This window comes from Diceros bicornis, chromosome 15 (assembly GCF_020826845.1).
Source record: "Diceros bicornis minor isolate mBicDic1 chromosome 15, mDicBic1.mat.cur, whole genome shotgun sequence".
NCBI classification, from domain to species: Eukaryota; Metazoa; Chordata; class Mammalia; order Perissodactyla; family Rhinocerotidae; genus Diceros; species Diceros bicornis.
The window spans coordinates 23171509-23315687 of record NC_080754.1 but is presented as its reverse complement, the minus strand read 5'-3'; the positions used below and the strand labels follow the sequence as shown (position 1 = coordinate 23315687).

General features: G+C 38.5%; 5 protein-coding genes across 5 annotated transcripts in view; 3 read left to right on the top strand and 2 right to left on the bottom strand.

The window, feature by feature from the left end:
• KPNA1 (karyopherin subunit alpha 1) overlaps positions 1–44725 on the top strand; it is a 74435-nt gene extending 29710 nt beyond the window's left edge. The window contains exons 3-14 of the mRNA XM_058555903.1: positions 8330–8437; positions 11010–11109; positions 13435–13529; positions 20164–20295; positions 21681–21769; positions 22110–22209; positions 22809–22972; positions 24461–24539; positions 29554–29679; positions 31353–31480; positions 39061–39239; positions 41180–44725. Coding sequence (XP_058411886.1) covers positions 8330–8437; positions 11010–11109; positions 13435–13529; positions 20164–20295; positions 21681–21769; positions 22110–22209; positions 22809–22972; positions 24461–24539; positions 29554–29679; positions 31353–31480; positions 39061–39239; positions 41180–41367 — 1488 coding nt within the window. The 3' untranslated portion in view covers positions 41368–44725. The remainder of the gene's footprint in view (positions 1–8329; positions 8438–11009; positions 11110–13434; positions 13530–20163; positions 20296–21680; positions 21770–22109; positions 22210–22808; positions 22973–24460; positions 24540–29553; positions 29680–31352; positions 31481–39060; positions 39240–41179) is intronic.
• A 76-nt stretch (positions 44726–44801) lies between these two features.
• On the top strand, positions 44802–52734 carry WDR5B (WD repeat domain 5B). The gene has a single exon (XM_058555904.1). The coding sequence runs from the start codon at positions 50948–50950 to the stop codon at positions 51935–51937; it is 990 nt and encodes a 329-aa protein (XP_058411887.1). The 5' UTR covers positions 44802–50947; the 3' UTR covers positions 51938–52734.
• Positions 52735–54751: 2017 nt separating this feature from the next.
• FAM162A (family with sequence similarity 162 member A) lies at positions 54752–78515 on the bottom strand. Its single transcript, XM_058555902.1, has 5 exons — positions 78421–78515; positions 62827–62949; positions 60261–60369; positions 57367–57475; positions 54752–55006 (listed from the first exon to the last, which is right to left on the bottom strand). Exons 1-5 carry the CDS (start codon positions 78452–78454, stop codon positions 54914–54916), a joined length of 468 nt encoding a protein of 155 aa, XP_058411885.1. The 5' UTR covers positions 78455–78515; the 3' UTR covers positions 54752–54913.
• A 998-nt stretch (positions 78516–79513) lies between these two features.
• Positions 79514–102701, top strand: MIX23 (mitochondrial matrix import factor 23). Its single transcript, XM_058555900.1, has 5 exons — positions 79514–79595; positions 89517–89642; positions 94501–94647; positions 99474–99533; positions 102404–102701. Exons 1-5 carry the CDS (start codon positions 79545–79547, stop codon positions 102452–102454), a joined length of 435 nt encoding a protein of 144 aa, XP_058411883.1. The 5' UTR covers positions 79514–79544; the 3' UTR covers positions 102455–102701.
• An 11560-nt stretch (positions 102702–114261) lies between these two features.
• CSTA (cystatin A) lies at positions 114262–122667 on the bottom strand. The gene is made up of 3 exons (XM_058555544.1): positions 122538–122667; positions 117681–117782; positions 114262–114479 (listed from the first exon to the last, which is right to left on the bottom strand). The coding sequence occupies exons 1-3, from the start codon at positions 122601–122603 to the stop codon at positions 114351–114353; spliced, it is 297 nt and encodes a 98-aa protein (XP_058411527.1). The 5' UTR covers positions 122604–122667; the 3' UTR covers positions 114262–114350.
• Positions 122668–144179: the final 21512 nt, after the last annotated feature.

Sequence of the window (144179 nt, the reverse complement as noted above, 5' to 3'; positions counted from 1 at the left end):
CAAGAGGATCAGACTGTTTCCATGTAGTTTAGCTGCATACCAGAGCAATACCCAAGAAAATTTATAGGAATACAAAAATATCCAGTACCCAGCAGAGTCAAATTGACAGTGTCTGGCATCCAAAGATTACCAGATATACAAAGAAGCGGGAGAACACAATCATTAATGAGAACAATCAATCAAAACCGACCCAGAACTGATACAGATATTAGAATTAGCAGAGCATGACATTAAAACAGTGTTGTAACTATATTCCATATGTTCAAAAAGTTAAGTAGAGACATGGAACATATAAAAAAGACTCAAATTGAACTTCTAGAGATGAAAACTACCATGTCTGAGAAGAAAAATACATGGATCAATGTCAAATTAGAAACCACAGAAGAGAAGGTTAGTGAACTTCAAGGGATAGAAATAGAAGCTATCCAAAATGAAAAAGAGGGGTAAAAGAATACACACACACACACACACACACACACACAGAAGAGAAGACATCAGTGAGCTGTGGGACAACTTATAAGAAACCTAATCCATGGACAGTTAGAGTCCCTGAAGGAGAGGAGAGAGGATGGAAGAGAAAAAAATATTTATAAAGAAATAATGGCTAAAAACTTTTCATGAGTATTGAAAACTATAAACCCACTGATCCAAGACACTCAATGGATCCCAGTCACAAAAAAACACGAAGAAAACTACACCATGGCACATTATAACCAAACTACTCAAACCACTTGTAAAGAGCAAGTCTTAAAAACACACGGAGGAAACAGACACGTTACCTGCAGAGGAAGGAAGATAAAAGTGACGTCATATTTCTCATTGCAAAGTATAATACAAACCAGAAGACAGTGGAAAAACATCTTTAAAGTACTCAAAGAAAGGAACTGTCAACTTTGAATTCTGTACCTGGCAAAAATATTTTTCAGAAACAGTGGTGAAAGAAAGATGTATTCAGGCATACAAAAACTGAGAGTTCATCACCACCAGACGTACATTAAAGCAATGTTAAAGGGTGTCCTTTAGAAGAAAAATAATGCCCTGGATTGCTTTGAAGCAAATCTGAGACATCAAACTATTTCATTTATAAATTCTTCACTGTGTATCTCTAAAAGATAAAAAGACTTGTTTTTTTTTTGTAGTGAGGAAGATTAGCTCTGAGCCAACATCCATTGCCAATCCTCCTCTTCTTTGCTGAGGAAGATTGACCCTGAACTAACATCTGTGCCCATCCTCCTCCCTTCTATATGTGGGACACCTGATGTGCAGTGCGCAGGTCCACGCCCGGGATCCAAACCTGCGAACCCCGGGCTGCTGAAGCGGAGTGCGTGAACTTAACCACTATGCCACAGGGCCGGCCCCAAAAGCCTTTTAAGCTTAAACCAGAGTAGTGTTGTCATACTTGAAAAGGTTAACAGTTCCTTAATATCAAGCATCTAGTCAACATCCACGCATCTAGTCAACATCCATCAGCTTTTTCTTTTCTTTCTTTTTTTTTTTTTTTTTTTTGCTGAGGAAGACTGGCCCTGAGCTAACATCTGTGCTAGTCCTCCTCTATTTTGTATGTGGGTTGCTGCCACAGCATGGCTGATGAGCAGCGTAGGTCTGCACCCTATCTGAACCTGCAAACCTGGGCCACTGAAGTGGAGTGTGCTGAACTTGAACCACTACGCCATGGGGCTGGCCTCAACATCCATCAGTTTTTCACCTGAAGCTTTTGCAGCCTTTGATGGTCATTGCCTGGATCCATTACTTTACTAGGAGTTGCAACGATTGTTCTATCTTTCCTTCTGCTTTTGTTAGTTGGCAGGTCACTCTAAAGAAGAGCTTTTCTTCAACAAGTTTTTGGTTTTCCTGAATTACTAATCAAATAGGAAAGAAAAATACTTCCCTCCCTTTATTTATTTTCAAAATATGAGTTGGTTCCGTAGCATCCTCCAAAGGGACCAGTAAAGTGTATGTTTTAATATTGTTAGGAACTCATAGTGTTTGACATATGTATATATCTGTGAAACCATCACCATAACTAAGATAGTGAACATATTTATCTTTCCCAAAACTTTCCTGGTATACCTTGGATAGTGCCTTTTCCCCACTCCTCTCCTCCTATCTCCAGGCAATTCTGATCTGTTTTCTGTCACCACTAATTAGTTTGCATGAATGGAATTCATACATTGTGTATTCTTTTTTGTCTGGCTTCTTCCAATCAGCGTAATCATTTTGAGATTCATTTATGTTGTATGTATCAGTAGTTCATTCTGTTTTATCTTTGAGTAGTATTCTGTTGTAAGGATAAACCCACAATTGGTTTATCCATTTGTCTGTTGATGGTAATGTGGATTGTTGCCAGTTTTTGGTGATTGCGAATAAAGCTGCCGTGAATTTTCATGGACAGCTCTTTGTATGGACACGTATTTACTTTTCTCTGGGATATATTTCTAGGAGCAGAGTGGCTGGGTTGTATAGTAGGTATATGCTTAAGAAGCTGTCAACTGTTTGCCAGAATGGCTTGTACTATTTTACCCTCCCATCTGCACTATATGAGAGTGTTAGTTGCTCCACATTGTTGTCAACATTTGGTATGGTCGGTCTTTTTCATCTTACCTATTCTAAGGTGTAGTAGGATGCTATTGTGGTTTTAATTTGTATTTCCCTAATGACTAAAGTTGAGAGCTTTTCACATGCTTATTTGCCATCTGTATATCTCCTTTAGTGAAGTCTGTTTGAATATATTCCTTGTTTTTTGATTGTCTGCTGAATACAAGTCCATTGTTGGATATATGTTATGCAAATATTTTCTTGCAGTCAGTGGCTTGCCTTTTCATTTTCAGAAGTGATTTTTTTTTTTTTTTTTTTTTTGAGGACGATTAGCCCTGAGCTAACATCTGTTGCCAATCCTCCTCTTTTTTGCTCGGGAGGATTGGCCCTGGGCTAACATCTGTGCCCCTTTTCCTCCACTTTATATGGGATGCCACCACAGCATGGCTTGATAAACAGTGCGCAGGTCTGCGCCTGGGATCTGAACCTGTGAACCCCAGGCTGCCAAAGTGGAGTGCATGAACTTAACCACTATGCCACCAGGCTGGCCCCCACAAGTGATTTTTGAAGAGCAAAAGTTTTTGATTTTGGAGTTCCATGTATCAGTTTTTTTCTTTTATGGCTTGTCCTTTGATGTGTCAAATCTAAGATCTTTGCCAAATCCAAGGTCACTTAAGATTTTCTCCTGTGTTTTCTTTAGGAAGTTTTATTGTTCTGGCTTAAATTTAGATCCATGATCATTTACATTTAATTTTTGTATATAATGCGAGGTAAGGGGGGGAAGGGGCATTTTTTGCATATGGCTATCCAGTTATTCAGATGCCATTTATTAAATAGATTGATTTCCCTCATTGAATTGCTTTGGAACCTTTTGCAATCAATTCACCATATCTGTGTGGGTCTGCTTCTGAACTTCTACTCTATTCCATTGGTCTATTTGTCTATCTTATATACCACACTGTCTTTGATTACCGTAGCTTTGTAATGAGTCTCGAAATTAGGTAGTGTTAGCCCTCTAACCTTGTTCTTCTTTTTCAAAATTGTTTTGGCTCTTATAGGTCCTTTGCATTTTTATATGAACTTTAGAGTCAGCTTGTCAATTTGTACATGAAAGCCTGCTGGGAATTTGATTGTGATTGTATTAGATCTGTAGATCAGCTTGGGGAGAATTGATATCTTAACAATGAGTCTTGCAACTCATAAGCATGGTGTATCTCTCCATTTATTTAGGTCTTTAATTTCTCTCAGTGATTTGTAGTTTTTGGTGTATAGGTCTTGAACATTTTTTTGTCAGATTTTCCCGTATTTCATAGGTTTTGGTGCTATTGTAAATGGTATCTTTTAAATTTCAATTTTCAGTTGTTCAGTGTTAGTATTTAGAAATAGTTTATTTTTGTATAAAGTTTTATTTTGTGTCTCATCCTAAAGCTTGCAAAACTCCCTTATAAGTTCTAGTAGCTTGTTTGTAGATTCCATTGGGTTTTCTACATGGATAATCATGCTGACTATAGATAAAGAAATTTTTCCTTTTTCCTTTCCAATGTGGATGCCTTTTGTTTCTTTTACTTGCCTGATTGCACTGACTAGCACCTTACCTTGCAGTATTGAATAGAAATGGTGAAAGCGGACATACCTGTCTTATTCCTAATTTTTAGGGGAAAAGTAATCTTCCATTAAGTATGACATTAACTCTAGATTTTTCTTGTATTTCCTTTATGAGTTCAAGGAAGTTCCTTTCTGTTCCTAGTTAAATAGGTGCATAACTGTTTAGAACTCATGTTTTCCTGATTAATTGAGCCTATTATCATTATTTCTGATAATATTTCTCTGAAATCAACTTTGTCTGACATTGATATCACTATTCTAGCTTTCTGTTAACTTGCATTGTTAATTAGCATTAGCAGTCTTTTTCCACCTTTTTACTTTTAACATATTTATGTTTTTGTATTTAAAGTGTGTTTCACGTAGGCAACATATAGTTGATTGGGGGGGGTGTGTGTGTGTATATATGTTTAGTGATTCCTTTAGGGTTTATATCTGTAACTTATAGTCTGACTTCAACTGATATTATACTACGTCATGATTCATGGTTTTTACTTCTGCGTATGTGTTATTAAACCTCCAGTCTTTTACTACGTTTGTTTTAAATTGTCAGTTATCTTTTTTTAACAGCTTTATTGAGATATATTTCACATACCATACAATTCACGTATCTAAAGTTTACAGTTAGTGGATTTTAGTATATTCTCAGAGTTGTACAACTATCACCTCAATCAATTTGTGATCATTTTCATCACTGCCCCGTTAGCTGTCACTCTCTGTTTCCGGTCTCTCCCCACCCCCCCACCCTGCCTAATCTGCTTTCTGTGTCTATAGATTTGCCTATTCCTGGACATTTCATGTAGTAAGAATCATACAATATATGGTCTTTTGTGATTGGCTTCTTTCACACAGCAGAATGTTGTCATGGTTCATCTATGTTGTAACATGTATCAGTATAGGCGTACTTTGGAGATATTGCGGATTTGGTTCTAGACCACCGCAATAAAGTGGATATTGTAATAAAGTGAGTCACACGAATATTTTGTTTTCCCAGTGCATATAAAAGTTAGGTTTACACTATATTTTAGTCTGTCAAGTGTGCAATACTATTATGTCTAAAAAGACACTGTACATACCTTAATTAGAAGTACTTTAATGCTAAAAAATGCTAACCATCATTGAGCCTTCAGTAAGACATAGTCTTTTTGCTGGTGGAGCAGTATCTGTAAAAAAAAATACAGTATCTGTGAAGCACAATAAAGCGAGGTATGCCTGCACTTCATTCCTCTTTATTACCAAATAGTATTCCATTGTGTGAGTATACCACTTTTTGTTTATTCATTCAGTTGATAGACATTTGCATTGTTTTCACTTTTTGACTACTGTGAATAATGCTGCTATGAACATTCACGTACAAGTTTTGTGTGGACATATGTTTTCATTTCTCTTGAGTATATATCCCCCAAAAATATATTAGGAGTGTAGTTGCTGGATTATATGGTAACTCTAATGTTTTGAGGAACTGCCAAGCTATTTTCTAAGAAGGCTGCACTATTTTACATTCCCACCAGTGATGTATGAGGGTTCCAGTTTCTCCACATCCATGCCAACACTTGTTATTATCTGTCTTTTTGATTATAGCCATCCTAGTGGGTAAGTGGTCAACTATCTTTTAAAGACATTCTTTTTTTAATGAGAAAGTTGTAAAAAGATTTCACCACATTTTTACCATTTCTGTGCTCATCGTTCTTTTTTGTAGATCTGTATTTCACCTGGTATCGTTTTCCTTATGTCTGAAGAACATCCTTTCACATTTTCTTACAGAGCTGGTCTGTTGGTAATGAATTCTTTCAGCTTTTTTATGTTGTTTTTAAGTCTTTTTCTTTTGATACTTTAAATATGTTTGATCCATACTCTTCTGGCTTCCATTGTTTTCAGCAGCCAGTCTGCTGTCATTCTTGTTTTGTTTTCCTGCATAGAAGATGTGTTTTTTCCTCAGGCTGCTTTAAGATTATCTTTTTATTGCTCATTTTAAGCAGTTTGATTATGATGTGCTTTCATATTTTCTTCATTTTTCTGCTTGAGGTTCTTTGAAATTTTGGATTTGTGGGTTTATATTTTTCACGAATTTGGAAAATTTTCAGTCATTCATTTTCCAAATATATTCCCCCACCCCAACTTTAGGGCTCCAGTGTGTGTATATCAGGCCACGTGATGTCCCACAGCTGACTTATGTTTTGTGTGTATTTCCTCAGCCTTTTTTCTTTCTCATATTTTGGAGTGTTTCTATTGCTGTGTCCTTAAATTTACTAGTCTACAATATCTAATCTGCTGTTAATCCCATCCAGTATACTTTCATCTGAAAAATTGTACTTTTCATCTCTAGGTGGTTGATTTGCTTTTTTTTCATGTCTTCCTAACTATCCTTCATGAATATGTGGAATATATTTATAACAACTATTTTAGTGTCCTTGTCCAGTTTGCCGTCGTTGTCATTTTTAGGTGATTTTGATTAATATAATTGATTATTTTTCTTCCTCAAGTAGGATCATCTTTTCCTACTTCTTTTGTATGCTTGGTAGTTATTGATTGAATGCCAGGCATTGAGAATTTTACCTCGTTTGGTATTAGAGTTCAGTTTTTTGTATTCTTTTATTAAGTATAATTTTGTATTCTTTTAATATGTATAATTCTGACTTTGTCATTGGATGTAGTTAAGTTATGTGGAACTAGTTTGCTTTTATGTTTCATTGGGCTGGACCAGAACAGCCTCTAATCTAGGGCTAATTTAGCCTCACTATTGAATCAATACCCTTCTGAGTATTCTACTCAGTGTCCCATGTATTAGGAGGTCTTTTCTGTTCCCACTGGTTGAAATGTGAACTATTCCTCGACCTGTGTGACCTCCAAAATTGTTCTGCATACTCCTTGAAGGTGGTTCCTTTCCCAGCTTTGGATCTTTTCCTCACACAGCAGCGCTGATCAGTACTAAGCTAAAGACTCAAGGGGAACCTTCTACAGATTTGTGGTGGTCTTTCTGTGTTGATCTCTCCTCTTCAGTACTCTGCCTTTTGGATTCTAGGTGTCTTGGCCTCCTTAGTTCTGAATTCTGTCTCCTCAACTGAGGGAGCCTATAGGCCTAGGCCCTGTTTGGGTTCACCTTCCCTATGCTGGGAAGGTGGACCTGGAAACTCTGTCTGGGCAATAATATGAAGCAATCATAGGGCTGATCTTGTTTCTTTTCTTTTTCTTTTGGTGAGGAAAATTTGCCCTGAGCTAACATCTGTTGCCAGTCTTCCTCTTTTTTTTTTGTGCTTGAGGAAGATTAGCCCTGAGTTAACATCTGTGCCAGTCTTCCTCTGTTTTGTATGTGGGTTGCCGCCTCAGCATGGCTGACAAGTGGTGTTGGTCACGGGGATCCAAACCTGTGAACCCGGGCCGCTGAAGCAGAGTGCCCCAAACTTTAACCACTATGCCATGGGCCGGCCCTTCTTTTTTTTCTGAAGGATCACAGCCTGTGCTGCTTCTTGTCCAATGGCTGAAACCCATGGTTTTATGAATTTTGTCTGCGTTTTTAGTTGCATGGGATGAGAGGATAAGTTCTTGTTACTCCATCATCGCTTCATGAATAAGTGTACTGTCTAGAACTCTTAAGGATATAATGGAAGCCACCTTAGGCAGCTGCTTTTGGAGAGAACTATCCTCCTTTGCCTACACAAATTAATGAATGCTTTAAAGGTAGTGTTCAAGCAGTAGTTAATTGTCGTCACTGGTTGCTGGACTCGTTGGGAAGGTCAGGGAACCTGAATCCACTATCCTTGAGGGATAGGAGGGAAGAATTAAGTCATCCTGACATCATTTTTATCCTCATTCCCCCTGATGTATTGGTGAGACTATTGTATCACCTACTTTGCATAGAAGGAAGAGGGAAATGGCCAAGGATGCCCCGGCTCCTTTTTCTAACCTTATCTTTTTATATATCATGCAGTGTCAGGCCTGTCTTAGTAAGTTTTACCTTATCCAGTGTTGGTAATAGCATGTTGTGATAGTTAACTGCGTTAGATTATATGACTGTGGAGAATAGGTCCTCATCAGGAAGGATTTGAAGGCAGCATAAAATTGAAAAACTTTAGAATTTTTAAAATGATTTTTAGAAAGCTCCATTTTTATTACCTTTAAGTGGGGCACCTAATGTTTCAATGTTGAATTCCTTGTTTTAGAATTACTTTAGTAACAGTCTTTTATTTTTCAGCTATTCAAACGAAGAAATGTTGCTACAGCAGAAGAAGAAACAGAAGAAGAAGTTATGTCAGATGGAGGTTTCCATGAGACTCAGATTAATAACATGGAGATGGCACCAGTGAGTAAGATAATGGAAGAAGCTCTTTTTAATGTTTTTCTAATGAAGATATGAGGTTTAGATCTCTTTTTTTAGGTTTAAAAAAGAGGTTAGATGGCTACGAAAAGTGCTTGGCATTTCATTTTTGAATTAAGAAGCCATATATTAAATCTCATGGTTCATTACATGTTTATTATATTTTGAATAACATGCAGTTAAACAGAATTAACTAAATTAAGAAGATTAATTCAGCTGTTAAAACTTACAAAGACAATTATAAAATAAATTTATTCCTTAAAAATTGAATAACAAGGGATACTTTAAAGGAAGTCCCAATTTGTTACTCATTTCAGTTACAAAATTGGATATGTTTATATGATTTAAAATTTTTCTGTTATAACCTATTTTGTAACTTTCATGAGGTTACCTAAACAGATAAAAATTACTGATTTAGTATTCTTTATATGGATCCCACCTGTCTAGATTTGCAGTTTATTGTAATCAATTATAATGTTTTAATAGATCATAAATATACATGGTTTTGAAAAAAAAGAAATATATCTTTCTTCTACCTTAGTCACCCCAGTGGCAACCACTGTTACTAGATTCTTATTTACTCTTTTTGATAAAAATTCGCATGCCTCCCCCCACCATTTTTTGCAAATAGTGGCACATTATGCATAGTATTTTATAGATTTTTCTTTTTTCACTTCATAGATCTCCAGTTTTTATGGACTAGTTTTCTTTTGGAATTAGGAGACCTGTTTAACTCCCTTTGAAATCAATATAGACACTGTAGCCAATATTATCATTTTGTGGTAGATTCTTCTAGGCCCTTCAGAAAGTCAGGCTGTCCATTTGTTTTTTAAGTGGATGTTAAATGAATATGAAGCATTTTGTGGACTGTATTAGTCACAGTTCTACAGAGGAAACAGAACCAGTAGGAGAGAGATATTGATTAATTGATTGATTTTAAGGAACTGGCTCATGTAATTGTTGGAGCTGCTAAAATCCGTAGGGCAGGCCGGGAGGCTGGAAATTCAGGTAAGAATTGATGTTGTAATTTTGAGGCTGAATTCGTTCTTCAGGAAATCTCAGTCTTTGCTCAACTGATTAAATGAGGCCCACCCACATTTTGGAGGATAATCTGCTTTACTCAAGAGTACTGATTTAAATGTTAATCAGATCTAAAAAAATATTTTCACAGCAATATCAAGACTGATGTTTATCCAAACAACTGAGTACCATAACCTAAGCAAATTGACACATAAAATTAACCATCCTAGTTCACTCCTTGTCAACTTGGCGTCCATACACAGTCCTTAAACCATACTAAGTCTCCAAAACAATAACAAAGCTGTACCTCCATGTAACATGATATAATTGTCCTGCGCGCAACTGAAAATGCACTAACCTTTTCCCCAGAAGAGGATCCAAAGTCCTTGGGTGATGTTGACTCCTCTCCTTGATATCTTGTAACTTAAATACTATGATGTAAAGTTAACAATACTTAAATACTATGACTGTAAAGTCACTACATCTTATGTTATATGAAGGGGGTAAGAGAGAGAAGAAAACGAAGGTGTGTATACACACACACATATGCAAACACATTCATAACAAAATCATACAGGTATCTTTGTTTATTCAGGAATCAGTCTTGTAAGTTTCAAAGAGGTTACTTTTCTGACTCTCAAGAGCAGAATACTTCATTCTCCCCATGGGGATTCTTAAGTGTTAGATATTGCTTACCAGCCATCTAGCGCTTACAACTCAATGCAACTTTCTTCACAGTTCATCTTGTTGAGTGTAACCCATTGTGACAAATGATCCTGAGAAGAAAGTTAACTACTAATACTATACATGGGTTGTAGTGGGAAATGGAAAAGTTTTAATAAAGCAGAAAAATATTGGGAAACTGAAAAGTTTTAATAAAGCAAGAAAACAGAAATTTTAAATAAATTTAAGGGTTAGCTGTTGAATTTGGTGGTGGCTAGAATCTGTGATTTATACAAGACTACTCTGTACTCATTCAGTAGATATTTGTTGAGTATCAACTGTATGCCAGCGATCAGTGATGGAGTGGTGAGATAGACAGAGTCTGTGGCTTTCAAGGAGCTTACAGTATACTGAGGGAACCTGGGCAGTAAACAAATAACCAAGAAAAATATCTGATAGTGAAAAGGACTGGGCATAAGATTAAAATAGAGTGATGTGATAGAGATGGAGTGGCTGCTTTAGGTTTGGAGGTCATGAAAATCCTTCTTTTAGAACTTGACGTTTAATCTGAATGACAAGGAACAGCCAGCCATGTGATGAGCAAGGAGAGGAAGAATAATAAACACCTTGTCTTAGTATTTACTATTACGATTACTTTCTCACTGTTGTGAGCTTTTTAATGATAGACAAAGAATTTGGCTTCATCACATTATTAACCATGTCATACATTTCTACATGTGAAGATTGTCCTACCTTTCTGTAACTCTTCTAGATAAATATGATTAACTTAATAACTTGGCCACAATTTATACTTTGTTTTCCTTTGAATAAAAGTTAAAATGTTATTATATTTGCTTTTTGTTTGTGATCCCAGGGTGGTGTTATTACTTCGGACATGATCGAAATGATATTTTCCAATAGCCCAGAGCAACAGCTTTCAGCAACGCAGAAATTCAGAAAACTGCTTTCAAAAGGTGAGTCCTGAATATGTTAACTATATTTTTTCATTTATTTTCAAAATATTGCTTTCCCATAATCTGCTTTTTCACACCACAGATAACTTGCTTTGGAGTGTGTCTATCAACAGAATAAAAGGACACATACAGACATATATGTAGTTATGAGCCATGGCTAACTTTTGAATTTCCTTATTTATTTGTGCGATCTTAACAGGACCAGAAGGCAGCATTATTTTCATTTCTGAGCTATCTTAGAAAAGACCTTAAAGTGATAAGAATAGTAGTTAATATTTCATGTTCATTCAAATTGAGAAGCTCCACTCTTTTTTTTTTTTTTTTAAGAAAAACTTTTAAAATATCATTTGAGGGCCGGCCCCGTGGCTTAGTGGTTAAGTGTGCGCGCTCCGCTCCTGGTGGCCTGGGTTCGGATCCCGGGCGCGCACCGACGCACCGCTTCTCCGGCCATGCTGAGGCCGCGTCCCACATACAGCAACTAGAAGGATATGCAACTATGACATACAACTATCTATTGGGGCTTTGGGGGAAAAAAAGGAGGAGGATTGGCAATAGATGTTAATGCAGAGCCGGTCTTCCTCAGCAAAAAGAGGAGGATTAGCATGGATGTTAGCTCAGGGCTGATCTTCCTCACGCGCGCACACACAAAAAAAATCACTTGAAAGAGCAATGATTGTTGATTTTAATGTTAGCAGTTTATCACTGAAATTTAAACTTGGATTTCTTGGTGAGCAGTGTAACTACTTTTTTGTATAATAAGGGTAGAATGGAATATGCTGCTGCTTGACATCTTGGGCAGGTAAAAAGAACTCTGGAACTCAGAACCGTATTAAAGTGTCAATAGTAAATACTTAAAACCCCGCAGTAGTAAGTTATGGTTGTTTGGAGTTATTAGTGATAAATTAATATATCCCTTCAGGTTAACTGGAATAAAAACCTACCACCATGACAAAAAAATAATTATGTTTTTTGCGTGACAACTTGCTAAATATTTGAAAGCCATTATCATGAACACTTTCCCCATCCCTCTAAAAATGTCATCGCTTTTCAGCGTGCCAAGCCTAATGGGTTTCTTACATAATGTGGCTTTTTAAGGCCTTTTACCACTCTAGTGCTTTCCTGCATGTATTCTAATTTTGCCAGCCATTCCTCTTAAAAATGTGATAACTAGAATACAGTACTCCAGATGTGTTCTTATGATCGCCTTACTTGTCCTGAGACTATACATTCCAGTAACGTACTCTAAGTTATTTTGGTAGTCATGGCATAGTAATGATTCATTGTATTTGCAGCAGTCTAGACTCCCTAGTACTTTTCCTCATGAACTGTTTTTAAGTTTGTCTGTGAATTTATATGGATTTTTTTAAGTTGCTTTTTTAAAAATTCAGTTGCTGAATTTTGCTTTATCCCTCTTGTTTTATTGTGAACTTTGGCTTATTCTTTCCATATGTTGTTTCTGTAATCTAGCATACTTTGTCTTTATTGTAATCATCATATTTATTTGCTATGTTTTATCTGAATGGTTGATAAAAATGTTGAACCAGGGAAAGAACGTGTCGTTAGAGCTCTCTCCAAATTAACATTGAATCATTAGTCACCTCTTTCAGTAAGGCCATTGACTTGGCTAAGGAATTCCTAGTACTACTGTAATCCAACTGCCATTTTTCTTGCATTGCTTCATGAGTGTCCTCAAAAACTTTGTCAAATCTCTTGCTGAAATTGCCATGCTAATTGTCTGGGACATTTCTTATCTATTCACCCAACAAGTTTCTATTGAATGACTTTATTTATAAGATACTCGATTGTCATAACTGATAACAAGATTAATTTGGCAAGTCATCGTTAGTGAATTCTTGCTGGCTTCTACTTATCACTACAACTATAAAATTAAATCTTATAAGTGCGCTCAGAATCTCCTAATCCAGTTTCTTAAGGCAATTTGTGTTAAACCAGACAGACTCAAAACCCATGCAGAGAAAAAGGGCTAGAAAGAAGTATACCAAAATAATAACAGTGCTTGTCTTCAGATGTTTTTTCCCCTACTTCCTAAGTTTTCTAAAATGGTAGAGGCAGTAATTTTAATTTTTAAGAATTCTGCCTATTATTTCCATGTTAAAACTTACCTTATTGTGAAACTTTAGAAGCTGCCCTAGTCTCAAAGTGACTGAACTCAGTTTTACATTTTTTTTTCTTTTTTAGATTTCCAACATGAAAGAGATGCTAAAATGGAGGGAGGGATATTATGAAGTACTTTTGAGCTATAAAGTCCTTGCGTTGAAATCAAAGGATGTTTTTCTTCTTTCCTTTTATTTTATGGGGAGACAGAACCTAATCCTCCTATTGATGAAGTCATCAGCACACCAGGAGTAGTGGCCAGGTTTGTGGAGTTCCTCAAACGAAAAGAGAACTGTACACTGCAGGTATGAATTATTTTCATTTCTTGCTTCATATCTTAATTCCCTTTGCAAACTTACATGTTGTACACAGATTCGTTACTTATTTTAATCTATATGAAGGGTTAATTTTATAGTGATGTTCCTGACGACCACATTGCAAGCTGCTTTGATAGCTTTGTTGACATCCAGGCCCTTGGTTTTACGTTTTAGAATTCTTATCATTTTTAGCCATGTAAAAGATTATTTTATGATGATTGTGGTTAATACTTACCTAATAGGGAATTGGTTGCAGTAGAGGAGCCATTATAGATAGGACCTAAATGTGGGCTATGTAAAATTTGGTGTTGAAGGAGTTTTTTAGATTATACTTGTTGGCTTTCTCAGGACTGTGTAACATGGGCTAGATCAGAGACTCACTAATCCCCAAACCTGCCCCTAATTAATCCTCCCCTGACCCCAAAAGAGCTGACAAGAGCCTTGTCAAGAATGTGTATGCTTTCTGCTGTGTTGATATAGTCTATCAATACTGTATTATATAGGGGTTCCAAGAGGAAATTCTGGATTGAATAATTTTCACAGTAAAAAGAACCGGCTGTCAATTGACTCTCATCTGGGAGTTATCTAGAAATCTTAAAATATTATTGTTTTCCTGAATAAAGTTGGATTTTTAGTAAACTAGTACTTTCTCAGTAAGTAGACTTCCTTGGAGTAACCAACTGAATCAATTTCTGTATTATTCTTTAACAAATATGTGTGTTACCTAAATTCTCACTTGTAGGATCTAATCTGAAGGGCTCAGGCCCTTTCGAGAGACTGTGCAACCATAAACATTGGTTAGTGCCAAGATCACAAAATGGGGTTATTTTTCCAAGTAAATATTTGCCAGTAGCAAGGTAATCATAAAGATCACTTTCACCCCCTTGTTTGCTTTTGCCTTTCTCTAAGGCTGTTGGGACTGGGGCATTTTTGTAAATGACAGTCCCTGTCTCCAGGTTCCTTACTGTCCAGAGCGTTGTAGATAATTCATAAGACTTGATGCTTTGTCTTGATATTTTCTCTCCTTTCCTCCCACCCCATCTTTCTCTTTCTTTTACTCTCTTTGTTGCGGTGATGAGTTCCTTCCAGAGGGAAAACAAGAAATCCCGAAAAGGTAGAGTACTTCAATGTCCCATCAGTTTTTCTTCTCCAGTTTGACATTTACTAATTCCCAAGTTCATTTGAATTAAGATTCTGTTTTGCTAGCTGCCTCCTGGGTTGTAATTCTGGTCCCCATCTAAGGCCAGGATCACCAGACACCTGAAGAATAATCAGGTTCACCTAGGGAGCAAGAAAGAAAGACTTTTTCCAGAAAAAAGGAAATCCAGACAACCAACACTGCAGAGAACAGAGCCTGAGCCCCTAAGCAACATGCCAAGAGAAGCAGAGGGACCAAATGAAGAGCCTTACTGCAGTTTATCATTTGAAAAGCTTTATAGGAAGAGGGAGGTAGGGAAAATTATCATTTTGTTCACGTGAAAATATGTTTCTATCCTATCTCTAACATGAGAGTAATTTAGAGACCCTGAATTTACTCCTGGATCTGGCAGTTTTTAATAGGCAGTTGCAGTGGTCCAGTTTCTTAATGAGTTAAAGAAAGATGGTATAACCTCCTAGGCCTGAAGTAAAAAAGTCAGAGAAATAGGTCATTCCCCATCTCTACATTCTTCAGTACTCCCTAAAGAGTACAGTATATTCTCTCAGCAGTGTCCTCTCCTGGCTAACACATGTAAATTCTACATCATTTTTGATTCTATAATCCTAGAACCTGTATCTTAACACATTTGAAGATGAAAGCCTTCTAATTTGTTTCTATCTAAATTCTCAGATTCCACCCTTTTGCAAACTAATAATTAGGCTGAATGATTGAGAAATGATTCCTCTGGAAGTGACCACCTCGTGATTTTTACCTTAGCTGTCCAAAGACTGAGAAATAATCAATCTGTTCATTATCTAAAGGGCATATTCCCCAGCTTTTCTTCTGTGTACATTTAAGCACAACAGTGTTCTTTTCTCCAGTGTGATTAATGGATAACCTTGACCATCCCAGAAGCAGGAGGAGCAAGTTTATTGAGGGAGACCTTAGAGCTAGGAGGCTTAATGCTCAAATAATTAGACATGCTCTGGGAAACTTGGAGGGTACTCCTTCCTCTGTCTTCTTGGAGAGCACTAGGATGTAAGTTGTCCCTGATGTTCCTACCTGCTTACTAGAAATTTGAAAAGTGCATCTTTGGAATGGGGATTTTGCCATTTCTCTTCCAGAAAGAGAGTAATATATGGTCATAATAGTTAAACTCACTAATAAATCCTGTGGACAAACTTAATCCCTTCATTCCAGAGATAAAGAACTGTGAATCCTACTGAAGGGTCTCTTCACTTCTTTTTTGGCTTTCCATATCCCCGAATCAGTGAGGTACCTCACACCAGGGATGTAAAAATTCCTGCTTTGGGCAGTGCTACCCAGATACTCACTTACCCTCAAACGAGGTGAACATGGGTGGAATCTAGGATTTTTGGAAGCAAACAATGCTATTTAGCTAAGAGCATTCTCAAGCTCAGTGACATGTAGGCCTCAGACATACTTGAGCTCTTGACATGAGATTGGTCTGCCTTATGGTATATTTCTTGTCCCCACTTTGTTTGGTTTTTTGAGTCCAGGCCCAGCATCTCTGTACTGTCTTTTGCAGTGCTGAGATGTTGCATTCCCAAACCTTCTTATAGAAGCTTATAAAAATAGCTAGAAATAAGTAAATTGCTTCTTAGTTCCAATTGTTAGACAGATACTCTTCTTAAAGTCATAAGTTTGAATTAAATTGGTTTAGTTTCTGCATTCCTGCCTTTCTTGGCCCCTCTAAAAGCTTAATGTGATAAACTGCAGTAAGCCTTCGTCCTCCTACATCTTTTCCCATCCTCATTGAATCCCTCTACCTTTCTTGAAAGGTTGCTCAGATGACTCAGGCACTGTTCTCTGCAGAGTTTGATATCTGGGTTTATTTTTCTGATGTGAGCCTCTCTTTTCACTTGCTCTCCAGGTGAGCCTGGCATTTGCTAGGAACCAGAGTGGACCCGGCAAAGTGGCCAGCAACAGAGTCCTGATCCAAATGGAGAAAGGGAACCAGGCGTACCTCAATCTGGAGTGGGAAACTTGATAGGAGGTCAGAAGTACTTCAGCTTTGGATTCTCATTTTCCTTATTTAAGGAACTGAGCACCAGAAGGTAGAGACTGAGAAAGGGAAGGGAGAAAATATGAAACCTTCAGTGTGCCCTTCAGATTTGAGTTGTAGCCTTATTTAGCAAGTCCTGGACATTGAAAAATAATTGTGGTATTACAATTTATAAGCAATCACAGCTGCTTGACAGGTTATATCCTTGTATGATGCCATCATGGAACACTAAGAATATAGTAGTTTAAAACAAGAGAGGAAGTAGAGATTATAGTTATGTTGGCTACCGTTTATTACTTTAGGTAATACTATTTCTTAGATTTTTTTTCGTGTTACTGATTTTTTCTTGAATCTCATGGTTACTTACTTAAATTACTTTTTCTGGCCATCTCTATCATAACTTTATGCAGTGTTTTTGCTCTCAACTCAGGGCTTTCCCATTTCACAACTCTCTTTCACGTTAAATTCTAATCTGGGACCCAAGGCTGAGACATTAAAATAAAGGCCGAAATACCCAGTAAAAGAGAAGTTAACATAGGTCAGAGTACAAGCAACTTTTAAAAAAACGTACGTACCTTTTAAAAAAAATTAGAAATTGCTTCTCCCAACATTTTAACAGAGGCCTATACTCATGGGGGGAATTTTCTCTCTTCTCCTTCCCTCCCCTGTTCTCTCTCATACATACATACATATCACACACATACACACATGGGTATAGAACATTGCACAAATATAACTTAGTGGGTTTTTACAAGCTAAAAACATCAAAGTAATCAGCACCACGAGAGAGAGTGTGTGTGTGTGTGTGTGTGTGTGTGTGTGTGTGTGTGTGTTAATGCCTTATTAATGCATGAGTGTGATTGAGTTTTCAGTGGCCTTCTGGTTATAATTATTCATCTGTTTCTGTCTCCACGAATGGCAGAACTACTTTCTGACTTCCATTCTTATCAAGAGAGACCTTGAATCTTCTTTGTTTTCAGAGGCTGTCATCATTGTGTACTTCTTAGTGATAAACTAACTCTGGTACATTCTTCTTTTGCTGAGATGTCCTAATTTCCAGTTTTCTTTCATCCATGTTCAGGCTATTCACTTATTCTCCATTTTGCTAATTGTCGTCACTCTGTTTTGTTTTGCTTTTCCATTTTTTTCATTTTAGTAGTATCTGGAATTCCTTCTCATTTCCTGTGAGACCTCTGGTGCTAAACCTCATCAGACAAATAGCAATTTGAACTCTGGCAGCAATTAATATTCTAATTTCTTCTTCTATGTCATTAAAGATAAGTCTTTAATATATTCTTTACTCAGGTTATTATTACCATGTCTTTTGCATCAAAATCTCACTGCAATCCATTTTTTCTTTGATATGGATTGGTATGTATGCTGATTCTACTTGTTCTGTATAGATTCCTTTTCCTCATAGTTTTCATTTCTTTGACTTGGTCTCTGCAGTGTCTGATGACTCTTTGTTGAACTTTGAAACTTCTGGTAGGAAAGTTTGCGTTTGTACTCATTATATGTCTCTGTCTTACTAATGAATTTTTCTAGTAAGGAAAGAAACTACATTTTGGGTGAACTGTGTTTTGTTTTTAGCATTCGCTAAGTAGTCTGGCATATCATTATTTGAAATTTCTTGCCCTAGTTACCAAAACTACAAGCAATTGAAAGATTTTTATCCATGTTACAGGTATGTTTTAGAGAGGAAACTATGGCTGAGATAAGCATACTAGATTAGGAGGCCATAATGTAGTCCTCTGACTGGCTGTGTAACATTACTCAGATCATTAGTCAGATTTTTGGATCTTTTTCTCATAATTTCCTCATTCATACATTAAAGAAGCCAGACTTTTGGGTTGTTGTGAGGAACATCTGAGAGTATGTGAATAATGCTTTGAAAATATAAAGTACTGTGCAGGTGTAAAGTTTCAATTCAGACAGATTGAAAGGGTTTGAGCATTGGTTTTAGTAGTGATTTAATTACAGAGGTGATATGTGATGAGTTTTTATTTTGTGATATTCAGTGTTTAAAAGTTTCCTGTACTTCTCTTATAACAAAAAGTTATCAGTCAGAAAATATGTTCCCTTTAACTGTGGTGCTCCTGTTCTGGGCCTCTGTGCTGCCTAATATCGGTGTCCAGGTGGGCTACCAAAGGACTTTATCTCACTTGTGTATGTCACGTTTATAGGTTCCCTTGAACGTCCCCTTCCTTAGGCATCTTCTGCTATGAATTTGCTATCATTCATATGGCTTTGGACGGTACTAATTAGATTATCTTTCCTTTTTTTTTTTTTTCCATCTTCCCCTACCTCCAATGACTGATGATTTAGTTTTCCGTATGACAGCTGCCTTTCTGTTGACTCAAAAGCTTAGAAGAGTCGCAGCTCCATCTTTTGATGACTTTTTGTTGATCTCTCATTCGAGGAGCATACCACTCAGTTTTTTTCCTGCATATGTGCTTCATTAAAGGATAAATAGAAGACAGAATGGGAGAAGAAAACAAAACTAAAATTTAATTAAGAACTCAACTAAATAGAATTGTAAAAGTTCCTTCTTGGATTTTAAGAGTTCATTCTTGGATTTCTCCATATTAGGCTAAAGAGTCAAATTACTGTAGAGATGGGTAGAATTAGTAAATGCTGTATTTTGTTGGTCGTAATTTCCTTCATGCCTTCTCTTTATCCGTTTATCAACCTGTAAGAATGCTCTTTTAAAAAAAGTCTTACCTCTGTGCCTTGGTTTGGAGCCTTCTCATTTATTACAACCTCTTATGCTCAGAAGTTGCCATTTCTGTTAATTTTATGCCTGTTAACTCCTTTTGGTCTATTTATCGTTTAAAATATCTTTTGCTTTTTTCATTCTGCTTATATTTTATACATTTTACGCTAACATCCTCTCCCCATTATACTTTTGCCCATCCTATAGAAATTATTTAATTTTATTTTTATATTAGATAGTATACATGGTTTAAGGCCAAAAGGTACGTAAGGCTTTACACTGAAAGTATCTTTCCTTCTCATCCTTATTACCTGACTTATCGATGTAGATAACAAGTATGTACAGTTTCTTGTGACTCCTTCCAGAGATGTTCTTTGCAATAAGTCATGCATACGTTCCTTCCTAACCCTTTTAGAAAATATAGTGTGATACCATGTTAATATACACCGTTTTGCGTTTTTTTCATTCCGTTTTTGGGAGATCATTCCATATCATCATATGAAGCACTCCCTCATTGCTTTTATGGTCTCGTGATAGCTCTACCTTGATCTGAAATTTTAGACACCCTGAATACTCCTTTACTGAGGTATTTCTTCTAGGAATTCTTCTTTTAAAATTAATATAATAGATTATTTGCAAATAATGATCTCAGATTCTTTTCTTCATGTACGGAACACCTTTATAGTTAAAAGTAAACAAGCTCTTAAATTCTAATAAGATAATGAAATTATTTTTATCTTTATAGTTTGAATCAGCTTGGGTACTGACAAATATTGCTTCAGGAAATTCTCTTCAGACCCGGATTGTGATTCAGGCAGGAGCTGTGCCTATCTTCATAGAGTTGCTCAGCTCAGAGTTTGAAGATGTCCAGGAGCAGGTAAAAAATGAAACAGATAAAGAGAAGCAGATGAAAGAATAAAATTTTTCCCTTTGGTCTTACATTCATGGCCTCAGTTTCACCACTTGGCCATGACAATCCATGGTTCATCGTAGGGAGTGTTCTAGAAATCTAAACAACCAAAACAGAATATTTCGTAATGAACATAGCCAGAAGTTGTCCTGGAAACGTAAAACCATTTTTCCCTTCCAACCCTGAAATTCGTTAAGCCCTATAGATTTACTTTTACACCATGGAAGCAGTTACTGTGCTTTTTCTTGTGTGAATCTCTAGTGTATGTGGCAGTAGCAGATCTTTGCCACTTTTATGCAGTAAAAGACTTAGAAAACATGAATTTTTTGTTACTGCAAACTTTATTGAATTTGTAAATATAAATTACTGCTAAATGAGTATGATTTTCTTCTACAATTTTATTGAGATATGATTGACCTACAATAAACTGTGTATATTTATTTATTTATTTTTTATTTTTTTTTGTGAGGAAGATCAGTCCTGAGCTAACATCCATGCCAATCCTCCTCTTTTTGCTGAGGCAGACTGGCCCTGAGCTAACATCTATTGCCAATCCTCCTCTTTTTTTTTTTTCCCCTTTTTCTCCCCAAAGCCCCAGTAGATAGTTGTATGTCATAGTTGCACATCCTAGTTGCTGTATGTGGTACACCGCCTCAGCATGGCTGGACAAGCGGTGCGTTGGTGCACGCACGGGATCTGAACCTAGGCCACCAGTAGCAGAGCGCACGCACTTAACCACTAAGCCACGGGACCGACCCCTAAACTGTGTATATTTAAAGTGTACAATTTGAGAGTTTTGACGTATGTACATATCATACAATCATAACAATCAAGATAATCATAACAATCAAGATAATCAATATATCTATCACCCCCAAAAGTTTAATAAAGTTATCTGCATTTTCATTGCTCTTAAATTCTTTGTTTACTGTTTTCTTTTGTAAGCAAGCTTAAAATACATTTTTAATCAGCTGAGTAAGCCATTGAATCTCTGCTCTGTACCAAGGGCTGTGTGGAATATTTCTTAGGGGTAGAGTCCCGTTAGGTAAAGAATATGTATAAGAACTGATTCCTCCCTTTAATAAGCTTACTGCCATGAGTGTTCACATGTACACTTTATAATATTGTTGATCTTCGTAATATTATTGATCCTCTTCCCCTAATCCCACAACTATTTCATTTGGCTTTCTGATGGGTGAACTTAGGAGTGTTAATAGTAATGTCCTTGTGTAATATGTTGATTAACTATATAATTTTATAAGGAGTTATTGTGATATGTCGGCATCTTTTTTGAAAGAATTGTGAGAGAATTAAACTATACAACCTGTCATTAATGAAGAATTCTTTCACAGGCAGTCTGGGCTCTTGGCAACATTGCTGGAGATAGTACCATGTGCAGGGACTATGTCTTAGACTGCAACATTCTTCCGCCTCTTTTGCAGTAAGTTTCCATCACTTTTTTTTTTTTCAGTAAGAAAAATATGGGAAGTTCCTTAAAAAGCAGTGCATGTTTGGAAATCATTTCGGATTTCCTAGTGTGATTTTTCATTATAGGTGTTTTCTTACTAACTTGTTCAGATCATTTCTTCAGGCATCCTATCTTATTCCAGTGCCAAAATTCGGAATTAGTTGTGTTAGAATTAATAAACTTCATTGTTCTGGAGAAAAACTATTTGAAGACCTCTGTTTATCAGTAGCATTAAATGGTTTAATGTTTATCTTATGCCATCAGAGAATTAATGTTTATTATATAGATTACCATTGTATCATCATGCTTGTAGGTTATTTTCAAAGCAGAACCGCCTAACCATGACCCGGAATGCAGTATGGGCCTTGTCTAATCTCTGTAGAGGGAAAAGTCCACCTCCAGAATTTGCAAAGGTAAAGATTATGCTTGTAGGAAATTGGCAGAAAAGGTAGAATTAAAAGAAGGTAGCAACCAATATGTATATGAACAGAAAGACGATAATTTTTGATAAAATTTAAAATGTGTTAGAATTTTACCTGGTTTCGGAGAAATAGGACTTTCTGTTTGTTTGTCTTTTAATTTGGGATAAATTTTCACTGCCTGTAAAGAACTCTGAATCACTCTTAAAACCTAGGATTTTTTTATTTATAACAAAGTATCTAAAATACAGAATTTTCTAGCTTTAGCACTTGTGAAAGTTCCTTTACCTCTTTAGTCCACAAAGAGTGTGTTTTGACATGGAATCTCACTCTGAGAATGGGTATATATTAAACTTCACTCTGAAATTATTTTCCTTGGGCTCTGACTGCCTCATCAAAGTAAACTGCAAGGCTACTACTGACAGTGTTCCCAAAGATAGAAATGCCGCTTGGCTACTTGCTGCTTCATCTCTTGAAGTATTAATCACCCCAGAAGTCACCAAGTGTGCGCATGGTTGCTTTCTGGAGTTTCTTACCTCACTTCTGGCTTTGATTCTGTTGCATCTCATGATCATATCATCTTCCCTTTACAGGTGTCTCCCTGTCTGAATGTGCTTTCCTGGTTGCTGTTTGTCAGTGACACTGATGTACTGGCTGATGCCTGCTGGGCTCTCTCTTATCTGTCAGATGGACCTAATGATAAAATCCAAGCAGTCATTGATGCGGGAGTATGTAGGAGACTTGTGGAGCTGCTGATGTAAGATATCTTTAAGAAAGTGTGTTCGCTCTTTTGTCCCTATATAGTTTTCTAGTTGCTGATACTCAAATATGAGTTAATATATTATACTGGTTTATTATACTTTGGGTTGCTGTCTTTTGTTACTTGTTTATATTGATGTCAAATCTATTTGTTCGTTTTGAGGCTTATAAAGAACCTCTCATTCTTCTGCTGTTAGCAATCCTTCAGTGGAAACCTTTGGAAAACTCTAATCTATGTAATTCCAGCTCATACTTAATGATCGGAGACCAGTCACTGGATAGCAAAAGGCATATTGCCACTAAAAATAGTCATTCCTTATCTTTCTGTTTCATTTAGGGCTTAATCTAGACTGGTATCAGACTTGAATTTTATTTTCCTCTGTCTCTTTGTGATGCCTTTGATTAATGGAGTGGAAGATTTACTGATGGCATAAATAATTTGACAGTGTATTAATCAAGTTTTTAGATAATACTATAAAAGAAAAAAATTAGAGTGATAACATAGTGGGGAAATGGTACAATTACAAGCCATGGGAAATTTAATTGAATTGGGTATAAAGTAGATGCAAGGATACATTGCCCCAAATGTGACATGTGGAATGGATTAGATAAGTATACTGTACAGAACAGAAAACTCTAGGGTTATAGCTAGCCACAGACTGGGTGCAGATCAGCAGCATGATGCTGTTGTGCATTAAAAGCAATATGATGCTGCAGGAGTCAGAAGTACAGCATTCAAAATCTGGGAAGTAATCTTTATACTCTTTAGTCACTAGATTACTATATATTTTAACCATTTCTTCTTAGTCCTCAGATCTTAAATGTGAAGGAACTGGCACAGTTTTGGAAGAGTGATCAATTTTATTAAAGGGGAGAGAAAACAGGATTTTTAAGGAAAGTTAAAGGATATTAACTTAATTAGGCTGAAATCAAGACTTAATATCTGTCTTCAAATATATCAAGAGTTTGTGGAGGGTTTTTTTGACCAGTAAGCCAGCTGAGGTTTAGTAGAAAGAGTTCACTATTGGAAGTGTGAAGCCTGGCTTTCATTTTCAAGTTAGTTCACCTATTGACATATTTTCGTCTCTGTGAAAATCATACAATTTATAAAACTTAAAAGTGCTGTTTATTTATATTTGTTAACTATTGCTCTCCATTATCTCGGCAACCATAAAGACCAAGTAAAGAAAAATGAAACCTATATTAAAGAATGAGAGGCAAAACTTGGAATCCAGGTGATGGAATATCTGGGAAAGATTATTAGGAAAGATTTGTAGTTTTTATCCAAAAATACTAGATAAAGGGAAAGACACCCCTTCTAGGGGACACCAAACATTGCATCATCACGATAGGGTTCCCTTAATTACCACCATAGGTACCTTTCTGCTCTAAGATCCTGTCACATTATTTGGTTTGGATTTAAACCCTGAGGAAAAGTGACTAAGGATAGAACTGTTGAATGTAACATTTCTTTTTATGGTTGCAGGCATAATGATTATAAAGTGGTTTCTCCTGCTTTGCGGGCTGTGGGAAACATTGTCACAGGGGATGATATTCAGACACAGGTATGAGTAAATGGTAACTGTTTTTTCCTTCAAAAACAGTACACTGAACCCCATGATTTTGTATCTATTGTAGTATTTAATTCCATATTATTGGGAGAATTGACACTTTGTTTCATTAATGTTTGTTTAAAATGTTGGCTTAGGCAGCTATAGTCATGCATCGCTTAACGATGGGGATACGTTCTGAGAAATGCGTTATTAGGCAATTTCGTCATTGTGCTAACATCATAGAGTGTAGTTACACAAACCTAGATGGTATAGCCTACTACACACCTAGGCTAAATGGTACCAGTCTTATGGGACCATTGTCGTATATACGGTCTGTTGTTTACCGAAACATTGTTATGTGGCACATGAGTGTACTTTCAGCACCTTCACTATCTCTGTCTTGACCTGTTGCTTGTCGCAATTTGGGGTTTCCCTCTGATATAACTTATCCTTTGGTCAGAAGGTTTATTTCCCACTACTCCTTCTACTTGAAATGGTTCTTGTGAACATCACAAGCCTTCAACAGCATCCTTTCTCTGTCTCTGTCTTCTTCATCTCATCTTCTTTGATAGCTTCCTCCTTTTTGTACATGATAAGTCTCCTGTGTGAGGAGGATTCTTCCCTCCTAGTTCCTAATGTCACCCCCTACTCCGTTCAACTTCTATATCAAGATATATCACTCACAGTGGATTGTTCTAGCCATTTTTCTTCTTGATCTCTCAGATGCATTGGTGTTGTCTTTAAATTATCTTCTTAGGCTTCTGTGGTATTGACATATTTTGGGTCTCCTGCATCATTGACCATTTATTTCTCCTTTACAAGCTCCTTTTCCTGTTTCTTCCGGTTTGTGGGCATCTTCCAGGAACTAATCTTTTCGCCTTATTCATTGATCTTATTTATAACTTCAGCTGTCACCTTTGTGCACACAGATTGAGAATTGAGAATTAGGTTTTTAGCTTTAGCTCTTTTTTAACCAGCTCTGACTTTTCAGCAAGACATTTAATGTCTTCACTTTCTTAATTTCTAAAATTAAGGAGATTGGGTTTGTTTTCTGAGATGTCTTCCAACTCTAATATTTACTTTAAATTTATTCTGTCCACAAGGGAACTCATTATTTTCCCTTGTATATTGGGCCTCTGCTTATTTATGTTCCCTATCTCCGTGAATGGCACCAACCGTTGCCCAAGCCAAAAACCTGGACATCAGCTTAATTCTTCTCTCCTCCACCTCTCTCATCAATCACTAAGTCCTGCTATTCCATCTCTACTCATCCCTTGTAGTGCTTAGTTCAGACATTTCTTGTACTATTCCCATATCACCAAAAGAATGCTTGTAAGATGCAATTTGATTATGTCATTCTCCTACTTAGAATCTTTTTGTGGGCCTCTGTTGTCCCTGGATGGTGTTTAAGATCCTTGAAAAATCTGGCACCTATATAATGGAATGCTATGCAACAGAATGAAGAAGCTCTTATGCACTCATATGGAAAGATCTCCAGGTTATATATATATGTGTGTGTATAAATATATATCTGTATCTATATATATAGATAGATATATATTTATTTGTTGTTGTTGTTGAGAAAGATTCACCCTGAGCTAACATCCGTGCCAATCTTCCTCTGTTTTGCCTGTGGGTCGCCACCACAGCATGGCCGCCGATGAGTGGTGTAGGTCCACGTGCCCAGGAACTGAACCCAGGCTGCCGAAGCAGAATGCACTGAACTTAACCATTAGGCCAGGGGGCCAACCCCTCCAGGTTATATTTTTTAAAAGGAAAAACAAGGGGCAGAATAGTTTGTAAAAATGGAAATAGGATGGAGAGGAGAAAAAAACAATATGTATGTTTGATTATATTTGTGTAAAATTTCTCTGGAAGGATACACAGGAAACTAATAACATTGGTTGTCTCTGTGGAAAACTGGGTGGCTGGGGTACAGGAATGGAAAGGAGGCTTTTAACTAGTCCTTTATACTTTCTGAATTTTTAAACTGTATTAATGTATTTGCTATTCAAAAAAAGTTGCTGTCTCTCCCCTCCCATACCATACTCTGTGCTCTTGCCATGTTTGTTCCTTGAATTAGCTAGGACCACACTCAGCTCTGAGCTTTAACACATGCTTTCTTTCCTCTGCATGGAACATCTGCCCCCACCCCCACCTCTGCTCTGACCATACCTCACATGTATCCACACTCTGCCACTGTCTTCTCATTCTTCAGGTCTTGGTATTAACATTATTTTCTCTGAGAAGCCTTGTTTGCTCCCAGACTCTAAAATTAGATGTTCCTTCTTTTATTTTGGATGAAACATCATAGCACTTATCACACTGTATTGTAACTGTCTAATTACTAGATTGTAAGCTTCTACAGGGGGAACTGCGCCAATCTTGTTCATTTTTGTGCCTCTATAATCAATAGTTCCTGGCCTATTGTATAGGGACTCAACCCTAGTGTATAGGGACTCAAAAAATATTTATTGAATGAAGTAAGATCTGAATATATACATCTAGTTCTGACTTCTCTCAAGTTTCAGTCCCATGACTCCAGTAGTTTGTTAGATACTTCTGCTTGTGTATCTTACATTTGTCCTTCTCAGTTTATCTTCTTCCCCCACAAAGTAAGTTCCAAGTCTTGATTTTTCCCATTGCAATTAATGATCCAGCTGTTCACCCACACTTGAATCTTTGCAGTCATATTTGGTGTCTCCATCTCTCACACTTTGTATAGCAAGTTACCAGGTCTTGCTGATTCTTATTGTTACCAGATCCACGTCTAATTATCTTATTTTGGTCCCTGTTTTCTCACACACAAGGGTTGTTGCTTTACCCACCTAATTTATCTTCCTGCTCTCTCAAGCATTTACCCCTCTCAGTTTATTCTCACTAATAACACCTTAATCTTTCCTAAAACACCCTTGTTTACATCATTTATTTTTCTCTTAGAAACACTGAGCTTCTTTAATGCCTAGGAGATAAAGAACATTGAAAGACTCTAAGGAATTTGTACTTCAAGATTTTAGTAGTATTCTTCTTTCTAGCCCACTGTTTATTTTTTGGGTACAGAACCCTTCCTTAATAGCCTCGCTGATATGTTCTTTTCTTCTTTTGGTACTTTGTGGTAGCCTATCTCAGCATTCTCTCATTTCCAGCCTTTCTCGCTGCAGTGTCCTCCCTTTTCTTTGCTTATGAAATCCTATGTGTGTTGCAAAACATCCCCCATCTCCTGTGAAGTCTTTTTTCCTGACTACTCCTCCCCAAGTGTTATCTTTTACTTTTGACATGTTTACCTCTGACGTCGTTGGCATTTTTAAAATTGCTTTGTGGCATCTTTTATATTGCTATTTTGAAGGACTGTACCTGTTTAAAGTTTTGTTGTTTCTCAAGCTATATTAATTTAATAGGCAAAAAATGGCTACACTTTAATTTGCATTTCTTTCACTAGTTGTGAGATAGTTTTCTATTAAAATTTTAGTTTCTCTTATCAGTTTGCATTAAAGATAGCAACCCTCTTATCTATTGCAAATATGTTTTCATGTTGTGTAATGTACATTTTAATTTTTGTATGATTTTTTTTAACATACAAAAATTTCGGGGCCGGCCCCGTGACTTAGCAGTTAAGTGCGCACGCTCCGCTGCTGGCGGCCCGGGTTCGGATCCCGGGCGCGCACTGATGCACCGTTTCTCCGGCCATGCTGAGGTCGCGTCCCACATACAACTAGAACGATGTGCAACTATGACATACAACTATCTATTGGGGCTTTGGGGGAGAAAAAATAAATAAATAAAATTAAAAAAAAAATAAAAAACGAAACATATAAAAATGTCTATTTGGTGAAATTTCTGTTTTCCCCCTGTAATTTCTTTCATTGTTTTTATGTTTGGAAAGTCCTTCACTATCTGCAAAACGGCTACTTTACTGATATTTTCTTGTTTCACTGTTTCTTTTTCATATTTACTCTTTAAATCAGTTGCAGATTTATTCTGGTAACTGTTTGGGGTTAAGAATTGATTTTAAAAAATGTTTTTCAACTAATTAACCCCTTATTGTAGTACCATCTATTAAGTAAGACCACCAGTCATTGGAGGAAAAAAGGATAACTTTATTATATACTTAATTATTTTTTTCTCTTTTTTTTTTTTTTGGTGAGTAAAGTTAGCCCTGAGCTAACATCTGTTGCTAATCCTTCTCTTTCTGCTGAGGAAGATTGGCCCTGGGCTGACATCCGTGCCCATTTTCCTCAACTTTATATGTGGGATGCCTGCCACAGCATGACTTGATAAATGGTGCATAGATCCGTGCCCAGGATCTGAACCTGTGAACCCTGGGCCGCTGAAGCCCATTATGTGAACTTAACCACTACCCCACTGGGCTGGCCCCCTACTTAATTCTTTATAAATACCTGCCTTTGCTTCTGGGCTAGATATCTGTTCTTTTGTTCAGTGATTGAATCTTGAGCTTGCAACATACTATTTTAATCATTGTAACTTTGTCATTTTAGTTTCTGTTAAAGTAGATCTTCTTCTTCGTGTTTATTTGTCTTATCTCCCTCATCTTTGTAAGTTGTTTGATAGCTAGGGGCATATCCTTTTTATCTTTGTATCCTGTGAAGCACCTGGTGTACTTCATTAAGTATGTATTGGTTCATTGATTACCAGGTGGAGAGTTATCAGAGGACTTAAAAATCTGAGACCACTTCTGAATTTCTGGCCACTTGGTATATTTACCCATCCAAAAGACATTTTAATACACTATAAGGATAGGACAGTAAATAACTAATACATTATTGTTTCTTATTAAATATACTTTTAGCAGTTGTGAATGTGTACAATGACACTTCTTTGATAATCTTAGAAACTAATTCTTACTAGCAGTGAATACTTTTTTACATATATAAAGTTATTTCTAAAATTTCAGGGGGAGACATTAAGTTATTTCTTTGCCTTTATTTTTTCTTAGAGTCTTTGAGTTAAAGACTTACTTATATTTGGATCAGTACAATAAGTAAAATTTTAAAACTTTTCCTTTTAGGTAATTTTGAATTGCTCAGCTCTGCAGAGTTTATTGCATTTGCTGAGTAGCCCAAAGGAATCTATCAAAAAGGAAGCATGTTGGACAATATCGAATATCACAGCTGGAAATAGGGCACAGATCCAGGTAATCTCATAGCACCGGTCTTTTTTCCTATATTTTTATTGGTAAGTAAGGTTTTTTCTGTCAGCCTTTAAAATATATATTTTTTTCATTATTGCCTTGGAGACCACTAACTTCCAGTGTTGTCTTGTTTAGTCTACTTCTTACTTTTTCTTATCCTACCTTATAGAAGTTAAGTCTTTTGAAACTTACACTTAGGCCTTGATTTTTCACTTCGCCTTTAATATCTGATGATTTGCTAAGATCCGTGAAGGTAGTGTGTTAATATTTTTGAAATGTTTTGATGGATTTTATGCTAAACCAGATTAGTTTTACTCTTGTCAAGTAAAATAATTCTGGTGGACCCATGTATTGGATTGCTTCAATTTTTCATGAACCTTTGGGGACCCATTTTTCTCTAAATGCTTATCTGCCCTTTACTTTTGTCCTTATCTCAGTGGGAGAGTAACCCAAGGTGGAAAACTAGCAGTGGGCCAAATGGTTCAGCATACTCCTTAAGAAAGGCTAGAACAATGGGTTGGAAAAGATATAAAACAGACTTATGGGACTTTGAGCTGAGTGGAATCATAGAGGTCATCTAATCCAACATTCTCATTTAGAGATGAAACTGAGGTTCAGAGAATTAAAATGATTTGCTCAAGGGCATCTCTCTTAAATGTCAGGACCACGATGAAGTGTCTTTCTGCTAAACTTTCCTCACTTCCTTCCTTGATGTAATAGAAAAGTTTTTGACCAGTTAGGCATGGTCAGTCATCCCCAGAATACTGTCAGGGACTGAGAATACTGTCAGGGACTGAGATTGATAGCTATTACAGTTTACAGCATGCATATGAGGTGACTTCAGCTGCAGTTGATTGCCCACTACCGCCAGGCTCTTATGCAGAACTTCTCATTTTCTTGATATGGGAATGATATGAACCCATTTTAGGTTTTTGAGCTAAGGAAAAACATGAAGAAAGTAATTTGAGGAAGACCACTTCAGTGTTAGTATATGAGAGGGAGTGAGTAAAAGTACTCTGGCCCAGCTAAAGGCTATTCTGGTAACCTGGGTGGTAGGTGGTGGCTTAGAATAGGATGACAGTAGTGCTAAAGGAAAAGAGGAGTTGGACTCAGGATGTTTTAAATTGAGAATGTAAAGGAGACTTGGTGACTGAATAATTTAAAATAAATAAATACAAAAAGCACGTTTGTGAACTAGACAGGCTTGAAAGGATACCTGATATAGAGGGCAGATGATATGTTGGAGGTGATTAGCAAATCTAAAGTAAGCTGTGGGCTACCTTGGGCTGGGGCTCTGGTGAGAAATTAGGACTGGAGGGTAACAACACTCATATCAGAGTAGATGCTATGAGAGAAATGAGAATAGCAGAGGAACAGAGAATTGAACTTTTATAATTTGTTATTGTGGGTGGAGCAAGAGAGGACAATAAAAGAGAAAACAACTCAGGGAGGAAACTAGAAGATTATAAAGTCACAGACTCCAGCGAGGGTATTATCAGTGATACCAAGTATAGCCAGCAGGTTATGGATAATGAGGACTTAACTCATTTCAGTTTATTTTTAACAGGGGCAGGGGTGTCATTAGTGAAGCTAGCTGAAAAGTTATAATTAGTATCATGAATATTTTTACAAATCTTGTAATTTCCTTTTCCACGTAATTTTTTCTTGAATTTCAGACTGTGATAGATGCCAACATTTTTCCAGCCCTCATTAGTATATTACAAACTGCTGAGTTTCGGACAAGGAAAGAAGCAGCTTGGGCCATCACAAATGCAACTTCTGGAGGATCAGCTGAACAGATCAAGTAAGTACTAGCCAGGTAGTATCTTATAAATTAAAGGGAAAATTACTGTGTCTACAATTAAGAATGCTCAAGTCTGGCCTCTTGGAAGATTGTTCTCAGTTTCATAATTAGACTCAAATGTATGTTTAATTCCTTATACCTATCCAATTTCTTCTTGCTGAAAATAATTCTGGGATGTGAGAAGTAAGGCACAGTTGAGGTTTGAGGCAATGGAAATATTTATAGAGGTGACTTCAGCCTACTCTGGAGCTGCTTGGTCACAAACATCTTGGGTAGTCTAGAAGGTTATTTGTAGAATCCTTAGAGTCCAACTTTGATAGCTAGCTCTTACTAGTTCTAGTTTAGATGTCTTAATAGTAGAATTGGGCCAGACTTGAAAGAGAGGTATATCTTAGAATAAAGTGCCAAATTGAATAGAGACAAGTGTCTCCTAAAGTACTTGGTATTCAGTAAAGGGAGAGATGTGTATTAGCTTGAGACTTAAATGGCCACTTGGATAGCAGCTTACAATCTTAGTGGCTCGAAAAGGCATAAAAATGGATAGGAATCAATTCCTCAAAGGAACATCATATAATTAAATGCTAAATTACGAACATCCAGTATTTCAGATAGGAAAAAAAGAGTTATAATGAAGAGAAAATGGAATGTACATTCAGCCTGCCTTAACTTTCTTTATGGGAAATTCAGATGAGGGGAAGGCAGTTTTCAATGAGTGTTAAAGCATTAACCCCTCCTTCATATGTAACGTTGGGAAAACATAGCTACTTCTTATATTGTTGCTTTGCGTGTTAAATGTAGGCACTCAACCAATGCTAATTTTTAGTGCTCTGTTGGGAATTTAAAAATGAAAAGGTAAAGTAGTCTGAACATTTCAGAAATTGATCAGATACAGAAGATAAGTATGTACCTGAAATAATATAATTTGAATAGATTAACATATGTGATAGCTATTTTTGTAAGGTTCATCATGGACAGGTTATTCAAGGAAGACTTCAAGTGGTCTTTAGAAGCGTATTTGTGAGATGAGCTCTTTTTCAACCTCCAGGATTCTGGTTCTGGGGTACTATGATTCTAATTATGCCACCACCAGATGGCAGTAATATGAAGTAATATAGAAGTTATTTGAACAGTTGATAGTCAAGCTTTATGTTCAAATTCAGATTTATAGTTCTTAATTGTCTCTACATTTTATACCAAATATATTTTCTTAATTGAAATGATTAAACTGTACACATATTTTAAAAACATTTCTAAAATACCATAGTATCTTTCATCAGAAAGTATCAGGGGTATTTTGCTCTGCTATATATAGAAGAGTAGAATGGCTACTATCTCTTTTTAAAATTCAGCATAGGTATTTATAATAATGAACTTAATTTTCAGTCCCCTAGCAGTTTCTTCTTAACTAGATGAAAAGTATCTTGAAAGATTATTATAAAAATATTACAGTCCAAATTACAAAAAATAAACTGACTTTATCACTGATAAAAGACGTCTGTGTGTGGCTTCTGCATATCCTTGTCGAGGAGACAAGATTTAGATGCAAGAACCCAGTTAGAATAACTTAGGAAATACTCATAATTTTAGATTAAATATAAACAAATGCTAATACATACAATGGTTCTTAAGAATGAGAGAGAAAGAATGTTGCCTGGAATTAGAGAAAGTTTCATGGAAGATGAAACTTGCATTTGGATAGAGATTTGGCAATTTTGGAGGAGAGAGAATAGCGTGAAGAGGAGTGTAAGGGAATGTACACAGTAAATGTTGGAAGAGGCAAATCAATCTTGCTATGGGTTCTTCTTTCACAAGGATGAGGAATTAAGTAATTTATGGACTTTGAAAACTGGGATAAAGGTCTTATTCTTGGATATTGGCAAGACGGGGAGTGTCTTTAACCTTGAGAGTGAGTGATATGGATAGTGTTTTGAGGAGAGAAAAGAGAGCAATTAAGATGCCATTGCAGTAGTTTAGTATAGCCATGGCCAGGATTAAGATAATTGCTGTAGCATGAGATATGGGTCTGGATATGGGAAAGAAGGATCTGTAGGGCTTGGTGGCATGCTGTAGGTAGTGAAGGAAAGGGAAGAGTCAAAGACGACTGGGGAAAATGGTGGTGCTATTGATAAAAATTAGGACACAGAGGAAACAACCTCTTGTTTGAGGGAGATGGTTTTAGACATGGTGATTTTGTTGCTCATCTAAAGAAATCTGGCTTTATCAATTCAGTCTCTCAAAACTCACTTTCCTCCATTTTAGAGTATCTGGATTTCTTCCCCATAAATTTCTCCTTCCTAAAGGAACTCCTAAATGTAAAATTACCAGTCACATCAGCTCACTCAGGTTTGACATATTAATATAATTTGAGAAATATAATTCACTATTCCAGATAATGTATTCTTGTGGACTAAATTTCTTTACCCAGAAAATTTTCTTAATAGTACCATTTTCTGCCACAAAAGTCAGCTAGCATTGATGACCAGTGATCAGTTTATCCAGATGTTTGAAATACACCACGCATGGGAGCCACTCCTAGTCTTTAACAGTACAGTTGTGCTTGTTTTCCAGTCATCTTTTCAAGTCTTCAAACGTCTCCTGGGGAAATATTCCTTCATTGTAATGCTTTTCTCAGAATAATATAGCTTCCTAGCTCCTACACAGCTCAGGTTCCCTGGTCACCTGTTTTGCTTTTAGGTACAAATTGTTGTCTTTGGAGAAACTTGCATCAATAGTGAAATACCACTATGGTGGTCTTAAATCTCCAAAGATGAGTGGTTGCATCAGAAAATATCACCTTAAATTCCTCTGATCTTGTAAGGTATTTAAGGAATAGTACTGTCAGCTGACTCAGCAATACCACCCCGTTGACCTGAAAGCAGAGCTTTTAATCCTGTATGTCCTTGGAAAGAAAGTTGTCATTTGCTGTGTGTGCGCACTTCTAGTAATCTATGTTAAAATAGTTAAAAGGGCTAGAATTGGTAACCCAGAACTCATTAAATGAATTGTGCTAAAAATACATGTTCAAAACTCTGGATTTACTTATTAGCACATTTTTGGGTAGAGTTTTTTTATAAGAAGGTCTTAGTCAATAATTTTTTGTATTTAAATTATTCACTTAGCTAATTATATACAAGTTCTAGAAGCTTTCTAGCCACCTTAAAATTTTTTTTTAATCCTCAATCAAGTTTTCACTACACTGGTTTTCATAAGATCCTGCAACTAGGCAGTATTACAAAACTAAATGAATTTTTTTTTTTTTTTTGCTGAGGAAGATTCACCCTAAGCTAACATCTGTTGCCAATCTTCCTCTTTTTTTTTTTCCTTGAGGAAGATTAGCCCTAAGCTAACATCTGTGCCGATCCTCCTCTGTTTTGTATGTGGGTCACCGCCACAGCATGGCTGATGAGTGGTGTAGGTCTGCGTCCAGGATCCGAACCTGTGAACCCAGGCCACCAAAACAGAGCGCACTGACCTTAACCACTATGCCATGGGGCCAGCCCCAAAACTAAATGAGTTTTTTAAAGGCAATATAAGGATCAGAGGCCACTGAGCCAAGATTTCTAGTGGGGAGAAGAGATCACATCAGGAGCAGACTAGGATCAAGTTTGAGGACAATTTGGAGATTCTGAACAAGTCACTGAAATACTAGTTGGTATTCAATAGACTCGTGTATAGGCCAGTGAAGTTTAAGTGCAGATGTGTAAGTCATCTATTTAATTAACTGCTCTAAAATTTTGCTGGTGTTTAGTGACAGACTTATTAATCTGTGGTTCCCAGACTTTTCCAGTTGAAGAAACTGAGGCACAGAGAGGTCAAGGGCCTTGCTCAAAGTCATCCAGCTTGTATGTAGCACAGCTGGAATGTAATAGTGGTGGATCTCTGGGTACATTTTATTTTTCTTTGTGCTTTTCTATGTTTTCCAAATATTTATAATCATAAAAGAGGCTTGGTTTCTGTTTTTTAAGGAAAACAATGAGAATTATATAGATATGTTGAAGGAATGGTTGACAGGTTTTGGTGACTAAAAACTATGTGTAAAGGAAAAGGAAATGGTCAGAAATGGCTTTAAGCCTGACGACTGACCTGTTCTGTTCATGGGATATATAGTCTTAATTAAAATTAGGCACAAAACTATTAAATTCATTCCTGAGTAAATAATAAAGCTAAATATGATATAAAACTAATTTTTTAAAAATAAAAACTTTTAAGAACATTTTTAGATTTACAGAAAAATTGAGAAAAATCTTAGATTAAAAAAAAATAGTAGAGTTTCTTTATACTTCCCTCCCCTGCAGAGTTTCCTTTATTATTAGTGTGGTTACATTTGTTATAGTTAATAAGAAAATACTGATATATTTTTAACTAAAGTTCATAGTTTATATTAAGGATCACTCTTTATGCTGTACAATTCTGTAGGTTTTGATCAGTGTATGGTGTCATGTTTCCACCATTGCAGTATCAGACAGAATAGTTCCACTGCCCTAAAAATCCCCTCTGCTTCACCTATTCATCACTACTCCCTTACCTCCACCCCTCAAATCCCTGGCAACCACTGTGCTTTTTAGTGTCTCTATAAAGTTTTGTCTTTTCCAGAATGTCATATATTTGGAATCATATAATATGGGGTCTTTCAGACTGGCTTCTTTCACTTAGCAATATGCCTTTAAGGTTCCTTCATGTGTTTTCATGGCTTGATAGCTCATTTCTTTTTATCACTGAATAATATTCTATTGTCTGGATGTACTACAGTTTCTTTTCTTTTTTTATTGAAGTAAAATTGGTATATAACATTATATAAGTTTGAAATGTACAACATCATAATTCAACATCTGTATACACTACAAAGTGATTACCACTGAAAGTCTAGTTACCGTCCATTACCATACAATTGACCCCCTTCATCTATTTTGCCCACCCTCAAATCTCCTTCCCCTCTGGTAACCACCAATCTGTTCTCCGTATTTATGAGTTTGTTTTTATTTTTGGTTTTTGATCGTTTGTTTTTTTTAGATTCCACATATGAGTGAAATCATGCGGGAATTGTCTTTCTCTGTCTGACTTATTTCACTTAGCACAGTACCCTCAGGGTCCATCCATGTTGTCACAAATGGCAAAACTTCATTTCTTTTTATGGCTAAGTAGTATTTATTCCATTGTATATATATACATATACCATGTCTTCTTTATATATTCATCCTTCAGTGGACACTTTGTTTCCATCTCTTGGCTATTGTAAATAATGCTGCAGTGAACATAGGGGTACATATATCTTTTTGAAGTGGTGTTTTGTATTCTTCAGATAAATATCCAGAAGCAGAATAGCTGGATCATATGGTGTTCTATTCTTAATTTTTTCAGGAATCTCCATACTGTTTTCCATAGTGGCTGCACCAATTTACATTCCCACCAACAGTGCTTGAGAGTTCCCTTTTCTCCACATCCTCTCCAACACTTGGTATTTCTTATCTTTTTGATAATAGCCATTCTAACAAGTGTGAGGTGATATCTCACTGTGGTTTTGATTTGCATTTCCCTAATAATTAGTGATGTTCAACATCTTTTCATGTGCCTGTTGGCCGTCTTTATGACTTCTTTGGGAAAATGTCTGTTCAGGTCCTCTGCCCAGTTTTTAAGTGGGTTTTTTTTTGTTGTTGAGTTATATGAGTTCTTTATATATTTTGGATATTAACCTCTTGTTGGATATATGATTTGCAATATCTTCTTCCGTTCAGGAGATTGCTTCTTCATTTTGATGATGGTTTCCTTCACTGTGTTGGAGCTTTTTAAAAAAGTTTGATTAGTCTCATGTGTTTGTTTTTGCTTTTGTTTTCCTTGCCTTTGGAGTCAGATCCACAAAGATATATTGCTAAGACTGACATCAAGGAGCTTACTGCCTTATGTTTTCTTTTAGGAATTTTGTGGTTTCAGGTCTTACATTCAAATCTTTAATCCATTTTGAGTTAATTTTTGTGTGTGGTATAAGATATGGTCTGGTTTCATTCTTTCGCATATATTTGGCTGTCCAGTTTTCCCAGCACCATTTATTGACTGTCCTTCTCTGTTGTATGTTCTTGGATCCTTTGTCATAAATGTCCATACATGTGTGGATTTAGTTATGGGCTCTCAATTCTATTCCATGGATCTGTGTATCTGTTTTTACGCCAATATCATACTCTTTTGATTACTATAAATTTGTAGTATAGTTTGAAAGACATCTTGATTGCTTCCAGATTTTGGCAGTTATGAACAAAGCTGCTGTAAATATTTGTGTACAGGTTTTTGTGTGGACATAAGTTTTCATCTAAATTGGGTAAATTTCTATGAGTGTGATTGCTGGATCATATAAAAAGCTTTGTAAAAAATTGCCAAGTTGTTTTTCAAAGTGGTTATCCTATTTTGCATTCCCATCAGCAAAAAATGAGAGTTCCTGTCGGTGTACATCCTTGCCAACGTTTGGTATTGTCAGTGTTTTGGATTTTAGCCATTTTAATAGGTATGCGGTGGTGTCATTGTTGTTTTAATTTGCAGTGCCCTAATGACATATGATATGATATTGAGCATCTTTTTTTTTTTTTTTTTGTGAGGAAGATCAGCACTGAGCTAACATCTGATGCCAATCCTTCTCTTTTTTGCTGAGAAAGATTGGCCCTGGGCTAAACATCCATGCTAATCTTCCTCTACTTTATATGGGACGCCGCCACAGCATGGCTTGACAAGTGGTGTGTTGGTGTGTGCCCGGACCTATGAACCCCGGGCAGCCGAAGAGGAGCATGCGCACTTAACCACTGCACCAGGGCTGGCCCCTTGAGCATCTTTTCATATGCTTATTTGCTGGTGAGGTGTGTCTTCAGATCTTTTGTCGTTTTTAAATTGAGTTGTTTGTTTTCTTATCTTTGAGTTTTAAGACTTCTCTGTATGGGGGCCCGCCCAGTGGCGCAAGCGGTTAAGTGCACGCGCTCCCGCTGCCGCGGCCTGGGGTTTGCCAGTTGGGATCCCGGGCGCGCACCAACGCACTGCTTGTCAAGCCATGCTGTGGCACGTCCCATACAAAGTGGAGGAAGATGGGCATGGATGTTAGCCCAGGGCCAGTCTTCCTCAGCAAAAAAAGAGGAGGATTGGCAGATGTTAGCACAGGGCTGATCTCCTCACAAAAAAATAAAAATAAAAAATAAAAAAAGAGTTCTCTGTATGAAATAGAATTGGTCTGTTGGGCCTGGGCTGGCTTTAGCACCAAATGTGTCCTATTTCAGAGATGTAGTTACCTATGAAACAAAGATTAAATTAATCAATCAAAAGTATACTATTTCCATGAGTTGCTCATATTCAGCGTAAGAAAGAATTCCAGTTTCTTGGTGTCCAGTAATTATGGAAGAAGAAAAGAATGGAGATGGTTCCAGAAAACTGGTTTTGTTTAATGTATTTGTAGCCTTTTTTTTTTTTTTTGTAAGAAGGTGTAGCTTGTGTGGTTGAATGAGTGCATATTTTTATCTCTACAGTGAGTTTGAGGATGACCCTTCCACCAATTTCATGAGTTTTATGAAATAAAAACTTTGACTAAATTGTTCTTTGTATTAATTTAGGTACCTCGTAGAACTGGGCTGTATCAAGCCACTCTGTGATCTCCTCACAGTCATGGACTCTAAGATTGTACAGGTTGCTCTAAATGGCTTGGAAAATATCCTGAGGCTTGGAGAACAGGAAGCCAAAAGGAATGGCACTGGCATTAACCCTTACTGTGCTTTGATTGAAGAAGCTTATGGTAAGATAGAGTGTTTAATAGATGTCCTGAAATTATTTTTTTCTTTTTCTCCTTGATTTTCTGGCCTGTCCACATCTGTCATTAGCAAACTAATACAAAAAACTTTTCTTTTTTTTTCGTGAGGAAGATTGGCCCTGAGCTAACATTTGCCAATCCTCCTCTTTTTGCTGAGGAAGACTGGCCCTGGGCTAACATCCGTGCGCGTCTTCCTCTACTTTATATGGGACGCCACCACAGCATGGCTTGACAAGCTGTTCGTCGGTGCACGTCCGGATCCGAACCCAAGGCCGCCACAGCGGAGCGTGAGAACTTAACCGCTACACCACCGGGCCAGCCCCAAAACTTGTTTTCTTAAGAATAATAATGTTTAGTGTGCAGAATTGGAAAAAAATATGCATTCTAGGTGTGAAGAGAAGTGAGTACCCTTCAATTTAGCCATTTTTACACTGGGCTATTTTAGGATCTTCCCAGTCGTCTGACTCTGCTTGCCCTTGTGGATACTCTTGTATTCTTACTAGTCCACCTGAGCCTCAAGAACATCCATATCTACTTTAGACGATGTTTGACTCTACTCCTTTTCTCTTATAAGAGTCAGAATTCTGATTTTGAATTGCATCCCCCAATTCCTGTGTTCCTGACTCTGAAGGTTTCTAAGAGTTTCATCTTGAAGAGTCACTGTCTGCCTTTTGGTTTCCTCATTCTTCCAATGTCAATCTTAACTGTAATCTTAATCATTGGTTTACCAATGTACTGTTACCTTTTAAGTTTCCTAAGTGATTTTAATGCATAGCCAGGGTGAAAACCGCTGCTCTAGGGTTTTTTTATTCCTAAGATTGGAATTAGGGATCATAGTATATGTTCATCTTCAAATTTATCAGATAACTCACAGTTGTTTTCAAAAATGATTTTAACAGTTTACCATTTTTTAAAAACCTGATTACAAAAGCTATACTTTGGGCCGGCCCGGTGGCTTAGCGGTTAAGCGCGCGCACTCTGCTACTGGCGGCCTGGGTTCAGATCCCGGACGCGCACCAAGGCACTGCTTCTCCGGCCATGCTGAGGCCGTGTCCCACATACAGCAACTAGAAGGATGTGTAACTATGACATAACAACTATCTACTGGGGCTTTGGGGAAGAAAAAAAGGAGGGTTGGCAATAGATGTTAGCTCAGAGCTGGTCTTCCTCAGCAAAAAGAGGAGGATTAGCACGGATGTTAGCTCAGGGCTCACCTCCCTCACAAACAAACAAAAAGAAGCTAGACCTGCTTAGTAAGAAATTTTGAAATGTATAAAAAAGAAAAATGTTCCTCTACCCTGAGATCTTTCTCCAGAGATAACTGTTGTTAATTTTTTGATGTATATATTTTTTAATATGGATATGTATAGGAATATGTTTTTCTCCTTTGAGCAATGTTAACATTTATTTTTGGTATTGCTGTATCAGTTAGGTTGCTTATGGCTGCAAGTAAAAGAAAGCCTAGCTCAGACAGGTTAAACTTAATAAAAGGGAATGTGTTACCTAAATTGTTCTAGTTGGACTTCTTAGTTTAAGCAATAGAAATTGATTCTGGCTGATATTGGATAGCTCAGAGGCTAGGTAGATAGAACCAGAGCCCAGAATTAATTAGGCCATAGATACAGTCCAATAGGAACATTTCTGCTATTGGCCTTAGGCACTGGATGATGTGGTAACTGTTAACAGAAATTGCTGCTTCTGGGGACTGGCTGTTGCTTGCATATGTGTTTAATGTGTGAGTTTGTAATAGTAATATTCAGATGTAATCCCAGCAGTGCTCTCTTGGCTATTACAAAATACTTAAGAGATATAAGTAGAGAAGAGGAATCTTCCTTTACATCAAGGAAAGAGACATATGGCAAAATATAGTTTCATTGGAATTTCCAACAGATATATAACAGATTTTCCTTTATTTTTCATTCTAGGTTTGGATAAAATTGAGTTCTTACAGAGTCATGAAAACCAGGAGATCTACCAGAAGGCCTTTGATCTTATTGAGCATTACTTTGGGACCGAGGATGAGGACAGCAGCATTGCACCCCAGGTTGACCTTAGCCAGCAGCAGTACATCTTCCAGCAGTGTGAGGCTCCTATGGAAGGTTTCCAGCTTTGAAGCAATATTCTGCTTTCATGTTCCTGTGTCAGACCAGGCTACCCAGTCAAGTCCTCTTGTGGAGCCCACAGTCCTCATGGAGCTAACTTCTCAAATGTTTTCCATAATACTGTTTGCGCTCATTTGCTTGCCTTGCGCACCTGCTCTCTTACACACATCTGGAAAACCTCTGGCTCTCTGTGGTGGAATACCCTTCTAATAAAAGGGTAACCAGAATGGCCCACTCTCTTATGGAAAATTCCTAGGCTTTGGAGATCCACATTTATATATTGTAAGAGTCGTGGGAATATACACATATTAATGTGGCTCCCTTTTTTTCTGGGGGAGAAAAGAGGACTCCTCCTTATTCCCTTTAAAGTGGGAAAAAATACTGACGTTAAAAGATGAGACTAAACCTTTATCTTGAATTTCACACAACTACTTGCAACAAGGGAGATGTTTAGACCTGTTGGGTATACTTCAGAGTACTTTTCATGAGTTCTTCCACAGTGAACCCTTGGATTACCTGGTGGCTTTTTCTAGCCAAATTTGCATTAATCCGTACTGAGATTGGATGGTTTTCTCTCCTCTATTGGCACCATTCTTCACAGATATTAAAGTTAAACCATCCGCTCCCTCACCTTCAGCCTTCAGTGAATGTGCTTTCTAGTTGTCAGGAATGCTGAAGAAGTAACACTTTGACTCTTAAATGTGATCCTGGTTTGAAGATTCCCTTAGAGCAGAAAGGAGAGGGGCACACATTAATTTGTATGGCTGCTGCTTCTCTTTGGTCTTACGTGTCTTAGGATTTGGAAGTGGTTCAGCTCTAATGCTGGTATGAAGATTTAGAATCCTTAGTAATTGAAACCATATTCTATAATTCAATAAACAAGTAAAAGAAAAAAAAAACCCTCCAATTTTCCCGAACTCAGCCAGCGTGACTAGAGGCTGTGTTTCTGCATTAAAACAATGTTTCAGGCTTTGTGGTCCTGATCAAGGTCCTCCTTAAATTGAAGTTCACCGTAGGTGCTTTTCCCTTCTGTGACTCGCAAATAACACATACTTTTAAAGGTTACTTAGGGAACTTTTTGTTTCTTCATCTAGTGCAGCTTGATTTTACTGTATTCATGCTGCATATATGATCCCTTTAATGTAGCATCCTTATCTTAAACAAATAACCATCTTCTCAACATGACTTGTTTAACCCAAATAAGGGCAGTGATCTTTTTCTTATAACCTCATTGTTCCCTAATCATTTCATCTCCTACTAGTACTGCCCAGTCAACTCCCCCTATAAAATAAAAGCAGTTTCTACCTTCTGCCTCATTTAATGATGACTGCAATCTGTACCTACAAATGGCGCTTCCAGTACTGTCTTCAGTGATCCACGTTTGTGCTTGGACTGGAACGAAAAAATAAGCTTAATTGCCAAGAGAACTGCAACTGAGTTTAACACGACTTCTTGGTGCTAGTTGGCCATCTTGACTCAATGTTGGGACACGCTATCAGAGAAGATTTTTTGTTGATGTGCTGTTCAAAATGAATTCTGAAGGAAAAGTTGCTCACTTCTGTTTCAGAGAGTACCCTTTTAACCTCTTTAATCTTGTCCTCTTCTAGAATTTATTATAACCCCAAAGTGTGTAACTATTTGGAAGTTCCCCTGACAAGCTATAATACATCTCTGGTAAATCCTGCTGAAGGATAGGGATATTCAGAGCTTTCATACCTCATCATGTTATTATTTAAGCAGCCAACTGATGTGACCTGATTTAAACTTTAAAAAGTCCACTTCATTCAAAGTAGAAGGATACAAAGACAAAAGGACGTTTATCAGCCAAGCGTGTGACGCATTCTTCGCATCTAATCTGTAATTGTGTCTGTGCTCTGGATGGATACCGTCTGATGTCTGTCTGTTATTGATGGAGCAGCCCCTGCAAAACTAGTCAACTCCCATCTATAATTGTTACTTTTTCTAGTGCTGCTTTGTGCTGAAAGAACATTTTAGTTTACTGCACTTGACCTGTAAAAGACTTTGATTCTTTGTAATTTTAGGGACAAATTAGGTGGTTAATTTAAAGAAAAACCTTCAATGTTGCCTTTACATCACATTAAAATATAACTTCTTTCAGAAGGGTAATAGAAGCACTGATTCATAGTAAAAATCTTGTTTTTAGCTTTGACTTTTTTTGTGGCTGAGTTTTTTAAAATTGTAAATTACTGGTAACGTCATTTCTCTAGGATATTTTAAATTGTGTACCTTCTACTGGATAATTAAAAATTTCAGTTATTTTGATAAACCAATTTGAATGGAAAAAATGTAAAGCACACAGTTGTTTCCCCAAATTAGTAAGAATAACATAATTGGGAATTTTTGCTAGCATCTGCAGGTGTCTCAATGAATGAATTAAAACAAGGAAAGTCTATTTAACTAATGTGATCTATTTTCTCTCTAAAACAGAGGAGCTTATCTTGCTCCTGTCCTATAAGTTCATGAGCCATGAGATATGAGCTAAATTTTTTTTGGCAATAAATTTTTTTTTAATATAAAAATTGGAATTGAACTGAAAGTTAAATCCCAGCATAACTGTTGGAACTGATAAAGCAGGCTTTTGGTAATTGAAGTGACATTTTAGGAGGTAACTGTAAATCCTATTTTTAGTTCTCTGCCTGGCAGATTCTATTAATTTACTTTCCATTTATTGAATACCCTGTCATTGAGATGTTACTCATTACAAAAGCATGTTAATTTCAACACAGGAAAACTCTTCTGCAGTTTTATGTATTGATCGGGGGAAAGTGGCTTGATTTTCCTTTCCCTTTTTTTTCCTTCTCCAAACTTTCAAAGTGTATTCTTTGAAAGAGAGCTTTGGTGGGGAAAAAGCATTGAGAGCATTTAGGATGTAAAGGCACCTTGTATCTGAAGGACCAGCAGGTAGATATGGTTAGATTGAGAAATACCAGGAAAGGTAAAGATGATAGGTAGGAAGAATGGTGAGATTTAAGAGACCGGGTTCTCCATGGAACACTTTAAGTCATGTTCTTGTCACTAAGTAATTAGGACCCGTTTAAACTTAACTTTTGTCAGCTCTACTGTTTTTGAAAACTTGATTGCCTAGGATTGTTTCTTCCATCTGCCAGATAAAGCTGAATGGGCTCTGGGTCATTTTCATCATTATTGTCACACATATAAACATTGACGATTATCCCATAATAAATCTGAATTATTCCAGATTGTTGCTGATTTTGCCTAAGAAAAAATATGTAGTATATTTTATAAACCAAACTTTGTCAACTAAATCTTCTGTTGTACATGGCCACCCACAGGCGACTTTGAATTTACTTCTCTAGTGCTAAATAAACATTTCAGTTATTGAGTCCCCCCACTTTGGGATTGCATTATGAAAGGGTTTTCCTCGGGTTGAAGGGTTTCTTTTCTTTCTTGCTGATTAGTTTTGTGAACGTTTTTATATCAATAGGCAAGTCATTATAGCTGTTTTAGGGCTTGGAGCTTTTTATATAGGAAATTGTGATGTCTAAGAATGATGTTCAGTAAAGAAAAGGGATCCACTTTTGGAAAGGGGCATTGTTTGCTTTTCATACTTATATATTATGTTCTATGTCCTACATTCCAAAATTTTCTCATTTGCACAGATAGGTATACCTATATATGGAAGTCTCAAATCTGAATTTTTTGCCATATGAAATTAACAAAGCCATTTACAAAGCCATTTTCTTCTGTTGTGAGGTAAGCAGAGTAAATATGTTATCTGCCCAGTTGGGAAATGTTTTTGGCTACCTTCTTCTATCATCAAAAGCTGAAGTTACATATTAAAAAAAAGTTACTAAAGTAATTCAAGGCCAGATGTGGCACTGATACAGTAAGTCTGCTCTAATATGGAGAATATTCTGTAACATGCATTATTGTCAGAAAAAAGATAGGTAATAACAATGGGTATCATGGCATCAGAATATGGGATAAAGTAAAACTATCATTATATGCTAATTTAAAAAATATCAAATTGCTCTGGATATAAAATGCATCTGGAAATTTGAGGTAAGAAGAAAAGATAGAAAGGGTAGATGAAGTTCCATTCTGTTTTCAACTAAGGGTAGACAAAGAAGTCCCAGTCTGTTTCCTATAGGTCAAAAAAAGGCAACCAGCCTTTATTTTAGCCTCTATTGTGTGCCAGGTGCCTGGCTAAGGGCTTTCACTTTTTCTCATTTAATCCTCCAGCTGCCCTTTGAGATGGTTAATGGTCACTATGTTACAGATGACAAAATCAAGACTTAAGAGAATTTACTTTGCCCCAAGGTCGCAACCCTTAGACACTGTCCAAAGGTAGGCAAGAGCCTTGCAGGTTGTGTGTCTTGAAGAAAGCAGCAGTCACAGTGGAGGTGTTCTGTCCCAGGAACTCACAGAATTAGACTTACAGCAGCCATGGCTGGGCCAGCTCTTTTTTGCTGGACCATTCTTTCTGACCGTTCCTCATCATCAGCACCCTTAAAATGACTAACTCACTCAGGTACAAGTCGCTTTTAGGTTACATATTCTGGTGTGTAGACCTTCTCAGCCCAAACATCTTATCCCTTCTGTGGTGCTAAAGTTCTATATGACCTGACAAAACAATAGAAGTTAAAAGAAATGCAAATGATTGATTTTGAGTTTAGCAGCATTATAGCTAAACTCAGAAACCTGTTTCCATTCAACAAACTCAAATGTAGAAGGTCTTGAGACAGAAGGAAAGGCTTTGGAATGAATACTGCTGTAGAAAGCAGTGCCATCCATGGATGTGACTTTAACACAGCAGACTTCCTCCTTTAGGAGTAGCGTCCTAAGGAGTGTCAAAGGTTAAAAAGATCACCTTTTAATGTATGTTGTTATATTCTGCTTACCTCATCATTCTGATCACCCTATGACCTTTTTCAAAGTGTTCTTACACTTTGATTTGGAATGGCACTAATGATTCTTTGTACTTGAATGTGGTCTGTCAGGCCCTGGCTGGCTGCCTTGCACAGAGTAGACATTCAATAAATACTAAATGACTAAAGGAAATGCATCTATGTGACATTAGTAAAGGGTACTCGGTTACAAAAGAAAGTTCAAAGGAATTCCTTTATGCTGCTGTTTGAAACCAGGATTGACAACTCTTAGAGCTAGTGTCTCAGCGTGTAAGTGTTTTATATGTAGTTACCTTTCAGGAGACATAATTTGACCTGAAGTTTACAAAAGCAAACACTGTCATAGCAGAAGTTTGTTATATAAAAACCAAAAAAACCTATGCCTTCTGAGAAAAGTTAATGGGTATATTTTACAGGATAACTAATATATAATCAACCCCATGTGTTTATATATACCAAAAATAGCTCATCGATCTCTCGTAGCATATTCTAAAGTTAAGAAAAGAAAAACACTTTTTGGGAGGCCAGTTAATAGCCAACTGATGTGGAAGCTAGTGGTTGCCTTAGGCTATTAATTAATTTTTTTTCTTTTTTTGGTGAGGAAGATTGGCCCTGAGCTAACATCTGTGCCCATCTTCCTCTATTTTGTATATGGGATGCTGCCACAGTATGGCTTGATGAGCGGTGCGTAGGTCCGTGCTGGGGATCCGAACCTGCAAACCGTGGGCCCCTGAAGCAGAGCACACGAACTTAACCACCACGCTGCTGGGCCAGCCCCAGGGATTTTTCATTTTTACATATTTTATGTATTGCTGCATGAGAACATTTTCTTTATCCATTCCTTCAATTTAAGTGACAGATGAGTAGAAATGGAAAGATGGTATATTTATTCATTTCATGATTGCTTCTCTCCCATTTTTGAGAGATTCCACCGACTAGGTATTTTTTCTGAGAACAAAAATCTTAAAGCAAAACAGCCTTAGTTCCTGCAGACTACACTGCCATCTATAGTACAAAATTTGGGGGTTTACAAGTTTATTAAAGCTAGCTTAGATGATTGTTGCCCCTATTTCATTTGCCGGTTTGAAAAAGTCTTATTGTTTTTTCTAATTTTAAAATCAATATAGGTCATTTCTATGATCTTGAATGTTTTTGCAAAGAATAAAATTACTCTCTAAATTCCTTTATCTATACCCACTTAACCTGAGGGAGCCAATGGAGTCCGGTGGGTGTCCCCAATATTTATCATCTAAACCACTTGGGCCCAGCATTATGTAGAGTGATGAGTAAGGAGAAAATAGAAACCCAGATCACAGTGGTGGGGACAGAACAGCAGAGGGTTTGAGAGAAATCTGGGCAGGCTGGGGTGTAAACTACCACTTAAAGACTAGAATTTTCCAAGATTGAGTTGTGATTATGAGGACAATCCTCTTGGGAAGTCAGCAGTGAGTTTACTGGCTTGCTGGGGGCAGTCCCAGTGTTTAGATCAATTAACACCTGTTAATTATTTTAGTAGCCACTTTCCCTTTGAAAAAGTCTCAGTTTAGATAAGTCATGTGGCCACACCATATTTAGCCCAACTAGATTTTCATATATTTAAATTGCTAGTGGTCTTAAGCAACTAGATATGTACATAGTTTTATTACGCTTGATTTTTGAGAGCTGGATTTAGTAATCGGAGTTGCCATGAAGTCAGGACATTCCTTAACATAGGAATCATCCTGAGGCCATGGTTAGATCTGATACATACCAAAAAAAATTTTCTAATTAAATAAAATGATCCATTTGTGGCAACATTTCTATTTAGAATATTTGCAAACTGCTGAGGGGCTTCTATTTAGAATATTTGCACACTGCTGAGGGGCAAGGGGAATAAACCTTTCAACCACAGATGATACTCTTCAGTTCTAAGACTTTTAAGGTAAATTTAAAGAAAATGAGTTGATTTCTACAGGGAGGGAAACTTCCAAATCACCCATCTGGTGAAGATTAAGGGCAGCAAAAATAGAAATTGTTAAAAACAGGACCATGTAAGGAGCTTTGCTTGAGAGCCCCAAATGCAAATCTCTAATTGTGGTTTTCGCCACTTTGGCTTTACCTCTATCAGCATTCCCTGCTCCTACACACTCAATTGCTGATGCTCCCCTCCTCCCAAGGGAGTAAACTATGAGATTCTTAGTCCTAATTCATAAGGTCTACATGTTAACTATTAGAACGTGGCTAATGAATAAAGATTTAACTAGTTGTGATCATAGCTTTAGTTTGCTTTACACAAGTTCTTGATGCTATTTGTAAACAAAAAAATCCAGACATCAAGAAATGGATTTTAATACTGGTAATTTCTTCAAACTCTGGGAAAATCTGAAGGTAAATCATGTCTGGATATTCCTATCAACACATCCTTCATTGTGTGCCCTCTCTCTCCCTCATGCTTGTGGTATTTCTAGTGGGCTAAATAAGTCCAGCACCAACACCCCAACCTAGCCCTGTTTACCTTCTCCAGTTTCCTCTTTCTTTCCTAGTGCGTAGAACAGTTATTGGAAAGATACAGATTTACTTAAATTTTTTGCAACAAAGCCTACACTTTGTTCTCTGAAGTGCTTTTACTTTTTAATGAGTTAATAAAAATGTAAATAGTTTTAACTGATGCAGAATTTACAGTTTCTAAGCTTCCCAGTAAAATCACACTAATCCAGGCTAATGGGAGGAGGAAAAGAGAGGGAGGAGGCAGTTTAATCAGAATTGAACTTAACACATACTAAAGGGAAAAAAAGTTTTCTCTTTTTAAAATGTTACAGACTGGAGGTCCATGGTGACCCTGCCTAAATAAATAGCTAAGTCATAATTTAATGTATATAAATGGATGCTCCAAACCATTTTAAAGATGCCCTTCCCATTCCCACACCGCCTCATGGTGGTTATGCCATTAATTTGCACTAAGACTAAGGCATTTGTCCAATTCCTGTCCAAATTCCAAACTAGAGCAGTAGGGTCTTAACGTAATGAGGTTTTTACTATAGTCGATTATTATAGATGACCTATGCTCTTGTGTATTATAAAGGCAAGACTTTCAATTGTCCCTAATAAGTATATGATAAACACCCTTTGTTTCCAAATGCTTTAATTCGTGACTGACAAAAGACACCATGAGAGAGATTTGCCTCTTGACTTCAACTCGGCTACCGCGAAAACCTTTTAAACAGAAAACACTGCCTCTCTTGGGCACTCTTTACCGAGCAATTACAGGATTGGAGAAACTAGTCAGACTTCCAATTTTTGGTCGGGTTTAAAGAGAGTAACTTACATCTGAAAAGCATGTATCGTTTACATAAGACTTTCACGGCGATTACTTCTTAACACTAGGGAAAGCTCTCTAAACCCTAATTACGATAACCTTACACATTTCTTACCTCGTTCCACCAACTTCTTTGTCCTTTTCTGTCTCAAGCACCTAGGAAGACCTGAACTCCTTTTAAAATTTTCCTTTGGAAGTTTAAACTATAAGGAAGTGCTAAAACAAAGGTTTGCTCGTTTCCTCGGCACTACCACGTCATGCTATCTGAGCACTGGCCTTTAAGGGCCCCTAACACATATTCCTGATCCTTCCCGAAACGTTCGGGGAAAACTTTTACACCACAAATTTCACGCTCCCCTTGCCTATTTGCAGCCTTGCGTTCACGCCACCAGGCTCTGCACCACAACCAGCAGAACGGAGCAGAACCAATGTCACCCCCGAAGCAGAGCTTGCCCGGGTCACCGGCGGCTGCGTGGATCGAAGTGAGTTTAGCTACATCTCCGAAAAGAGCACCGTCTGGGCAGCTCACGGGCCAAAAGTGAACTTAACCCCGTGGCTAACGGCATCGGAAAATTCAGTCCTTTCTCGTGACACGGTTTCCAAAAAGCTAGCCAGTCAGCCCCGGGAGAAGCCCCGTTCACCTTCCCACTCCCCCAAAGACGCAGTACGGCGTTCGCGTGTGGAAGCCGAGAGCAGAGCGCGCCGGAAGGAAGCCCCAGCGCCTTCTTTTGCGCAAGCGCAGGCAGGCCTTTCCCATTGGCCACCTCGGCTCGGAAGCGGTGGTGGTGGGAGGTGGCTCCCTCTGCGCATGCTCTGGGCTGTCCTGCCCGCTGGCTAAGCGATTGACGTGGCAGTGCGTATCCGTTTATATCTGCGGAGTGTAACTGGCGAGTTCAGGCCTGAAATATCCGTGCCTATGCAGGTTTTCTCTTAGCTTCTGAAATCTGGTTAAAGCGGTGATTCATTCATGCTCAAGTACTAAAGTCTGTCTGACTGGTAGGGTGGTTCACTGTTCTCAAACATTTCAGAGGTGGGGGCGGGGCGGCGAAAACTACTTTCTGTAGAGGCTCCCCCGCCCCGCGCCGCTTGGGACAGCTTTGTGCATTCGCCAAATACCCAACGTTAATACCTTACTGGCGACAGCGCATAGGAACCTTTTAATAGTATTTCTCCTGTGTTTGTTTACAAAGGAGGAAGCCAGGAAAAACTGAAGTGGTCCAAGCCATGCTGTCGAGTCAATGTATATCGTAGTTTGAAGACGACCCAGAAATTGTAATCATCAAAAGAACGTTTATTTTTGAATCTGATGTTTTTATCTTCATTTTGCTGAGCATAAACAGAAAATAGTGGGCTGCCTGGTTCAGGGCCGGTCGCCTAGCCAACTTACTGACTTGGAGCTTCAGAGCCATGGCTGCAAAGGAGTCAGGAGACGCCAGAGCAGAGTCGGCCCTCTCATCAGCCAATCCGAGCCAGCAAGCGTCTGAAAAACCAAACTATGCTCTCAAATTTACTCTCGTGGGACATACAGAGGCAGTATCATCAGTTAAGTTTAGTCCTAATGGAGAATGGCTAGCAAGTTCTTCTGCTGATAAAGTAATTATTATTTGGGGAGCCTATGATGGAAAATATGAGAAAACACTTTATGGCCACAGTCTGGAAATATCAGATGTTGCGTGGTCATCAGATTCCAGTCGTCTTGTTTCTGCCTCAGATGATAAAACTCTAAAGATCTGGGATGTGAGATCTGGAAAATGTTTGAAAACGCTGAAGGGGCACAGTAATTATGTTTTTTGCTGTAATTTCAATCCACCATCCAACCTCATCATTTCAGGTTCTTTTGATGAGACTGTGAAAATATGGGAGGTAAAAACAGGCAAGTGCCTCAAGACTTTGTCTGCTCATTCTGACCCAGTTTCTGCTGTTCATTTTAATTGTAGTGGGTCCTTGATAGTGTCAGGTAGCTATGATGGTGTCTGTAGAATCTGGGATGCTGCATCAGGTCAGTGTTTAAAAACACTTGTTGATGATGATAACCCTCCTGTCTCTTTTGTAAAATTTTCTCCAAATGGTAAATATATTCTCATTGCAACTTTGGACAATACTCTTAAACTATGGGATTATAGCAGAGGCAGATGCCTGAAGACGTACACTGGTCATAAGAATGAGAAATACTGCATATTTGCCAATTTTTCAGTTACTGGTGGAAAGTGGATTGTATCTGGTTCAGAGGATAACCTGATTTACATTTGGAACCTTCAGACTAAAGAGATTGTACAGAAGTTACAAGGTCATACAGATGTTGTAATCTCAGCAGCTTGTCATCCTACAGAAAACATCATTGCATCAGCAGCATTAGGAAATGACAAAACAATTAAACTGTGGAGGAGTAACTACTAAACCTTTTAGAAATCAAGTAGTAGAGCCAAGTTGGCAAAGAAAGGTATTTAAAAAGATGGTTTGGTATTTCTTAACATTGTCATGGATTATAACATTTTAAGACCTATAAACTAAATTTATAAAGCACGACAGTTGGAAAAGCAAGTCTAGAACCTAGGGCTTTTGACTTTTAATTTTGCGGTCAGTTATTAATTTCGTGTCTGTCCCTGAACAGATTCCCATTCTATTCCTCTCCATGACTATTCTAGAGGATGAGTGTATTTGAGAAATATTTAGAAGTAAGGTTCACAAGACAGGATGACTGGTTAAATGAGGAGAGCAAAGGAGTTTGGAGTAACTCCAAGGTTTCTGGTTTGGGAGATCAGATTAATAAGAGCATAAGCGTGGGATGGTGGTGGATAGGAGACGTATGTCAGATGCCTCTCACTCACTTTAAGTGATAGCTTACATGATGGGACATGAATTGGTCTATGGAATCAAGTCTGTAAATTGGGAAAAATAAGTCAGGGTTAGGTTTATTCTGAGAGTCTAAAATTTTTAAGTTTTTAAGATTAAACTCAAAAATAAACCAAAACATTATAAATGCCATTTTACTGAAGGACCTCTTACTATCTTCTCAGATTGTGCCCTCATGATTTTCAGGCAAGCTAAATGTCTGAATGGTGGGCCTGCTCTCTTCCATTATGTGTCTGACCTACTAATTCCTACCTGTGCTTCAAGCTCAGTTCAGTTCAGAAATCACCACTTCCTGGAGCCATCACTGCCTGCCTGTCTCCATTCATAGCTGACAGCTAAGTTAGGGGTTTTTTCTTCTTTCTATAACTTGTTATAAAGTTCAAAATATGTCATTTACTAATTTGTATTGTAATGGTTTCATGGGCCATGCTTCCAGTAAGTTATGAGCGCTATGGAGTCGAGAAGTCTGTTTTATTCATCTTTGTATTCTGAGTTTTTGTATATAGAAGAGACAAGTAATGTCTGATGAATGACAGTGAATTATACCACCACACAACTTCATTCATTCCTTGCCTGCTTTCAATAAATTTTTGGAATCAGTTCCCCACACTATTATTTTTGTTGATTAAAATTAAAAGTATCTGACCAAGCAATAAACAAAAATTAAAAAAAAAAAAAAAGTATCTGACCATAGCTTCACATATTAACTTTATTCAAACAGGGCTTATAGGAAATATAAAGTGGAAAACGGTTTCTGCCCACTTTACCTACAGAGATGTAATAAACATGAAAAAAAATCTAGAAATTAAGCAAAAAATAGTACAAGTGAAAGCATAAAAGCAAAACTTTCTTCTTTTGTATTCTATAGTACCTTACAAAAGTGTTCATTAAATCTGATTTGCTTGACAAGTTCTGAGGAATGTAAGATATTATAGTAATTATTAGTAGAGTATGACTGCTAAAAAGTTAGTATGTGAGGGTACTGGGAGAAGTGGTCTTAGAGGAGGGCAGGGCTGAAATTCTGGCCAAGAAATTTATATTTAACCCATAAAGAGGTAGCCACTATAAGTTACTGAGTAGGAAAATGACAGAAAATGAGAAATGATTATGTAAATTCTTGCTATATGGTAACATTTGTGAGCTTTGGTTTAATGAAACATTTTTATTACAATAAATCTCCAAGATACAACACTTTAAGATGCTTCTTTAGAGGTTAAAAATGGTACTGTTCTATGAAGAAAGACCGCTTATTTTTAAAAGAAGTACATTAAAATTTACCCATATTTAAAACATTGGTTTAGGTAAGATGTAACATAAGTGTTCCAAAATAATCAAGAAAAAACAGTCTGCTAAAATATATAAATATATTTTGATGATAAATTTGCAGTCAAAGAACTTGGTATCTAAAAAGAAGCTAAGGTTAAATTACTCTAAAGTATATAGACAGACATCATTAACATCATCAGATAGATTATGAAGCTATAGGTGGAGTGATGTATTATACTTCACCGAGTATTTTATTAAACCAAGTTCCCAGGCAGCTGCATATATTACATTTTAATCTGTTATAACCCTCTGGGAGAACTAGCAGGTTGGGATGGCTGTGAGGACTTGTCATCCATTAATACTCTTGCAGCATGTGAGAATAAATGCAATACTTAAAATAAATACCAGCATCCACACCTAAATATGCGACAACTCAACATCCCAGTAGAGTCTAAGTGAGATACATACCAGATGAAAATCCTTATCTTTCAACACTAATAAGAAAATGCATTTGATAGATTTTCACAATTGAGAAATTTAGTGTAAAGGTAGAAGGAAAAGTTGGGAATTCTAAGCCATGGAGCAGAAGTGACTGTGCTGGCTCCAAGCAACTCCATGAAGCTGGAATTTCAAAGTCCTCAGAAACTCATGGCAGACCACTCTCATCCCCTTGCCAGGACTTTTTCAAAGACTGCTCTCCTAAAAGCCTCATCCGCCAGCACACCCGAGGATGCAGAGTGTGGTCTGGCTGCCTCCCAGGGCTCTGAGAAGCACCATGGCACGCAGGGAGGTGAGCTCTCTAGCATGCACCTGGGCAGTGCACTCGGCTGGCTTTCCTTATCTCTCTAGAAATGGGTACACAGGAGAGAGAGAGAGAGAGAGAGAGAGACACAGAAATAGAAGCCATTTTGACTTCTGAGAGGAAGTCACTTTGGGAATGGAAATTAAAGTAGGAAATGGTACCTGACTCTCTAAAGAAGAGCTAATATTAAAGTTGAAATAAGTTGTCTCATTTTTCATTCTTTCATTTTCTCCAAAGAGCTGAGAGGCTGCATTTTACCTGGATCAAAGCCATAAAATATAGACAAGTCATTTCTTTAAGAAAATTTATTGGTACCTAGAGCAGAAATAGGGAAATGGTATAAGCTTGTGCAAACCATACTTTTAAGAAACGGATCCTCATACAACGATACAGGCTTGTTGCTGCAACATTATTCCTGGATTTTCAAAATCCCACCAACACGGATACCTCTGCTACTCTGCTTTGGCCTTCATAGCTGCTTCCTCTCTCAGACGAGCTTTCTTTTCTAAGTTCAGGCTTGTTAAAGACTCATTTCTTTTGACAGCCTAAAGTGAAACAAATTTGAACAGGTGATTATTTATGCCAGTTTGGGGAGGACGGCATTACCTAGAACTGATGTCAGCAGGTCACTAGGGCAGTACAGGCATGGAATGGTCTGCTGCCGGCACAAAGTCCCCCCCCGTGTGCCTTCTGCTTCCTCTCACACTTCACAGACTGTAGTCCACCCATTCAGAGAGAAATGCCATACCTCTACCTTCTCTCCCTTCCTGGCCTCTTGACACCTCCAAGCCTCTCTTCTTCCCTTATAATGTATTCCCTTGTCTTTCTCTTTTTCCTCTCTTTAGTATTAAACACCTTCTCACTTCCATTTCTATCCCTTTTTTCTCCTTTCACTTTTCTTTGTTGCTACCATTTCTCCTTCCCCAACTCGTGGTACACTTTCACAGCCTTCTAGCTCCTTACTCCTCTTTTACCAGAAACATTCAGCTTTCAGGATCGCAGACTTTACCAAGTACTACCACTGATGACTTCCAGCAGTATCTATCCCACCACTCCAGCCTGAGAGCAAACAGCAGTGGGGAGAGGCAACCATCCTCTTCCCCTGTTTCCTCCATGTGACCTATCACATTTCTGTGAAGCTTACATAAACAGACCAGTTTCAAACTTTTTATACCAAATAAGTTAAACTAGCACCCTATAAGGCGGTATTTTCTTATATCTGCGTAATTTCACATGTGAAGAATTAGGTATAGGGAGGAGAATGGGAATGTTGATAGTGAGGCCAAAACTTATCATGGCTAATTTCTCTCTTCTAAATTGCAGTAAGTTCAAAAGTTCTCCATTCCAGTAGCATTTACCAACTTTTTAGAAATGGCTAGTTCTATAAAAGATAATACAATTTTATGGTATAGAACAGGAGAGGAACTCTCTAAAGTACACAGCGTATACCCTTGGATGAGGCTAGAGGAGATCCTGGAGTAATTTGTTTCTGGAGTATTTAAACACAGCTAGTATAATAAAGTATACAACAGCAATGCAGATGTCTCAGAATTCTAGAAACCCCTATGTCCTGTCCACATGCTTCTGCAGGGTTCAATCTGAGAACCAAGCATGAGAGGTCAAAGAGGGAGACAAGAAAAACTGCAGTGGAGCAGGAATAGAACTGTCGAGAAAACTCGACCCAGGTCTGCACACTTGTCCTTCCTGCTCCCATGAGGTCAGCCTAAATGGTCAGTATTTTCCATTCCAAGATTCTAAAGAGAGCCAGAAGTTCATTTCCTTTTACTCCAGACTCACTGAGGATAAGAAGTCAGTTACCACTGGGTTTGTAGAACCTTTTTAATATCTGATAATAGATACAAGACATCTCTTTCCATATAGAAGTTGTGATATATAGAATTAGATATGGTATTAAAATAAGGGTTTTACCAGTGCTGCTGCATATAAAAATAACTAGATTTTAATCACAAGATAGCATGGTATCTTGCAAACTTGGCTCTAAATTTATATCTTGCCACTTATTAGCTATGTAACTTTGGGAAAATTACTTAACATCTCTAAGCTTCAGGTTCCTCTTTTATAAAACACAGATAGTAAGAGCACCTACCTCTGAGGTTCTTAGGGTTATTGTGGTTACATGAGTTTAACAGTACCTGCCATATAATAAGCACTCGATAACTGAGCAATTTTACTATCACCTCAATTAGACAGGTCTAGGTTCAAACTGTGGCTCTGCCAGTAGGGAGATGTGTGACCTTGGGTAAGTTACTAAAGCTTTCTAAGCCGTTTCCTCAACCATAAATGAGGTCCCAATAATGGTACCTATCTTGCAGTGCTATTGTGAGGTTCAAATGAGATAACAGCAAAGTACTTGGAAGACAGTGACTATTCAGTTAGTGACAGCTTTTAATAATGATCTATGTCAAAACAAGGATTTCTGGACTTGAATTCCTAGGTACCACTCAGGAGCTATGGTCCTTAGACATATGGCCCAGTTTGGCTGAGCTTCAAGTACAGTGATAAGAATGTGCACCAGGGTTAAGGCAGAGTGAGGATAAATAAGCCCACATACTTAGAGTGCTGTATAGACATGCAAGGAGTTATCAATAAACACGCCAGTGTCATACTTCTTGTTTCACACTATTTATAACGTCTGTGGTAACTAAACACTTTTTTTACTTTACACAAAACTGATTTAGTCCTTCACCTTGCCAAAGTTAGGATTTGCTATTTATCCCAGGCATGATATCCCAGGTTTGTCCCCACTACATCTTATTTTGTTTCTTATCATTTCTCGTGTAGACAGTAGTCTCCTCTTTTCTCAGAGAATAAATACGAAGGTCAACCCCTAATTTCCTCTAGGTCCTTTGTGGAAAACAGAGATAGAGAGGAAGTCTACTCTCACCTTCTTGCCCTCAATAACCATCAAGATGCATCCTGCCACTGTCAGGGCAATCATTACATAGCTGATCTTCACTCGGATCTTGTTCTTTGCAGCATCGAGCATCTCAAACCTAATAATACAATGAAATCAAGACAGAAAGTTAACTTTTCTCTTTCTGAAGTTGCCAGCAGGATATAAAGTTCTGTGTACCACAAATCAGAAGTGGAGTGGGGCCTTTAAATATAAAAAAGGAGGTGGGGCCTGGAGATCTTGTACGACTTTGGGGAGGATGGGGCATTTTCACAACTCATTTCATATTATATATAAAATACAATAACATAGCATAAATTTAAAGTCGGAAAAAGAGAAGAAAGTGTGAAGACAGAAAGTGGAGCCAGGAACAAAGCAAAAAAAAAGAAAAGGCATATTATTCCACACTTGCTATGGGTGGCCTCGATCTGGCTCTCAAGTTTCACATTAGCAGCCAATCTAAAAGTGAATCTCCTTAAGAAGACACTATGTGCTATAATGATTGTCTGAACAGCATCCTGACAACAGATACTGCAATGAGCTTCACAAGTTTTAACACAAAGCACAATTCAGAAGAAAACTAACACGGGAGAGAGTTAAACAACGCATCCTTTATACCCAGCTTTTTGCTCTCTGCCTTGAACGAGGAATAGATTTGAGAGCATCTGGGACAGCAGGAAGATCTTTAAACAATGCTCCCTTAATGTTTATCTTTTTACTTATGTTTTGCTAAAATTGAGTGACAGTGAACTCGAGATTGTGCCTTTTCTAACCCCTCCACTGAATACAGACCCATGTGCCTTAATGGAAAGTTGAGGGTTGGATTATCCTTCTTGTGTGAAAGCTACGAGGTCTAACAAGGACAAGTCTAAAGAGAAGGCCACTTCTGCAGGTAGGCAGCGGATTGGGGTTCTATCACCTGAGTGTCTGGTAGAGCCTCAAAGCAGGGCATGTGCAGTCATAACGGGCCCAAGACAAATACTCAGTAGGGGTGATTACAGGAACAGGAAGTGATTATCTCCAGACGATGGAATTGGAGTGCCTTTTTTTCCCCCAGATTTTTAACACATACCACTTTTGAAATTAGGAGGAAAATACTTTAAAAATGCCTGGAAGGAGGCGTAGGGTCCGGGACATTGCAGGAGGTAGGGGGAGAACCCTGAAAACACATACACCCTGATGTAAGAGCTGGGACCCAGTGAGACAGCAATGTGGATGGAGTTCTCCAGGCACTGAAGCTGGGCCTGCAGGTTGGGAGAAACCAGGGATATCTGCTAAGGACTTGGAATTGCTCTATGAAGAGCATCCGAGATCCCACCAACCACAAACTACTCATGTTGACAATATTTTTCATGAACTGGTTATTTCCAACTGAAGTGCTGTGGTCCTCATGAAAAGTGATATATTTTACATTTGAGAGGACATCAGAAAAGTAACTTGTATTTAAATAAGGCCATGAGGTTACCCTCCATTCTACAGGGAGCAATCTGAATGGGCAAGTTCAGCAGTGCCTGTTCAGAACTACCAGCACAAGGATAAATGGCGGCCTGGGCCCAGAGAAGAGCCTTCTAGGGTGACTCACTAGTAGCACTTGGGGCTTGAAGGGTTCTTGGAACCAGCTACAAGGCAGACCGAGGCAGTGTTCCACAGCGAAGTCTACACAGCACCTACGAGGCTATTTACCAGCTTATCTTCTGCCAGGATATTCAGGAAGGAATTAGGGCGCAGGCAAGAGCTGATGGTATTGTTATTTCCAGCATGCTCTTACTTCCCAAGAGAGTACACTGTCACTTGAGCTAAGACGGACCAGGGTCTTCCTGCTGAAATAATTTTAGGGGAAATAATGTGCTATTTAATTTGACTGGCAGAAGCAGAAGGGCTCTGTTAAAGCTGCTGTAAACGGAAAGCAAATACTACTTATCTTCCTGGAAAAAGATACCCTAAATGAACCCAGATCTTTTTCAATCACAACATGGAACTAGAAGCCAGAAGGTCTAGTTTCTTGCTAGACAGGAACGTCCAGGAGCTTTGTCCCAAGTTCCTGTCTCTGAAGAGTGTGATGCCCCACAGGGGAGATGGCATCTATTTCTCAGAATCTCTCTTGGCCAAGATGCAAACCAATCAAGGTCTGTAACATCAGGCTGGAGCAGTGATTCCCAACCAGGGGTGACTCTGTCCCCCAGGGGACATCTGGCAATGTCTGGAGACATTTTTGATTGTCACAACTGAGTACTACTGGCATCTAGGAGGTGAAGAGGCCAAGGATGCTGCTAAATATCCTATAACGCACAGGCCAGCCCTCTACAACAAAGAATTATCTGGGGCCCAAAATGTCAATAGTGCTGAGGTTGAGAAACCCCAGGTTAGAGGAATCTGTACTCATCATCTATAGACTCTGAAAAGGTCCCAAGATCCCAGCCAGAGCTGGGTTTAAAGAAGTTGGTGACAGGAAGGACTCTTTCCTGGATCCTAGAAAGACAATGTGTTGCTTTTAAATACTTTTATGCCTATGGCTGAATACTTGAGTGGGTTTTATAGAATATAATTATTGTCACTAACTGATATACCCAGATTAATAACAAACTAAAAACATTGACCATCACTGTTTAGTTATGTTTCTGTAGCTGGGAGAGGAAATGAAATCAGCTGACTTCAGGTACATGACAGCTCTTCACTAGGCACTACAGAAATATCAATGATAAGACATAGAGTTTCCAGCATGTTTTTATTCCAGGTACTTGCCAAAGAGGAAACATTCTGAGAAGTGAAAACTTTTAAAATTTGATTGAAAGGGTTTAAATAGTCAGACTCAGAGGAGCTGCTTTTCCTTTAAAACAGATCAGGGAGAAATAAAAGCTGCTTACAACCCTAAGTTCAGCACTCACGAGACAGTCTCTGGGATTTCATCTTCCTTTTTGAAGCGACCTGACCATATCAGGATCTTCCTCTCCCAATGCGTAGGTTTGTGTAATGGCACTCTGTGGCTGTAAGTGTCTGTGAGAAAAACAAGACAAGACATCTTACTTATTTGAGATTACGGCTCTCAAAATTTGGCAGCAGAAAAATGCTCTTTGTGCTTTTTAACTATTCACTAAACAGAACCATAAAGAAACCTCAACCTAATTAGAACTTTATTTGAATGGAATTTCTCAGGATGCCTCATTTCTCAAATGAGATTCCAAAATTCTGTCACAACTGAGGTAAAATAAAAGCATTATTTCCCAATACAAGCCCTAGCCATTGGAAGCTGAAAGAACACCGTGAACAACGATGCGAAGGTGAGGAACAAAGATAAGAAGGGAACAATGAGGAGCCTGTTTGACTTCGCAGACTAAGAAAAAGTCTGTAAGGCAGAATCAGATCATAAAGGACCTTGAATGCCAGACTAAGGTTTTTAGATGTGATTTGGGAACTACTGTACCCTTCAAAGCATGGAAGAAGTTAATGTTTTAGGAAGATTAATCTGCACAATGGATGGAAGAGAGAAAGGAAGGATAGGACAGAGTGGGCAACAAGTCCCAATAGGAGGCTGTAACACAAGGGTGAGGTGAGGTGGTCTGAACCAGAGATCTAACGGCGGGAAGAGAGACAAAAAAGTCAATCTGAGGATGATGGCAAGAATTTGGAGACCGATTAAATTAAGATAAAGAAGGAATCATGAAGAACCTCAAACTTTGATCACTAAGACAACAGCAGTACTGTTAACCAAAATAAGGAGACTGTGAAAAGAACTGGTTAGGAAAGGAAAAAGTATGAATGCCATTTTAGATCTATTCAGTCTAAATTTATGCCACCTAGGCAGGTTTCATTAATAAGTCAGGAGGTAGAGATAACCATCGGCGCAAAGAGAGAGCCAGCGGGGGTGATAAAGAGCAGAAGGCCAAGGGCTGAGCCTTGGGGCATGATCCAGAAAAGGGGACAGGAGACAGGCAACCAAGGAAAATGGAGTGGCCAAAGAGACAGATGAACAAGAAAGGTACACAACCACAGACTTAAGAGAAAGAGTCTTCAAAGAAAGGGGAAGTCATTGAAGATAAAGAGTAGAAAAAGTTAGGGAATCACAGAATGTCAGGGTTAGAAGGGACCTTAGAGATGATCTCATCCAACTCCCACGTACTGCCCACATCTCTCTTGCAGACAGACCATCTCCTTAACTGTGACCTACGCATCACACTCATTCCCACCTCCACATCTTTGCTTAGCTATTCTTGTTCACTTCATCAGAAGGCAGCAGCAAGAGGAACAGGAAAGTTATTAGGAAAAAAATTCATAAAGAACCAAAGTGAAGAAAAGACGTTTGGAAATAGAGAAATAGTACTGCTGTAGTTTTACCTTTTAACCCTTCCAGCACTTGACACAACTCTCTCTATAGTTTTTTCTTTTTCATTTTAAGTACTATATACCCATTAAAGACACTTCAGAAAGTGTAGATGTGAACAAAGAAAAAGATACAAACCATCCTTAACTCTCTTGTCATAGCATAATCACTATATTTTTATTTTGGTGTGTTTCTTAAGTCTTATCCCCATGAGTATATATGCACATATAATTCATATGTGTATCATACTTGTGCTTACACACAATATAAAATTCTGTATCCTGCTTTGTTCATTAACATTATGACAAGCATTTTCCATGCCAGTACATGGTATTTATTAGCACCATTTCCAACAGCTGCATAATCTCATCAAGTAGATCTAACATACATAATTAATTGTTCCCAGATTATTTGACATTTAGATTTATTTCTCATTTTTCTATTATATATAAAAATGGGAACATCTTTACACTCAAAGCTTTTTTACACACATAGGGAATATTCCTTACGATAGATCCCCTGAAATGAAATACCAGGTCAAAGGGTATAAACATTTTTAAGCTCTTGATAAACAGAGTTTCAGGATGCTTCCTTTCCACCCGCCTAGACCTGCCTGTCCCAGGTGTACTCCCATGAAGAAGCAACAAGCAAAGAGTTTCCGGGACCCTACAGTTTATCTATTACGCTCCTTCTTCCCATAGTGGTGACAGTGACAAGGGTTTTAGTTAAGGACAGGACCAACCGTGGCTGAAGTTAATGCCCAAGCCAGAGCATAGCCCCAGTTATATTTTACCCCAAACCTAATTTCTTGATTTGGTTCATCTTTGGAGTTCCTTAAAAGATATTTTCTAGACCACTATTTACCTTGGTGCATCCATTCTCCTACAAAAATACTCCAGGCCAATCCTTGAGGTAAGAGATGAAAATGACGAACAAGGAAAAGGAAGACATCATTGCTACATGTTACACGTGAGCACAGCCAATATCAGTACAATTGGGAGGCCTGAACTACATGATAGGACATGATGGAGGAACCTCTGTGATCACCTCTCTTTCAGGTTCTTTTGATTCCAACTTGTCAGACTCTTTGGCAGCTGCGTAGTCCACAACTAGAAAAACTAATAAAAACTTACGGGATGGAGCTTTTGAACTTTCCTGTGGTTTGGTGCAAAATCCATTTATTCTCTTCAAATCACAGTTTCTGGTAAGCCTTAGAGATGAGGAAGCATCTCTTTCACAGAACCTAAAACAACTTCCTAGAAAAGAGAGAAAAATGTTTCAGAGAAAGAAAACCTTATGTTGTCTCAAAATGAGAAATGCCTGCAAGGTATATATTTCATTTATAAACATTAACTCATTTAAAAAATGAATATACTACTCTTTATGTAAGATACATATATTTAAGGTGCTATGCTTGGTGCTGTTTTAAAATATACATGTTTTGCTGATTAGGAAATTAGAAATTTACAAGGGATACATTTTATCAGCTGTAAGTTTTACAAAAGTACTTCTCACATGTGTCTTGTTATAACAATAATGGCTCTGGTGGAAATATTACATACTATGGCACCCAGCTGTTTAGATGAAGATCAGCAACCACCCAGAAGTGATAAACCAAGATGCCAAGTTACTGATACTATTGTGGTAAACTCTGAATGGGGGCTGCAACAGCCAGCAAGGGGCTCTAGAAAGCCTTGCTCCTTCCAAGCTGTAATTCTCCAATTAGAAATCAACTTTAGACGTAGTCACGAATTATATGTAATTTTAAAACTATACATATGTATAAATGTATAAAACTATGTATTATATATAAGAATATATGTAGTTAATTTTTAAAATCTAAATTCTAAGCACCTATAGAAGGTAGTATTACAAATCTCCATGTACTCACCACCCAGTTTCAACAGTTATCAATAGAGGGCCAGTAAGTATTGTTTCATCTGAACCCCTCCTAATCCCTACTGAATTATTTTAAAGCAAATCCCAAACATCATATTAGTTCATCCACAAATACTTCAGTATGCATCTCAAAACAATAATAGCTTTTCAAAATATCCAGAATACCATTAATACAACTAAAAAGCAATATTTCCTTGATATACGCACATTATGATCAAATAATATTATGATTCAATTTCCTGAATGGGCTCATAATTTTTTTGCAGTCGGTTTACTCCAAATAGGTGCACACATTGAATATGGTGATGCTTCCTGTGTAGGTCTCCCCTCCCACCCCCTTCCCTTTTTTTCTTGTCATTTATTTGTTAAAGAAACTAGGTCATTAGTTCTACAGAATTTTCCTCATTTTAGATTTTGCTGATTGCATCTCCAGTGTTGTTTAACATATTCTTCTAACTCTTCTACTTTTTGTAAACAGATTTTTGAGGTTTGATCAGATTCAAGTTAGAATTTTTAGCCATATGTCATAGGTGGTATTGTGTACTTCCTACTGCATCACATCAAGAGGCATACATCAATTTTGTCTCTCTTTTTGTGATAAGATTGATCAGCAGATGCTATCAGTCTGACTCATCCCTGATAAAGTTCTCTATCAACTTTTCATCTAATGTTTTTAGTAGACATTGGTGATTGTAACCTAAATCTATTGTTTCATTAAAGGGTTACAACATGGTAGTATTCTTTTCCACACTATTTGGCTATCCTAAGGTAAAAGTCATACAGGAAATGTAGAATAAATGGTTGATTCTTTCCCTTTATTTGCCAGTTTTCAAATTAATGGTTTCCTTGCAACCTCCACAGGTGACCTTTTGTTTAAAGGAGCATAAGGAACTCCTGCATTTTAACACAAGTGAGGTGCTCCAGTCCAATTTTTTTTTTTTTTTGATGCTCAGACGCTCCTATCTTTAGTCACTGGGAATCCTTCCAAGTTGGCTCCTGAGTCTTTCAATGTGTGTGATCACTGATAGCTTCCTTACTTTCTGACAAGATGTTCAGACTCATTTTGAAATGCTTCCTGCCCCTGATTTGGAATCACATTCCTCCAAGGTGCTCTGGTTCCTTTACAGGGGAAACGTTTTTAGAGATGCCTTAGGGAGGCTCATTGTTACTGGCTTTGTCATTGTTTCTAGGCCTTGTCAGTGAACAAAGCCGGGAAATACATTGTTCTTAAAACAAATGTATGCTTAAGAACTTAGTTTCAGTTAGCAATTTTCACCTTCAACCTTAGCATTAAAATTTTTAATCAGTCGATAATTAATCAGAATTCAAAGCGGAGACAGCCAGAAACAGTTTTGATGAGTGTGGGAGAACAGGGGTTAATTCTATATGGGGGTCACGGTACAAGAGAAACCAGGGCTGGTATAGATCACAGAAGAGCCCTAGGGTCCCAGGACACGCAAGAAAGGGAGCACCGAGAAGTAGAATGGATCAGAAAAGCTAGAAAGGCACCAGTGATTAATCTAACTAGGGTCCCGGCACTCCGTTATGCTCTGGTGAAAAAAAAGGAAAGCCCAAGACTTGCCTTTAACGTAACAAGAGTGTACCCTCACAGCTTCGTGGTTAAAAGTTCATAGGACAGTTCAAGTAGTTTTTAAAATCTATTTGTTAGTGGACAAATAGTCTGTACTTTTGAAGTTCCAAATTCCTACTTAGGCGTCTTTGCAGCCTCAAAGTTTGGAGCAGAAAGGGGACGCAAGAGAGGGAATAGGAACAAAATATGGTTATAGAGGTGGACCTCCCAAAGCTGGTGAGAACCATGATTTCTTCACTTTTTTGCTCTTGCTGTTAAAAAAACTTTTAAACGTAACAATTTAAAAGATATTAGGGCCGGCCCCGTGGCTTAGCGGTTAAGTGCGCACGCTAGGCTACTGGCGGCCCGGGTTCGGACCCCGGTTGCGCACTGACGCACCGCTTCTCCGGCCATGCTGAGGCGGCATCCCACATACAGCAACTAGAAGGATGTGCAACTATGACATACAACTATCTACTGGGGCTTTGGGGGAAAAAAAAAAGAGGAGGAAGATTGGCAATAGATGTTAGCTCAGAGCTGGTCTTTCTCAGCAAAAAGAGGAGGATTAGCATGGATGTTAGCTCAGGGCTGATCTTCCTCACACACACACACACACACACACACACACACACACAAAATAAAAGATATTACTGTGGACTTATCATGGCATATGTTTATATCTGTTTAACGATTTAAAAAATAACACTTTTATTGATACATAACTCCATATCATAAAACTCATCCTTCTAAAGTGTACAGTTCAGTGGTTTTTAGTATATTCACAAATATAAACTGATCACTACTAATTCCAGAAGATTTTCATCATCCCAGAAAGAAACCCCAAATCCATTAGCAGTCACTCCCCACTTCTTCCTTTCTCCAACCCTAGGAAACCACTAATCTACTTTGTCTCTATAAATTTGCATATTCTGGACATTTTACATAAATAGAATCACACAGTATGTGGCCTTTTATGACTGGCTTCTTTCACTTAGCATGTTTTCAAGGTTCATCCATATTGTAGTATTTATTAGTACTTGATTTTTTTTACTGACCAATTTTATTCCACTGTATGGATATCGCAGATTCTGTTTATATATTAGTCAGCTGATGGACATTTAAGTGGTTTCCACTTTTTGGCTATTATGAATAATGGTGCTATGGACATTTCTGTACAAGTTTTTGAGTGAATATCTATTTTCAGGTCTTCTGGACATATACTCAGAAGTGAAATTGCTGGGTCATATGATAATGCTACATTTAATCATTTGAGGAACCGCAAGACTGTTTTCCAAGTGGCTGCAACATTTTACATTTCCATCAGCAATGTGTGAAGGGTCCAATTTCTCTACATCTTGGCCCACACTTATGTTTTTCTTATTAAAGCCATCCTAGTGGGTGTGACGTGGTATCTCATTGTGGTCTTGATTTGTATTTCCCTACTGAGTAAAGATGACGGTCTTTTCATGTGCTTATTGGCCATTTGTATATCTTCTCTGGAGAAATGTTCATTCAGCTCCTTTGCTCATTTCTTGACTGGGTTGTCTTAATTATTGAGTTGTAATAGTTCTTTATATATTCTGGAACAAGTTCCTTATCTGATATATGATTTGCAAGTATTTCCTCCCATTTCATGGGTTGTCTTTTCATTATCTTGATTATGTCCTGTAAGTACAGAAATTTTTAATTTTGATGAAGTCCAACTTATCCATTTTTTATTTTGTTGCTTGAGCTTTTGGTGTCATATACAAAGTCTCAAGGGTTTCCTCCTATGTTGTCTTCTGAGAATGTTATAGTTTTAGCTTTGACATTTATGTCTATGACCCATTTTGAGTTAATATTGGAATACTGTATGTGGAAGGGGTCTAACTTCATTCTTTTGCATGCAGATATCCAGTTGTGCCAGCATCATTTGTTGAAAAGACTATTCTTTCCCCTGTTGAATTGTTTGGCACAATATAGAAAAAGCAGTTGACCATAAACGTGAAGGTTTATTTCTGGACTCTCAATTCTATTCCACTGATCTAAATTCCCTTGTATTCTTTGTTGTGTTTTGCCACAGAAGTCTATGTTCTATGTTAGCTTAGGGTCAGCTAATAACTGGACAGAGACTTCCTTAAATGCCGTCCACCAGTAAGTTTGCCAGCCACTGCTGAAGGGCTCTGTGTGCCCGCTGGAGCACACCTGGAGGTGGGGTGGGGGCGGGGGGAGAAGCTGTTCACAGTGAATTAGCTCTGAGTTGGGTAAAAAAAAAAAGACAAGCCCTGTGAGTGGGGGTTTCCAGGGAACTGCCAGACAGGTCAAACAGTGACAATTCTCTGGGGTTGGGGATTGGGGGAGCTCCAAATCCATTCTACCTTCTTCAGTGCCTGCTAGGCTGCTGGTTTTCATAGCTACGGTGATTAGGAGCCTATTAGTTTTCAAGGCCACTGTAAAGCTGAGAAGAGACAGGAAGCAGTTTAAACTCCACAAGGCTTGCTGTTCTTACCATGATGCTGTCATTTTTCTTGGAGAAATGCTACTCAGATTGTCACAAGCCTCTGGTTATTTTCTAGACTTCTGAAAAAGTTGATTTTAATAATTTTTGGCAGTGTTTTCATTGCTTTTATATAGGAGTGGATTTTCAGTCGTCCTTACTCTGACATACCAGAAGTTGGAACCTCTACTTGTGTAAAGATTTGTGGTTACCTGCAGTCTGATTTCTTCCATAAGAGGCCTCATTTATTTCAGTTTTCTAGGCCGGTAATCTCAGAAGGCTTCACCTGGGTCTGGGTAAACCCACCATCAGTGCCACCTAGTGGCCGTAAGTGTACATTATAAGGAAAAGCAGGTAAATTATAGTTGATCTCAGCTTGTTTCCTCATGTCAATATTGACATATAATAATATGCAATGCAGTATTTACTTCACCAGGGCTGATTTGAGGGTTAAAGGGAAAAACAAATGTGAGAGCATTTGGCAAGATGCTTGAAACGCAGCAGACCCTCTAGACGTTAAGGTTTTTTTTTTGGAAACACTACTTAAAACATCAATCTTCAAAACATTTCCAGAGGACTTTTCAATTTTACCCCTACACTTGTCACAGTTTCTAACCAGGGCCGGCCCCGTGGCTTAGTGGTTAAGTGCACGCGCTCCGCTGCTGGCGGCCCGGGTTCGGATCCCGGGCGCACACCGACGCACGGCTTCTCCCGCCATGCTGAGGCCGTGTCCCACATACAGCAACTAGAAGGATGTGCAACTATGACATACAACTATCTACTGGGGCTTTGGGGATAAAAAGGAGGAGGATTGGCAGTGGATGTTAGCTCAGAGCCGGTCTTCCTCAGCAAAAAGAGGAGGATTAGCATGGATGTTAGCTCAGGGCTGATCTTCCTCGCACACACACAAAAAAAAACAAAAAACAAACAAACAAAAAAAAGAATTTCTAACCAAGCTAATTATGCATTTACCAGGGCATGAGGAAATTCTATGAAATTCTTCAAAAGTTTTTCATAGCTCTCAGGATTAAAACAAAATTATTTAATGCTGTGATTCCCAAACTTTGGCTGCGTCAGAATCACCCGCCAAATGGCTTGTTAAAACACAAATCACTGGGCACACCTACCTCCAGTTTCAGAATCAATAGTTCTGGGGTGAGGGCTGGGAATTTGCATTTCTAACAACTTCCTAGGTGAAGCTGCTACTGCTGGTTTGGGGCTTTTTTTAAATTTAAAATTTTTAAATTAAAAAAAAATTTTTAAATATACATAACACAAAATTTACCATTTTTAAGTGTACAGTTCTATGGCATTAAGTACATTTGCACTGTTGTGCCACCATCACCACCATCCACCTCCAGGACTTCTTCATCTTCCCCAGAGAACCAGTGGTTTAATGTCACCTACAAGGCGCCATCTCACACCACTCTGCCCCATTCCCCTCTGGCAGGCACCAAGACAGAAAGGAACAAGGTTAACTGGCAGTGAGCTAGAAGGACTCTGCTATCTAAACAGGAAACAGAAAAAGAATCAATAATTATGTCCTTAGGTAGTCGTCCTTCCTCATCCGTCTTAATTAGACCAGAGGCAGTTTAGGAGACCAGAACAGAGTTTAGGAGAATAGAAGACAAGTTGCCTCTCAGCTCAGTTTGGGTAATAACGATGAAGCAAAAATGCTAACAACATGTACACCTACTTACTATCAGTCTCACAGATGTATGTCTGAAGATATTCACTCATTCAAAAAATAATAATTGAGTACTTACTATGTGTCACACATTGTTCCAGGCAATATACAAAACAGATAAGAATCAATGCCAATAGAACTTACATTCCACTGGAGAGAAAGCGTATATATGTAGTTAGATAGTAAGTGCTAGAGAGAAAATAGATAATGGGGACATGAGTGTTTGTGTGCTTGGAATGGGGTATGTGTGTGGAATTTTAGATAGGGTAGTCAGGAAAGTTCTCTTTAAGAATGCCACTTTTGAAGGAAGTGAGGGAGCCAGCTATGCAGAGATCTGGTGGAAGGCTACTCCAAACAAACAATAAGTGCAAAGATGAGGCCAGTGTGGCTGGAATGGAGTAAATAATGGGATGAGAAGTAGAATTTGAGGTCACAGACGTACCTGGGGTTGGGGGTGGGGATAGGGACTTGAAGTATGAGAGGTTTACCTAGATCAGAATGTCTCTCCCAACTTTTTCTTACTACAACTTCATACTGGATCCCAATAATTTTTACCTCCCTAAAGTATAAACGCTGATTCGAGTATATACCAATATGATCATATTATACACAATAGAAATAACAGACCAATGTAAAAAATAATTTTAAAACTGACATCATTAAAAAAATATGATGTGACCTTGGTTTTCATTTTGCAATTACAAAAAAATTAAAGCATAAAAAAGTTTTAGTATCATTATTAAGACCTTATTTTTCTATCTCAAAGAGATAGAATATATTGCCTGAGACATCCAAACCAGAAATCTTCCATCCTCTGGTGGATCACAATTAAAAACAAACATACAAACCAAAAGAAAAACAGCCCTTTGACCCTCTGGCTGCACTTACAGCCTGTCCCTGGCTGACCAGTTCTGCATCCCCAGGGCCCTAGCAGGAAGTCAGAATGAAGCCCCACAGCTGCCTTGAAGGCTCTGACTGGCAAATGGCTGGTTAATCTTAGGAGCAGAGGTTCTCAAACTTGAGTGTGCATCAGAATCACCCAGAGGACTTATAACACAGATTATTACACCTCCATTTCCAGAGGTTCTGATTCAGTAAGTATGGGTGAAGCCTGAGAATTCGCATTTCTAACAATTTCCCAGGTGATACTGATACTGTTGGTCTGGGAACTCACAATTTGAAAACCAGTGCCTTAGAGCTATTACTGCTAGCTGGAGGCTGTAGTGGGTCAGCCCAGATGAGGCTGGTTCAAGTACTGGCTTCTGCCCTGCTGTCCCCTCCTTTCCATAAACAGCCTTTCCAACCCCACGATGGACAGAGCAGAGAGACAGGGATTTTTCCTCAGAATCTTTCAAGATCCTTCTGGAGATAACCATCAGTGACGTGACCTGGGACATGACAAATCTCTGGGAATCAGTGATGATAAGTGAAGGTTCAACGAATGCTAGAGGAGAAAGACGCCTTTAGAAGATTGTCTAATTTTTTCTTAACCTGTGTCAAGATCAGTTGTCAGGTGTGTTGCTAGCTATGAAGATTGCCAATGATTTGCTTAAAAATAAAATGGCATTTGTCAGAACCCATAAAACTGTACATCACAAAGAGCTTTAATATACCCAACTTTCAAAATATTAACCAGGATGCTGGGGGAATCCCAAGATGAAATGCAGACTGTGACAAATGTATCTATTAGGAATGTATGATGGGCCGGCCCCGTGGCATAGCGGTTAAGTGCACACGCTCCGCTGCTGGCGGCCCGGGTTCGGATCCCGGGTGCGCAGCGATGCACCGCTTGTCAGGCCATGCTGTGGCGGCGTCCCATCTAAAGTGGAGGAAGATAGGCATAGATGTTAGCCCAGGGCCAGTCTTCCTCAGCCAAAAGAGGAGGATTGGCATGGATATTAGCTCAGGGCTGATCTTCCTCACAAAAAAAAAAAAAAAGAAGAAATGTATGATATAATCTAATCTCATAACCTTCAAGGTAGGGAAAAAAGAAGCTGACCTAAGTAACTTTACAAAACATTCTTTTGACTGGAAACTGTAAGACTAAAGACAAAAACAATTCTACATAAACACTGTACTCTAGTTGGCAAATTTGTTTCTTACAGAAGCATGAGTTAACAATTCTGAAACTACAAACATACTAGGGTTGACAAGTAAATAAATGGTACATAATGAGAGCCAGGTTTCTCACAGTCAGAGAAAGAAGTTCCAAAAACAAGGGTGGAAGGCTAGAATGAACCCATTGGTGCTGGGTCAGTCAGAGAACTCAGTCTAAACTCCTTTAGCTTTATATGTTTTATTTATATATATTAGTTATGAATATATATTGAGAGAGATGAGAGATAGTAGATGGACAGATATAGACATAATTATAAGTGTGCTGTACACATGGGTTAGTAGACATGTATTTCCCAGCTCCACCCAATGGGAGGGCCTGGAATCAGCAACACTTCAACAGCAACAAGCAACACTCAGTGCCCAGATCTTGGTTTCTAAATACCATTATTCAATCAAAGGAATCAGGGCTCCTTGGAGAAAAATGGCTGATTCTAGGCTGGGGCAGAGAAAATACAAGATGAGCCTGGGACATCCAGTAATGCCAGAAAGAAAATGTTCAAAAAACAAAAGGATGGGGGCATGTAAAGGGACACAGGAGCTGATCTGATAGAGCCTAAGCTGGAATAATTTGAGCAACAAAATAAATAATGTAGTAATAGATTATAACTTAAGGTACAAAATATCTGAGTTTTATACTGATATAAAAATAACTGGATGAATGAATAAATGGGGAAGAAGAGACAAATCTTCCTTACAGAAAAACCCCAAACATATGTAGACACTCTTCCCTCCTGGATTCCTTTCCCCTTGAGTGTGAGTTGGACTTAGTGACTTGCTTCCGAAGAACAGAGTATGGAAAGGAAAAAATAGTAACTCCACAAGAAGAAACAAACTGGCTAAGGTTAAAATTACCAGTCATAAATCATGTGGGTATCGTGTACCATCTAATATGATGCGATGAGAAGGGCACTTTACCTCTGTGCTATTTATTCCTCCCCTAAACTCATAACGTAAAGGGAGCAGGAGTGGGAAGACATGAATATGGAAATCTCCTTTTAGGTAGTATCACAACACTGTAGTAAGTGGGTTGTGTAAAGGAAATAGGCTAGCTATAGGTTCTATGGAGAGGACCTAACAGATGAGAAAAATACTAGTGAGGAAAAATGGGCAAGACAGATTGACATTAGGAGCTTTTGTGGGCTGGCTAGAACCCTAATCACCATTCGTGACATTGCTTCTATGGGAAAAAACCTTGAGTTCAAAAAAGAGATTTATAAATAAACCTTTGGAATCTGGCCAGTTTTTAAGTTGGGGGGAAACTCTATGGAAAAATGTCTTGGCAATTCTATGTATCTGGTGGACAAACTTCTTGAGTGAGATGGGGCCACTCCTCGGTGATCTTTCTTCCTCCCATCAACATTCCAGCCCACTCCTAACAGTGGTTATCTGAAACTCTCTTGACCTTAGCTGTTGACCTAAATCGGCTTTGCAACACAAACAGATTCTCTATTTCTCTATCCGTTTTCTCATCCTTCCCTGCAGGCTTGGAAGAACACTAGTCCTTCCTTCACTCTGAACCAGTGAACCGTTCCATCTGTGATCCCTCTTACTGAGGGATGTTGTACCAAACTTATCTCACAACCTCTAGATCCTGCCTTTCCACTGCCCTTTTCCTGCCAAATGTTGTCTCCTTGCTCTCAAAAAACAAAACAAAAACACCCAAAACTTTAAATTATAAAAGTAACACTTACTCGTTACAGAAAATGTGGAAGCTGAAAAAAAAAAGAATGAAAAATAAAAGCACTCATAATCACACCATCCAGGGAAAACAACTTGGTTTATTTCTTCCCAGACTTTTCCTATGCTCGTACCCAACATATACATTTTTCATAATTAGATTAATACTATACCTTGCTTATGTCACATTTTTCCAAGATATTACTTCTGATAGCTGTATAACATCCAACACACAGATATAACCTGAATTCCATCATTCCCTATGGCTGGATTTGTTTCCCATTTTCACCATCACAAATAATGTTTCAATGAACAGTTTTCTACATACATCTTTGACAGCATTTCTGATTATATTCTTATATAGAATCCCAGTAGTGGAGGGCTAAAGGATCTGAGGGTTAAAGGCTATGAACCCTTTTAAGATTCTTAATATATAACAAACTGCTTTCCAGAAAGGCTGGATCAATTTACACCTCTACCAGTAGCTGATGAGAATTCCTGTCTCATTATACACAGTGGCACTGAGGGTCCACTATCTGGGACAAAACATTCACTTGTTCTCAACAGCCCCCAAAATAAAATACTAATCTCCTTCCTTTCACAGCTCAAATGACTGAATAAGTGGCACGTATTTACTACCTTACCTCACCATCCACATTTTACTACGTTTCTTCCCCCAGTCATTTTACTAAAATTGCTCTAACGACATTCATGATCTCTTTCTAGTCACATGAATATGTTTTTTAGAATCTCATCATTAGCTCATTTGACACTACTCTTCCCATCTTTGTGGCCATTTGACTCTACTGATGTCATCCTTCTACAAGGACTCAGTCCCTCCTTATTATTCCACCACATTCTCTCCCTTCACCTCTGACCTCTATGATCTGCCTTTTTTAATGTCCTCTTTGCCACGTCCTATTACTTACACTATGTCAGGCCTTCAAGCTTCAGTCTTTGCCTCTCTTCTGCACTCCTCTCAGGGAGGAGGACTCCATTCTGTTTTAATAATCAGCTCCACACTGATGGTCCCGTACGTTTCCCTAACTTTACCCCTCCTTTGTCTTCAGGTCTTCAACTGAGAGGTCTCATCCTCACCTATAACTCAATGCTACCTACCAACAATACTGCACCATCCTCTCTGCCAAACCAGTATCCCTTCCCAACTTGCTTATTTCTTCCAATGGGGCAACATTCCTTCAGTCCTCCATGGTGTGAAAACTTCAGTCTTTAAGTCCTTCCTTAAATCATTTTATGTCTCAAAGTCATACTAATAATTTCTTCAAAACAGTTCCTAGATATAACCCTTTTTCGTCATTTCCATCATCACCTCACACATGGATTACTGTCATATCTTCATATGCAGCAGCTATTCATGTTGTATGTGGCAGCCATGTTAATTTTCCAAAAACGTTTCTTTAATGACTTCTGCTCAAAGGCTTCCTTTTTGTCCAAATTCATCTGGTTCAAAAGGCCACACCATATCTCCTATTACCTCCTGACTGAAATCCAAGGTAATCCTTTCTCTTTACTGCCCTTCCCCCTCACTCCCTCTCCAGACTCATTACTGCCCCTACCTTTGCTCAAGCCACTCTCCTATCTCTTCTGTTTCAATGGAGCCTTCAGTAGATAATCCTAACCTATATTACTTTTCCCTTCTCTGAATTCTTAAAGCCAGTGGTATGCTGGCTCTTGGGAGAGGGTCAGTGAGGAAAAGCCCTGATTTACAGTGTTCGCCAACAACCTTCACCAGGGCAGATTTCAAGCTACCAGTATAACAAGACTGTGAAACTGGGAAGAGATGCACACAAAGACAGTAGGAGCCGGCTCTAGGACTCCACAGCAGCACTTACAATCTGTTCTGCAATCTAGAACTTATTATATACTGTCTCGTATAAGCTCTCCAGGTGTATTATATAGGTGTATTTGTTCATTGCAATAAACTCTCACCTAGGAAGGGTGGCAGTCCACTCATCTTAGACCTTTCATAGTATACAGTGCACACAGTATGTGCTCAATAAAAACCTGTTGGCAAGACCTGGAGGGAGTGATAAGCAAAGCCAAAGACTGGAGCAGTAAAATTGGGCATGTACTATACAGGGTTGGTTAGCAAGAACAATGAAGCAGCAGAATGTAGTGGAAATAAAATCAGAACGGGAGCCAGGAGATAACCGGTTATATCCTAGCTTTGTACCTGTGTGACCCTTAGCAAGCCAATTCCCTTCTTGGGCCTTAAGTTTCCTCATCTGTAAAATTAGTGGACTGGACTACATGACTTCTAAGTTAGCTCTTGATTCTAATGCTCCGGGATGTGGGTGAAATTGACAAGGAGGCTGCCCATGGTCCACTGCATTGGTGTAACAATGATAATAATAATTTCATTTTAAAATCTGCCGATAAAGGAGTTTAGGGCAGTACAACGTTTCTGAAGGTGTTAAGAAACACTCTTGTGGGCCCCCCCTGCCCCGTGGTGTAGTGGTTAAGTGCTCCTGCTCCGCCGCTGGCGGCCGGGGTTCTGATCCCGGGCGCGCAGGACACAGCGCTTATCAGGCCATGCTGTGGTGGCATCCCATATAAAAAGTGGAGGAAGATGGGCACGGATGTTAGCCCAGGGCCAGTCTTCCTCAGCAAAAACAGGAGGATTGGCATGGATGTTAGCTCAGGGCTGATCTTCCTCACAAAAAAAAGAAAAAAGAAACATTCTTGTAAGGCCACTTCATTCCTCTGACCTAATAATTATTCTGTACAAAGTAATAATTGCTATTAAAAATAATTACTTTCCAATATAATAAAATATTAAAAATAGTTATCAAAAAAAATATCTATTGCCTGTCTACTATGAGTTGGACACTGATAAGTGCTGAAGATTTAGTAAAAACAAAAGAGACCCAGTCTTAACCCTCCTGGAACCCACAGTAGTGTGGGTGAGTAGCCATTTAGTTTCAGATCTTATCACCAATGCTTTTTAACTGAGAGAGCACAGATTGCATCTGACTAACGGATGCAAGCTACAGGATGCAAGCTACGGACCCTCACTTCCCCAAACAGGTATATAATCATAAAAATTTGAATATAATTTCAGAGGTTCACAGGACCTCTCATCTGAGAAGAGGCCTAAGAACCACAAGTAAGAACCCTGACCTATATCTACAGCTATATCTATGAAACGATAAACAAATTCAAGCTCATAAAAGCCTATATTCTGTTCCCTAAGGGAGTACAGCAAAGATTTCCAAGAGAAACAATTAAAAATAAAGGTCCATCATTTAAAAGATTAAGCTTTGGCTATTTAAAATTTCACTCACCCAGAGCATCTTATCCCAAATGATATTCTGGATAAGCGAAGTGTGCCTAGATTATGTTTCTATTTGATCTACCATTCCTTTGGCTAAGGTTGCCTGTTCAGTCTTCTTACTTGAAAATTCATTTGCACATGAATGTGTGCTTCCATTTCACACGTAGATCTGCATTTCATGACTCTTCCATTGCACAGCAGAGACTCAATTAGCATGACAAAAACGTATTCACACCTATCCTGAATAAGCATCTTGAACAAAGCAAAAGCACAAATTCCTGGATTAGAGCACTGACTCATCTCCTGCACTAACATTTTATGGCGAAGTAATCTTTGACAAGTCATTTAACCCTCTGACCCATGTTTATTCTTTTGTAAAACAGAAAGGGGAGGCTAAGACTTACCTAAGAGGGCTACTATGAATAATCAATCAAGTAAAATAATGTATGTCAAAGTATTTAGCTATAAAATGGGCAAAAGTGGGTGAAAGACTGAGCAAGATCGCTTTGAGTTCTTCACAAAACATCAGACATTCAGAGTAGACTCTGGAAAGAGTTGCTCTTATAACATCCTCAATGGGTCTATCTGGGGTAAAATAAATCGTTCTTAAATTGCTCAAGGAATTTTGTTGATTGAGTGCCCAATAGTGAAGTTCTTAAAGATCAAAAGTCTGCAGAGAGGCTGTGGAATCTTTATAACGAATAAATATATTCTCAAGGCAAGAAGATGAAATACTTACACATAGTCTTAGTCCCTATGTAGTCAAACCCCTTTCACTCAGTCTGTTTCAACTTTTTTACAGGGCAGTGATTCTTTCACTTACCTTGCTGAAAAGTTAACAGGAGGTATACAAAAGATTTTAGGCAAATTAGTTCAACAAAGCTGAACAAATCAATAAAATCAACCTCTTTCAGTGGAAGGGAGTGTTTGTTTTAAAGGAAGTAAACAATATTCTCCAATTTGAGACATGTTTTCCAGTCCACCCTCCACTGGAACACAAAGTAAGCCATGTAAAGGATAACTTTTTTTTTTTACATTACTTCATTTATATTTACAATGTACATTTACATTATTTCAATAGCCAAGTCTGGAGCAATTCTTCCTTTCAAATTTGAATTAAACAACTTTTTAGTAATTTGGTACCAAGGAATAAAAGATCAATCATTACACCTTATCAAAGCTCATAAAGGCGACCAAAAGAGTGATTTGCCCTGGTGCCTAGAAAAGAGCCAAGAGGCAAATATTCTGATTTCTCAGTCCCTACTAAACAAAGCTCTGCTGGTTCCCAAAAAAGGTGAATTAAGCTCTGACTCCAAATACGAATTACACAAATATCTACTAGGAAATCAAACTGCAGATCCTGTATTTACATAACACTTTTCTCCAAGAAATTCGAAGTACTCAATTGTAAAATTGTTTAAAAGAAATGCATACCCCATGTTAAGAAAACAATTACTACTCTTCTGTGAGACCTCAAATCTTTGCCTAATCAAACACTAAATGGGTAGGAAACCCTAGACTTGAGGTTTTCTCTGAGAGCAAGGATAAACTCTTGAGATGGTGGGGAGTGGGGGGTGAGGGAGCCAGACTTAAGACTCAAATGGAGTAACGGACGGGAGAGGTTAGAGTGGAAAGCTGCATGAAAAAGGCAATGGGTGAGTTCTAGGGATGGCAGGTGCATTAAGAACTGAGCTCAGGGGAGGCTGGGGATGAGCGGGGCGGAGGAGAGGGATCGGGGAGCAAGGGCTCGTTAAGTCAGTGGGAGCTGCGTGGATGCACAGCCAGGTGCGAGGGTCACTCGGGCCAGGCCCCAGTGTCTGCTCAGCAGTTCCTCGCTCAGCTCTTGCTGTCTCCCATTATTACTACCACGGGGTAGGATTCCGAGCAACCTGACGGGAGTGCGTGATGGAACTGAGCGACTCCCAGGCCTGGGGACGCTGCAGGATTCCTCCACCCTACCGCCGACCTGGCTTCCAGCCCTCCCCTACTCCGGCCCGCGTCTCACCCGCCGCCAGCCGCAGGCCGCGAAGGCTCCCCATGGCCGCCTACTCCGCCGACCAGCACAGCACCTCAGCGGCAGCGGCGGCGCCCGTGCGCTCAATGTCATCGAGCACCGCTAGGGAAGGACGCCAGCGGCGCTGGGGGGCGGGGCGTGTGGGACGTGAGGGCGGAGCGAGGAGGTCGAGAGTATCGCGGGGGGCGTGCGGGCGGGTCGTACGGGCGGGGCCTGCGTGCTGCGCGGAGCGTGTGGGACGTGCGTGGCGAGCCGAGTGTGCGGGCGGCGCGCCGCGTCCTGGAGGCGTCCTTAAGGATTCTTTGGTGGAGTCTGGGCATGTTGGGTGTTTGCAATATCGTTCTCTGCGTCCAAAGAAGTACCCGTTTAAAATAGAAGAAAAGTAATGTGCTCAATGTAGAACTTTTGTGAACTGTAGACCCCGAAGTCACACTGCCTACATAAACCAGTTATTTCAATACACTTTTGCTAGTATTTTCAGTGACTACTTGCCTTTATCAAAAACACGTAATTGGGCTCCTAGTGACCAGTGGCCCCCATCTCTTATTGGATTTGGGAGTATCAAGCTACTTGAGAAATTCACATGTATGCTTCCTATTTTGTTCGCTATTTGCCTATTTTTTAAATAAAACTAAACATTTTAATATTTCCACACCTAAACAACTTATTCAACCCTTACCCCACTTTGCCAGAAATGTCTTTTTATATTTCTTAGTGGTCCCAAATTCTTAACGAACAAACGCCCCTCTGCTCTAGGGACGAGAGGTAAAAATCTACTGTAGATTTCCTCCTGGAACGACCTGGTTGGTGCAACCACAAAATTGTTTCCCTTTTTGTAAGAAAATGGGATTGGAGTAGAAAGATCCCTTCCAATTCTGACATTCTTCGATCCATGCACTTGGGCCAGTTGCAGGAGAATACGTTAAAGGGATAAGAGTAAAAAGAGGGATAGCAGGGATACAGGCTTCGACGCGGATGAGGATCACGGAAAAGACAAACCCTGTGCTTAGCTTTCGCGCGGATTCCCTTGGGAATTATTTTTTTGTCAGGCGGCGTCATGGACACCTTTGCTCCGCGGTGATTGGCTTGCGGCGGGGGCCTCGCGTTTGTCCAATATGGCGGCGCCCAGTGGCGGTGTGAATTGTGAGGAGTTCGCCGAGTTCCAGGTGATGCGGTTTTCCTCATGTTACAGGCATATCCCTGCTTTTGTCCCCGGACCCTGTTCTTGCTTTGGCCTGGGAGGGAGTGCAGACCAGTTGTTGGAGAAGCGGGCAATTCAAGGCTCCTTTTTCGAGCCATTGGAGGTCATGGGGGCGCGGGCTTGGCCTTAAGGAGCTAGGGTGCTCGGTGGGGGTCATGGTTTTTCCTGCGCCGCCCAGGCCGTCAGCAACTGCACCGGGAAACTCTGGGTGGTTCCGCGGTGGAAAGCCGAAGTCGGGCCCGGTGGGTAGGGATTGTAACAACCTTTTAGCCATCCGCAAACTCAGCTCCTAGCCTCAGCCATTCCCGTCCTTTAAGTTGAGCATTTATAGGAGAGAAGAAAGTGAAGGAGAGCTTATCTATTTGATGAAACAAACCAAAAAACTTGGTACAGGTTTTACTATTTTGATGGGGCAGAACGTTTGGAGTCTTGGGGGGTCGATTAATTCTAGTACCTGACATGGTGCTACTGCCTTCCTAGCCATTCGAGAAAAGGTAACATTTAAGAAAAAGGCTGTATCTTTTATGTATTCAATCACCAGAGGCATAGGGCTACTTATTAAGCCTAGGAATTAAATAACAGGGGTCCGAATTTTGACCAAGTTGCTGTGAAAGGTATCTGTTCCAATGTAGGCATAAATGTGCTGCTGCGTAAAGAGTTAAAAAATCATGACCTTACAAATGTTATTTTAGCTAAAGACATTGAAAAATTATTTCACATAACATTGACCTCTCTGTAGTAAGCTTTCTGCTTTGAGCCGTTTTGTAGGGAGTGATATTCTTGAAGATAACCTCAACAAACTGAATTATTTGACAAACATCATTTGGCCAAAGAAGTTTTTGTTCGGTCTTTCTATCATCGTTTCCAACCCTCTTCACCACTTCACCTGCTCCTCAGATGATAGATAGCACAACAGCAGCCGACTTCAAATGTGATCAAAGTGCCAACAAATACAAATAGTTGTAAAAATCTTAAGATAGAAAAAAGGCTTGGATTCTAAAGTATATGGAATATTTAAGATTAACTGGCCCATTTGTGGCCTTGGTCTTGTCACATTAGTACTATGATTTAACTTGTGTTAATGAGCTCAGATAATTGAGCAATGATAGCCTTAAGGTTAATCAGAAAGAGCCCTGGTTAGGGAGTTATATGTTCTGGGTTCTAGTACTCCTTCTGCCATTAACAGCTTTGAGAGCTAATCACTTAACCCCTTCAGGAATTAACTTTTGAATCTGTTAAGTAACATTTAAAACTGCTTCCATCTCTGTAATTATTTGAACCTCTAAAACCAAATTGCGAAAGATCTGTTTTAGCTGTTGAAACATCCATCAGTGCTTAAAGAACACTTAGATTTTTCTTTTGGAGGGTCCAATAAGATGTAAGTGGGGCAAAAGCTAGACTGTCTTGCAGAACCGTTCCATTCACAGAGATAATGTAAATAAAAAGATCATAAAATGAGTCTTATTAATGAAACCTGGGGGAAGTTTTTAGATAGTTTCTCTAGGACTTTTCCAAATGTGTGGTTTATAATGGCAAATATCCTGGGTTAAAAGTCAGAAGATCTGGTTTTCCAGAACTGGCCTTGGCATATCATTTAACCTCATTGCAAATGAGCATGAGAATATTTGCCCCTCTGCCTCAGAAGCACATAAGAACTTAAGCGAAGGCGCTGTAAACATTTAGGTTTAGATGAATTTGATAAAATTATAAACTGTGATTAATTGGCATACTCACAAATAATTAATCAATGTTTATATTTTTTTAAGGCTATGAAACCATTACATTTTGTTTATAAGTACCCTAAATGTGAAAAGCACTGCAGTGAATACTGTGGAAGAGAAACGAAAGCATGTATTTTTTATTTTAAAGATTTAGGTACATTTTTCAGAATTTTATTGTGAAAATGTTCAAAACTACAGAAAAGTTGAAAGGATTTTACAATGAACACTCGTATCCACCATCTAGATTCTACAATCAGTGATTTGCTATATCATCATGTCTCAGTGAATTCATAGGATAGGAAAGGGTCTAAGAAATGCATCATTAGGCGATTTCGTCATTGTGCGAACATCACAGAGTGTACTTACACAAACCTGGGTGGTATAGCGTACTACACACCTATATGGTACTAATCTTATGGGACCACCGTTGTATGTGTGGTCTGTCGTTGACTGAAATGTCCTTATGCAGCCCATGACTATTTATCACATACCCGTCTCCTGATCTAGCCACCTTTTTACTTATTTTTTTGATGCATTTCAAAGTAAGTCACAAACATCCATATACTTCATCCCTAAATATGTCATATTTGACATATCATTAACTAGAGTTCAATATTTATTTACTTTCTTTCTATAAAATTTGCATTCAGTGAAATGCGCAAATCTGAAGCTCAGTGAGTTTTGACATTTACGTACTCCTGTAGTGCAAACCTCCATCAACATAGAGAATAACACCATCACTTCCAAAAGCTTCCTCATGCCTCTTCCCAGTTAATCCTTGCCCATATATCCGTCCTCTTTGGCCCCTCTTGCAACTATTGTTCTGATTTTTTTCCGTTTAGATGCATGTTTTAGTTTTAAGAGTTTTTAAAGTGTTTTAAAATTTTTGCAATTCTTATTTTTCCATTATAAAAGTTGGATTTAGCATGCCAGAGAAAATGCCCTATGTCCAAAATAAAATAAAAAAGAAAAGAATGTATAAAACGAAGAGTCTAGAATGATTTACTCAGCAAGAATTTATTGGATATTGTATTAGTCTGCTAGGGCTGCCGTAAAAAATACCACAGACTGGGTGGCTTAAACAACAGAAATTAATTTTTTCACAGTTGTAAAGGCTCAGAGTCCCAAGATCAAGGTCCTGTCTGGGTTGGTCTTGTTATGCCTCTCCTCCTGGCTTGCAGATTGCTGTCTCATTGCTGTATCCTCATATGGCCTCTTTGTGCACACAGAGGGAGAGAGACCCCTGTGTCTCTTCCTCTTGTAAGTACACCAGTTCTATGAGATTAGGGCCCCACTCTTATGACCTCATTTAACCTTAATTACCTTCCTAAAGGCCCTGTCGCCAAATATGGTCACATTGGGGGTTAGGGCTTCAACATATGAATTTGGGGGGGCACACAGTTTAGTCCATAACAGGTACCTGCCAGGTACCAGGCACTTCGAGAGACCCAGTGGATGGGATATAAAACAAGAAACTCAATGTAAGCAGGGATATAAAACATGTAGAAGATATTGAGAATATGAATACAACAATAATTCAGAGAGAAATAAATCAAGAGATGGTAATTAAGTTGGGCCTTAGGTGGACAGGACCAGCGGAATTCTAGGTAGAAGGAACAGTATATAGGCAGAAAATTTTACGTATTGGGGAAATAGCAAATCAGTATTGCTGAAATTCAGGATTTACACAGAGGTGCATTGGAATTATACAAAAGATTGGAACCAGATTATGGAAGGCCTTGAGTGCCAAGTGTGAGATTGGGGAGTCATTTTTGAGCAGAGGGGGTGAAATGATCAGAGATGCTTTAGGAAGATTCATCACTAGTGCCATGGTCTTTGTACATGCCCTATCATTTTTGCAACTAGCTTTGCAATAGCTCTCCTTATCTTCAGTCATTCCTTTCTCTAATATATGCCCCCTTCAATCTGATCTCCATAATACTGTGGCTTCATACTGTTATGTTCTAAATTTTAGAATCTGAACCATGCATGTAACTTCAGGCTTATATGACCAGGTCTAAACTGCTTAACATGGCATGCAGGACCTTTTAAAATCCAATCCCAAAGTGCCTCTCCCTAGTTTTATCTCTTACCACTGCCCTTATTCATACGTGTTTCTCTCTTCTCAACCCTCACCACCTCCAAGATACATTTGAACTCTGCTTCCAGCACACAGGCCTACTTTCCCCTGAACACATCATGTTTTGTCATTTCTTTGCTTTTTTTCACTTGTTGCCATCTTGAAATCCCTTCTTCCTGATCCTGAGACCCAGTTCATCTATCACCTGAACAAAATCAACTAAGTTTTCCTTCCCAGAATGTTTAAGTCTTGGTATTTCTATTAGGAATATTTATTCATTTATACACAATTGATTTTGAGTTGTATGGTAATTAGGTACAGACTAAATAGACTATTTTCTAGCATCAATGATGGTTCCTTTTACAACATGCCCAGCTGCTCTCTGTTCTGTGCCTGGAGGTGTTGAGTGTCAGAGGACTCGGGCAGTTGCAGGCAAGTCTGTGTTTCTGGCTTGGGGGGAGCACAGTGTGAGCATTGGTATAAAAAGGGGATTTGAGGAACCAGGTCTGTCTGAAAAGAGCACCACATGAATGAGATTTACTTCTGAGTACCTTTAGGCAGAGGGCGAGGAGAGGAGAGGTTAGGAAATTCCAGATTATTCTTTGGAGTACATTTTTCTTTTACTGTCGTGTAGTAGACCTTTTACCAACCCCACAAATACCCTAAAAACTGCCAAAAATAGTAAAAGGAATTTTTCTGAGGATTAACTTTAGGAATGGAGTATAGGTTAATGGTAGGGGCAATAGAAAGTTTTCTCTACTCCTCACTACTACTAAATATGGGCACTCCTTCACTACCGAAATTGCCTTCCAAGAGGATGAGATTTTCACCCCACAATTACAGATAAAACAAAATGCAATTCCAGGATAAGTGCTTGAATAATTTTAAAGGGTCAGCTAAAATTAGAGATTCATGATATATCACAATCTCTTCTTGTTTTGAGGAGGATGAAAGATAGGAGAAGCTGGAGGCACTACAAAATTGGGAGAGTTATCTTTTGCTATGCTTTGTCATTTAGAAGCTGATTAGGGTTCCAGATCCTATATGAAGATGTAGTCTTCAGAGAGCCGCTGAACTATGTGTATTTCTGTATTATCTCTGTGGACTTGTGTTGCTGTTCATTGTGTATGATATCTGCTCAGAGGCATCTTCTGTATATTTTCTTGGTGAATTTGTGAGAGAGAGAGGGTATGCCATTGGAGCTAGGCATCAGATAGGTAGTCAGCAATTCCTTATGAATAATACACATGATTTAATGGCAGCACTTTTGTGCCTGTGTTAACCTTCATTTGCTCTCAATCCATGAGGGCTGCCCAAGCTTTTCTCTAGACCCTCTTGGAGTTGCCTTAAGAGCTCTGGCACTTTTTCTGCTATAAAGAAATGTGTGCCTAGTGAGGTGGTTTATAGTTCTTTTCCTTCTGCCTTTGCAATTGTGAAAGAAATTCCTTCCTGAATCTTATTCCCCTCTTCCCCTTTTTTTTTTAGCTTTTCTAGTATCTTTTCTGTGACATTTAAGAATAGCTTATAGTTCTCAGCAATCCCTGAACAAGTACATTATCAATTTAGAGATTGTCATTATGTTTTTTCAAATTCAACACTTGTCCAATAGAACTTTCTGTGATGGTGGAAATTTGTGCTGTCCAGTGTGGTAGCCACTAGCAACGTGTGGCTCTTGAGCATTTGAAATGTGGCTAGTACAACTGAGAAACTAAATTTTAAATTATATTTAATTTTAATTAAAATAATTTCATATGGCTAGTGTCTCCCATATTAAAAGCCAAGCTTTAGATTATATATTGATGATTCTCCAGCACACAGAGAAGAACTGATATATTTGAAAGTCCACATTTGTAGGTTCTGTTTGTAAGACTGACATTGATTGATTCATTACCTAGGTAATGAAGATAAATGCAGATAAATTCCCACTGCTGTATAAGGAACTTAACAGTATGTCCATATTGTTTTTTTGGAATGGAATTTGGCTGTATAGCTAATGATCAAACTCAAAACTGGTTAAAGTTCAGAGTAAATAAAAACTCTACGGAATGTTAGACTACATAATTTTTCACCGGGATTGCTGCATCAATCTCCTTACTGATCCCTTTGCATCTACTGTGGTTCCTCTCTAATCCGTTTTCCACACTCTAATACCTAAACTTTAATTTAAGCGATCATTGCAGAATACAAATCTCATCATGTAACCCCATCATACTTAAACACTTCATTGGTTCTCTATTGCTCTTAGGAAAAAGACTAAAATCCTATAACGTTACCTATAGTGGTGGGCCTCATCTTACACCATGTTTTCTTTTATTCTCTGTGCTTAAGCCACATTAACATTTCAGTCCATTAAACACTCTCTTTGAATGGCTCTTGTCAAGATCTCCCATGATTTCCATCCTGCTAAATCTAAAAGTTAATTTCTGTCCACATCTTTCTTGACTTCCTAGTCACGTTCAACACAGTTGACTGTTTCCTCCTCCCTTTTTTTTTTTGTAAGGAAGATCAGCCCTAAGCTAACATCCATGCCAATCTTCGTTTTTTTTTTTTTTTTGCTGGAGAAGTCTGGCCCTGGCATCCGTGCCCATCTTCCTCCACTTTATATGGGACACCGCCACGGCATGGCCTGACAAGCGGTACATCAGTGCGCGCCAGGGATCCAAACCGGGGCCGCCAACAGCGGAGCGTGCGCACTTAACCACTGTGTCATGGTGCCAGCCCGCTTCCTCCTTCTTGAAACCTTTTTTCTTCTGACTGCTGAAATATTTCAGTCTATCTCTAAAAGACAGTGATTTTAAACACATTACCAGTATCACATGCAGTTAACAATAATTTTAAGTATCATCAAATATGCTGTGAGTCAGAAAAGAACTCGTGATTTTCCCACTCCTTCCAAATCTTCTCTTCCCCCAGTCTCTCCCCGCCTTCATTTAATGGCACTACCATCCATTCACTTGGTCAGGCCTCAAACCTAAACATCATCCTATTTGTTTTCTCATCCCCCGCCACCAATTCATCAGCAAGCCCTATCAGCTCTATCTTCAAAATGTATCCTGAATCCAACTCCCTCTCCCTAATTCTGCTACCTCTTAATCAAACTGTCTTTATCTCTTGCCTAGACCACCATAGGAGTCTGCTAAATGGTCACCCTGTTTCCATTCTCCTCTCTATAATCCATTCTCCACATAGCAGCCGAAGTTATCTTTTAAAAAGTTAATCATGTTATATCATTCCCTTGCCTAAAACCCTGTTGTCTTTAGAACAGAATACTTAATTGTTTCCATGGTCTCTATTGTCCTCCATTTTCTGGTCTACTCTGACCTCACCTAATACCACATTTTCCCCTTATTCACTCCCAGCCCACTTGCCTTCTTTTAGTTCTTCAAACACCCCAAAGCTTGTTCTTGCCTCATAATTTTTGACTTATTCCCCGACATTTTCTTTTAGTTGGCTCATTCAGGTCTCAGCTCAAATACTGCGTTCTCAGAGAGGCTTTTCTTGAGCTCCCTATCTAAAGTATTAGCCTCTCAGCCTCATCTAGTCCCTCTTCATCCCGTTACCTCAGTTTGGTTTCGTTTTTGTAGTACTTTTCAGTACTGAAATTATCTTGTTTATTGGGACACTTGTTTATTGTCTGTCTCCCCCTATGAGAATTTTACTCCATAAGAGCAAGGACCTTTTCTGTTTTATTGACTAAAGTAGACATTAGTAAATGTTTTTAAATGAAGAGTGAGTTAATAAATGAATGAACTCTGTGATACTCTCCCCACCTGCTGCAAATGTTTAAAGAAAGATCGCTGAGGACTCTCAGCCAAGGAAAGCTTTTCTAAAAGGTATAACTTAAACCTTGGCCTCAAAAGATCAGTTTGATTTAGATATGGGAAAAGAAGAGAGATTTTAAAGAAGGCTTTTTTTTTTTTTTTTTAAATAGGCAAGTTGTAGGAGGTAAAATTGGCAAGGAAGGTGCCTGCCTGCTACTTACCTATTTTGACTCTCTAAATAGTGCTGCCACCATTTGTTTGGAATTTGTCGCTTACTGACATTATATATCCTCCACTGTATGTAAAACATTATTTAAAGTGGTTGTTACTTTAAAGTGCTAAATATGTTGAGATTATCCCCTAAGAGTTCCAGTTTACAGAGAATGATGATACTATTGACAAAAATAGAAAGATACAAAAAGGGGATAGGATAGTGAAGTTGGTTTCAGACCTGAAGTTTGCCTGTGTTTTATTATTCTAAATTATGAGCCTTCTACAAGTTTTACTTCTGGATTGGAATCTAGAAAGGGCTAGTAAATTACTAGTTAAAGATTAATAGACTGATAGGAACAGAATCTAGACTGCAAACTTAGACTGAATGGCCTAAATGGTTATTACAGTTGGAAACACCTAAATGTTCATTATTGGAGAAGTGGTCAAATAACAAGATGGAATATTTATGCAACTATTAAAATTGTTTTCATAACAAGGACAAAATGCTCATGGTATAATGTCATAAAGCAGGACTTTAAAATGTTATATAGTACCTCAATTTATAAAAATATTCATAGTTATGTATAGAAAAAACTAAAGGGACATCTTATAATATTAATAATGGTTAGCTATGGATGATTTTTATATTCTTTAAAAATTTTTTCTAATCTTTCTAAAATGATTGTGTATACTTTAATCATAATGAAAGTTTTTATTTTAATAAATGGATGAAGAAAGAATTAAGGAGATGGTTTCAGTCATGGATTTAAGTTTGGCAAAGGGAAGCAATAGAATGGTATGTTGAGGGAGGTAGAAGATCAAGCAAAGTTGCCTTTAGTACACATTACTATTGAATGTTAACTTATTGGATGTTTCAATAAGTATATCCCTAGTATTATATACTTCTATTTTCTTTATGATTTTTCAGTGATCATATTTTGTTTTGTTTTGTGGGGTGAGAGAGGGGAAAGAACTTAAGAGACAAAAACGAAAGAGAAGGGTATACTGCTAGAAACCTTTTCTAGAGTTTGTTATCTGGAGACAGGATGTAGCTGATGCCCAGCCTTTGTCTAGTGACAAGTGAAAAGAAGTTTCAGATCTTCAAATTCTAATGAGAAGAGACTATGCTGTGTAGGTACACTCACCAGAGTCTTCCTAAGTCCCCTGCCCTTTTGGTATTGTTTTTCTTTTGGTTGGTTTTTTTTTTTTTAATTTTTTATTTATTTATCTTTTTCCCCCAAAGCCCCAGTAGATAGTTGTATGTCATAGTTGCACAGCCTTCTAGTTGCTGTATGTGGGACGCGGCCTCAGCATGGCTGGGGAAGCGGTGCGTGGGTGCGTGCCCGGGATCCGAACCCAGGCCGCCAGCAGCGGAGTGCGCGCACTTAACCGCCAAGCCATGGGGCTGGCCCTGGTTGGTTTTTTAAGAGTTGGAACCTTTTTCAGGGGAAAGAGATCCTTGGAAAATGTGAGCTAGGGTTACTAAAAAGGTAAAGCTAATTTCTACTTGTTCTATGAACAAGAAAGCCATGAAGAGATTTGATTCCTTCTCTAGGTACATGCTTTGTCTTACTTATTTTTGTTACAAAAATAATACACAATTATAGTAAAAAACTAAAAAAACAAAAATCCGAAAAGGATATAGATTAATTTTTGCACTACTGATAGTTTCTTATATATCTTTCCAGAAGTTTTCTATCTAGCGCCACATTTTAGAATGATAGACAAAGGAATAGAGCAAACAGTTATACCGGATTGTTTTGGACAATTTGAGATAATCCAGTTCGGTAGAACCCTTTATTGGCTGTATGCTGAAGATGGAAAGAGTATACACTATTTGCTAAGCACTGTGCCAGCAAGTAGGGTTTAAAAATGAATAAATACCCTTAACAGTTGAGCAAAGGAATCAGAGTTGGTGCCTATTACATAGCCTGCTATCGTTCTTGTAGTAAAGATTTTCTTGTGGTTGTACTATATTTGGCATGGTTTCCTCACTCCTGACTTACAAGGTTGTAAAATATCCAAGAGCTTTATTTTTTTGTTTAAATGCTTCTTTTTTATCACTTAACTTTCCATTCAGGTTATTATTCTTTTATTTTAAATATATATAGGAATTACTCAAGGTGATGAGGACGATTGATGACAGAATAGTACATGAATTAAACACTACGGTTCCAACAGCTTCCTTTGCAGGGAAAATTGATGCCAGCCAAACCTGTAAACAACTTTATGAGTCTGTAAGTGTATCTTTTGAGTCTTTCTTTTGTGCTTCCTTTATGCCTTTTTTTGCAGGCAAAATAAGAGATCAATTGAAGTATAATTAAACTGTGGATAAAAGAATGACATCTTTATGTTTTCTTGCCCACACCTGAGGGTGTGTATAAATTTTGATCTGATTTCTACAAACTAAAGAAAATGTGTGATCTTATGCACACATGTGAAGAGATGGTTCTAAGGAATGAGAGCAGTCATTTATTGGCTCCCTCATGGGCAGGCTTTAACTAAAGCTTCCTTATAACTTCCTTATACACCAAGGAAGGAAGGAGAAATGAAACAGTCAAGTAAAACAGGGAAACAAGAGCAAGGGCTTTGAATGAATCAATCCTAAGGAGCCAGACAGCTCATGTAAGGAAGAAGTAAAACCTTACACACTTTCTCTATATTCTTTCTTCTCTCATTCATCAGGAAGGGGAATAGAAGCATTTGGTGGTTGGGAGAGAAGAAAGCCTTTCCTGAGGCTTTGGTTTCTCAAGTATATATTTTTTCATTGCTTCTTAAAGATTCCTTTATTTCTCTTTTAATTTCCAAAAGCAAAAGGAAATAATGAGTTAGCTAAGTATTTTTTATAGTTTACTTATATCTTTTCATTAATGAAGCTAATGTTGAAATGGTATTTGGTTTTTTTAGGCTTTACCACAAGATTACTATTCGGATTCATAGTTTTGTAAAGAAGGTATTACTTAAAACCTAAAGTCCATTTCTCAATTATGAAAATAAAATCAGTTTTGGATAAGCTTATTCATATCAATTAAATTCAGAGCATTAACTGCTGATATTTTTGTTCTGCTTTTATATGAAAGTACGTTATTTTATTGAGTGATCAGATAATTCTTGTGGCTCGAGAAAATTGCAAGGTTGTGGGCTTTAATGAGTAGAATCCAGTATTGGAAGTAGGGAGCCTGGGTCCAAGTCCTAATTTATTATGAGATTGTTTGACAGTTCACTGAGTTTTTTTGGGTAGCTCTGTCTAAAGAACTAGAAATTTATGATCATTCTAGTGATTTTCCCCCCAACTACCCATACAATCTCTATAATATATTCAGTTGTTTCCATTTATAACCTTTTTATTAACCTAGAGGTTTGTAGTGCAGTGATAAACGACATGAATTCCAGATCTAGATCCTGAATCCTACCTCTGCTACTTCTAGCTGGGTGACCTTGAACATGTTACATAACCTCTGCCTCAGCTTCCTTATTTGTAAAACAGTATCATAATAGTACCTAGTTCATAGAGTTGTTAGAGGATTAAATGAGTTAATATAAAGTGCTTACTGTACTAAATATTTTACATATGAATGCTTACTGCTTCTATTATTGTTGTTGTTGTTGTTAGTAGTAGTAGTAGTAGTATTTCTTATCCCTTTGTTGAACCAGGGTAACCTTGCATAGTTCATTTGGAACCTTTCTATTTTGGATATTCTTGTATATGTGTTCGGTTTTTTTTCTGTCTGTATCCTAGAGGAATCCAGTAACACGAATGTCATGTAAAGGATTGTTGACCCAGTAGCTTTGAGCCAAGGATCAGGCCTACAGCAGAGTGCCCATGCAAATGAGTACCACTGAATTCCCTTAAATATTGTCTCAGTTAAGAAGTGAAACTCTATGAAACATCCAAGTTGCTTATGGTCACCTTGACTTACTTGAGTCCCTGATGAAGGAATATTTGCATTCTCTAATGATAATACTTGTTATAGGAGATGATCAACAAAGTTATTATGAAGCACTTATTTTAGAAAGTCTAGATCTTAAAAGTATACTCTTAATAAAAATAAAATAATATTTCAATGAGATCCCCTTATTAGAGCATATTCCCTTCAATCTATGAAATTTTTCTAGCTCTACATTGTTTATTCTCAAGATAAACATGAAAATCAATACTGAACAATAAAAAGTCTATGAACTTGAAACAGTACATTGCAAATGCAATACTATTATTGGTGTCATAGTGATTGATTTAGGGTAATTTTAAAAGGTATCTCTTTGATATAATGAACTTTTGAAATATATGTTTAAATGGTATGCTTTCCCTTTCATCTTTTTGTTGGAAGTTCTGGAGGAAGATTTAAAACACAAAAAATGCCATGACAAAAACTTATTAATTTTTGTTTTGTTTTTAATGATAGTTAAACCAAGGGTCATTGTCAGGGTTCTAAAACAAATGATATTTGGGAAATTAGAATTTAATTTAGAATTACTTTAGCATCAACATTTGTTCTAGAAAGAAAAACAACAAAAAACTATAATCAGGAAAACTGTTGGCATTATATTTTCCTTAAAGTCAAAAAGCATTGTTTTAAAATAATGATTAAAAGGTAGTAAGTGAAAATTTTAGACTAAAAGAAGTTTTCAGAGTTCTGGTAAGATAAAATAAAACTAGAAAGTCCTAGGTATAGCCCCTTTAGACTAGTTTTGAATCATTCTCCTGCCCCACCCAAATGCTTTCATTTCATAATTGCTTACCCCAAATCGAAAAAAGTATAGTTATGATATGGTTATTGTTCAGGATTTTTCTCCTCTAACCAAAGGCCTTTTACCTTACTGAGTTTCTTAATAAATTTTACCTCAGTTCCTTTGATAAGCTCTTTATATATATCAGAAACAATTCTCATGTGACCATTTAGTCCTATATTTTTCTCCGATAGGCTCATGTCACACAGTCTATTACTAGTTATCAAGCGTCCTCATTTCTTTGACATACATGTACAGGAGTCCACACATATGCCTCTTGCATATGGCTCTTAATTCTGAATTTTACTGAAGGATGGTCATGATAACCAGACTAAAGTAGTTGATAATGCAGAGTAAAAGATGATTTACCCAGGAATTTCTGTCCACGTGGGAGTGGTTCACAGTGGGGCTGATCTGAAGGAAAAGTAAGCAGGTGAGGGTGGGAGGGTAGTCTGTAGCTGGAAGCGTATCCACAGGAAAGGGGCCAAGTTCAAGAGGGGCATAGCAGAGGAAAGCCCAACCAAGGAAAGAAACTTTGTGGTGAGAGAGACTGAAAGGAAAATACTGAACATTTTAATAAAATGTGTGCAATTTGAATTTGATTTTAAAATGCAGATAGAAAAATGAGAACATTGTGATGGACTTCCAGTTGGTACTCATGCTATTTCACCAGTTGCTGAGGGGTTAGATAAAATATCAAAGTGATTAAATAACATCTGACATCTGAGCAGTGTATTGATCATGTTGCCCCTAAATTTTAGAAGTAGAAAGGATATTAGTGATTATTTACTCATAATCCATGATTGAGCAAAAGAGGAAACTAAAGCCTGGAAATCTTAATTATTTAACCAGTCTCACACAGCTACAGGGAGAGCTTCTTAACTCTGAGGATGTTTCTTTTCATACTCTATTTTGGGAATAGTAGTTCCCTACTCTCAATGGCTCCTTTAATTTGCTGTAATCACACCTGAAGGAGTAACAGAAGCAGCATATTAGCCAATGAAATATGGGCCTTGAGGCTGTCCTTGTGAATCCTAAATGTTACGATGAAAAAAATTAGCGTATTATAGAAATTTACTATAGGTGGGGTTAATGTCTATTAGGCAGTTTAATTTCCTTCTCTTCACATGGGTATGATTTATAATTAATGCACTTTTAGTATTGCACTCTAGAAGGGCAAGGGTTTATTCTTTCTTGGCATATATTAAACCAGCATTTCTCAACCATAGGGTCCTGATATGATCGTTTAAGAGATGTATTTCAAATAACTTATGAAGAATGCTTAAAGGTGGTTAAGTTACTCCTGTATTTTATATAAATATATATATATATATATATATATATATATATATATATAATGGTTAGGTTATCCCTATTATGACTATCACTAGCATAGAGTTAGGCTCTTCTCTCTTCTGAGGGAAGAAGGAATGCTATGACATGTCAATCATGTCATATCATGATTACACGGAGCAAGTTAATACTTAAAGTTTAGTTGGAGCTGAACCACTGTTATTTATGTACCATTAATTATAATGGCAATTACATATTATTTTAGTGTTTTGCTTTTCCTCTTCCCCAAATTTTTGGGGTGTCATCAAAATTTGGCTATGATCATGGGAGTGTGTTTGAAACATGAGCATCACATTTTGTGAATGAAGGAGGAAATAGATGTGAACTGTTGTATTGGATCTGTTACATTAAGATGAAGGTTAGTAGAGAATTGCTCTGTCAGATCAACATAATTGATGGACCCAATAATCTGTACTTCATACACAATTTTTCCTTATTAATACTTAAACTTTAAAATCTTGAAAAGGGCTCTGTCAGACATAGGTAAATGCAACATTCTTTGTTTTTCTTTATTGTAACTAAGAGCTTCTCTGGTTACACTTACCTAGTGTACCTAGGTACACTTACCTAGTGATTTCTTGCACTTAATGACAACATGAGGCTGAAAGGACAAAAAAAGAGAGGAGGAATACCAATAGAAAGTGACCCAGAAGCTGTGTGAGGGTGGGCGAGGGTGGAGGAACACATGGGTGGAATCATGGGGAGAGCGGGGGTTGCAGGGAAAAGGAGACTGAAATGAAAAGCCCAGGGCTAGGGATGCAGGAGGAGGAGTGGGAAGCCCTGGGAGCAGATCAAGGAAGAAGACGACCCCGACCTCATACCTTCTCCCATTAGAGGTGCTTCCTTTGATCTGTTTTAGGTGATTTAGCTGATTCAGCACAATCTTCTCTTCAATAGATTCAATTTTTAAAAATTGTTTAGAGAGTATTTCTGTAGTCTAAAAATAAGGATTTTTTAAAAACGCTAACGTGATAAATTGGTGTGATTTTTCTCTTTTCATTCCTTTTGTTTTAGTTGATGGAGGCTCATGCCAGTAGGGACAGAGTCATAAAAAATTGTATAGCTCAGACTTCATCAGTAGTAAAACACCTCCGAGAAGAGAGAGAAAAGAATTTGGATGATTTAACGTTATTAAAGCAACTTAGAAAAGAACAAACAAAGGTAAGTTGAACAAGACTTACATATGTGAGGCAGAGTTTTTCCGAACTTAGCCTTCAAAATAAAGGCAGTTTTTAATAAGAAGAATTTAGAGTAAGATATGGTCACTACCTAAAAAAAATGACCGGGAGATTAATACTTCAGTTAGTGGGCTTTATTTTATTACATTTAGATTTTAATTGGTAAATTAATGTGCATTTCATGAACATAGGCAGGGTAGCAGCTTTAGCTAAAAGAAGCATGTAATCATATTTTATTTGCATTCCTTTATATATTCTACTGTTAACGATAAAAAGATTAATACAGACCAACACCACATCAGAAAATCTAGGGAAATCACATCTGTATCTGTGTTTTGAGGCTTGAGAAGAAACATTTTTTTAATATATTTACATTTTGAAAATATTTACCTCTGGTTTCATCTGTAGAAATCTGCTGAAATGTAATACAGATGTTTAACTTAAGAATATTACCCTCCTCAGCCATAAAAATATAATACTATTTAAATATAACCGGATAGACTAGAACCTCATCATAATTTATTTCCCTACTGTGGAGAAGTTGCTATGGGTCTTTGACTCTTTTTAGGCACTCCTTTATTTCCACTTCATCTTCCATCCCTGCAGTTTTCGTTTTTAAGAAAACAGCAAGTGTCCAATGAGTGATATGTCAGAGGAAGCCTTATTTTCCCCATATCAGCTCTAATGTAGATGCAGAGTCTAGTTAATGAAGCAGAACTGTTTCTTTATAGCCCTTAAATGTGACATGTCAAGAAAACAGTTGAAATGTATACCATATTTTATTATGTGGAATGTATTGCTGGTTTTTTTTTGAAGGGGGAACTTAAGGGATAACTTTTAATTTTGATATAATTTCACACTTACAGAAAAGTTGCAAGAATAGTACAACGGAACTCCCATGTACCCTTTACCTATATTCTCAGTTGTTTACATTTTGCTCCACCTTCTTTACAGTTCATTCTCTCCACCCTCCCTTCTGCCTCTGTCCTTCCCTCCCTCTTTCCTTGTCTCCCCATCACCCCACATACACTTTTTTTTCCTGAAGCTTTTTGAGAGTATGTTGGACACATTGTTTCCCTTTACCCCTACGTATGTTGGTTATTTCTTAAGAACAGGGCTTTTTCTTACATGACCGCTGTACAGTTATCAAAATCATGTCTATATTTTAACCTGGCACAATAAGTGTCTTACTGATCCTTGCGTGTCAGGTGACTGCAGATCCACTTTGGGATGGAATCATTTTCATACTGAATAGTTGTGAAGTTTACCCTTTGTTTAGTAGATGTAGCCGAACTTGGAAAGGGGACCTTATCATCTGTCTCAAGCCTTTGTTCTTATACCTGCACACAGGTGAGTGTGTGCCCTTTCTCAGTCATCCCACGGGGCCAGTGTGTCTGACTAGATTCAGGATTCATCCATTGTCTTCGCTGCTCTCTTTGTTCATGATGACTGCTTTAGTCCTGTATTCCATAGCTGCTTGTTCATCAGGCCGAGGTGGATTCCTCAGACAGTGAGCTTAGGCTATAGTGGTCATCTTACCCCACTCTCAATATTTGTGAAGCCTTATAGATAATTTGTATAAAGCCAGTTAAAATCTAGTTATTTATGGATGTTGTATTTTAACAGACTCTTGAAGGTATTAACAAAGGAAACTGCAGGGCAGGGCTGTTAAATCAGAAACTGAAAAATCACTATTTGCAAATTAAGTCAAACAAAGAATAGAGTGACTCTTGTTAGGTGGAGAGCAAAGTTCAGAAACCGCTGAGTGTTTGGGAGTGATCGTGTCACACAATTTGGTCTGCCCTCAGTTCTGCCCTCTGCCTTTAGGGCCCAGAGAAAATCACCAGGGTGACCGATGCAGGGAGGGGTTTTAGAAACCAGTCGCTGAGTTATGAGAGGGAGCTTTCTAGCCTGGTGTTGTATAGGACTAGAGGGTAACTATAATAGTACTTAAGCAAATAAGGAAACTTGAATTTTTTTTTTATTGTCAAGTTTGCTGTGAAGATTATGGAATCAGAACAAGACAGCTCTTAGAGATGTTCCAGCTCTGCCTCTTCATTTTCTAGAGGAGGAAACTGAGACTTGGAGATACTAACTGGCGTCCCAAAGTCACAAGCCAGTAAGAGGCAGAACCGGGACTTTAACCCATCTCTTCTGACGCTAGATTCAGTCAGTGTTTTCGTAAGTTGTGACTAAGGCTCAAATTCTGATTACTTTAGTGAACATATTTGTATACAGAGATGCGAGTCTAAAAGTCACTACTGCTTTACCTGAATCCTTAACTCAGAAAAAGCACATTCTTTGCTGGAAAACTGTATAACTGCTGTCACCTAGTAGTGGCCTTTGAGAGGAAGTTTACCTGTTTAAGACCCAGAGCCTCAAAAACCATTTTCTCAGAGGTAGCATTTTGTTGGTGGCGCTGAAATTGTATTAGAAGTTGGCTGTAATATCTGCACCGTTCAGGAATCGAAAAAACATGGATTATAAAGGCAGACAGCTCTAGGGAAATAAATCCCATTTACCACTTGGTAGCTTTGTAACCTTGTAAATTAATTGCTCTGAAACTTCTGATTTTTAGTTTGTAAAATGGCTTTGATACTTAGTAACGTCCGTCCTATTTTTTCCTTTTTTTGGTGAGGATTAAATTGTATAATGTATGTAAGAGCTAACATATTGGCTGATACAAAGTAGAAGCTCTTTTCCTTTCCTTTTTGAGTCTTTGGGGCTCTATATTTGCTACATTAATCCTCTTTCCAATATCCCCCAACCAATGGTTTCCACCTTTTGTTTAACCACTACTTAAGGGGGTGGGGGAACTCACCATCTTCTGTGGCAGTGCAGTTTCTTTATGGACAGTTGTAATTGTTCACAGATTTTCTTACATATTGTGAAAATCGGCCTCCCTGTAACATGTCATTACTGCTCCTTAATCTTCTCTCTGAAGCTGTATAGGATAAGTCTAAACCCATTTCAGCGTGACATCCCTTAAATATTTGAGAGCAGTTATGAAGACTGTCTTAGTGGCGTGTGGTGACACTGTTCTTTGACTGAAGTTGTTACTTTGCAGTCAGTCCAGGCTTTGACAGAGCAGGGAAGCTTGAATGATTTCAGGTCTATATAGCTGATTAAAATCTGAAACCGAGGTTGCTTTGGTGTAAGCAGGTGGACTTCTTCATGCTTGTTACTACTCCGCAGCACACCACCGGTCGTCAGAAACGCAGTCCTTCCCCTTATTCCACAGTTTCCATCCTAGTACTGCCTACACTCTGACACCAGTTCTGAGTCTAGGAAGGGGGTTTACAAGGATCATTGGATCAGTACCAAGTTCCAGTCTTGTTGGTGTTAGGCGCACATTTCTCAAACCTCTCGCCTGAGCTATACTCCTAATTGGTCAGGGTCTTTGGCCTGGGTCCCCGAAGCATGGTTGCCCGTATCTTGTCTTTTTCTCTGCCATTTTGTTCCCAAACCTCCTGGCCTGGGTCTTGACTTTGGCTTAAGGAAATCATCCTGGTTTTAACTCCTTGGCTGCCTCAACCTGTAGTTCATGCTTTTTTCCCCGTAATTTTTCCTATATATTTTCAAGCCCTCTTCCTGGAACTAGCCAGCTTCTTTCCTTTCAAGCTCTCTGACCAGAGATGACTAGGAGTATGATGGGCCCTGCCATCTGGAATTGGCTGCTTTTCTGTTGGAGTAATTAGGTTGGCAGTTATAAAGAAAGTTAGAAAGACTTGAGCATTTTTAGCCTCAGACCTCTGGCTATGTGGTAAAGGCGTGGAAAACTCATGCCTTTCTAGATCACTTAGGCCTTATATATTCTCCTTCCTCTCTCTCTGTTTTTCTTCCTGATTCTTTTTTCTTTGTCCAAATCAGGTTGCCACCTCTTTGTCCTTCTTTTTATTCCTCTGTGCTGTCTTTGCAGATCTGTATTGTAGGATCAATAACTAGAACTGGAATTATTGAGTTCAAGGACATATGAATTTACATTTTTGATACGTCTTACCAAATTGCCCTCCATAGTTGTTGCAACAATTTATTCTCCTACTAAAAATGTATATGAGTGTATCTTTTCCCATACCCTCACTGATATTAGGTTTTATCAGACTTCTTCATTTTTAAAAATTTTTGTCATATTATGGCTTAATTTGCATTTCTTTATACATGAGTAAGATTGTGCATTTTATTTTTATTTATTTATTTATTTATTTTTGTGAGGAAGATCAGCCCTGAGCTAACATCCGTGCTAATCCCCCTCTGTTTGCTGAGGAAGACCAGCTCTGAGCTAACGTCTATTGGCAATCCTCCTCCTTTTTTACCCCCAAAGCCCCAGTAGATAGTTGTATGTCATAGTTGCACATCCTTCTAGGTGCTGTGTGTGGGACGCGGCCTCAGCATGGCTGGAGAAGCGGTGCGTCGGTGCATGCCCGGGATCTGAACCCGGGCCGCCAGTAGCGGAGCGCACACACTTAACCGCTAAGCCACAGGGCTGGCCCTGTGCATTTTAAAAATATGTTTATTGGCCATTTGTATTTTTTCTGTGAACTACCTGGGCATTGGAGGTTTTTTTTTTTAAAGCTCTCAAGGTGATTATAATATGCAGTAAAGCTTGAGAACCATGGCTTTATGAGATTGAACAATTGATTACATATGGGGAGAATGGGCTGTGTCAAAGAAGGTTCCAACATCTAGCCTAGGACCATTAACAAAGAAGACAGGAGCACCAGTTGGTATTGTTGGGAAAACATTGTAGAGTTTGGTTTTAGTTCTATAATTTAAATTTTCATAACTTCAGTTTTTTTTCCTTTCTTGCAGTTGAAATGGATGCAGTCAGAACTGAATGTTGAAGAAGTGGTAAATGACAGGAGCTGGAAGGTATACAGTAATCTTGGTTCTTGTAGAGAACTCGGAGGGACTGAACTAGCAAAGGGAAACCAAGGGGGGAGTAAGGAGTGCCTTAGGGCTCCTAAGAAGACTAGAGATCCTCCATTTACAAGCAACTGAAGATTTTAACTTTTTGAGGGGGACATGGTTAGCATCCAAATAGAGCCATCTTATAAAAATTAGCTTTATAGTCTTATGGTAGAATTGTATGACCTGTCATGATAACAGAATTGGAGACATTCTGTATATTTCCTAATACTAATTATAGGCATATTTGGTATTTGGAGGTATTACTCTAGTTAACTCAGAACGTTCAATGAGGTTATTTGTTAGAATTAGCTTTTCTGAGCCCAGTTACTTTCCATAAGTTTTCATATCATTAGCTGTCCTTCACAGTTGCTTGTTTTCTAACATATCTGATCATGAAACTTTTTTTGTACGTAGCTCTACTGGTATCTGATAATAGGGCCTTTTACGGCTCCTAGATTCACATGCTCCGTATTACCACCTGCGTAGTTCTGATTGGGAATTAGATTGGCGGACCAGGATCCCAGGACTTCACATGTAGTCAGAAATCACAGAATTCTGACTTTAGTTTTCTGAAAAGTATAGCTGTGTACCCATCTCTAAAATTTCAAAGATTTCCAAAGGGGAAAATCTATTAAATCTGAAAGAATGAACTGAAAATTCTATTTTATTCTTTGAAGTTAACCAATGGAATAGGGTTGAACCCAGAGAGAGGTTAACTGAACCAGAAGCTAGAATGTACCAACTTGCAGAGCCATGCATAAATTGCAAAATTCAAGTTGATTTTCTTTGCTTTCTCACGTTTTTTTATCCTGTCCTTCTTGCTAAGATTTCCCATTCCTGCCCTTTCCACCAATGCGATAAGGTGTTTGCTGCTTGAAAGATTTTGGCAATATCTGTCCATTTATATTCTCTGGAGAGAGAATGTTTACTCTTGGGAGGGGATGGGTGAATGGAACAATGAATATCTGGTTTGAAAAACCCAGTGCAGGGGTTGATGTATGTAAATGTATTGTAATGGGAAGAGCGAAGCATTTTTGGACTTGATGTTAGTTTTAAATATGCTCCATCTACTCCACAGAAAGTGAGGTTCCCTACTTGTTTTGAAAAGAAGAAAATGTAGCTATAATGCACTAGGCCAGCTAAAGTGGTTAGGAAGTCATTTAGGAAAAGGATTTGGAGAAGCTCAGCCAACTCGTGTATATCATCCCAACCAGTGTATCAGGGCCACCAAACTGCATCCTCCTCTGGTCTGAGCATTGGGAACTTCAGGGAAATGTCAGGGCTGGGAACTGACTTGAGATGAGCTATAAGAGGAAAGGGCCAGAAAGAGTCTATATAATTTCTGTATTTTCTCTTAATTGTGAGATACACATGCCAAAGAGTATGTAACATGTAGAATTTAAAGAATATTAATACAATGAACATTCATCTATCTACTACCCAGCTTAAGAAATTGAATAATACCAGTATTTTAAAAGCTTCCTATGTTGATTTTTCTTTTATTTTTATGATAGTCCACAGTGGTCACTATAGGTTTTGTTTTGTTTTCTTTTAACCTTAAAAATGATTTTTCATTACTTCAATGAAGTGTGAAGAGTAAATTCTGAGAATAAATTCTTTTAGATTTTTATAAATTTTTTTTTTGGAAACTTAAAATATTTAGACACGTAATTAAAACTTTTTTAAATATTAAAGAGTATACAGTAAAAATTCTACCTTTCTTCCCTCTTTTTCAGCCACCTCCTTTCCCTTCTCTCTGAAAGGATTGTATATGCCTTCAGATATTTGTACCTTTTCTGATTTTATGTGTGTACGTATGTGTGTGTATACACACACACACATATTTCCTTCCCCCTTTGTCACACAAATGAAAGTGTACTGTCCACACTTTTTTTTTTCTCTTAATATATCTTTGAAATCTTTTCAAATCAGAACATAAAGAGCTTCCTTATTCTTTTTTATGCTTGCATTATATTCCATTGAATGGCTGTACCAAAATTTTTAACACAGTCCCATATTGACAAACACTTAGTCATAGAATGTTCTTTTAACATTTACATGTTATTTGTTTAGACTTTTAGAAGCAAGGTAAATAGAACAAAACATAAACAAAATAAATTTACACAATTTAGCAAAAGACTGGTCTCCCTTCAAGTATACCTACTTGTGAGAGGCATCTGGCACTTGTTTAGAAAAGCACAACAGGTATCTAAATAAAAACTGTTATAAAAAGAGAAAAAAAAGCATTCTCTTAAACACATTTTATTTTTTTTTTTTAATTTTATTTATTTTTTTTCCCCCAAAGCCCCAGTAGATAGTTGTACATCATAGTTGCACATCCTTCTAGTTGCTGTACGTGGGACACGGCCTCAGCATGGCCAGAGAAACGACGCGTCGGTGCGCGCCCGGGATCAGAACCCGGGCCGCCAGCAGTGCCACGCGCGCACTTAACCGCTAAGCCACGGGGCTGGCCCTTAAACGCATTTTAGATATTTTTGTCTAACTGTTCAAAATATGTCCAGAATATGGAACTGAGATGTTTGTTAGTTACTAAATAAGCTAGCTTGTGATGATTTTTTCCTTGTGTAATTTAAATTTTATTAAAATTGTCTTGTAAGTGGATATGAAATCTTACACCTGGTAGATGCTCCATCCGTGCTCTTAACACCAGTTCAGTCAGTTTGAACCCGTGAGGAAACTCCTCTGTTTCCTAAATATGTTGACCTGAGACAAAAACGGTTATATCCTGAACCGTGCCAAATTTAATTTAGTTATAAGCCTGATTTACACAGGACAACTCAGTGCCTTTTGTTTCTGTTGAAATATCTTAGGTGTTTAACGAACGCTGCCGAATTCACTTCAAGCCTCCAAAGAATGAATAAAAGGATACTTTTTTAAAAAGGACCGGGTCATCTCATAAGAGCTGAGCATGACAGACATCAACAAGGCGGGCTTCCTAGGACGATTTCTGAGCCAACAGTCCAAGACCTTTTGTTGATTTCAGCCCCGCTTAGCCAAGACCTCAAGTATAAATAATTGTGATAATTATGGAGAAATCAACTGCTATTTTATACTGATTCTGTAAAAAAAAAGATGTTTTGTAACTATTAAAATAATTTTCTGACTCAGTGTACATATTTATTTCATTGTTTTCCAAGTTGAGACAGTAAGTTTTTGTAAGACAATTTGAATACAATTTGAGTATCTGACTTGATTCGTATTGTACCTTTTTGATTTTTCAAATTTATTGGCATGAACATGGACATTTTTTAGTCACTGATGATTTTCTCCCTTTATTTATCTTTGTAGGTTTATTGCTCTTAAGTAAAAGGGCAATATTGTAGGCTGGGTACTGTCCAAAGAAACTTTCTCCTAGTAACTTATCTTGTTTCATATGCAAAAACTAATTTTGGATGGAATTTCTTTTCTGGATAGTATTTCCATGGACAATGAAAAGGAAAGCAGTAAAACAAATTCAGAAAAGGAAAAGGCAGAGGAGGGCTTACATAATAGTATTCAAATTAGTCAGTAAAAAACCTGCTGTAAGTGCAGGATTTGGTCATTGCAAAAAAAAGCACTTTCTAGTACAGGATGATTGTATTAGTTTTCAATTGCTGCTTAAAAAATTACCACAATTTAGTGGCTTAAAGTCACACCTGTCTATTATCTTACAGTTCTGTGGGTCAGAAGTCCAGGCAGGCTTGACTGAGTTCTCTGCTTAGAATCTCACAGCTGAAATCAAGTCAGCCAGGTTGGGCTGTTGTCTAGAGTCTTAGGGGAAGAATCTGCCTCCAGGCTTATTCCTTTTGTTGGCAGAATTCAGATCCTTGCTGTTGTAGGACTGAAGTTCCCATTTCCTTGCTGGCTGTCACAGACCACTCTACGTTCCACCACCCACATTTCTTGACATGTGGTCCCTACCCTCTTCAAGCTGATAACTAATGGTGCATTGAGTCCTTATTCTTGGAATCTTATTTCCTTTTCTGTTATAAATCAGACAAATTGCTTTTGAAGAGTTTATATGATTAGATAAGGCCTGCCAAAATAACCTTCCTCAAGAGTAACATGAAGTCAACTGATTATAACCTTAATTACATCTGCAAATCCGTTTCTATGTTAAGTAACAGTGCAGATGTAATGTCTCCTTCACAGTCTGAGGGATTAGAGTGGGACATCTTGGGGAGCCATTTTAGGATTATACCTACCACAACAATTTAAACACAAGCCACCTGGCTCTGGCACAGTTAGGTGGATCAACTGGGTCGTGGGTAGGCCTGTGTGTTCAGTATGTTGACCCTCATCAGAGGATGCACTTGGAAGTGAGCAATAAATGCATAAAGTGCTCACTGTTCTTTCAAAAAAACTTTTGAGCGCTTACTAGGGGTCAGATACTGTTTCCATTGTTGGGGATATTGATGGAAAAGACCTACTTTTGTGGAGAGTATAATCTAGTCTTCTCAACAAGAAAAAATTTCCTGGTGCCAGAAGTAAAACAGATTTTCTGTAGGACTTACCTGTTAATGAATGGTGCCTGACAGAATGTTGATGTTTAATATTTACTGGATGGATGACTGAATTGAAAGGATACAAGCAAGAATAAAAATAAGAGTCAACAAAAATCTTCCTGATGCTCAGGAGGGAATTCAGCAACAGAATCCTTGGAAAGGACTCAAACAGCCTTTCCAGAGTTTCAAGTCTGCTAAGATACTATCTAGCTAGTCCAATTATGTTAGTAAAATGCCTGAATCATTCCAATGTAGTGTATTATGAGAAATGTGCAATTATGGCAGTGTGGAGTGACTTTTAGTATAAATGAATATTAGTGTGTTTAGTTTGTGATGAATGGCATTTAAAGCCTCAAATATGAAGAAAGAGGGATGGCGCATTGCTCCTGAGAGTTGATTTGCCTGCTGAAACAGTGTCTTGTATATAATTGCTACCTTACAATTGCTGCCTTGTTGATTTTGTTGCTTGAAGGTTAGGTAAGACTTAGCCAAAAAGAGAGAGAAGAAACAGAATGTGCAAAAGTTCAGAGATGAGTTTGGCCCTTCCTCTCCAGGACAGAAGGTAGCCATAGAAGAAACACCGATGATAATCCGTTTGCAAATTCTTTTAGCAAGTATTTGAGTGCCTTCCATATTCTAGGTACTATTAGCCACTACTAATACATCACTGAACAAAACAGATAAACATACCTACTCTCAAAGAGTTTGCTTGTAGTCAGGGGAGACAGAAAAGTAAATTATATAGTGTGCTAAAAGATGATGAAGTTCCATGCCAAAAAAAAAAAGCGGGGAATCAGGAATGGGAAGTGGAGAGTGGATTGCAAATGACTACTTTCAGCTGATTAGAGAATATTATAATGCCCTTGTCTTTGAAAAGCTGATGTAAATAGAAACTGAAATATACCAAATAAGCACAGTAATAAAAAAGAAGTTTTCTAGTAAGTCATTCTCTTATAAGTTGGGCTCAGAAGCAGTTGAGGAAATGGAACGATAACGTACCCAGTGCTGCTGCAGTAGTCTTTGCCTGCATGCCACACGACCTATTTAAGATCGTCCAGGAATAACTTGTTAACTGGGTAATAGATTAGTCAAATGTGTGGTCTCATTTCACATCAAGAAAATTGAATATTCTGCCTAGAGTTGAGTGATCTAATCAAATATGTTAGAGATGACTTATGTTACTCATCATTTCTGTGTTTACTTAGCCTTATAGTTAAGCCTTGATTGACTCTAAAAATATACATCTTTAATTGCGCATGAACATTGAAGGATAAAGAAAATAGTCAAAAAGTGACTACTGATAGGGACAGCGTTTCCAGAAGAAGCTTAATTTACCCCACAGCATTATGTTAGGGAGGAAACCCAACATGTTAATAAGAGATGTAAGCAAAGAAAGCTCCCAATTTCTGAATGCATGGCCAGCTGAGGGCACCCCTGTAAAAGGGAGAGGACTTGGCCTAGGTGAATCGTGGATCTCTTGGTGCATTAAGAAGGGACAGCAAATCCACTGTCACTTAAAGATACTTGCTGTAGATTGAATGATTTTTCCACTCCAGTTTTAAAAACTAGCAAACAAAATCTGTCTCCCCAAAATTCCTCAGTGGCTTCTTACTGCCTTGAAGATAAGTACCGATTCCCTAAAATGGCCTGTGAAGTCCTTCATGCCCTAGCTCCTGCCTACCTCCAACCTCACTGCTCTCTACAGTGTACTCTACTCCCCACCAATAGGGAACTACTTTCTGTTTCCGCAACAGACCCAGTCTCACCCCGGAATGTCTGTACCTGCTTTCTCTTCCCTGGCCAACTCCTACCCATGCTTCATGTCTCAGCTATCACTTTCTTCAGCAAGCCTTTCCTGACCTCTCCAATACAAATTAGGTGTCTCTTTTATGGGCTCCCATGATAAACACCTTTATCATGATCTTTATCACACTGTTCAATTGCTGGTTTACATCTCTCCTACCAACTTTTGAGGGCTGGTGCTGTGGTTCTCAGTGCCTGGGATGGATGAGCCTGAGACACTGCTAGTTTTTTTACCCTACGTCCATTTTTCCCTTCCTGACTAATAGAATCCTGATCTTGTCTAGAGTGGCAATGTGCCCAGCTTCCTTTGCAGCCCCAGATAGCAGTGACGCAGTTTTGGCCAATGAGATATAAGCAGAAGACTGCTGGGACATTTCTGAGAAACTTAGTTTCCTGATAAAGACGTTGTCTCTTCCTCCTCCTTTCTGCCTGGAGTGTGGTTAGTGTGGCTAGAAGTGACAAGGATAAGGAGCAACTATTTGCCCATGTGGTGACAAACTCAAATACAAAAACCATATGTTGAGGATGGCTGAACAGAGAGACAGAAGGAGACTGGATCCTTGATGACATTTTAGTTCACCATTCCTGCCTCGGACTATCTACGTCTCCAAACTTGTTATTATGTGAGGGCAGCGATTTTTATCTGTTCATTTACAGATGTAACAGGAGTGGTTAACCTATTTGGTTAAGCCTCTATATTTAGGATTCTGTTACATGCAGCCCACTGTTCAAGAAATGAAGACTATAATAATAATAATAGCTCGTTTGCTCAGTGCTTACTCTTACCATGAATTAGGGACCATTCTAAGTACTTGACATGATTGCTCCATTGGGAGAGGAACCTTGGGAGATTCTGATAGGGAAAGGCTAGAGGAGACCAGGCCATCCATGAAGGAACAGCCAGAAGTGTGTGAAGGAATTTGGGGGAAATTCATCTTATTTCCCCAAGAAGGAAGACTTGGCATTAATACCTAGCTCAACCAGGACATGTCCATTACTTGGTTCCTAAGGATTGGAGTCAGATCTCATTCAAATATTGCAACATGCAAACACACTTCTCTCTTGTTCAATTATTCAACCACATTAAATCTCTCTCTCTTCCTAATCAATCGTGCCTTACTTCTCTAAGGACAAAGTAGTCCTGTCTATCTGTCCGTCCATTTGTCCTTCCATCCATCCATTCAGCCAGCCAGCCAGCCAGCCATCTACTTGTCATGTGAATCAGATACCTGCCGCACCAGACCCCTGCCTATGGAAGACTCTTTGGCTCACAGCTCTGACTTAAAGAGCACCCCTTGTAGCCCATTTTACACTATGCTGATTGGACTAGGGCTGGGCAACTGACCCAAGAACTGCCAAACCTTAGGTTGTCCAGTGTCCTATGATGTGTCCTGGAGCAAAAAGGTGATCTGGACAATCAAATTCTTCGAGGCTTTGAACTGAGAAATACTGAGAGAATGATGTAGCTGGCAGTGGGAGGGGAAGCTTGAAGGAGAGTGGTGATGAGGTGCAACAGGGGCCATGACAGTCCAGTGTTCCGAGAAAGCAGAAGCTGTGTGGATGCACACCACAAGGCAGAGAAAAGTTATACAGAATAGAAAAGAGAATGCCAGTTGGAGATGGCAGAAAAGTGGACAGAGACACACATGCAGACAGCTGCTTGGGGAATAGCTGAGACCTACTAATGGTGGAAACTTAGAGTAAAATCCCACCACCACAGCTCCCCAGGTTCTTAGAGCTGCCTTGGATTCCAGTTCTGGCTGTGACACCCAGTTCTGTATGGGTCCCTCTTCTCTATGAGGCCTGGTTGTTGGGCATTTCATAAATTCCTAAGCAGATGCATCTTTAAGATAAGTCTCTGCATTACATAAAATAAATGAAGTTCTCTTGAACCAAAAGAGCCTATCAAGAACATTCCCAGTGAGTTAGGTGGCCAAGCACTATCTCCCGGTTTAAATAATCCATCGACGTTAGGACATTTTTCCCTCATCCAATACTTTCGCATATTGTCGTTTAGAGCATGAGGGATGTGCTTGGATAGCTCCTTGAGAGAAACTCCCCACTGTGTCTGAACTTCAAGTTCCCAGTAAGGGAAGCCTCAGAAGCCTCCAGTGTCCAAGAAGAGTCTTTGGCTCTCTCCTAAAGAAACCAGGCAGAAATCGATCAATTCACCCCCTTTAGGTAAGTGCAGAAACCTATTTCCCAAGAGAGACCAGAGTAGGCATTGCCTATAATCCTAGGTTGAATCATGACCTCTGAATCTTCACTTGGCCCAATACCAGTCATTTAGAAACATGATCTGTGGCAGAGAATTCTGGGAGTGCCTGACAGACAGCTGGAGTGGAGTCCCTCACCTTTGCAAGACACAAGTGCATTCTCTCAGTCTCTCTCTCTGGAGTTAGGCAAAGTAATTTTTTCAATAGAGTACAAATTCTTGCTCACAGATTCCACTTCCCAGATTCATTTGGGGGAAATGTTCTGGAAATGTAATTTTTCCTTTGGTTGCAATCGTACTGCTAAGGGAAGATATGTTTTTTTGTGGGGGGGGAGGGGCGAGAAACTTGCTCCTTTATTTGGATAAGCCCTAAATGGCCAACCAACTTTTGAACATCCTTTCCATCAACGATTTATCCAGTCATAGGTCTATTTTCTTTTTGTTACTCTAAGAATCCCAACAATTCTTGGGGAATAAGTCAAATTGTTCAAATACCACCACTTCCTTATCCTTTAAAATAAGCCACTCCCATTTAAAAAATCATCTAGGTTAAAATTATTTTTAAACTATTCCACTTTTTCACCTATTTCTAATCTATTATGGTACATATGAAATACGGATCCAAATGATTCTCTCTCCAAAATGTAATTTTTCATCAGCATTTAGTAAATAAAGAATTATTTTCACACTGTTTTTATTTTACCTAGCTTAAACAGATTTGGGTCACATTTTCTGACATATATATTTTTTCTGTTCCCATCATCTGTTCTGTTTTTAACTTACTATCAGAAAAGTGAAATATTTTGTAATACATTTTAAACTTCGAAATATATTGTCAATTCCATTAGGGCAAGTATTTCCATTAAATCTTTTTCCTTTTTCCTTTATATCATAGTAGCACTCAACCCTAGCTGACATTAGAACCACCTGGACTCTTTCCCAGAGATTCTTATTTAATTGGTCTTCAGTGGGGCCCCAACCTGGATTTTTATTTTTTTAATTTACAAATGAAGTGATTTTAATATGCAGGAAAGATTGACAATCACTGCACATTTTACTTGATCTTCTTTCCTATTTATTCCTATTTATTATTATGTTCTCTTTCATATGAAGTCTACCTAACCAGCAATAGGATATGTTTATCCATTTATTGAAGTCTTTTATTTCTGACAGTGAAGTGCTATAATTGTTTTTGCATAGGTTCTGTTTGTCCCTTATTAAATTCTCAAACGTGTGATGTATTTCAGACTTTCTATACCAAAATCAGGATGAAGTAGAAGTAAATCTAATCAATCTGATTATGAAGTTTTGTATATCTTTGACCAGCTGCTCTTTGTATACAGCTATAGATGTTTGTGTCCATATTTGCATTGCTCAGAAAAGGATTCTTATTAGGCCAATGGGATTGTCTCTGGTAGTTCCTGTTACCTAAAAGCCCTACGGCATTAATACTAGCCAGCCAGTGGAGATCTTTTAGGTCATTGATTGAACTAAACGTCTATGTGCTAGATGCTGAAGGCAGATGAATGGGACAGTTTTTTTATTATGAAGTATTTAGAGTTGTCAGTGGTTATAAAAAAAATCACTATTTCAAGCTCTCATTATCTCTTTCAGGGGTCAGAATAGCTGAGCAAATTAATTCTGAGCTTGTGTTAGTAGAGTGTAGGAGTTAAGAGCATTGGTCCTGGAGGCTAACAGCCTGGGATCCTATCCTCACTTTACTAACTACATGAGGCCTTGGGCAAGTAACTTAATTTCTCTACACTCACTCTTTTGCAAAGAGGGGATAATAATATTTACCTCATGAGGTTGTTATGGGAATTAAATAAGTTATATGTGTAAAGTCTTTACACCATTATCTGGCATATAATAAGCACTTCATATATACTATTATTATTATTTGGAGGCAGGGGATTGGCCAAGCGGCACTAGTAGAGGGGTGAGCAGAGTGCAGAACACAGAGGAAGATGTTACTTAGAGCATCTTTAAAACAAGTTTCCTCTTCTCTTTCCCCCTCCCCCTTTCCCTCTTTTCTCCCTCCTTCTCTTCCACTTTTTCTTCCCCTCTCCTTCCTAAATAATTCAGTCCAAAATCCATTAGGTAGGGCCAAGGAAGGATTACTATGAACAACTGTATGCCAATAAATTAGATAATATAGATGAAAGGGACAAATTCCTAGAAAGACACACTACTAAAACCAACTCAAGAAGAAATAGTCAATCTAAATAGAACTGTAACAAGTGAATAAATTAAGTTAATAATCAAAAACTTCCCACAAGGAAAAGCCCAGGCCCAGATGACTTCACTGCTGAATTCTACCAAACATTTAAAGAAGAATTAATACCAATTCTACACAAACTCTTCCAAAAAATAGAAGACAGAGGAACAGTTCCCAGCTCATTCTATGAGACCAGTATTAACTGGATACCAAAACCAGACAAAGACATCACAAGAAAACCACAGACCAATATCTTTTATGAATATAGATGAAAAATCCTCAACAAAGTACTAGCAACCCAAATCTAGCACATAAAAAAGAATTACATGCCATGACCACATGGGATTCATTCTAGGAATGCAAGGTTGCTTTAACATCCAAAAATCAATTAATATAATGTATCAATAGGACAAAAAACAAAACCATATAGTCATCTCAGTAGATACAGAAAGAAAGCATTTGGCAAAATCCAATGTCCTTTCATGATAAAAAACCCTGAACAAACTAGAAAAGAATTTCCTCAACTTGATAAAGTCCATTTACAAAATACCACAGCTAACATCATACTAAACGGTGAAAGACTGAATGCTTCCCCCTAAGGTCAGGAGCAAGACAAGGATATCCACTCTCACCACTTCTATTCAATTTTGTACTGGAGGTTCTAGCCAATGCAATTAAGCAAGAAAAGAAATAAAAGGTATCCAGGGCCGGCCCCGTGGCTTAGCAGTTAAGTGCGCGCACTCTGCTGCTGGCAGCCGGGGTTTGGATCCCGGGTGCGTTGCTTCTCTGGCCATGCTGAGGCCACATCCCACGTGCAGCAAAGGATGTTGCAACTATGATATATGACTATCTACTGGGGCTTTGGGGAAATAAATAAATAAATAAAATTAAAAAAAAAAAAAAAGGTATCCAGATTGGAAAGGAAGAAGTAAAACTATCTCTCTTTGCAAATGACATGATCTTGTAGGATATAAAAATCCTAAGGAATCTACCAATACAAGTCCAGAAGGTTGAAGAATACAAGACCAATATACAAAAATAAATTGTGTTTCTATACACACAAAGTTAACAAGCCAAAATGAAATTAAGAAAAGAATTCTAGGGGCCCATCCAGTGGCATAGTGATTAAGTTTGGCATGCTCCACTTTGGTGGCCTGGCGTTCACAGATTCAGATTCTGGGCACAGACCTACACCACTCATCAAGCCATGCTGTGGCAGTGACCCACATACAAAATAGAGGATTGGCACAGATGTTAGCTCAGGCCCAATCTTCCTCACCAAAAACAAACAAACAAACAAAACACTGAAAACAATTCCATTTACAAGAGCATCCATAAGAATAAAATACTTAGGAATAAATTTAACAAAAGAAGTGCAAAACTTATACTCTGAAAGCTATAAAACATTGTTGAAAGAAATTACAGAAGATGTAAATAGTTGAGAAAGCATCCCATGTTCCTGCGGTACAAGGTTTAATATTGTTAAGATGACACTACTCCCCAAATTGATCTATAGATTCACACAATCCCTATCAGAATCCTAGCTGACTTCTTTGTAAAAATTTATAAGCTGACTCTTAAATTCATATGGAATTTCAAAGAATCCAGAAGAACCAAAATATTCTGGAAAAGAAGAACAAAGTTGGAGGACTCACACTTGTTGATTTCAAAAATTACTACAAAGCAACAGTAATCATGAAAGTGTGGTACTGGCATAAGGATAGACACGTAGGTTAATGAAATAGAATTAAGAGTCCCAAAATGAACTCATGTGCCTGATTTTCAAGAAGGGTGCCAAGATCATTCAATGTGGAAAAGAATAGTCTTTTCAACAAATGGTGCTGGGACAACTAGATAGGCACATGCCAAAGAATGTAGTTGGATACTTATCTCATACTATTTATAAAAATTGACTCAAAAGGGATTAAAGACCTAAATGTAAAAGCTAAAACTGCACAACTCTTAGAAGAAAACAGAAGTGCATCACCATGAGCTTGGATTTGGCAAAGGATCATTAGATCTGAGGACCAAACGCATGAGCACTAAAAGAAAAAATAGATAATTTGGATTTCATTACAGTAAAAAACTTTTGTGCTTGTAGGGACACCATGAAGAAGTGAAAAGACAAACACAAAATGAAAGAAAATATTTGCATATATATTTGCATAATATCTGATAGAGGACTTGTATCCAGAGTATGCAAAGAACTCTTACAACTCAATAGTAAAAAGATAAATAGCCCAACTAAAAAAATGGGCAAAGGAGGGGCCGGCTGGGTGGCATAGTGGTTAAACACGTGTGCTCCGTTTCGGCAGCCCAGGATTCGTGGGTTTGGATCCTGGGTGTGGACCTACACACCTCTCATCAAGCCATGCTCTGGCGGAGTCCCACATACAAAATATAGGAAGATTGGCACAGACGTTAGCTCAGGGCCACTCTTCCTCATGCAAAAAAAAATTGGGCAAAGGATCTGAATCGACATTTCTCCAAGGAAGACAGGCAAATAGATAATGAGCCCATGAAAAGATGCCTTACATCATTATTCATCAGGGAAATGCAAATCAAAACCATAATAAGATACCACTTCACACCTACTAGGATGGCTAGACTCAAAAAGTCAGATAATTACAAGTGTTGATGAGGATGTAGAGAAGTCTAAACCCTTATACACTGCTGATGGGAATGTAAAATGAGGCAGCTGCTTTGGAAAACAGTCTGTAAGTTCCTTGAACAATTAAACATAAAGTTCCCATATGAACCAGCAATTTCACTCTTAGTTGTACACTCAAGAGAAATGAAAAAAATATGTATATCCAAAAACTTGTCCACAAATGTTTATAGCAACATTGTTCCTAGTAGTCAAAAGGTGAAAGTAACTCAAATGGTCATCAACTGATGAATGGATAAACAAAATGTAGTATATCCATACAATGGAATATTATTGGGCCATAAAACGAACAAAATTTTGGTACATGCAACAATGTGGATGAACCTTGAAAACATTATGCTAAGTGAAAGAAGTGTGTTACAAAAGACTACATATTATGTGATTCCATATGTATGAAATGTCTAGAATAGGCAAATCTATCAAGACAGAAAGTAAGTAAATTAACGGTTGCTTAGGGGTGGAGGTGTGGAAGAGAATGGGGAACAACAGCTAAAGGGTATGGAGTTTCTTTTTTGAGGTGATGGAAATGTTCTCAAATTTGCTGTGGTGATGGTTGCACACATTTTTGAATTTACTAAAAACCATTGAATTGTATAATTTAATTGGGTGAATTATGTGGTATGTAAAATATATCTCAATAAAGGTGTTAAAAAAGAGAAAAATGACAATTAAATGGAACATATGATTTTGGACTGGATCTTTTTACAATAAAGAACATTTTGGAGATGACTGGGGAAATTTGAATGTTGCCTTCGGATTAGATGCCAGCAAATGTATCAGTGTTAAATTCCTGAGTTTGATGGCTGTTTTTCAGTTATTAGGAGAATATACTTGGTTGTAGGAAATGCACACTGAAGTATTTGTTGGTGATGGGGCATCGCTGTAGGTAACTTACTCTCAAATGTCCCGGGAAAGAGTTTTTCTTGCAACTTATCTGTGTGTTTGAGATTGTTTCAAAATATTAATATATTTTGTAAAATACCTGATTTAATTTTAAAATTTGAGGGTGGAGATGGAATGTTAGATTCTCAGCAACCACGGGGCACTGATGGCCCATGATCTAGCCTGCCTATGGTGGGAGTGGTGGTGGTGGTGGTGACGGCATTATTCTTTCACCAGTTGCATTAGGCCCAACTAATTTTATAAGATTTCCAATCGACAATTGTCAGTTTGTATGGAATTTGTACTCTAAAGCAATAACAATGATTTTGAGAAAGGAAAAGTAATTACTATTTCATACAATAGATGAGAAATAGTTGAAAAAATCAACTTATTTTAAAAGCAATTGTTTATTGATAATTACATTTATTAGCAGGGATCATTAATTGGTAGCCAGTGGAAGGAATCAGACCACTTTTGGAACATGCCGCTAAAAGCCCTTCAGCTCATCGTCTTTGCTCTTGTTGATCAGGTAACCAGTAAGTGTCAAAGACCCACCTCGGTGAGGAAGACTTTTGAATATTTTCAGATGAATATAATTATTATCACCTACTTGAACCTGAAAGGTAAAAAAGAAAAAGGAGATTCATTCACATGGATCTATGTCAATTGAAAGATCTACAGACCTACAGAGACTTCACTGCAATAACCTTTTTTGGAACAGCAATCCTAGACCACATTCCTAGACCCTCAGTTTTTATAAACCTACCACCTTATTTTATGAGAGAAAGGGCAGGTGAAAGGCATGGCAAGAGGCATAGGTCCTACATTTATTTTATTTTATATTTTACTATAATCTGGGCACAAATGAAAGTCCAGAGTTGCATTTCGTTTTCAAAACTGCACAGAGCAAGAAAACAAGTGGCAGACTTCTTGGTGATTCTGTTTCTGACTCCCAAATTGGGACACTTTATTTGCCACATTGTTTGAGAAGGAAGTAGAAAATCAGAATTGTCCTAGAAAATCTGGGATGTGTGGTTCCCATATCTCTGTTAGAACCTACTTTATAAATGCCCACTGGCATGACTGAGCCAGTGGGGCCAGGAGGCGGACAGGCTGGTCTCCCTTCTAAAGTAGGGGGATCTTGCTGGAAAGTCATTGGTATGAAGACTAAAATGCTAGTCTGGGCATGAATCCAGAACCTAGAAAATCATGGTAAGAATTTCCACTTTTGATCTTGGTTGAGACAATAAAAGTTTTGTCTCAGAATAATATTTATTGTACTCTGATGTTCCTTCTTAACCTAATTTTAACAAATACCATTTATTAAATGTTTACTATGAGTCAGACACTATGATGAATATTTTATATACGTGATTATATTTACTTCTTATTACAGAGATAAAGAAAGGTGGAACAATGAGAATTTTACAGATGCAAAAGCAGATTAAGAGAGATTAAGTAATTTTTCATAAATCTCTCAGCTGACAAGCGACAGCCAAGATTCAAATCCAGACTCCAACATCTATGTTCTTTTCACTCTATGATGTAACATTTTAAAAGCATTTATTCTGTGCCTGGAATAGAGTATCAGCCTTTGCATACATTTTAAGAGACAGCACAGCCAATAGTTAAGCATCAGACTACCTGGGTTCAAATCCTGGCTCTGCTCTTATAGCTGTGTAAACTTAGTTACCTCACCTCCCCGGGGCTCAATTTTCTCATCAGTAACACAGGGAAATGATCATACTTATCTCATAGATTTATTGGGAGAATTAAATGAGATAATACAGGCCCAGCTCTTAGAACAGTGCCTGGCACATTGGAAGTGCTCAGTAAATTTCTAGTTCGTTTATTCCACACAACACCCTGCTAAGTAGGTTATTATTCTCCACCTTGTGTAGACACGGGAATTAAGGCTCAGAGAAGATGAGGAGCTTCGATCACAGAGGTTTTGACTAGTAGAACAAGTCGAACAAGGGTTCAAACCCAGGACTGTCTGACATCAAATTCTGCAATCCTTCCATTCTACCACCTGCCTTTTGATAGATATTTGAGAAAAAACAGAAAGTCACATCACCAGCAAGACCTTAAATCTAGAGAGTGGCTCAGAGCAAAGAGATCAACAGCTAGATTGCCAAAAAGTATTGAGAACCGGGGTCAGTAGCTGTAATCTAGTAGGGGAAATCTGATAGCAGAAGGAAGGGGAGAGAGAGAGACAGAGACAGAGACAGAGACAGAGACAGAGACAGAGGAGAGAGGGGAGAAGAGACTGTATTTAAGACTGAACGGGTGGTCCTAAGGGAAGAAATTTTCAAGATAGTTTTCTGTGAGCTTTTTAAGAAATACATGAACTGATTAATATGTGAAATCTATTAATCTTGGATTAATCATAAGTCATTACATTAATAATTCCAATTTTGGTGGAAGTTTCTTATCTTTGAACAAAATCAGGGGCTGACCCGGTGGCACAAGCGGTTGGGTGCGCGCGCTCCGCTGCGGCCGCCTGGGGTTCGCCGGTTCGGATCCTGGGCTCGCACGGACGCACCGCTTGACGAGACATGCTATGGTGGCGTCCCATATAAAGTGGAGGAAGATGGGCACGGATGTTAGCCCAGGGCCAGTCTTCCTCAGCAAAAAGAGGGGGACTGGCAGATGTTAGCTCAGGGCTGCTCTTCCTCACACACACACACAAAAAAATAGTAATAAAAATAAATAAATAAATAAATAAAATAAATAAAATAAAATTGAACAAAATCATTTTTAACTGGAAAACATTCTTTTCCAGCTGTAAAGAAAGCAGATACATGTGGGCCTTCCAGGGCCTGGTATGTACTAGGAGCTCAAATTTGGTAGGACTGGGCTGATCAATTTACATAACCCAGTATTGTAATTTTCTCATGCTGAGCTGGTTAACACCACTTATTTTTTGCTGCAAACTTTTAAAAAATTTTTTATATCTTAAGTAGTTAATTGTTTGTTAAGGAGAAATAAGGCAGACTGTGCCCTGGTCAAATGGTTTAGTAAAGATTAAGTAAATACATTTGAATATCTGTTGTTTATTTATTAAATTAGAATTATCATCTTCTCAATACAAAATAATGAAAATGGCTCCCAAATATCCACGATTGACTTGTTGAATTGGTTCCCTCTCAATAACTTCACAAGTATTTTCTTCAATTAGAACTGGATCAGTGCATCATTTAATTTTTTTAATATAGTTATAAAATTAATTTAAAAAATATTTTAAATGCTTCACTTCTTTAGACAATACCCACAGGGGCACAAGTTGACTCTACCTATTTGAGATGCAAAAATTATTATGTAAATTATATTAATCAAAATGGTTATCTAATGGGCAAAAGTGGCTTATATTATTCTCCCAGCTAATGATTCAAGTCATTCCTTACATCCATTTAATTTAGATACATAGAATCGCAAAATTTTGAGGTGGAAAAAGGCTTCATGATAACATCTGGTCCAGCCCCACGCCTTCAGGCTCCGACTTCACAGGTGAAGCAGCCATGGCCACGAGCTAAACATACTCTGAACTGTTGTGAAATCTTTTTCTATACAATTTCTGGAAATTAAGTTAAGAATCAATATAAGAAAGCTTTCTAAATTCACAAGAAAAAGACAATACAAATATACCAGCATCTGCCAAATTTGAGAGTCTACCATTTGGGAAGTATCATGCTAGGTAGGCATCTTGGTTTAGCACAAGGAGAAGGAACAAATTATGTGGTAGGAGTGACAGGGAGCATCACATAAAGTGATAAATACAGTATCTTTATTGCCAAAGTGGATGTTGAATACTAACCTTAATGTAGTAATTTGTTCCAGCAACCACTTGAGTTTTATACTCCACGGCTTTAAATTCTTCATAAGTCCGATTTGTTTTTGCTTCAAGCTGTGATTTAACCTTAAGAGAAAAGAGGAAACAAATTATCAAAGCTATATTGGACTCCATCTATGTGATTACAAATATGGGAACCTCATGTTCCTAAAAGTCCTCAAAGATGATAATGAGATCTATGACCTATTTTCAATATTTATAGAAAGACACGTATCTTTAATAAGATTACATGGGCAAGGGCTAAAAACTGGGAGGATTGATGCAAGATCTGTATGAGGAGAAGCAAGACTGCCCCCAGATCCTTCCCTCTCACTAGCCTCTCCCTTGGAAGACAAGTTATTACCTGTCCTCCACCCTGGCAGAAGGCTGGAGCTTTACTCTTAGGAGAAATTGAGTCAGAGAGGACATAATTCCTGAAGGCAGGAATGAAGGACATTGGAGGCCCCATGCCTCACTCCCGTCTACATAAGTTTCTGGTGTTGCTAGTGCCTGTGCCATTTTGGAGTTCCGCAGCATGAATCTGCTTGCTTCTGGCTCAGACATTCTGTTCTGTAGCTTAGGCTCTGTCTAGATGGCTCAGTTATATTCCATTGTTTTTCTGTTTTCCATCTTCCAAAGTTTTGTCGCTATCTCTTTGTCAAAGTGGTGTTTGCCTATATCTTGTTGTCTTTATATTTGTGGGTTTGTGCCCTTTCCCTCCCAATCCTTTCCTATCATTTAGAGGGAAAGGGAATTACATTTGTGTATTTGATATACCTTTTTTATTGGGAAGTTGCTTCCCTGCCCTTCGCTGAAGCATTTTATGTGCCTATACAGCTTCAGTCAGGCCTCCAGTGCATCTAGGGTTGTCCCGAGGCCACCCAGTCCTTCCCATCTGTGGACAGACATTTTGAATCCTTTTCTATTGGGACCTCGGTTTGGGTACCAGAACTGTTTTCAAAGACGTAGACATTTGCAAACTCTTTGAGTTCTCAGACCACTTTCGAGGACCAAATACTTCATGGACCACCACCTATTTCTCCTGTAACCTTCAGAATAGATGGAAAGAATGTGATTGCTCTCTTGAGATGGAAAATGAAGCTCGAAGTTGGAGAAAGGAAGGAGATAAATAGTGAGAAAAAAACCAGAAATGGGAAGAGATAGGGTGCAGGAGAGAGAGGAGAAAACTGGACAAAGGTGCAGAGAGAAGTTGAGTAAGAAAAGGAGTTACTGACTTATTGCTCCCCTGTCCTAAGCCTTTTGAGCGAACACTGGGTACCAGTCGAGTTAGGACCTGAGTTGGAAAGGATTACTCTCTACACTAAACCCAAAATCCTCTAATTAAACCTCATTTTACAAATGAGGAACCTGAGGCTGTGAGGAGAACATGACTACATAATGCTGAAAAATTATTAAATATAGTTATTTAAAGCTTAAAATCCCTTGCCTGATAACTTAAGTATCTGATTTATCTGTTGCAATTATCTGTATTTCTTCTGGTTTCCATCTTTTGGTCATGTTTCTACCATGTATCAAAGTTTTTATTTCTATCTGTCCTACAAATTAATCCAAATCTGTAACCTTTCCATTGTATGTATGCAATTCACAAGTCCAGAATTTTCATGAGAGAGTTGATTTCAAAGGTCCTGGTTTGTTTCTGTAAGTGCACTGGCACCTGTCAGACTGTGCACCCTGATTTCGGGTTCACTGTACTCAACCTGTAGCTTTGCTCCCCCTTCCCAGTAAAGCAGATTTGTATTGTTCGAATGTTGGGTGCTATGAACCTGGGGTGATGAGACTTAAGCTGAAGAGCTGGAAAAGGGGCAGAGTAGAAAGGAGTGGGTTAGTGAAACCTTAAGTTTCAGAAGGCAGCTTGGTGCTGAAAGACCCCCCAGAATGGGCGGTAGGAGGGTGCAGGCCAGTGGGAGTGGTGGTCTGGAGCCTGGTGGTAAAGAGACAGACCTTGAGCTGAACACAGTTGGCCTTCACCTTCCGCACCTGCCATGCGTGGTGGTGGCTGAGGTGCTGGAGAGAACAATGTGGGCTTGTCAGTTGGGCCCCGCCAGGGGAAGGATGCTACAAGGGAGGAGCAACTGGTAAAGTACATTCACTCCAGAGCTGTTCAAGCATTTCTTATTGCTGCAGAGCATGAATCTTGGTGAGATGTTAGTTCTCTGGGATCTGAGGATTTGAGCCACGCTGTAGCCAATCATTCCGCAGAAACATTTGGACTATGCATAATTTAGGAAAGAATGGACAGAAAGATAATGGTGTTATCATGAATAGGCCATATTTTGGGAAGTTTTACAGAGTGAGGAAGGAGAGTTTGGGTAGTACATGAAAGTATAGTGGGGCTGGTGAGAGGTGACTTGTGGACATTTGTTGTCTGAGTATGTTTTGAGGAAAGGGGGAAGTATGGGGCAAGACACCCAGTATGCAAGAAATGATGGCACCTGGCATAAGAGAGGAAGGGCTGGTTTAAGAAAGGAAGAGAGAGTCTTAGATTAGAGGGAGGGAGGAATGAGATTCGCAGAGGATAAGTAAATCGGGGTGTTCTCGCACCAGATGACTGTGATTTTCTAAGAGAAGGAACTGAGACACTGGCCGGAGGGGCCTTGTGGATGGGAGGGATTGAGAAACTAAGGAGAGAGAAGGTCCAGATCCACCTCTGTGAGGTTTCTAGAAAAGGACCAACAGGACATGACTGAAAGGATGTTCTGGCAGCCTTGTTGGGTGTTCCTGTTGAGGTTGCTCTCTGGCATGAATTCACAGATTTGTAATGGGTGAGTTTTCTAGGGTTCTGCATCTTCCTTGAGCAAAGTGCTCTGAACCTGGAGCAGAAGCTGAGGAGGATGTGGTGGCAGTGGGAGTGATCTCTAGTTGAGGATCAGAATGCCAGAACCTCACAGGATCATGGAAATCAGTGTCGGAGGAGTGTATGAAACCACCCATCATGGGGTCCGGGCTGGATGAGTGAACGAGTGGGCCTACGCATGTTCTGATGATGATGGGAGGGTGAGTGCCTGAAGGATTCTGGTGTGGCTGAAGGTCAGGTTCTTTGGGTGTGTGGCAGTGGAAGAGGTGACTGATGAGGAGGCTGTGGTCAGAGAGAACACAAATTTGTGGGTGAGTGAGAGCCGTGACACGCTAAGCCCCAGGGTGTGTCCCTGATGGTATGTAGATGAGGTGTTTGCATGATATCCTGGCAGACAAAAGTCATGATCTGTGTGTATGCCAGGAACAGTACTCAGCAATCAGGTTTGACTTAGAGGAGTGTGTGTGTGTGTGTGTGTGTGTGTGTGTGTGTTTTGTGTGTATGCATCTACGCATGTATAATAATAGCCCTTATTTCCAAAAATAACTATTGAAATAACATTTTTTTCCTACACATAAACATACTCAGAATTCTCATCCAATGGTTTTTTACATATGATATAAGATAGTGGATCAGCAATAATGATCCAGAGGCTTTTGCTGGTAGGGCCATTCATTTGGTCCTTGATTATACGTATCATGGCTTCTCATGGATAGGGCCATGTGTGGCTCTTTATTTCCTTGTGTGTATCTCTTATTTCCAATCTGTTTTGTAAATTTCCCTGAGGGCAGGGACCACCTTTTTGTCCCTTCTCTCCCTATAGCAATTCACAAAGTACTGTGTACACAATCAACATTTTCCTCTCTTTCTCCTCTCATCCAACATCCCTCTTTCATTTTGATGTCAAATTCTTTGAGCCTGTAGTTTTCATTTTGCTTGATACTTTCCCTCTCCAGGTGCCGAACATCCCCCTCCTGTCCCTCCCTCTCTAATCGGCTTATCCCTTCAGTTGGCATTCCACTAAGAAGCTTCCTGATGAGGATGGGGAAAGCTGATCTTCTCCAAGAAAAAAAAGCCTCCAAGGTATTTATTTTTTAAAAGAACTCTTGAAAGAGAAATATTTAGGCCCAAAGAATGAGTGGTAGAATTCTAGGCATCTGAGCTCTTAGAGAGCTTACAAGTGCCCTGACATAGAGGATCCCATCTCTCCACTTCCACAAGAAGCTGACCCTGTTTGCAAAATAGTGTTATATAATGAAGTTTCAAAGAGAAAAAACAAGAAGGAATCATACAAGAAAATAGGGCAATTTACAAACCTAAAAAGGTAATTTATATATGTTTTCTTTTCATAAAATATGCAATACAATAAATTTTTATTATATAAGTTATAGCTAATCAAACAACACGTAGAAAAATGTATCAACTTGCTAAAAACATTAAGAGTTCTATTTTCACCATAATCAATTTTGGAATCACCGTAGACTATGCCACTTCTCTACTGGTTAAATCATCTTCTAACTATTAAAAGATGAAAACATTGTTTATTTAGTCAAATTTGTAGGAAGTTTGTAAATGGATTGCCTTTATGATATTGTTCTTCATTCAACCCATTAAAAAAAATTTCCCTGCAGTGCCTTTGAAGTCTAGTTCCTCAAATCTTTAACAACCTCAGACTTTAATTATATGTTGGCTCTACTTGGTGAGATTAGAAAAGTTTCATCAGAAACTGAATTAGTAATCCTAGAATCATACATTGTAAGAGCTTTAGAGATGATCCAATACAAAATCTTCTTTTACAAGTCGGGAAACTGAGGCTCAGAGAAGGGATGTGACTTGCTCAAGATCACTCTCACAGTTGGGATTATTAGAAGTTTCCTCTGAAAAAAGTTTTAGTTGTAAGGAAGTCTAAGCAAAACCACACATTTCCCAATGTTCTGGTTTTCATGTTCACCCACCACACCTAACATGGGGCCAACCTAGGAACCAAGATTTTGAATTAAACTTTTTCATGAGATAAATCAACTCACCTCATTAGCAATCTCCTGGATATGTGGAGTGGCAGGTCTGGCTTCAGTTAAGCCTCCAGGCATCATTTTGCCTAATTGCTTCTTTGCTGGGCAGGATGCTGGAACAGAAATGGTCAGGCAAGAGTTGAGACTCCGGTTTTTAAAGAGGGTGTTGCTCATAAGCTCCGCCTACAGAATGTTTTATTTTCCACAAAAAGCAAAAAAGGCACAAGGAAAATGAATATGACTTGAGGCAAGTTTTCTTGCTTCCTCAACAGAATGTGCTAATAGGGCTTTGGAAGAATGAGGAGCTTGGGATGAATAAATGGGGGTACACAAGGAGTCATGCTGTAACAGGAGTCAAACTTTCCTGCATTCTCTTTGACAATGGTTCTACCCTGTTGCGTCTGAAGTATGAAATCTGAAGCCACACCCAGAGTTTCCCAATGTTGTAAAACCTCTAACACAAAACTTTATTTTTTTAAAGGATATTTATTAATAATGTCAAGGCTGATTTTTTAGAATTTACTTGGCTTTATAAAGAAAGTAAAAGGATCTATCTGGAGAACTTTGGCTGGAAATTTGTATTTTACTTTTATTTATACTTCTAGAACTGTTTAAAATACAGAAAAAAACAAAGAATAAAACAACAAATGCCTATACGTGTTCCTATCACCCAGAATCAAAATTTTTAGCATTTTGTCATATTTGTTTCCTATCTTTTTTTTTGTAGTTGTTTTTAAGAAATAAAATATTACAGCCCCCCACCCCCAACCTTGCCCTCCACAGAGATAAACTACGTTGAGAGTTTGGTATCCTTCTAGTCCATTTTTATACTCTTACTTAGTGTGTTTCTAAAAATCTACTTAAATTGTACGTTAAACACATATTCTATATTAGGATTTTTTTCTACTCAACATGTTTTTGAGTCATTCCATGTTGGTACACAGATCAGTTTAGTTCATGTCCTTTAACTGCTATTCTTTGATAGATCTGTCTGTCTGTCTGTCTGTCTGTCTATCTATCCATCTATCTATCTATCATCTATCTATTCTATCTCACTGCTATATGCGATTCCATATTTTACATACTTATTCCGCTAGTGATGAAGATTTTGTTGTTTCTAGTTTTTCACCCTTATAAACAATATTGCATTTCTTTCCTTTTGTACATGTGTGAGGGCTTCTACAGGCAAATTATCTAGAGGAAAATTGCTGTTTTGTGTGAATATTTATTTGTATTATTTTATTCAATTTTTGGAATATGTAACACATACACATGATAAAAATGTTCAAAAGGAACAAAAGAGTTTACAATAGAAGTAATTCTTCGCTCACTCTATTCCTCAGCCACCCTTCTACTCTCCAGAGGCAGCTACTATCCCCAGCTTCTTGTACCCTTCAGAGATAGTCTTTACACATACAAATAGATAATTAACTACACACATACATACATATACATGTACACACACTTTTCTCTTATAAATGGTGCAAATGGTAGCCTACAACATAAACTTTTAGACACTTTGCTTTACCCCTAACAATATATTTTGGAGATTATTCTATTTTATTACATAGAGAGGTGTTTCATCCTTTATAATGTTTGGCAGGTACTTGACAAATTCTTGGAGATAGGCAGATATCTTACTGGATAATCTAAGGGGTGCTTTGCAGATAGCTCTCCGTGGAATGGCTTCACTCATGTATTGAGAAGAATAGCAAATGTGCATGACATGGTGCTCACTCAAGAGGTCACAAGTCATCTTAAGACTTTGGCTCAGCTCTGGCCACAGATAACCCTTGACATCTTCCTGTAACATTCCCAAGTCAGGTCCTCTCATATCCAAGCCTCCAGCTTTTTTTCAGGGCTGCAGTCCATTTCTACCTCTCTGTTCACCAAATATTCCAGGTGATCCTTGTGTAATCTCCCTGAGGTCAGGCATACGGTGAGCAGCATATCTTCCATTCTCTTTCTAGAGCCTATATACCATGTTACTCTCAGGTATTCCTTCTTGATTCTCAATAATTTCTTTTAGAAGAAAAAACTGCCCAAAAGCAAATATTGCTTCTGTCTTTGCATTTCTACTATCATATCCTAGTTCTTCTCAGGGTAGTATGGAGGCCTCTGACTGACAGAGGAGGAGTCTTGTACAAGTAAGTACAGAAAAGAAAAGCACAACAATTAATATCTCTATGTTAATTACTTAAACACACAATTAAATGCATAATTATTTTTAAATAACTTTAAGATTGCTGTACTGGATGTTGTGGAGGGTTTTTTTGGTTTTAATTATTCAGGCTATTTTTATGGAACTGGACATTCTCATATGTTTTATATATCTTGTCTGTGAGCTCATCTTCCAAAGGGAAATATCTTTTATGGAAGATTTCCTCTGTGGGGGCTGGGTTATGGGCTTCCCTATGGGGGGGTTTGCCTCAACTGGACACTACAGGGTGCACAGGCCCCAAACTAGGTCTTGTTTTACTGTTGGCTTAGGGCTCTTGAATCATGAAGATACTCAGAATTTGGGTTTATATTCAGCTTTTGGTACGCCTGGGGCTCTGGACATCTCCAGCTAACTGTGCTCCCACCCATGGCTGGGGTAAATGTATGATATGCTCATTTACTATATATCCCATCATTGCCATTCCTAAGTATTTACCCAAGAGAAGTGAAAACATCTGTCCACACAAGGACTTGTGTACAAATGTTCATAGGTGCATTATTCATGTTAGCCCCAAACTGAAATGACCCAAACGTCAACTGGTGAATAGATTAAAAAAATTGTATATCTGTATTATAGAGTACTACTCAACAATAAAAAAGAACAAAATAACAATACATACAATAACATAGGTAAAACTCAAAAACAAGTCAAAGTGAAAAAGAAGGCAACTAAGAGAAGTCAAACACAAAAGACTATGTATTAAATTATTCCACTTACAGGAAACCCTAGTAGAGGCAAAATCAGAGTGATGAAAAGCAGACCAGAGGTTGCCTGGGGTTGGGAGTGGGAGAAAGGATCGACTGCAAAGGGGCATGAGGAACCGTTTTACAGTGATGGAACTGTTCTACATCTGGATTGTGGTAGTGGTTACTAATGGTATACAATTACCAAAATTCATCAAACTGTACACTTAAAATGGGTGGAGTTTATTGCATGTAACTTACCCCCAAAAAATCTGGGAAAAAAGGAATACCTGTTAAACACCTTTATGTGTCTCTTGGTCTTGCTTTTATACTGCTTCCTGTACCGTTTTTCATTAGCGTTTTTTAACTACCACTGCATCAACATATTGTCTTAAAAACAGTTGTTGGGCCGGCCCTGTGGCTTGGTGGTTAAGTGCGCGCGCTGCGATGCTGGCGGCCCGGTTCGGATCCCGGGTGCGCATTGAGGCACCACTTCTCCATCCATCCTGAGGCCGAGTCCCACATACAGCAACTAGAAGGGTGTGCAGCTATGACATACAACTATCTACTGGGGCTTTGGGGGGGAAAAACAAAAATAAATAAAATCTTTAAAAAAAAAAACAGTTGTAAATGTCCCATCTGAAGTGTGTGTTCAAAGGGATGGCAAAGTTACTCCTCCCGGCTGTCCTCATGGTGAGGGGAAAGTAGGAGGTAAGGTTGGTTGAGGACAAACCATGAAAAGCAGGTGAAAGATTGTAAACTTTAGTTGTTAGGTAATAGAGGCCACTAAAAATTTTGAGCTGTACAGAAACCATTTGTACTTTAGGAAGATAAAACTGGAAGCAATGTGTAGGGTGGATTGGATGAAAGGATCCTGGAGACAGAAAGATTGATTAGGAAGTTATCACAATGGAACAACGAAAAGTTAATTCTGATCCAATGTGGGAAATGGACTGGAGAGAAATGGGACCATACGACAATTTATAAAAGTAATATTAGGCGGGAGAGAGGACACAGAAAAGGGAGTCAGGTGGCTGATGGAGGTGTTTTGTTTGGATGACCAGAAAGATAATTGTACTATTAATAGAATTTGGGAATACAGGAGGAAGAGCATGTTAAACAAGTTGGCCCATATTGAAAATATAAAGATATAACTGGGTAAAGAAATCCATTTCTCTCCCTTTTCCTGGCAAATAGTGGGGAGAATGAAGACTTTAGCAAGAGAGTTTAATCAAGGCCTTACTAAGGTAATGTGGAAATCAGAAATAATGGGCCTTGATGTTTCAGTGGGCTTAGTTATAGAAGTTTAATTTTAATCATATTTCATAAAAAGTCTTATGAAATAAATGCTAGACTGGTCATTACCATTTCAGATGAGGAAGATGAGAAGGCTGGAGAACATTAACAAACCAATGATTGTTGAGGCACACAATATAAAGCAATGCTGGGTAGATGAAGGTCTTGCTTAATTTTAATCTATTCCATCTTAGTATGTCATTAATAATTTAAATTTCTGTCTTGTTGCTTTACTAAGAAGCACAAGAATCTCTCCCGTGATACTCAAGTGTTAGCTACTATAAAATACAATTTTTTAAAAATGTGGTTGAGGGCAGAATCTTTTTGTATGACACAATTCTCTATCTCTTTCTGAGAAGAAATTAGCTTTGTTGATAAAATACTTAAGCAATTTCTGACAAATTTTAATACGATTAAGACTTGTTCTGGGAACCTACTTTCTTATAATAAGCTTGATTAACTTGAACTTCTTAAATTTCCTCACAGGCTATGGATGCAGTAAATTATTACTGTTCCAATAAAATGTTTAGAATTATAAAAATGAAAAATTATATGTTCAACTAAATGGAAATATAATAACTGCTATCATAAAATGGTTTGTTCTGTAAAGTTTTTTGCTACAAATCCTAAGAATTTAGTTATCTCCTTTACAATAACTCTTCAACAAACTTTCAATATCAGCTTTTGTTTCTCTGTAGTTTGTCATACAAGGAAGAGAATCAATAAAGTAGAGTAAGATCAAAGGCACAGTTTTTCCTGAGATTGGCAGGGGAAGGAGAGGGGGAAGAGAATATGAAATATTAAAAATAAAAATCGGTTGCACAACAATGGGATGTACTTAATACCACTGAACTACACACTTGTAAATGGTTAAAATGATACTTTTTTTTTTAATAATTTTTATTTTTATTTTATTTTTTTTTGTGAGGGAGATCAGCCCTGAGCTAACATCCGTGCTAATCCTCCTCTTTTTGCTGAGGAAGACCGGCTCTGAGCTAACATCCATGGCCAATCCTCCTCCTTTTTTTCCCCAAAGCCCCAGTAGACAGTTGTATGTCATAGCTGCGCATCCTTCTAGTTGCTGTATGTGGGACGTGGCCTCAGCATGACCGGAGAAGCGGTGCGTCAGTGCGCGCCTGGGATCCTAACCCGGGCTGCCAGGAGCGGAGTGCGCGCACTTAACCGCTAAGCCACGGGGCCGGCCCCTAAAATGATACATTTTATGTTATGTATGTTTTATCACAATAAAAAAATAAAAATAAAAATCATGGAGGACCACAATGGGGAGAGGCAGGAGGTTAGGATAGGAAGCTTTGTATTCAGGAAGCTGCTGGAATGAATTAGGTCTGAGGTCATTGAGATTTGGGTCAGAAGCAGTGGCTTTGGCTATGAATCATTTTCTGTGTTTGGTCATAACTGTAGTGTAGGCATCACCCTGCATTGTAATTGTGGCCTCCTCCCTGAGCCTCCTGCCTTCCAATAAAGGGCACTGCCACCACCCAGCTGCTCAGTCCAGAAGCCATGAAGTCACGTTTTATTTCCTTATCTCCAAATCCAAGCCATCAGAAGATTCTGCCCAAAAAATTTCTGCACAAAAAATACTATGTGCTGTTTGTTCTCCATACAATAATCAGAGTGATCTTTTGTAAACACAAATTAGATGATGTTACTCCTCTGGATCAATTCCTTTAATATCTTCCCACTAAATTAAAGAAAAAGTAATCCAAACCCCTTACTATGGACTCTGAGGCCTTGCATAATTCCATCTTTGCCTAACTGTCCAACCTCATCTCATGACACTTTTCCCCCTTCATGCTCTCCAGATGCACTAGCCTCATTCGGTTCCCAGAGCACGCGAGGCTTTTCTTCACCTCAACCTCTGGACACTTGACGTTTTGCCAGCTAGGAATGCTCTCTCTCAGGTTCTTCAGAAAGTTTTCTCTATCACATCCCAGCGGAAACATCATGTTCTAACAGAGGCCTTCTCCCACCTCCCACTAGTCCTTCTTATGTCATCTTCTTTGTTAATAGCACTATTCACAGTCTGTGCATGTTTTGATTATTTTTGTATTCTCTGTTGCCTGGAATAACTGCTATATTCCCAGATCCCAGAGCCTAGAACAGTGCGTGGCAGATAGTAGGCATTCAATAAATGTCTATTGAACGAATAAATAATTGCCTTTTTACTTGTCTTTCTCCACCATTAGAGTGTAAGTCTGTGTGGGGGCAGGAGCCCTGGCTGTCTTTTTCCTTGTTGATATCCTGGTTGCTAGCAGAAGGCCCCGTACACAGTAAATGCTCAATATAAATTTGTTGAATAAATGCATGCATTCAAGCTCTCTATCTGGATTGGATTATGGGTCTATCCAACAGACCTTTATCTAATATAAATGGCAGATGTCTCAGGGTCCCCCTGGGAGAGGACGGCAATAGAGCAAAGAAGCAGAGAAACTGGGCTGTGTTACTCCATCCCTTTTTCTATTGGAGCAACTCTTGTTTGTCTTATAAACTATGGTTCTATACAAAAATTAGTTAGGAGGTCTGTAGCCCTTCCGTTTTTTTTGTTTTTATATAACCACTGAGTCAAACTAAGCCCTTCCTTTTATACACGAGGATACTGAGGCCAAGAGAGACAAAGTGTTTTGCTCAAGGTCACACACCAGTGAGTGACAGAGCTGGGCTGGAGTTCAGGTCAACTGACTCCTGCAGTGCTCTCTCGACTGGATCTCCTCATCTCCTATGGTACTCTCTGTCCTGTCCTGAGGGTGATTGGCAAAGACCTGTAACCTTGGGATGAGGGCTGAGAAAAAGGTCTTGGTTTTGTGTGTGCTCTGTGAAGGTAGAAGGGCAGTTATCCTCCTGGAGTGATTGTTGGGCATAGATAGATCCCATCGGACTCAAACCACCTCTTTGTCAGTCAACCAGCACTAGAGGTTGGCCACCTCCTGAGACAGATCTCTGAGCTACTGCTGCCCCAGCTGATTCGCAGGAGCTCAGTGGGAAGCTCCAAGGTACACACATGAGCCAAGGTGAGTACATCCGGGTTGTAACAGATCAGTTAGTGTGGTGATTATAGCTCCATAGATAGGTTCCTGCTTGTGAATTGCAAGATAAGAGGATGACCATCAGCTCTGTTTGTTCTAGCTTACTCATGGAACGGATGCATATGTTCAAAACAGGTTGTCCTCAACTGGTGACAAAGTTTGCTTATAAGTCAGTTGTGTGGAATTTGGCATTTTCCTCAGAAATGCCATCTGCATGGTGACCTCTAGGCTGGCTAGTCAAACCCATTTAACCTACAATGAGTCTGCCTTGTGCAGAGAAATTTCATCATTGAGTAAATACATTGTTATTGATTGTTGTCCCCACTATGTTCCAGATGGATCTCATAGTTCAGAGAGGAAGATGAAGAAGTGAAAAGTTCCTATAATTATAGTGCAGAAATGCCTTAACTGGGACTAACCCCCCCTGGAGAGCTGGGGAAGGTACTTGAGACGAGATGCTTGAGCAGGACCTTGGAGGATGACTGGAGCTGGCTTCCAGCTGTTCTGAGTTTCTCTAAGTGTTATTTAAAAAAAGATTTTTTTTCATTAACAGCTTTACTGAGGTACAATTGACTTACAATCACTTCTGTATATTTAAAATGTTCAGTTAGATAACTTTTTTTTTTTTTAGAAATACACACAACCATCAGATTCCTGTCTCTATAGACTCCACAGGTGAAGACAAAGAATATACATGTGTATACATATATAGTTTTTGAGGAATATTGGCCCTGAGCTAACATGTATTGCCAATCTTCCTCTTCTTTTTTCTCCCCAAAGCCCCAGCACATAGTTGTACATCCTAGTTGTAGGTCCTTCTAGTTCTTCTATGTGGGACGCCACCTCAGCGTGGCTTGATGAGGGGTGAGTAGGTCTGCGCCCAGGATCCAAACCAGCAAACCACAGGCTGCTGAAGCAGAATGTGCAAACTTAACTGCTATGCCACCAGGCTGGCCCCTCAATTTGATAACTTCTGACATATATATGTACATACACACATATATACCACAATCATTACTGATAGTTTCCTTGTACCCCTTTGTAACCCTCCCTCATGCCTCCCCACATTGCCCATCCCCAAGCCACCACTAATCTACTGTCTGTCACTATAGTTAGTTTGCATTTACTAGAATATTACATAACTCTAGAATGATTTCTTTTACTTGACATAGTTATTTTGAGATTCATTCATGTTGTTGCGTGTATCGATGGATCATTCCTTTAAATTGTTGAGTAGTATTTTATTGAATGGATATACCACAGTTTATCTTTTCACCAGTTGATGAACATTTGGGTTGTTTCCAGTTTTGGCCTATTAAAATAAAGCTGCTATAAACATTGATGAACAAGCCTGTATGGTTTTATTTCTCTTGGGTGAATACCCAAGAGTGGAATGGTTGGATCATGTGGTAGGTGTATGTTTACCTTTTTAAGAAATTTTCAAGCTGTTTTTCAAAGTGGTTATACGATTTAACTTTCCTACCAGTAGTGTACGAGAGTTCCAGTTTCTCTACATCTTTGTCAACACTTGATATAGTTAGTCTTTTTGATTTTAGTGATTCTAATAGGTATGCAGTGGTATCACAATGTGGTTTTATTTTCATTTCTCTAATGACTAGTTTAGTACCTTATTATTGCTTCTTTGCCATGCATGTATCTTCTTTGGTGACAGGTCTATTCAAATATTTTGCCCATTTTTAGAGGGAGATTTGTTTGTTTTCTTACTAGTGAATTTTAAGAGTTCTTTATATATTCTGGATATAAGTCTTTTACCAGATATATGATTTGCAAATATTTTCTCTCAGTATCTTTTGAAGGGCAGACATTTTTAATTTTGATGAGGTTCAACTGATCAATTTGGTTTTTCAAATAGATCATGCTATTGGTATCATATCTAAGAAATCTTTGCCTAACTCAGTGTCATAAAGGTTTTTCCTCTATATTTTCTTGTTAAAGTTTTATAGTTTTAGGTTTTTAAAAATTTGCTAATAAAAAAAGAAACAGACAAGAAGTTGGTTTTTTCCCAACAATTTCTTTCCTCTCTCCCTGCTTCTATTTTTCAATTCAGACTCTAAGTTGGTAAGACAAAATGACAGGTGGGTGCTTCCTCTACATAAATGATAAAAATAAGTTTCTCATACCTTCCGGAGAACTACAAAGCTCAGGCTGACCCTGTCATCATTAGGGCTGGATAAGGGCCCTGTGGGGAACTGCCGAGCCAGCCTCTGAGGAAGGGTCGGCAGATGCTGGGATTGAGGGCATCTCAATCCCACGTCAGTCCTACCGCTAAAATCTAAGCAGGGCCAGGCCTAGAAGAGGGGCTGTGACAGAGAGAGGAAGAGGAGGGAGGAAGTAGGGAGCCCCAGGGGAGGAGAAGGGGAGATCAGGGACCAGCAGCCCCTTTCCAGTGGATGTTTGTATGATAGGAATGCACACGGGCTGTTGAGGTGGTTGGTGGGTGGCTGCTTGTGACCATGGCCGACCAGCACTGAGTGCCATCAACATCATGTAACTACAGTCGCCCCTCTAGCCACTCTCTACTCCAGCTCTTTATATACATGGCTAATGGCCTCTTTTTCAAACTCCATTTTTGTCACAGTTCTTTCCCCGCTAAAAGCTTAGTGCAGTGGTTTTCAAATTGCCCTTGGGGGGCTCTAAAGGTTTCTCAGCACCTGGAGGTGAAGGGTAAGAGGACATGGGGCAAGAGGGAAAAAGCAGTTAGCCATAGAGTCTTTGCCTCTGCTCTTTGTGTCAACCAGAGTGGCGTGGCTATGCATAAAGGAGAAGGGGGGAATTCTGTACTTCCCAGACTTCCTTTTAGAAGGAGCACTCTATTCTTACAAGAGAATTTCCTTGTCAAGCCCCCTAAGGAGGAAGCTGAGACCCCGTGGCCTGGGTGTTGGCTGGCTCCATGGCTTGAGAAAAGCAGGTTTTGTTCTGCATTCAGAAAGAGGGGAGACAGTCCAGCCAGCAGAGTGGCAGGAGGGCCACCCTGTGCTGCATGATGAGACCCCACCCTGTGACTTCAAACTTGCAGAAAGTTGACTAAACTTGCAAAACGCTTGGCCTGAGTGGATTTTTTTTTTTTTAAGGGGGGCACATTGTCTGAGTTTCTTGCGTGGATTGCTGTGGAGCATGACAGAGTGAACAGAAGGGAATCGGGAGGCGGGGCCCTCAGGGCGCAGCCAAACTCTGGGGGGGCATAGGGTTTCTCCGTCTCCAAGCTGGAGGTTGTGGTAACCCTACCTAGAGCTCTTTGGTAGGGAAATTCCCAGTTCCCATCTGGATTACACATATTTTGGGGTTCCAGGTGATATTTTTTCCTTTTTTTAAATTGAAGCATAATTTATATGTGGCAAAATGCACACATTTTAAGTGCACAGCTCAATAACATGTGCCTAAATGTTTACAGTTTTATACACCCATAAAATAACTTATAGAATATTCCCACTATCCCAGAAAGTTTCCTCATGCCCCTTTCCAGTCACTACTACATGCTCAACCACTAGTTTAGCCTTTTTTTAACCTTCGTATAAGTGGAATCATACTGTAGATGTTCTTTTGTGTTTGGCTTTTTTTTGCTCGGCATAATGTTTCTGATATTTGCCCGTGTTGTTGCTTTTATCAATAGTTTGTTCTTTTTCATTGCTGTGTAGCATTCCATTATATGAGCATACCATGTTTTGTTTATCAGTCTCCTGCTGACGGGCATTTGGATCGTTTCTAGGTTTTGGCTATTTTGAGTAAATCTGCTATGAACAAGTCATTTCTCTTGGGTATATACCTAGGAGTGGAAGTCCTGGGATACAGGGAATGGGTATGTTTAACTTTATTAGAAATTGCCAAATAATTTATAATGTGGTTGTACCATTTAAACTCCATTGACAATTCATGATATTTCTAGTTGCTCCACCTACTCCAACACTCGGTATTGTCAGTCTTTTTAATTTTAGCCATTCTTGTGGTTATACAGTGTGCCTCACTGTGGTTTTAATTTGCATTTCCCTGATGAGTAACACTTTTTAGCACCCTATGTACTTACTGATCGTTGGGATATTTTCTTTCATGACGTGCCTATTCAAGTCTTGCCCCACCCTCACCTTTTTTCTGTTTTGGAAAAGTTCTTTATGTATTCTGGATGTGAGTTCATCAGATATATATACAGTGAATATTTTCTCCTAGTCTGTAGCTTGTCTTTTTATATTCATAATGGGAGTTTTTGGTGAGCAGATGTTTTTAATTTTGATGAAGTCCATTTTTTCTTTCATGGCTATTGCCCATGACAAGTTTTAAAAATATTCACCTACCTTAAGGTTCAGGAATATATCTTCCTACATTTTCTTTTAGATGCTTTATGGTTTTAGCTTTTACATTTAAATGTATGATCCATCCGAATTTATTTCTGCATGGTATGTTCAGCACAAGGGAAAGATGTCAAGTTTCTTTTGTTTTTCTTTACAGATAGCTAGTTGTTCCAATACTACCTCCTGAAAAAACAAACAAATCTTTTTTCATGGTTGAATTTTATTGATGGCATTGTTGAAAACAAATTGACTATTTAAATGTAGGTCTATGCATTTATTATTATTAAGTGCGTTTTTCCCCTCAGGGCCTGATAAGCCAAGAGAAAGGGGAAAAGGCAGCAAATTTTAGGTATCTTGTCAAGTAAGTCTAGATCCAAAGAATAAGGCATGTGGAAGGAAATGGCATATGGTGGTTAAGTTTGTCCTTCCCTTGTTCTGTAAGAACAATATTCCTATTGTGTATATGGTTCTTCTGTTGGTAAAGACATTAAATGCCAGGCTTGTAACCAGGTTATGTGGATTTAGGGGGAGCTGCAGCCAAAATTGTGAGACTGTCAGGTTTCCATCCCTTCCCCAAGCCCCTGAGGTGTGACTGTACTCACCTACTTTCCCTATCTCATCTATTAAAATTTACTCTTAGGAAAGAATCTGCAAATCAGTCACAAAAAGGAACAAATGACTAACAAAAATTTTCCATAGATATTGGCAGTTTGGCTGGAGTAAGTGCTTTGAGATGAAGAAATACGATGGTGAAATTTTATGCATGAGATGAGCCAACACATTTTGGGAAGTAGAATATTTATAGTATCTATTAATCATGTCTGTTATGAGGTCACCTCCCCTTGTTACAGGTAAAGCTGATGTTTCCTTGATTCAACAACCTGTGACTCGTTAGACCAAAAGTGTCTCTTCTACCTCCATTCTTCTCCAGGGACCTGCCTCTATCCATTCCAACAGTCTAAAGTTGGCAGAAGTAGCTCACAAGGGAGGAGGTAGTTTTATAATATGGGAAAAACAATGTTGGATTCAATAATTCTAGAGAAGAGTTGAAAATGTGACAAAAAATGTATCTAATTGTCCCCAGGTGTTTATATTTACTGAAATTTTCTCTACGTGATAAACTCTACTTAAATATATAGTTTAGTGATTGGTAAGTTTCTGCATTAAATCTTCTTTAATGATTTTTTAAGCTTTATTGAGGTATTATTGACAAATAAATTGTAATATATTTAAAATGTACATCATAATGATTTGATATACCTGTACATTGTGAAGGGATTCTCACCATCAAGATAATTAACATATCCATCCATCACCTCACATAGTTACCATTTTTTGCAGAGTGATGGTGAAAATACTTAAGTTCTACTCTCTTAGCAAATCTCTGTTCTGTTCCATTGATCTATGTGTTTATTTTTATGCCAATATCATACTGTTTTGATTACTAAAGCTTTGTAATACAGCTTGAAATCAGGAAGTGTGATGCCTTCATCTTTGTTCTTTTTTGTCAAGATTGCTTTCGCTATTCAGGGTCTTTTGTGATCCGTACAAATTTTAGGATTGTTTTTTCAATTTCTATAAAAAATGCCATTGGAATATTGATAGGGATTGCATTGAATCCGTAGATCGCTTTGGGTAGTATGAACATTTTAACAACATTAATTTTTCCAATCCATGAACATGGAATATCTTTCCATTTATTTGTGTCTTCAATTTTTTTCATCAATGTTTTGTAGTTTTCAGTGTACAGATCTTTCAACTCCTTGGTTAAATTTATACCTAAGTATTTTACTCTTTTTGATGCTATTGTAAATGGGATTGTTTTCTTAATTTCTCTTTCTGGTAGTTCATTGTTAGTATGTAGAAATGCAATTGATTTTTGTATATTGATGTTGAATCCCGCAACTTTACTGAATTTGTTTATTAGTTCTAACAGGTTTTTGATGGAATCTTTAGTGTTTTCTATATACATCATGTCATCTGCAAATAGAGACAATTTTAATTCTTCCTTTCCAATTTGGATGCCTTTATTTTTTGCCTAATCGCTCTGGCTAGGACTTCCAGTACGATGTCGAACAAAAGTGGCGAGAGTGGGCATCCTTGTCTTATTCCTGATCTTAGAGGAAAAATTTTTAGCTTTTCAACATTGAGCATAATCTTTAATGATTATTGTTAATTGAACTGATGGTTTTCTTTTTTTAAGTAGAATGTACATATGAATTTACATATCTTAGCCAATCACATCCTAATTATTGGGTTCATGGCATTCTGGCCATTTGGTGTTTCCTGGACATCCCTAACTTCTCTGGTCATGGAAAATTCTTGAAACTGCAAGAAAAGCAAAAGGTAACAAAAATTCTAGCCAAGACAAGGCAAAGAAAAATAATATTTCTGGCCACAGAGTGCTCTGGCTTTCCATCCAGGGTGGTTGCCAGTAATGGGCAAAGAGTGAGGCCTCCAAAGATATCCCCAAAAGGTGAGTTCTGAGCCTCCATGAGTTAGAGTTAGTACCTTGCAGTGGGTTAGGGATGGAGATGCAATAGGGGGAGGGAAGCCTGGGATTGGGATGTAAGGTGGCTGTTTAACTCGTATCTGCTTTTATGGTCCTCAACTTGGCTAACTTCCAAGAGGCTTATGCAGATGTTCTTAGACTGAAGGAAGGACGAATGTAGCTAAAGCCACAAGTATGGGTGCTGTGCCTGCCCCAGGGAACTCCTTTCGGTGCCAGGATGCTAAGAGTGAGGGTGGGAGCACAGTTTGGAGGGTTGTAGAAACAACAAAGTTGTCAAACATCCTTCAAGAATAAGTCTTTCAGCAACCTGCAGCTTTTCTCACTTCAAAAGTGAGTGTGGCAGTGATCATCTTCTCCTCCTTCTCCACAGGACAAAGGAAATGGTGGTCTCAACGACTTCAGTGGCGTCTGGGTACTCTCAGAACAATGCAGAAAAGCTTGTATGACCTCAAGGATCATTTAGACCTTTGTTCCATAGCCTGGTCTGTGAATTGAGTTCTGTTTTTCCCCTTTGAGGGGAGGGAGAAGGGAGTTGTAGGGACTACCCACCCTTGATACTCATCAAGTGAGCTGGCAATACTGGAGTTGGCTCAGTCAATTTTTATGTCTGATAATAAATGCCAAGGTGGAGTAATTTATGCAATCAATGTTGCTGTACCTCTCCCTAGGGAGAAAATTCTGTCCCTGCCAGAAACACACACTAGGATCATAGGCATCTCCCAGCATGACTTTGTGTCAGCTTATGCCCTGGGAAACATGGACTCATGCATAAACATAGGGCCCTGCTCTCAAAGGCTCCTTGATAAATGTTAATTTATAAGTTTGGCTTCTGCATGAATTGTGTTGCTGGGTTCAACTTAGCAGTGCTTCCCACTGTATGATCTTGGGACCACTTATACCACATTCCCCTGGGATGCTTGTGCATTGCAGGTTCCTGAGCCCCATCCTACATTTATTAAATTACAATCTCTAGAGTGAGCCCTAGAATCTGCATTTTAAAAAGTTCCCTAGATGATTCTTGTGTGTATGAAATTTAGAGGCCTAGCAACTTACAATGTCAGTGTCCTAAGCCTACAGATGGTAGGGATGTGAGAAGGTGGAAATCTGGAAGACCAGTCCATTGCTAGACGGCAGCCATTTTTACAAAATGAAAACAGCCCAAGGAAAGAGCTAAAGCAGATGTTGGTAATATGTGCTATTCATATTGAGATGGATGCAAGTCTATTCTGGGTTCATGTTATAGAACACCCAGCTGGGGGGATGTAATGTGCCAGTTCTTAAAAGTGTTTGTCCTAGGCCCAGAGGCCATGCCCCCAATCCTAGCTGACGAGTCTGTGCCTGGGTGGGTAGAGTTCTTTAATCAGCTGGGGACAGACGATGGTCACAGCACTACTACATTGTCAGACAAAAGCCGAACTTACTGTGAAGTCCCCTTGCCTTCTGTGTCATTTCCATTTTAACCTTTCTAGTTTTCCTTTTCCCCTGCACTGATCCAGCCACCCTGGGAAAGAATGGAAGGCAGAGTTAAACTTTAAGACTTCTCTTATTTTAACATCCATTGAGTTTAGAAATACTGTATTCTGGCTTGCCTTCTAAAGACTGAAACAGAGCATTAGCAACCCAAACCTTACATTAAACTGAAGAAATGAGGCCTGGGCACAATGCTTCTGAGATGCTGGAAACCTGCAATTTAAAGGCTCATTGCACAAAAACCCAGAGGCAATATTGCTAGGAATTACTTTAAATACACTGGCAGTTAGGATTTCACAAGGTCTCTCAAATTCCCCCTTCCTTGCTGTTTTCACAAATAGCACTCCATCAAAGCTTTCATCACCCCCTTACTGGGTTATTGCTGACACTTCCTGGCTGGGTTCCATCCTTCTAGTTCCTCCTGAAAAACAAACTCTTTCTCATATACCTTAAAAAAAATGTTGCTCCATAACTTAGGAACTTCCTGTCATCCATCAATTCCATTAAAAATTCTTAAGAATCGCACTCAGGTACTCAAGGTTATTCTGGAGCCAGCCCTCTCTCTCAGAACTCCCTTCCAGTTGGGTCTTAGTGTCTCTCACACCTCTTCCTCATTCTCATTTTTGCCTCCATGCTCCTGCTCATCCAACGCTCCTTGACAGGAATGTTATTCCTCCTCTTCTCCATCAATTTACATTCAGTACTGCTTTCAAAAAGCAGTACTCAGAGCCTTCTGTGGTTCTCCTTAGCTCTTGGTTTGCACTACACATTCCTGTTATCTCACTTATATTCTGTTTATCTTCTCCACGATCTGATTGTAATCTCTTCCATGGCAGAGACTGTTGCCTTGGCTGGTACCCATTCTATCTCCTAGATTATGAAACACAGCAGCTGCCCAGCAATGTGTGAGCAAATTCATAGGTCTCACCACTTTCTTATTGGGAGAAGGGGGCAACTAGCCGCCATAGACTTCTGGAGTCCTTGAGGGTCGTTGGTTGAAAACGTCTTGGTCAAGTTCTCCATTTTGCAGTTGAGGAAACCGAGGATCAGTTGGTTGAGGATCAGTGCTTGTTAATCACAGGACTGAGACTAGAATTAACTACCAGTATAAATGGTCTTTTCTTAAGAATCCAAAATAAAAAAAAGTCCAGTCAATCACTGCCATCAAGCAGTGTGTCTGATATCTGTCCACTATTTGTGTCTCTCTAATGATGAAACATAGTTCCACACATGCAAGAAAATAAAGAAAATGGCTGGGCTTTAGAGAGACAAACAGCTTACTGGCAAGAAAAGCAGGCACCCCTGCCAACTGTGGGTAGCCAGAGCCTTGGCAATCTCTGTCACGGGCAGCAAGTGAGGACGCGCCAGAAAGCAGGCCAGGATTGAGAAACTTGGGGAACAACTGGAGCAGGTTTTGAAATTGCAGACAGAATCCTCACTGGCCCTGGTTATCATTCCTTATATATCTGGATTTCAGTATAATTCACACAACCCTAATCACAACCGGAAATTTTCCATCTTGAATCGATCATCTATTTCTACCCTGCAGTATTCTAAAAAGGATTTGAATCAGCATGCCTAGGTGCTTAAAACACAGCAACAAGATAAACTTCTACCATAGGTAATTGAGGAAATGGACAATGGAGGAAGGAAGGAAAATAAGAATAAGAAGAAAAAAAAAACAAAAGCCAAGATGAGGTTATTACACTAAATGCTGGCTTCTCTAAGGCAGGTTTAGTTGCCAGAAGCAAGCTACAGATTTGGCTTTGAAGGTCCTTGGAGCCAAAGCAAAGAAGGAAACAAGGTCAGTTGTATAATTCATGGAGAACAGGAAATAAAAACAAACTAGTTTCTTATGATAAGCACAGCTATTTCCTGAAAGCAAGGCCTGGTGGGCATTTTTCCTATGGTCCTAAGAAGAGGAGATGTGTAAAGCAGCGAGGGTTGTCTTCAACACATCCCTACGGTAAATGGAGGTTCCACAAGACTTAGAAATTCTGTTTCTCATAGACAGGCTGAAGGGCAGCTCAGAAAAAGTAGTTTTGAGTAGCAAAATGGTCAGTGTGAATCCCTCGAGCTCGCTTAATTCAGGGATAAAATCTATTCAGAAAAATGGATTCACTGGATTTCCTTTAGGAAGTCTTCCATAAATACTGTTTCTCACAGGTGGACAGCCAGGAGTTCAAGGTTATACCCCTTGATGATCAGCTGGGCTTCCGATTCTCTGCACTGCCTTCTAAAGGCTGGTCCAGACGTTTTGACAGTTTGATCAGTTACTCATCTAGTCTTTTCTTATACATGAGCTGTTTGGCAATCTGTTTGTCTGGTCTAAACTTAAGTTTAAGGCCTGATAGTTTGAGATAAGCCAGTAAAGTGCAAGGTTGCTAGGTTGCACAATTCCAAGGGCATTGTTTACACTGAATTCTGAAATGGAACTTGAGTTTGTGGGATGTTTTTACTAAGAACACTTTTTTATTTTTCAGTAAAAATGTATGTAAAGGGCAAGAAGTCTTCAATGGGATGGATTTAAATTCATCTCAGCTCTCAAAGGAGGGCTCACTGAAGGTAGAATAGCACAGTGCTTAATAAAAAGGATTTTGAAGTCAGAGAAGACTGGGTTCAAGAATCTGTGTATTTCTGTGATGCTGGGCAAGTGACTTCACCATTCTGAGCATCAGTTTCCTTGTCTGTAAAATAGTGTTATTAATAACTAGCTCACAGGGCTGTGAAAATTGAATGGAAAATGTATGTAGAGTATTTCACTCAGTGTCTGGCATATGTATAGTGAGTGTTTCATAAATGGAAGCTAGTCCTATTTTCATTTCCAGGTATCATAGCAACCATAGCAACCATCCTCACCTTTTGCATCCTCAGCTGCATCTTAAAGGATCCAGAAATGTAAAGAGACATGAACAGAGTAAAACAGTATAGAAGAATATATTTGGACTTTTTGGATTTTTTTTTTTTTTTTGGCTGGGAAAGATTAGCCCTGAGCTAACACCTGTTGCCAATCTTCCTCTTTTTTTTTTTTTCCCTCCCCCAAAAAATACATAGTTGTATGTTCTAGTTGTAGGTCCTTCTGGTTCTTCTAGGTGAGCCGCCCCCACGACGTGGCTACTGACAGACAAATGGTGTGGTTCTGCATTCCGCAACCGAACCCGGGCTGTCAAAACAATAAAAGTGCCGAAATTTAACCACTAGGCCATCAGGGCTGGCTCTTGGATTAATTTTGAATATTTGAAATAGATGAGATAAAAAGTCTTATCCTTATAACCAACCCAGGCTGAGTACCTAAGTACTTTTTTCTCCTTTCCTTTCCTGATATAAAGTGTGGTCCTTAGTGGAGATGCTGAGTGCGTAATGCTGGATGGTCTCTTGGTTTCAGGGTCTACTTCCGACTGACCTCTTCATGTTCTCGTTCTCCTCCTTCTATGTTCTGTGGCTTGGTGCTGCCATTTCCCAAGTCATAAAGATGGGTATCATCCTCTACTTTTCCCTTACTCTCAGCCCCCTTGTCCAGCAATCACCAGCTCTTGTCAGTTATACCGGACTCCATTCACTTCTCTCCCTCTGGCTTATACCACCCTTGTTCAGGGCACGATTCTCTCTCCCCTGAATAATAATAGCTACCCCTGGTCTCCCCCTTCAACCACACTCCTCTTCAATTCATTCTTCACATAGCAGCCAAATATTTCTTCTAAAAAGCAAATCTGATCATGTTATTTCCTTAATTAAAATCCTTCAATAGCTTTCCACTGTCCTTAGGATATGTTTCTCACTCTTTAATGCGGCTTACAAGCCTTTTCTGATTTGGTTCTTGCTAACTTCTCCTGGGGTGCCTTTCTGTCTGCCTCTTTGCTCACCTTGAAAACTCTTCCCTGTGATTCCATCTGCCTGGCTGATTCCTCTTTATCCTTCAGGCCTGCTGTGGCCTGAAACATGTCCCCTCAAAATTCATGTGTTGAAGTTCTAACACCCAATACTTTACAATGTGACTGTATTTGGAGATAGGGTCTTTAAAGAGGTGATTAGGTTAAAATGACATCACTAGGGTGGGCTCTAATCCAATATGACTGGCATCCTTATATGAAGAAGAAATCAGGACATAAACATACAGAGGGAAGACCATGTGAGAACAAAGGGAAAAGATGACCATCTACAAGCCAAGGAGAGAGGCCTCAGAAGAAATCCTGCTGACACATTGATCTCAGACTTCTGGTCTCCAAAATTGTGAGAAAAAAAAATTTCTGTTGTTTAAGCCACCTGCTCCATAGTACTTTGTTCTGGCAGCCCTAGCGAACTAATACAAGACCTAAGCTGAGATGTCATTTCCCATCCCCTCAACCCAACCTCAACATCTGTGCACCTCTGATATATACTCCTGTAACACCTTCTAATTGTAATTTCTCCATTAGAGCTCTTACCACAGTGTGTTGGAATTGCCTGTTTGGCTTTTTTTTTTTTGACTGTTTATTTTGCTTTTGTTTTTTGATCTGTACTCCTATCTAAACCAGAAGCTTCACAGGCAAGGACTATGTCTGTTTTGTTCACCATTTTATCCCCAGTGCCCAGTATAGTGTCTTAGACATTCCAGGCATTCAATAAATAGTTGAATGAATTGAGGATGGTTAAAATCCTGGAGGTTAAACTAACGTTAATCAAATGTCACCTAGACCTAGGGACTAGGTTTTCTCTGAAAATTCAGTGTCAGAAGTTGGTTAAAAGAACGTTAACCAGGTTATGATTCTCAGCACAAATTATAGAAATCATTCACCTTCTACCATTCTGGTTACACAGCAACCCTAAAACCAAACAGAAGATAGCAGAGGATGGTCTGCCTGACTGATGCAAACCCCTTTATAACTCCAAATGGAGCTAAGGATAACTGATTCAGACACAAGAAGAAAAATAAGCAATTATAAGTGAAGTCAGGCCCAGATTCAGCAGTGACAGGAGGGTTCTTATCCTTCACATTCATAATTCTTCAGTAGACATGCCATGTCAAGTGCCATTCCTCCTTCTGAGTACCATGACTATACCTCATCTGGTCTGCAAGCCAATGCAAGAAGGTAGGGCTGTCAGCCAGCCAGCACAGAGCCTGGAGACAGAGGTTGGGGTCAGGAGTTATGAAGTCCAGGACGAGTCGTCAGACCAGGTTTTTACCCAACAGGTTCTTGATGAATCACTTAACCTGTGAACCAAGACATTCATTACCTGTATGACATATCCAGGTTACTTCCTGGTTCTGCAACCAGGAACTGCAACTGTAGGGAGACAGTGCAATTGTAGGACAATATCCCCTTTGCATCAGCAGTTAGTGTACATGTGACTTGCAAAATACTTTTATTAAGCACATTAATATCTGAGAATTAAAAGGAAATAGGATAGTACATTTTCCATGGGACAGCCAAGAAATTCAATTAGTACAAAAGATTTCTTTGGTGAACAACGAAACCCAACCAGAGCTAAGATGATCTCAGGAGATGTTTCTTTTCTTTCTTATTCTTGTTGTTGAAGATTCCTGCTCTTGTTTATTTTTAAACATCCTTTTATTGAGGTATAGCATATACATGGCGCACAAATCATAAGCTCAATAAATGCTTTTAGTTTTTCAAATAACATTATTTCGCTGATTATGGAAACAGCACATGCACATTGTAGAGATATTTGAAAATATGGACAGAAAATAATTATCATTAATAATCTCACTCATAATCCCACCACACAGAGATCCCTTTTAATATTCTGGTGAGGAATTTTCCAACCTTCTGCAATAGGATCTATTAAAGTGCATACTTTATAAAATTGTGATTGTGCAGTCCATACCGCCTTTATTATTTTATTGTGAATATTCCCCTATATTATCACATATTCTTCTACAACTTGACATTTAACAGCTGCATAGAATGTTATCATGTGATCCTACCCTATTTAACCAATTCTCTATTATTGAGCATTTAGGTTGTTTTTAATTTTTACTAATACAAATAATGCTACATAAATATTGTTCTATATAAACTCCTGCTCACATATGTTTATTGAGGATGTTGCTATTCCAATTTTCTTAGTGAAGACGATCAGATGCCCTGATTTTGTGGGTCAGGGTTAGTTTATACTTGCAAGTCCC

Excerpts from the sequence above, each read along its gene's own strand:
- WDR5B (XM_058555904.1), top strand. The coding sequence starts at position 50,948 with ATGGCTGCAAAGGAGTCAGGAGACGCCAGAGCAGAGTCGGCCCTCTCA.
- FAM162A (XM_058555902.1), bottom strand. The coding sequence starts at position 78,454 with ATGGGGAGCCTTCGCGGCCTGCGGCTGGCGGCGG. Across the intron at positions 60,370-62,826 it reads AAGTTCAAAAGCTCCATCCC|ACACTTACAGCCACAGAGTG; the intron begins GTAAGTTTTTAT and ends TTTTTCTCACAG. Across the intron at positions 55,007-57,366 it reads TGGTTATTGAGGGCAAGAAG|GCTGTCAAAAGAAATGAGTC; the intron begins GTGAGAGTAGAC and ends GTTTCACTTTAG.
- MIX23 (XM_058555900.1), top strand. The coding sequence starts at position 79,545 with ATGGCGGCGCCCAGTGGCGGTGTGAATTGTGAGGAGTTCGCCGAGTTC. Across the intron at positions 94,648-99,473 it reads TTAGAAAAGAACAAACAAAG|TTGAAATGGATGCAGTCAGA; the intron begins GTAAGTTGAACA and ends CCTTTCTTGCAG. Across the intron at positions 99,534-102,403 it reads TAAATGACAGGAGCTGGAAG|GTGTTTAACGAACGCTGCCG; the intron begins GTATACAGTAAT and ends GAAATATCTTAG.
- CSTA (XM_058555544.1), bottom strand. The coding sequence starts at position 122,603 with ATGATGCCTGGAGGCTTAACTGAAGCCAGACCTGCCACTCCACATATC. Across the intron at positions 117,783-122,537 it reads TCCAGGAGATTGCTAATGAG|GTTAAATCACAGCTTGAAGC; the intron begins GTGAGTTGATTT and ends TTTTCTCTTAAG. Across the intron at positions 114,480-117,680 it reads GAACAAATTACTACATTAAG|GTTCAAGTAGGTGATAATAA; the intron begins GTTAGTATTCAA and ends TTTACCTTTCAG.